Consider the following 141,889-nt stretch of genomic DNA (forward strand, 5'->3'; position numbering starts at 1 on the left):
CTGCCCCTGTCGTGAAGTGTCAGAATTCCAAACGTGCCCGCAGACTCAAAAAGGTTGGGGACCCCTGCCCTAAAGGGTTAAAAGGGGACAGCGGGAATTCTCACCAGCTTCAGACACCCCCCCTCCCCTTCATCTCTCTAGCAACTCCATGTCCGATCACAACCAGGCTTTTAAAATAGTATAATCACATAAATAAAGGCAGCAGACTCCAAGTGGCAGCCTTGGGAAATCAATATAGATCAGAGGGAAGCAGCCCCTGATTTGGCCCAAGAAAAGAGACATGTGGGTGGGTGGGAAAAAGGCCACCAGAATGGCTGGGTGATGGGCTGGAAAGAAGACCAGGGACTTTTCTCGGACGAAGTCTGGGCTGTGCCAACTGAACCATACACAATGGATAGGGCAGAAGTCGCCCCTTTGGGCTGGCTGTGGGGCCTACTGGCTATTAGCTCAGTCTGACTTTACGACTCCCTGTTTCCCAAGCAAGGTCCCCTTCACCTCCCTCGACATCTTTTGCTTTGGACACCTACTACGGGGCTTCTGATCTGTGACTTGTGGCATACTTCATTATGGAATTGGAAGCTGTCCCCATGGAGGGATTTGCAAGGCATTAAGATAGCGGAAGTTCGCTCCAAAGCTGCTTCCACACGTGATGCTAAGAAGACTCTTTCCTTTATCCCTTAGAAGCTCCTTGATCCACTGATCTTGAGCAGCGCGATTTTAAATCTAATGTTTGAGGGATATAAGGACTGCGATAAATCTTGCCACTGACAATGTAGCCTTGGGATCCCTGTCACTTAATAAAAAAGGCATTATGTCAGACACAGAGGCATTAGATTTATATGTTAAAAGGGGAGAGATATAATGTGATCTAAGTTCCTCATAAAAGCGGCATTCCAAAAGGGCATGAGCTAATGAATCAATAGAGCCAGAAGAGCAAGGACAGGTCCTGTCTGGGTATAGTATATTCAAAATTCTGCCTTGCATGAACTCAGAGGGGTTAGCATTCAGTCTAGCTAAACAGAAGGCTCGAGAAAGACGAGGAGTTGTCAAATGATAAGTATAAGCGGGCAAACGGCAACGTGGTGGTATTCTGAAAAACTGAGATGAACAAATGCGGCGAGCACGAAAGAGCACTCTTTCTGCATCTGTCTCTCTTGTCAAACTTTCACATGTGGGGCTATCGCAGCACGTGATGAAGGAAAAGAGCCCTTCTAAAAGCGCACTCTAGAAATGTGGGTAAGAAACAGCTGAACAACATAGCGGGCACATCTTATTGCGCCACGGTGCTCAGAAATGTTCTTAAATTTGAGTAAATCCTGGTTTCCAAAATCCCCTCTCTTACACAGCAGGTGTGGGGGACTTTTCTCCAGGGGAGTGTGGTGTCTCCCACATTATTTAACAGTATTCCAAAGAGTGCAAAAAAGATTGAAACATCTGGGCATGCATATCAAGAACTGTCAGATGCCAACCTGCAGATGCTTCTTTAAGAAAAACACACACACATAGGTAATTATGTCAAACCAGCTTTGCATTCCAGAGGATTTCTCAGCTTTTGCGCTTGAGGGCTCCGGTTAAAGCTGCGGCCTTATCCCCAATCCAACCCAACAAAACCATTTTCTTTCTTCCATCGTTTCTCACAATGTGCACCATTTGGACATCACACATGCTTTGTACGACCCTTGCTGGATTGTGTTCCGCACATGGAAGATCCTACTGCAAATTTCTTTGTAACTTTTAAACCACCGTGCGCCTAAGATCCGGTTTTCCCCTCCCCCTACGTGACCATTAGGACATGTTTCCTCGATAGCACGCCAGCATGTTCTTGCACATGTTCAATCTCAGTGCCTCTACCTATTTTTCGTAAGAAACAGTTAACTCGCCAATAACTCAACCACTCTCTAATGATGCCTGTGCCTCGTTCATGTAAAAGATTACCAAGCATCACAGTTACCTACCCTGGCGTACGATAACCGTGTCACCTATCGATTTTTAGAAACATAGTACAAAAGAAATCCAGAGATTTCAAGGCTTCAGAATATTCACTACGGCATCCTCTTTGTAGAGAACAGGCGTAGCGTCAGCTTCTCCACCCCCACCCCCCCAAGAGTCATCTGGGACGAAACAGCCGCGACTTCTGCATCGCCGAACGTTAAGTTCTCAATCTCTTGAAGGTGTTCAGTGTGTGGACAGCACAGCCGTCCCTCCCTCTTGACATTGGATTCAGATGGCTTTCCAATGGCTTCACTGCCTAGGAGTGGACCATCCCATGTCACTGAATGGTCCCTCACCCGTTGCTGACCTTGGCGGAGGCCCGCAGGGGGTGCAGAGGTCAGAATCCGTATCTGACTCCCCTTCTGCAATGTAGGGTCTGATTTTGGCCACCGCCGTGTAGCAACCATTGTTGAGGACGTCCAAATTTTCTTTGGACTGGGAAATGCTGAATCCGCTGAAGGAACGCTCGAGTTCCTCATGATCGACGGATGGGATAGAAATGGAGGTGTCGCTGTCCCTCAGGGCACTCTCGGGGTGTTTTGCAGTAATGTCTTCGTTCCTTCCATACTCTGCACTAGCCCGGTTCCCACCACTGTAGGCTGACAAGGAACGCTCGTGCGAAGGGGGTGGTGGGATTCTCACCAAAGAACCAGGATCACCGACTGGTGAGGAGCCATGGCTTTGCCGTTGGTAAGACTGCCATGAAGTGGAAGGGGGGCACGAATTGTTTGGCACCGTCGTGGCTGGGGGCGCGGAGAAATTCTTCTGTCCCATGGAACTGGTGGAGCGAATTATCTTGATTATGCATCCATTTTTGTCAATGTGCTCTCGGCTGTCGTCTGGACTGTGGTAAGGGGGTGCCGGATCAGGTTCTTTGGACCCAAAGTAGGCTTCCGTTTCTGTTGGTGGAATCCCCATCCGTTGCATATAAATGTTGACCAAGAAGTCCAACTTCTTCTCCATGGACTGTACCTGGAAAAGGCCATACAGGTACCAGTGCATCATTACTCACAAAATTTCTACTTCAGATAGCTCTGGGTTCCCCTCCCACAACTTCATTTATAGATAGATAGATAGATAGATAGATAGATAGATAGATAGATAGAGAGAGAGAGAGAGAGAGAGAGAGAGAGAGAGAGAGATTGTAGAGAACAGGCGAGAATATATATTTAGTCCTTACCCCCAAAGAAAATGAAAAGTAACCGCATGCAACTGTTTTGACTTACACCCTTGTTACCCAGGCCTCTCCTAATTTGTTGATAAGCACCTCAGGGCAGATACCTGCCTTTGGTTTACTGTGCTCCTGCTGAAGATACTATTCAAATACTAACGACAAAATATGGTACTTGCAAGGTTTTGAAATAATTCTTTTCTTTGGTAAGGGCTGGGTGGAAATGGAAGGAAATTGGTTATGGGAAAAGCTAGATGAGAGAGTGGCTTATGGGAGGTATTACAGCCCCAGGAAATCTTACATATCCCATTTGGCTTCTGAAATTTCATTACATGTCACTAACAAATTTTCATTTTCCCCTCATATGATAAAGATTTCTGGAAACCAAGGAAGGAAGGAAGGAAGGAAGGAAGGAAGGAAGGAAGGAAGGAAGGAAGGAAGGAAGGAAGGAAGGAAGGAAGGAAGGAAGGAAGGAAGGAAGGAAGGAAGGAAGGAAGGAAGGAAGGAAGGGAGAGAGAGAGAGAGAGAGAGAGAGAGAGAGAGAGAGAGAGAGAGAGAAAGAGAGAAAGAGAGAAAGAAAGAAGGCATTTGGATTTCTGATCAATTTTCTGCCATATAATAGTGCAGACAGTAGTCCGATATATACTGACAGAACAAAGCAGGGGTAGGAATTCAAATATTTCTGACCCAAAATAGTGACTGAAATTCCCTGTTTTGTTTCAGATCAGACATACTTGAAATGAAGCAAGCACTCCTAAAATTTAAGGATTTCCAAGGTTTATCATCTCCCAAAATCTCAGGATTTCATTCGGGTTATTTCAGCCGTTTTGAGTACCTAGTACATCCGGCCAGATCTACCAAGACTCAACATTCCAGAACCCAAAAGAAATTTCGGAAATGGTACCACTGCTCCCAAAATTTTCACAAAACAATAACCATGCCCTTTCTGCAATAACAAAACAAAACTCGAATGAAAATGTTTTAATTGCACAAGTCTAGCCAAAATTATAACACAGACTTGAGTCTGTGAGTAAAACGCACTGGGAAGCGCCTCTTATGAAAACAAAATGGAGAACTTCCCAATGGATTTCTCTCATTATATTTACATCTCAGTGATTTCAATGAATTGCAATATTTCTTTTCAAGCTCTATTAAGCTGATATTTAATAGATGGGAAATCTGCAAACAATCTGCATTATCAACATTCCATACTCAAAGACATACAGAAATATGTCAAAAATCTTTATATAATGTTGATTGCTTAGACAGCTGAAGAAGGCTGTATGGCCGAAAGGCGTATGGTCAGAGTCTAACAGTGCAGTTACTCCAGTCTAAGCCCATTGAAATGAATGGGCTTAGACAAGAGTAACTCTCCTTAGGAATTAACTGTAATTGTGTGATTTTATGTCTTACTGTGTTATATGAGCATGTCAATTTGGTAGGGATTTACAGGGCCCAGTGTGTTATATGTGGTATTAGATTTTATCCTGAAATAAATATATACATATTTTGTACTTACATAATTTTTAGCGTGTATACCGTATTTTTCACTCCATAGGACGCACCTTTCCATAAGACGCACCTAGTTTTTAGAGGAGGAAAACAAGAGCCTCCCAGCTGGCGGGGCGCACAGAGCCAGCTGGGCGGGTGCGCGTCCGGACAGCGCGAGCCGGCGTTCCCCGCCCCGACGGCCAGCTGGGAGGCGTGCGGGGCGCACAGAGCCGGCTGGGCACGTGGGCGTCGGGACGGTGCGAGCCAGCGTTCCCCGCCCCGATGGCCAGCTGGGAGGCGGGCAGGGCCGCACAGAGCCAGGTGGACACATGAGCCGGCTCGCTCTGTGCGGCCCCGCCCACCTCCCAGCTGGCCGTCGGGGCAGGGAACGCTGGCTCGCGCCGTCCCGACGTACATGCGCCCAGCCAGCATTCGCTCCATAAGACGCATGGACATTTCCCCTCACTTTTGAGGAGGAAAAAAGTGCGTCTTATGGAGCGAAAAATACGGTAACCTTTGGCCTTGGATGTTTGTTTATTTTTTCTTGGACCTTTTGGGTACTTAATTATGTTGTTTAGGGTTAATTTTGTTCCCTTTGTTGTTGGGTCGTCCTTTTTCCTGCTGCCTTCAACATTTCCTGGCATGATTGTCTTTACCAATTAGTCTTGTCTTCTCATATTTTGTGACCAAAGTACCGATAGCCTCAGTTATATAATTTTCACTTCCAGCAAGAGTACAGGCTTGATTTGATCAAGAACCCACTGATTTGTCTTTCTGGTTGTCCATGGTATCCGTAAAACTCTCCTCCAACACCACATTTCAAATGAAATGGGTGACCTACCTAACAGGATCGCTGTGAAGACAAACTGGGGAGGGGGGACCACATGGTCACTCTGAGTTCCTTGGAGAAAGGGCAGGATAAAAAGGCACAGAAATAACCTGGGCATGCACCTTGAATGCACTAGAAAAAATAGCATGTTATTGAATAAACAGAGGAAATAATAATCCCAGAAGCTCTTCTATGGATGCTAAGAATGACATCAGACATGGTACATTGACAGAAGCTGAACATTATGGCTTAGAAATTCTGCACATACCTGCTTTTCCACCTTCCCAAGTCGGCCCATCATACTTGGATCCTCAGGAAGCTCCCCTTCAGCTGGCCCTTTGGTCCGGTCCTTATCTGTCATCGATGGCCCTCGACCGACAATCTGGTCAACTCTACCGGAAGTGCAAACCCCGCCCCAGAAAAAGCCATGAAGTTAGTGAGCGGTGTCAAGGGGGCAGAACACTGGTCTAGACTTACTCCTCGGCAGACAAAGCAACTCTCTGCCCCACAGCCGAGAACTATCAGAGTTATTCCTACCAATCGAAGTGAGACAGCTAAATATAAACTCGGATGCAAACACATCTCTCTGCATCTGTAAGCGATCTTGGTTCAAGAGACACCACTTGGGTTTCTATCGATATCATCTGGCACATTATGAAGGGTAAACTTGCCCCTTGGGAAGAATCTGACGTCAAGTTTGTTCTAATTCCCAAATTAGACAATGGCTTCCGAATCAGTTTCTCCATATATTTCATGCGGATGGTATTTCCGATCTTCTAAGCCTATCAAATGTCCTGACCTAGATGGCTCAGGCTAGCCCGATCTCACTGGATCTTGGAAGCTAAGCAGGGTCAGCCCTGATTAGTCCTTGGATGGGAGACCACCAAGAAGTCCACACTACACAGAGGCAGGTAATAGCAAAGCCCTTCTGTTCGTCTCTTGCCTTGAAAACCCTACAGGGTTGCCAGAAGTCAGCCGCTACTTGACAGCACTCTCCACCACCAAGTGGAAAAATCAGAGGTTTCCATTTTACCAGGTCTGAACTTACCATCTCACTAAAATTTGGTTATGGGTTCCAGGGGATGAGAGCTGAGTTTCAAAAAACCCTTCATCCAGGGACTTACAAAAAACTATTTTTTTTTATTTCTACAATCCAGATGTCTTTAACTGATTAACTGTGTGTGTGTGTGTGTGTTAAGTGCCGTCAAGCAGCTTCTGACTCATGACTATATATGTACATATGATGCTACGTTACACTGAATCAGATTGTTGGTCCATCAATGTCAGTATTGTCTACTCAAGACTGCAGTGATTCTCCAGGGTCTCAGGTAGAGGTCCATCAGTGTGGCATAGTGGTGGAGGGCGGTGGAGTCTAATCTGGAGAACCAGGTTTGATTCCCCCACTCCTCCACGAGTGACAGACTCTAATCTGGTGAACTGGGTTGGTTTCCCCACTCCTGCACACAAAGCCTGCTGGGTGAACTTGGGCTAGCCACAGTTTTCTCCAACCTCTCTCAGTCCCACCTACTCCACCAGGTGTCTGTTGTAGGGAGAGTAAGGGAAGGCAATTATTAGCTGGTTTCTTCTTAAAGGTAGAGAAAATCAGGGTAAAAAACCCAACTCTTCTTCTACCACATTGCCCACCACCTCATTCTTTTAACTGGAGATGCCAGGGATTGAACCTGGGACCTTCTGCATGCAAAGCAGATGCTCTACCACTGAGCCATGGCCTCCTCCCTGAAATCTACATCAAGAGCGACTCATCTATCTCGGACCCCTGGCCAATTTTACTCTTGCATAGTGTGCCAGAAGCACCTAAAGTGATGCCAAGAACAACAGCCACAATGGTCACACCCAAAAAGACATTGAGTCTGTCAATCTGTCGGAAATCAAGTCAGTTGTCTGGAGCGGAACAAACACAATGTTTCTTATGCAGTTCTGCAGTGTCGGCAAGAGGTCCATGCACAAGGAGATGGATGAGAGAAGTTATGAGTCTGGATGCAGACAAAGGGAGGAGGGGAAAGGAAGGATTCACAAGACGCAAGGCTGTCCAAGCACTTTGCAAAATTAAAAGTGCTGCTATCAGACGAACCATCGGAACAAAAACCGTAAGCCACGGAAAGGGTCGAGACACAAGGGTATTTCCAATGATACAGCTACCTGAGTGTCCTTTGTTTGGCAACGGGAAGGGTTTAGAGTCCCTCTCGGAATCTGTGTTATAGTGAGTGTTGAAACGCGGAGGCTGCCAACAATCAGAAGGAGATAATCCCTCGGTTCACATAACTTTGGGCTGGCTGCTCCGCACACGGACATCAGACGGCTCCATCCATAAATTGCTCTCTCCCGTTCACATGCACAAACCTCGATTTTGTACGAGAGACACATCTTCTGAGCAGAGCCTCCACGTACTCAGACATCGGACATGGAGAACTCAGAAAGGGTGTTATTCCGGCCCTTTGCATGAGTTACAATGAACACATGCATAAGGAAGAAGCTATTGAGCGATCCGGCCTTGAGTTTCATGCCCTAGGGAACCACAGCTGGGATAGTTTTGGGAACAGGTGAAACTAATGAGGAGGCAGGAAGTCGAGGTGGGCGGTTAAGTGGAAAAGAGGAGGTTGTTTTAGGGGGGACGGGTTTTTTTTTTCCGGGTTCTTGGGCTTTTGCTACAGGGACTGGCAGTAAGAACAAATAGGACCAGTTCTGCTTTGTAAGTAGCGCAGCTCTTTAGTCGCTTTGAGTTTGTTAATTTTCCTTTTTTAATTCCCGGTGATGGTGTGACAGTTCACTTTTCTTTCGCTCTCTCTGAAACCAATAAACTTCGTTGTATTATTTAAGCAAAGGTGTGAGGCTAGTGTGTGCGTGGCTCTTCCCTGCCCAGAAACAAACCACAAGGCTGGAGCAGTAAAGCCTGAGTATTAGGAGATTACTGGCCCAAAACAAAATAGGTCCAGGTCTCTCTCTCTTGCTTGTCACGTTGAGGGGAGACTAGAACCTTACAACATGTACAATCCATGTACACTTGATTTTTCTTTTTACATTTCCTGAATAACTCTCCTATTACGTTCAACATACATAGAGGCGAATGGGTGATTTCAACCCCACCCAGATTCCGGTAACAGGCACCAGGTTTCATTTGTCAAGTGAATGAACACTGGCTCATGCTTTTGCGCACATGTACACATGTACTTGCAGAACGCATGTGCGTTCACTGTAATATGTGAACAGGGTGGTGGAGGGATGGAGACACCAGTCCTCCACAACAAAAAGACCTGGTAAGAGGTATGAGCCAGGACGTTCCCCATTTCATACCTGTTTAGTGGATGACCAGAATTATACTAGTGCAGAGGTGTCAAACTCAATTGTTATGAGGGCCGGTTATGCCACTTGGTCGGGCTGGGCCATGCCTCACCAGCCCAGATCGAGAATGCGGGGGGTGGCTGGCCAAATAAGAGCTCTCAAGGGGCCAGATCTGGCTCACGGGCCTTATGTTGACATCCCTGCACTAGTGAATTGCGACAATCACCGATGATCGATCTTGCAGCTGATCGATCTTGCATTCTCCACGTTTTGGACATTCACTACAACGTATGGGTTTTGTTTTAAATATTCATGGGGGGTGTCACAGGTTATGTTCTTTTGTGGGAAAACCACTGTCTAGCGCTCTTTCCTAGGCAAAGCAGTTAGCCACAGGGCATGCATCTAAACCAGTCAGAAGATCGATCAGTTCCTTTGGTGTGGAGAAAACAGAGGAAGGACCTTTTGGGCGGGGGGGGGGGGGCTGAAATGTAACACACGTCTTATGTCGGTGTATAGATAAACGTTTGCTTTAAAGCGCCACCACTAATCAATGGAATCCATGGGACCTGCCTCTATGATAGTTTAGTCTGGGGTGGGGAAAGCGAGAACCATTTGTAACGATGACTTTCCTTCTTTGAAAGGGAAGGGAAAGAAAAAGTAGAAATTCTCGGTTCAGCCAGAGCATGGCTTTCTTTCATGCTTCATGATGCTCCATGCGTCCAGAAGCATGCAAAGAGGTGTGTAGGTCAGTTCAACCTCTGGCCAGAAGCAAATAGCAAAGATCGACAGCCCAAATGCAGGGGAGGGAGGGAGGGAGGGAGGGAGGGAGGGAGGGAGGGAGAGAGAGAGAGAGAGAGAGAGAGAGAGAGAGAGAGAGAGAGAGAGAGAGAGAGAGAGAGAGAGAGAGAGAGAGAGAGAAGGCTTTTTTTTTTTTTTGAAAAAAATGAACCATTTGGGAAATAATATTCAGTTGCCTTTTAAGCACAATTCAGACACGGGTGCCAACCCCCTTCTTCCACGTCACATGACTGGCTGCAGTCCCTTGGACGAGCAATGATTTTGCTAAGTTGCGTCTGGTTAGAATTGCAAATGGCAAGTGTGACAGTCTGAACACACCTGAACAACCAAACGGCCTGTCTGGATGTTATCTTGTGGTACGCTCGTCCTGGGACCACACTTCTTCCAAATGTTTACTTGAAAGACCCCATACCGGAGGGGAAATATCCCTGTGTGTGGAAATCTAAGCCATTAAGATGAGGACTGGGGTACAATTCTTCTCTCTGATAAACTAACTTCCCAAGGGCAGAGAGGTTTTGACATGGAGGAACGGTCAGAGACTCAACCCTTTAAAGCCTTACACGGTCTGGGACCTTCGTATCTGCGGGACCACCTCTCCTGGAATCTTCCTCGGAGGACTCTTCGTTCAACTAATACCAACCTTTTGGCGGTCCCCAGCCCGAGGAAGGTCCGGCAGGCCTCGACCACGCCTGATGGAATAGCCTCTCTAGTGAGACCAGGGCCCTGCGGGACCTCAAGGAGTGCCACAGGGCCTGTAAAACAGAGCTATTCTGCCAGGCTTATGGTTGAGGCCAGCTACGGGTTCCTATATATGATTGCTGGCCTCCCTAACCCTCACCGCTGCACTATTAAGTTCCATCTGCTCGCCTAGCTGTAATTTACACTTAGAGGCGCTTAAGTAATTTTAGGTTATTTGGTTTATATAATTTTATAAAGGTAAAAGGTAAAGGTCCCCTGTGCAAGCACCGGGTCATTCTTGACCCATGGGGTGATGTCACATCTCGACATTTTCTAGGCAGACTTTGTTTACGGGGTGGTTTGCCAGTGCCCTCCCCAGTCATCTTCCCTTTACCCCCAGCAAGCTGGGTACTCCTTTTACCGACCTCGGAAGGATGGAAGGCTGAGTCAACCTTGAGCCGGCTACCTGAAACCAACTTCCGTCGGGATCGAACTCAGGTCATGAGCAGAACTTTGGATTGCAACACTGGTTTTATTGACTCAATGGGATATTATTCCCCTGTGAGCAGCTCTGAGCTTGGTCTTGGCTTCAAACAGCGGGGTATTAAATTGAAATAATAAATAAATCTCCTTACCTAGATATAACAGCCACTGGCTATCCATCAACCACTTCACACTTTAAAAAGGGGAAATGAAGTTTAATTTTTCCTTCACGCTATTTAGAGAAAAGTTGCCACATCTCTCACGCGACTGAACTATCTATTTGACAGCAGATAACACAATATCCGCTTCTCAGAAAATGTCTTTAGCTGTTTTATCTAGGGAGTGATGTATTTATTTCATGCAATATTATTTTGTGGACGTGCTAAAACAATGTGGGCTAGGGAATCTATTTGATGGTGCTTGCACAGGGGACCTTTGGTGATTTGGTGCTTGCACAGGGGACCTTTACCTTTTACCTTTATAAGTGGACATTTTCGTTCTTCTGCGGTAATTTTATTGTATCACCCTTGTGTCTCAGCTGAGTCTGGGGCATTACATCTCTAGGGCATTACATCTCGCCAATAAGAAAGCTCGTCTGAACTTATGAATTTCTAACCAGCAGAAATAGCCTGGCTAGGGGAAAGTTCTGTTGAAGGGTATCTGGAGTTTGGATTCAAATCGATGCTTTTTTCCAATTCCAGAATTTTGGGACCACTATTTTAACAGGAGAAACAATGTGACATTTTGGTGCGACTGTTTTTAAAGATAATGGCACCAAATAGTCCTCCCTTTAATCTAAGGACCCCCTGTATTTCAAGCAGAATGGACACAGGGGTTCTGTTTACAGACCCTCGAAGTAGGTGACCTCAGCACTCTCCTCCCCACTGTTTCCTTAGGGGGCAAATTGGCAGTGGCCTAGCAGGAGATTGCTGGCCACCCGTGTTTAAAGAAAAATTCCTGGCTGCATCTGGTTTCTTTACCTATTCTTACAGTGACTGACTGACAATTTTTAAAAATTACCTTTCCATTGAAAACTGCAACTCTTACAGAAAACCACCCTCCTCCCATGCGCTGCAATCTCTGAAAACAGTTTGAACTTTTCATTAAAAATAAGAGCCCAAGTGTATATGACTGCATGTGATGAATCAATCATCCAATTGCTATGAGACATGTCTTCACACTGGGTGTCCTCTGCAGGGATCACCATAAATGCTAACATTATTTAAGGAATTCCTGTTGCGCGGGGTCTCTCATTCCTTTGAAAATGTCATCCAGCTCAAAGCGGGCAGCTCTGGCGAGCCTTAAGAATTCCTTCTCTGGGGCTTGTTCTCAAAGGCGACTGGCTGGAAGAACTCCTGATCCCTTGCAAGGAAGCTATTGGAAGGGAGAAATGATGTTGCCCAGGAAAGCAGGAGTATCAAAGAAAAACAAGACACCAGCTGCTGCTGCTGATGACGGTAAGCACCTGAACACAAGAAACACAGATTTTTTTCAGGGAGCAGGGTGTTTTTTCCTAATGCCTAAGAACTCCAGATTTGTGTTTACCAATCTGGAAATCATAGTAATGACCTGAGACAGTGGTTTTCATGTATATTTTCAGTTTGGGAATTTCAGGATGCGCACCCCTACATTTGAGCACTGGGAAAGAGGAGGAAATCATGTAGTTCTTTGGATCCTGGCAGGAATGAATGTAATCTTGCATGGCTACAGAATTTATATTCATAAGGACTACTGCAATAATTTCAGATTCCCCTGAAGAAGCCCCTTGGGCGAACTGCATAGGGAATTTTTATTCAGAGTAATAAAAAATATTTTTACCTATTTGGAACCATTGGCCATGGCCTTATTTTTATTTCCTGTAGTCTTGCATGGATGTCCAGAGCAATTGCCTCTTTGGCACTAATCTGCACTGGATTTCACCAAATTTAAAAAGTACTACATTTATCATTAAGCCACCCCGGCCAAGCCGTACCTGTAACACTTTCTTTATAGGGCTACAGTTCCCTACATAACAATTCAAGGTGGTGAGCTCTCCTTCCCTGGAGGTTTTTAAGCAGAGGCTAGATGGCCATCTGTCAGCAATGCTGATTCTATGACCTTAGGCAGATCATGAGAGGGAAGGCATCTTGGCCATCTTCTGGGCATGGAGGAGGGGTCACTGGGGGTATGGGGGAAGGTAGTTGTGAATGTCCTGCATTGTGCAGGGGGTTGGACTAGATGACCTTGGTGGTCCCTTCCAACTCTATGATTCTAGTGTATTTTGAGTGGCAAACCTGAGTTTGCTACTGTATAATATGTGAAAAGACCCTTTAGTGATCTTCCTCAGGTTAACAAAACTGTGAAGTATTCTGCATTTTAAGCTTTATATGTAAAATCTTAATAATTGGCCGCATTCCAGACCACATTCCACTCCCTAAATAGCATTTTTAAGTCTTATTGATTTTCATGTGCTTAACTCTGACCTGCTGAAATCAATAGCACTTAAAGTCACTTTACTCTGGCTGGATCACACCACTTCTTTGTATTTCATGCTGGCAAATATTTAACATGCAGTTACCCTGTTCTAGGGAACAGGTTGAAGTCTAAGTGAATGAACAACAGATCAATAAAAGAAATCTTTTTTATGCCTATGAAATTTGTTACCCACCCAAAAATTCCATCTCCCTGAACTCAGAAGGTAAGTTAACATCTCCCACAGTATGGGTGGTACCTGCCTAGTAGCACATTTTACAGTGTGTGAATTCAGTAAACATGAGACAAAGCAGGATGGGCAAACGGATAATACAGTGCAATCCTAAAGAGAGTTACTCCAGTCTAAGGAGGAGGAGGAGGAGGAAGAAGAAGAAGAAGAAGAAGAATTGGTTTTTATATGCCAACTTTCTCTACCACTTAAGGAAGAATCAAATCGGCTTACAATCACTTTCCCTTCCCCTCCCCACAAGAGACACCCTGTGAGGTAGGTGGAGGTGAGAGAGCTCTAAGGGAGCTGTGACTAGCCCAAGGTCACCCAGCTGGCTTCATGTGGAGGAGTGGGAAAACCAACCCGGTTCACCAGATTAGCCTCTGCCGCTCATGTGGTGGAGTGGGGGATCAAACCCGGTTCTGCAGATTAGAGTCCACCACTCCAAACCACCATTCTGAACCATTACGCCATGCTGGCTCCAATGGGCTTAGCCTGGAGTAACTCCACATAGGAATGCTCTGTCAGTCTCCCATTGCCCTTTTCACAATCTAAGAGTGCTTGTCTTTTTATTTAAACAAGTTTACTGCTGCTGAAATCAACCATCGACCTCCATCAATTTGATTTCGCAAAGGAAGCACCCTTTTCCAAGCCTCCAACGCTCAGCCTGGTCTGGACGGCCGAGGCTAGCCCAATCTCATTAGCTCTTGGAAGCCCAGCAGTGTCAACCCTGGTTAGAACTTGGATGGGAGAACGCTAAGGAGGTCCAGGGTTGCTACGCAGAGGCAAGCCACAGCAAACCACCTCTGTTCATTTCTTGCCTTGAAAACTATATGGGGTCACCATAAGTCTGCTGCGACTTGATGGTACTTTCCACCACCACCAATGCTTAGCCAACCCATTCTTGGAAGATCCAACACTTCTTTAACTTTAGCAACCTCAACTACCTTTTTATTGCTTTGTGCTTGTGCCAGATGTCACTGCTGAATGTAATAGCTATGGAAGGCTGCTTCTAAGGTGTGGTTTTGATATTAGAAAAGAGAGTAAGTCAGTACATTGCAGGGGCTAACACTTTCTCTCCGAACATGTCTTGTTCAGCCGTCCATTTTATCATGAGGCCCATATTAAATTCATTGCTCCCCTGATCAGTGGATTCCCCGATAAGCCAGTAGAATTCCTGACTAAGAGGCTCCTGATGGGTGAAACTCCACACTTTTTGCTCCCAACTGCCAAATTTTGTGCCATCACAATTAAAACTCGCAAAAATAGAATGGGGAAAAATTACTAAACGTTGCTATACTTTTAGAAATATTAAGATGCTAATTCTTGTGATATGTTTTAATATTTTACATTTTAATATCATTAGTCTTTTATCTAATTTTGTAATTTATATTAGTTTTGCAGTTTTATTAAGTGATAATTTTATGTATTAACTTTTGGCTGGTCAAACTGACCATATCAATAAATGCATACAGCTCCCCTTTCTCTAGTAAGATGGCTTTTGTACTTTCTACCTACAGAGAATTTTTCCCACATTAACTTGTCTGCTAAGGAACCCTTATGGATCTGCCAAGCTATAACTTTGAAATGCATTCTCGGTTCCTGGAGTCTTAAAGGTAAAGGTATAGTCCCCTGTGCAAGCACCGGGTCATTACTGACCCAAGGCGTGACATCATGTCCCGACTTTTACTAGGCAGACTATGTTTACAGGGTGGTTTGCCACTGCCTTCCCCAGTCATCTACACTTTCCCCCCAGCAAGCTGGGTACTCATTTTACCAACCCCAGCTCCTTCCTGGACTCTAACTTTGCATGAAAAAAGAGTGTAACATACAGGTCCATTTGACACACCCCTGCAATTCTATTTTACGTGGGAAAGCTGGTAATGGAAATCTTGTCCACTACTGGTGATCTTCGCATTGAAGAATCTCTAATAAGCTTTTGAGGACCCTGGTGGAGTACCCCAGGATCACCATGCTGGGCCCATGAGCAGTAGGATCTCTTTTTCTCTTCTACAAAAAAAATAATAATATTTGGGGGCCCAGGAATTGTTTATAGCATGTTGAATTTGTCATTGTAGCAAGAAGTCCCATAGCCCTGCCATGGAATTCTATGAATATCTTGGAACTGCTGGATCTCAGCCATTCCATGTTTGTTTGTTTATTAAATTTATACCCCGCATTCCCCGGAACTGCCCGAGTGCCCAAGCTTCATGCCCTTTGCCTTCTGCAAGGACTTTAGTACAACTGCAAATGTATTTTAATTGGGATGGGCAAAGGGTTTGTTCTTTTCATTGGCGAGAAGACGGGCAACATTCTTAGAAAGGCTCTTCCATGGAGTGCGATGAATCAACGACAGAACATCGTGATTAAAAAAAAATATATTCCAAGCATTAAAGCTAAGGGAGGGCAGGACTCGTGAATGGTTGAACACATAAAGCTGCTTTATACTGAATCAGACCCTTGGTCCATCAGAGTCAGTATTGTCTACTCTGACCGGCAGCGGCTCTCCGGGGTCTCAGGCAGAGGTCTTTCCCATCACCTACCTGCCTGGTCCCTTTAAGTGGAGATGCTGGGGATTGAACCTGGGACCTTCTGCGTGCCAAGCAGATGCTCTACCATTGAGCCACAGCCCCATACTAGAAAGTCTTCACATGAACACATGAAGCTGCCTTATACTGAATCAGACCCTTGGTCCATCAAAGTCAGTATTGTCGGCTCAGACCGGCGGCAGCTCTCCAGGGTCTCAGGCAGAGGTCTTTCACATCACCTCCTTGCCTAGTCCCTTTAACTGGAGATGCCAGGGATTGAACCTGGGACCTTCTGCATGCCAAGCAGAGGCTCTGCTGCTGAGCCACAGCCTCTCCCCATGAAAGGGAATCGAATGTTCAGACCCTGTTTGCCATTTCCACGTTTGCGCGGCTGCGAAGAACCACCTTTGGTGTCTCTCAAAGTAAAAAAAAAAAAAAAGTTGAAGCGCATCCAGGAGAACAAGCCATTCAGTGCGAGATGCGAGTCAGCAGCCCGTGACAGATGCCACCATTTCATGTGGCAGGAAAGGGGGTTGACGGAGGAAGCAAATGAAAGATTCCGAACAATGAGGCATTTTGGCAAATCCTAACCTAGGCGAGTACTGGGGCGATTCTTTAGGAGGAATCCCTTTGGTTGGATACTTCTTATGCCGGGGAGTTGAAGGGGGCGGGGGGCCCACAATCATATCTATCCTGGCGAAAATAAATGAGAAGAAAAAAGACACCAGCAAAATGCATAATGAAGCCACACGTGAAGGAGAGAAAGTTGGTCGGAGGCTGCAAAGAAGGACTCACACACACACATACACGAACACACAAAGAAAAGGGCCGGGAGGAAAAAGTTGAATATTATATTCCGCTCAGAACAGAAGGCAGTAAAATCATAGCATTTGATCAGCCGAGGTTGATCGAAAGTGTTCAAAATTTGAGCCGCAACAGAACAGCTCTTCTGCTAAACAAGGCAATTTTTCTCCAATGAACAGCCAATGCATGCTACAGAAACCTGGTACATTTCTGATAAGATTCCATTGGAAAAGCAGACTCCTTCTTCAGTACATGGAGCACATTTTCTCGTCGTTTGTGGGGAGGGAAACACAAGCTTTGAAGGAGGCAAACACACCCACAAATGGAATGGGACAAGAGAGAGTAACAAAAACATATTTATAACACTCATGTTATGGTACACTTCACAAAACGTGGCACAGGAGATGACCGGTGGAAATGGGTCAATGCATGGAAGCGTCCCCCGGTGTTGAAGACATTGCATCCTGGCAGTCGAAATGTTAATTTAAAGTCGATTGGAAGCAGTTGCAGGTCCCCTTCCTCTGCACCATTTTACAACCTGACTGGGCGGTCAGCGGAGCGAGAGGGCGAGTAGACAGATGTCGCTGAATCGCTTCCCCTCCGGAAATTCTTCCGGCTCAAAATCGCCCTTCAAAAGTTGCCCTTTGGCCTGGAAACATAGGGCAAAAATGCATGGTCTCTTTATCCTCCTGTAATCCCTGTTTTAGCCAGGATCGAACGCACATTAGGTGAAACGCATGCGTTCGATCCTGGCTGAATCCTGGCTGAAACAGGGATTAAAGGAGGACAAAGCGACCATGCGTTTTCGCCCATACATTCAGCCTGGACTTGCCCCACGGATGTAAAAGCAGCGTTCAAAGAGCAATTCTGATAGGGTTTCCACCAGCGGGAGGTTTTTGGGGTGAAGCCTGAGGAGGGCGGGGTTTGGGGAGGAGAGGGACTTCCATGCCATAGAGTCCAACTGCCAAAGCAGCCATTTTCTCCCGGAGAACTGATTTCTATTGGCTGGAGATCAGTTGTAATAGCAGGAGATCTCCAGCTAGTACCTGGCAGATGGCAATCCTAAAGTCTGAGTTGGAAGACAACCGGCAAGAAGCTTAGGTTGCCCCCTCCCTCTGCCTTGCTGCTCGTTTGCTCTGGTTTGGGTTTTTGGTTATTCGTGACAGCCCTGACTAGCCCAATCTCATCTGAGCTTGGAAGCTAAGTAGTGGCGATGGTCAATATTTGGATGGGAGACCGCCAAGGAAGGCCAGGGCTGCTATGCAGAGGAAGGCAGCGGCAAACCCACCTCTGCTCCTCTCTCGCCTCGGAAATCCCACGAAGGGTCGCCATGAGACGGCTGTGACTTGACAACACACAACTACTATTAAATGCAGAGTCCTCTAATTCAATGTTGGACTCGCAGCTAAAGTTCATCTGTAGCTTTATCGGGCGAAGAAAATCGATGGCCCGTGTCCCCAGTGGAAATCCTTGCACAGTCGTGTGGGTGGTCTGAAACGTCCTGACGTGCGGGGAAGAGGATTTTGCTAGTGTTTTTGCATCCGCAACCATCAGTCACAGAAACAACAAAAAATCCTCTTCTCTGCTTAGTGAGTAGGAAACAAATAATCGACCAGCTCAGTTCTTTACATGGAGTAGCTCACTAAAGGCTTGTCGCTACTCAGTGCGTGAAGTGTGTCTGCGGGGCCTTTTGGGTTTTGCTTTGGGTTGGTGAAGACAGCCGCAGGAAGCACAAGAGCTTATAAGCCCTTGCTGGAGAGTAGCTGGCCCACCAAGACAGCACACAAGAGGACGCTTAGGCAAAGATGGTAGCGTTTTCTCCATATGCTAGCATTGCCAACCTCCAGGTACGGGCTGGGGATCTCCTGGAATTACAACTGATCTCCAGGCTATACAGATCAGTTACCCTGGAGAAATTGGCTGCTTTGGAAGGTGGACTCTATGGTGTTATACCCTGCTGAGCTCCTTCCCCAAACTCCGCCCTCCCCAGGCTCCACCCCCAAAACTCCAGGAATATTCCAACCTGGAGCTGGTAACCCTACCATACACTGAGAATACAACTGGAAGGAATAATCCTGTCTTTCAGAAGAGCAGGATCTTATTCTCTCTCCCTTCACCTACCCACAAAGCAATCAGGATCGTGATGGATTTTTTCCCCTCTTTGCCTTAAATAACCTCAGAACAAGACAAACGGAGGCCCTGCCAAACCCGTTCTGAAGGAAGACATCACAAAAAATACCGCCCCTCATCTTCTGTCCTCCTTTGGCTTTGCCAAAGCTAATGAGCTTGGTACCCCAAAGCAAAAGGAGATCCATTCACTAGGTGGAGTGCGTTATCGATCATTGCTATCCTTACAAATCGCTCTGACGTTTAGCGAAAAGACTCATTAAGATCCTCATCTGTTTCCCCAAATCTTTTTGTTAAAGCAAATGGCTGTAGTTAAACTGTACCCATGAGTAGTTTATCGGACTCGGGGGAGAGATCTTTCCCCCCTCCCCTGCAAACCAAGGAAGGCATGCAGGCAGTGCAAAATGAAGGCCTGTAAAAGTCACTGCTCTTGCTGCTAAGCAAGACTGTCTATCAGAGGAAACTCTCCTGCGGAATCCCATCAAAGACAGCATGGGCTGGGATCCTACGAACGAGCTCCGTGAAAGCTAGAGGCTCGCTGCCCTGAAGCACGCTTCCTCTTCCTCTCGGATTTCTCTTCACGCAAGGGCCCGATGATAAATCACTGACCCCGCACAAGCGGAAGTTTTGGCGGACGAGGAAGTGTGCTCCATGGCAGAGACGATCGAGCACTCGTGGAACTCCTTCATAGGACTGAGGTGGGCAGCAAAAAGGGGGGGAAAGTACCGAATGTTGACATGTCCACTTCACTAAACCGGGTGCAATTTTGTTTCTGAGAAAAATCGAACGGTGCCATTAGACACACGAAGCTGCCTTGTCCTGTACCAGCTCACTGGTCTACCAAAGGTCACTGATGTCTACCCTGGCACCAACTCTCCCTTCACCAGACACAGAATTCAAGGGCCTTTTCAGATGCCAATTTTCTCAAGTGTCCTTCCAACTGCCTTGTCCGGCTGTCTGTTTAGGTTTATGGCCATAATAATTATTATCATGGCTGCTGTGTTGTCTCATAGAGGAGGAAAAGTGACATCCCTTTGGTTGATCCTATGATTATTAACATTATTATTAACATTAATGATATTAATATTGATAATAATAATAAGAAGAAGGGTTGGTTTTTATATGTTGACTTCCTCTAACTTTTAAGAAGAATCAAACCAGCTTACAATCGCCTTCCCTTCCTCTCCCCACAACAGATACCTTGTGAGGTAGGTGGAGCTGAGAGAGTTCAGAGAGAGCTGTGACTAGCCCAAGGTCACCCAGCTGGCTTCATGTGGAGGAGTGGGGAAACCAACCCGGTTCACCAGATTAGAGTCTGCCGCTCTTGACCACTATGCCACGCTGGCTCTCAAAGATAATGATATTGATGATGATGATACTAAAAATACTACTACTACTATTACTATTACTACTACTAATAATAATAATAATAATAATAGGATCACCCAAAGGGAGGTCACTTTTCCTCCTGCATGGAAAAGCAGTCATCTTGGAACCAACAGTGCCTGCATTTTCACAGGGTAATGACTGGTTGTCACACTTGCTGAGGACAGACTCCGAAGATCTCCCGCTCCAGAGGTCAAGCTCTGTACTCGCAACACGTATGGAAACAACCTTTACCCATCAAACCTGGAGGCTTTTTGCCTGGAGACACAAGAGGTGTTGGTGGGGGAAACAAGGCAGTGATGGCCAATACGACCCCCTGTGAGTCACGGTAACGCTTGCCCAAAGGCCAAATGCAGAAAGAGGGGAAGTTCTTGCCTGGACTGGAGGTTTTTGATCCGGGAGAGCATGTCCAGATGTCCCGCGGAGTATTGCTCGATGACGTCCATCACATCATAGGGCCGCAGACTCTCCTTAAACTTCCGCTTGGAAACCAGAAACCTCATGATGCTGAATCAGAAAGGGAGAAAGGGGACTGGTAAAATCATAGAATCATAGAGCTGGAAAGGACCACCATGGTCAGCTAGTCCAACTCCCTGCACAATGCAGGAAATTAACAACTGCTTCCCCCCCACACACACACCCAGTGACCCCTACTCCATGCCCAGAAGACGGCCAAGGTGCCCTCCCTCTCATGATCTGCCTAAGGTCATAGAATCAGCATTGCTCACAGAGGGCCATCTCTCTGTGTGTAAAGTGCCGTCAAGTCACAGCCGACTTATGGCAACCCCTTTTGGGGGTTTCATGGCAAGAGACTAACAGAGGTGGTTTGCCAGTGCCTTCCTCTGCAAGGCAACCCTGGTATTCCTTGGTGGTCGCCCATCCAAATACTAACCAGGGCTGACCCTGCTTAGCTTCTGAGATCAGACAAGATCAGGCTAGCCTGGGCCAACCAGGTCAGGGCGAGGGCCATCTAGCCTCTTCTTAAAAATCTCCAGGGAAGGAGAGCTCACCACCTCCCGAGGAAGCCTGTTCCACTGAGGAACCGCTCTACCTGTTAGAAAATTCTTCCTAATGTCTAGACAGAAACTCTTTTGATTTAAAATATTGTCAAAGGCTTTCATGGTCAGAGTTCATCGGTTCTTGTAGGTTATCCGGGCTGTGTGACCGTGGTCTTGGTATTTTCTTTCCTGACGTTTTGCCAGCACCTGCGGCAGGCATCTTCAGAGGAGTAACACTGAAGTCGAGAGACACTGTCCTTCAGTGTTACTCCTCTGAAGATGCCTGCCACAGGTGCTGGCGAAACGTCGTTTGATTTAATTTCAACCCGTTGGTTCTGGTCCGACCTTCTGGGGCAACAGAATACAACTCGGCACCCTCCTCTCTATGACAGCCCTTCATGTACTTGAAGATGGTTCTCATATCACCTGAGCCTGTGTTACTGTGTGTTTCCCCCATGAGCCACCTCCTCGCCGCCACCTTTCCCACTACCTTCCCGGCTTTCCCTGTGCACACACATGTCAGGGAAGCAGGATTACACCCCAAATCTCCAGCCATTACAACCAACAGACCTTTGGGGAGGGCAGCTGTGATAAGACAGAAACTCTAGAAAATGCCCCTGGTTTCAGTCATGTATATTGTGACTTATATGGAAAACAAAACCGACTGGTCCATTGGTCCATCAAGGTCAGTCATGTCAACTCTGACTGGCAGCGGCTCTCCAGGGTCTCTGTCAGAGGTCTATCACATCACCTACCACCTTATCCTTTTAACCGGAGATGCCAGGGATTGAATCCGGGACCATCTGCATGTCATGGAGATGCTCTTCTGCTGAGTTGCGGTCCCCTCCCTGAAACCTACGTCAAAAGCAAGTCATCCACCTTGGACTCCTAGCCGATGTTACTCTTGCACAGTGTGCCAGAAGCGCCCAAGTGATGCCAAGAACAACAGCAACAATGACAACACCCAAAAAGATGCCAGGGTCTGTCCATCAAGGTCAACACTGCCTACTCAGAATAAGAGCTGGTTTTTATAGCCTAATTTTCTCCACCTTTTAAGGAGAATCAAACCGGCTTACAATCGCCTTCCCTTCCTCTTCCCACAACAGGCACCTTGTGAGGTAGGTGGGGGTGAGAGCGCTCGGACAGAACTGTGACTGGCTCTAGGTCACCCAGCAGGTTTCATGTGGAGGAGTGGGGAAACAAATCCAGTTCTCCCGATTAGCATCCGCTGCTCTTAAACAATACACCATGCTGGCTCTCAGACAGGAAGCAGCTCTCCAGGGTCTCTGGCAGAGGTCCTTCACATCATCTACTACCTGATCCTTTTAACTGGAGGTGCTGGGGAATTGAACCTGGGACCTTCTGCATGCCAAGCAGATGCTCTGTCACTGAGCCACAGCCTACAGCCTGACAGAACCCGGTCAGTAAGTTTCCAGCATGTTTCTCTTCGCAATGATAAGGGTCACTGTTTGGTCCCTCCCTTACCAGACAGCCCTGATGCTGACTTTGAGGCCCGGCGTCAGGTCTTCTGTCACAAATTCACAGTTGCAGCTCTTGTTGTCATCTGGAATATCTTCTCCAGGGAGGCAGACTTCTAGAAGGAAAGAAAGAAGGAAAGATCACAAAGCAAGAAGAGTGAGATTCCTAGTATACCTTGCAAGCAGCTCTCCAGGGTCCCAGGTTGAGTCTTTCACATCACCTACTACCTGGTTTTTTTAACTAGAGATGCCAGGGACTGAACCTGGGAACTTCTGCATACCAAGCAGAGGCTCTGCCAGTGAGCAATGGCTCCTTTCCAGACCGCTCCCTGCTTCTTGGCTTCTAAAGATGTACAAGAGGTCTTTCAAAATAAAATTAACTTAACAATACAGTAAAATCAATAAGAAAGAGAGAAGAAAGAGAGAGAGAAAGAGGGAGGGAAGGAAGGAAGGGAGGGAGGGAGGGAGGGAGGGAGGGAGGGAGGGAGGGAGGGAGGAAGGAAGGAAGGAAGGAAGGAAGGAAGGAAGGAAGGAAGGAAGGAAGGAAGGAAGGAAGGAAGGAAGGAAGGAAGGAAGGAAGGAAGGAAGGAAGGAAGGAAGGAAGGAAGGAAGGAAGGAAGGAAGGAAGGAAATCTCCTCATAAGAAAAGAATGAGGCAGTTGTAAAACTTCCTAACAAAAACAGTTATTGTCGAAGGCTTTCACGGTCAGAGTTCATTGGTTCTTGTAGGTTATCCGGGCTGTGTAACCGTGGTCTTGGAATTTTCTTTCCAAGACCACGGTTACACAGCCCGGATAACCTACAAGAACCAAAAACAGTTATTATTGGAGTGAAATACATGCAGAAATACAAAAAACCTTAAAAGTTAATTTTGCAATGGACCCCAAGAATATGTTGTTAGGAATAGCACCAGCTGTTGTCATGAAATCAAAGAGTGGTGCTGGCTACAAAGTGGAAGACAGAAGGCTGTCCAGACATAGAAGAATGGAAGGATAAGTTAGCAGAATATGCAGTGATGGCAAGGCTGACAAATCAAGTGAACAAAAGACCCATTGAAGGGTTTATGAGATTGGTGCAACTACCAAGAAAGCCCTGTTCCTTGTGCTAGACGGTGCTGGTTCTCAGAGCACGCTTCCCCTTGATAGTGGCAAGACACAGGGATGCTTCAACGCCAGCTGAGGCAGCCCCCCCCCCCACTCTCGATCTGGGCTGGCGAGGCATGGCCCAGCCTGACCAAGTGGCATTTATGTCACATCCGGCCCTCGTAACAATTGAGTTCGACTCCCCTGGGTTAGGGTGTCAGGTTAAAATCGGGGAGACCCAGATGCGAATCCTCACACTGCCATGGGAGCTTGCTGGATGGCCTCTCAGCCTAACCTACCTCACAGGGCCGTTGCGCGCATAGAACGGAGGAGAGGATAAGAACATTTGCCGCTTTGGGTCTCCGCCGGGCAGAAAGGCGGCGTAGAAATGAAGAAAGCAAATCAGTGATGTACCTTCGGAGTTCTGACGAGACGCGGCTCCCTTGATGCGGAAAGCTTGCCGGGTTCGGCTTCGGTCCCCGAAGCTCCAGCTCTTGGGCACTTTGCTCGGGCTGTCCTCGATGCTTTGGTCGGCGCTGGGGGACCTCCGGACAACCGGAGCCTGAGGGGAACCTTTAGATTTCGTGCTGGCACCCCGGGGGCTAGAGAAGACACGATCTTTCAAGCTGACCTTTTGACTGCACGCCGAGAGACAAATCGGAACGAGAGACAAAAATAGGGAAGGGGGGGGGAAGACAAGCAGGGGGAAGTCACTCCAAAAAAAAAACACACCACGGGCGAGCCTTCGGCCATTCAAAAACCAATTGTCTTTTCGACGCGGCGGCAGGGAGAGGCGGCTATTGGGGCGAGACGGGTTCGGAGAGGCGTCTCGGGAAAGGTCTCCATGGTGATGGAGGAAGATGAGGTTTGGGAGGGTCTGTTAATTCAGGAGGGGGGGGCAGAAATAACGAAGGATGAAGATGAAAAACCAAACTGACTGTGGGGTGAGAGCCATGACGGAGCGCGACAGAAAGGCCAAAGGAGTCAGGGGCCCAAAACAAAGGGACAGAAAGCTTCAGGTACGCGGGGAGCATAAACAGGAATCAAAATTAAGGCCTTGGTCGCTGGCGTTAAATAGGAACAGGCAGGAAATAATCTCCCATATAACCCTGCCATAAACAACGCCTGCCGATAAACTAGGACAGAGAGCCTAGAAGTGTCGTGTGAAAACTGCGTTAATTCTCGCTTCTTCGTACATAATCTGAGAAGAAAAGGCTACAGATCCATTATGCATAAGGCGAAGCTCGGCGCGATAGTCAAGATGACGGCACCTGCTTCGCGGAGATTATTTCAGCAGCACGCCCTTCTCTGTCAGAGATTCAAAACTATTTACCCAATGAGAGCCCTAAATCCTAAATCCCGGAAGAGAAATGCGGCGTTAGTCAGCTTCCTGCACCCCTCCAGCCTGGGAACACCCTTCTCCAGCAACAGCGTTTTCCTGGTGCAGCCTCGCTGTTTTCAATGGGAGGAAATGCCCCATTTTCTGATTTTAATTTTTAAAAAGGGTTTTTAAAGACTTTTGGTGGCCGGGAAACTGCTTTGGAGGCGCTGCAGCAGCGCCATGGCTACACTGTCCCCAGCTGCCGAAAAGCTCAGGAACACATGAACACATGAAACTGCCTTATACTGAATCAGACCCACAGTCTATCAAAGTCAGTATTGTCTACTCAGACTGGCAGCGGCTCTCCAGGGTCTCAGGCAGGGGTCTTTCACATCACCTAGTTGCCTGGTCCCTTTAACTGGAGATGCCGGGGATTGAACCTGGGACCTTCTGCGTAACCCTACTCTGTCTCTTAATTCACTTTTCTTAATACAGGGCTTGGCTAGGCACATGCTTCAGTCAGAGTTAGGTGACCAAATTGTCAACATTTTGTGTTATGTGCCTCTGAACATGCACGGATCCAGCGTGGTGTAGTGGTTAAGAGTGGTGGTTTGCAGCAGTGGACTCTGATCTGGAGAACCGGGTTCGATTCCCCACTCCTCCACATGAGCGGCGAAGGCAAATCTGGGGAACTAGGTTTGTTTCCCCACTCCTACACACAAAGCCAGCTGGGTGATCTTGGGCTAGTCACAGCTCTGTTGGAGCTCCCTCAGCCCCACCTACCTCACAGGGTGCCTGTTGTGGGGAGGGGAAGGGAAGGTGATTGTAAGCCAGTTTGTGTCTCCTTTAAGTGGTAGAGAAAATCGGCATATAAAAACCAACTCTTCTTCTTCCACTTAACCCCCAAGAAGGGCAAAGTTTCAATTTTGTTCAGAAAGAACCAAAGATCAAACAGTCCCAGAAGGCAATGACACCGTAATGAACTGGGCACCTCCGAGCCACTGGAATTTTGTGCCATTCTATTTCAGGGGCCCAGCTTCGCACAGGTGCACACTATACACGCATTCACAACACACTTTTGTATGCGCTGTGCCATAAATGGATCTGCCACTTCCCTTGTGGCACCTCGGCGCACACAGATGTGTGCTTGCGTCCTCACTGAACAGCAAAAACAAAAGCTCTGATATAATTTCTTCTGGCCTTGCATCCTTCGGCGCCAGCAACATGCCGTGAATGTAAAATTCTGGTTGTTCAGCCACCTGGCTTTAATGCGGTCCATAGAGTGCCAGCTGTTGGTGTGCTTCTTCTGCAGACGTGACACCAATGGCTGGCGGTGCGAAGAGGGGTGATAAGCCATGCCAACATCCCCTACCCCAGTGAAATAATGCAAGAGACGCTGCAGTTTTCTTCCTCTTTCTTTCCCACTTCTTCCTCCTTAAGCTCAGGGGCCAGTTCAAAACAGAGAATCATAGGATCATAGAGTTGGAAGGGGCCATTCAGGCCATCTAGTCTAACCCCATGCTTAATGCAAGGTAAGCCTAGAGCAGTGGTTCCCAAAGACTGCCAGTGAGGAGAAGCTCACCACCACCCTAGGTAACTGATTCCACTGTCGAACAACTCTTACTGTAAAAAAATTTTTTTCCTAATATCCAGCCGGTACCTTTCCACCCACAATTTAAACCCATTATTGCGAGTTCTATCCTCTGCTGCCAACAGGAACAGCTCCCTGCCCTCCTCTAAGTGACAGCCCTTCAAATACTTCAAGAGAGTCATCATGTCCCCCCTCAACCTCCTCTTCTGCAGACTAAACATTCCCAAATCCCTCAGCCTTTCCTTGTCAGGTTTTGGTCTCCTGGCCCCTGATCATCCTTGTTACTCTCCTCCGCACCAGCTCCATTCTGTCCACATCTTTTTTGAAGGGAGGCCTGCAGAACTGTGCACAATACTCCAGAATACACAGCCCGTACATTCTTTTAGAGTACGCTTTAAGGAAGCTGGTTTTACAAATCCAGTGTTTTTGCTACCACAAACCATACAAAGCTGATGCACACAGGATACCTGAATATGGCACAGAGAAATTTTACCCTTAGCCCTCGCATTCTTACTTAAATGTCAAACAACGATGCTCTTGGCTTCTTTTTCTTACAGAGTGCCCCCTAGAACTGCTACCCTCCATACAACCACTTATCACTCCAACAAGGTTTCCCTGAATTGTATTTTCCGTTGTAAGACAGTAAGAACAGTTTGCTGCATTTCCTTCTGTCTGTTACAGCGTTGAATTCTATGGACTGTGACTTTAAGGAATTGGCAGAACAGATCTCTCTTCCCCTTTCCGCCTCCTGTGGCCATCCCTACAAAGCTGTTCCAGAAGGTCTGGGGATCTTTATGAACACAGCAGAATGTTAGTGCGGGGGTGTGTGTGGGGTGCAACAAGAAAGGGAAATTGACAGAAATCCCCTCTGCTCTGGAGCAAGCATTTGGTTTGTCCCACTTGCTTGGAAGAGCTCACACCAGAGGGGACGTGGTGATTTCTTTCTATTTCCCCTTAAACGGCAGGCCACCACCATTCTGCCTCCCACTCCATTCCAAAGCCCCCCCCCCCAACTATCAGGGTAGGGTTGCCAACCTCCAGGTACTGTCAAAGCACAAAATTACAAAATTATTATTAGTGATTAGGACAAATTACAAGTGTAATTTTGGGCTGAAGAAAACATCTTGAAACGGCCGTCCCCCAGCTCATTCTTTTTGGATTATTCCATTCATTGGATATCCTACTTGAATTGGACTTTTCAACCTCACCATAAAGAAAAATTGCATATTTGCAACTATAGCATTGAGAATATGTGTACACCTGTGTGGTTGACATTGAGAGAATTTTGTATATATGTATCATAGTAGGATAGCATTTGTTGTTGATGTATAACACTTGTTGTAATTTGTCCTAATCACTAATAATAATTTTGTACTTTGACTGTGCTGATTTCCAAACCTACTAGGTACAGTGATGCTCTTATTTGTTTATTCTATTAACCTCCAGGTACTAGCTGGAGATCTCCTGCTATTACAACTGATCTCCAGCCGAAAGAGATCAGTTCATGTGGAGAAAATGGCCGCTATGGCATTGAAGTCCCTCCCCTCCCCAAACTCCGCCCTCCTCAGGCTCCACCCCAAAAACCTCCCACGAGTGGTGAAGAGGGATCTGGAAACCCTATATCAGGGGCACAGGCGACAACAAGGGAAAGGGGCAGAGAACTGCTCCTTCAACGCTTTCCATTCACAATTGGTAAGATTGTGCCCACTTATTTGGCATTCCCCGCACTTTGCCTTATGCATGGGGATTTCGCCCGGGCTTTGCTCAGGGAAGATGGAAGAGTCGGGTTAACACAGGAAGGGGAAGACCCGGACATTGCGAGGACTGGCCGTGAGGTCATCTCTAACAGACGGAGAACTCATGCATAACTCCAAGGAACAACCGAGACAAACGGGGGTGCAAATGTGAGTGAAAGTACCCGCACATAAATGATATATCTCTCTTTCTCTCTCTCTCTCTCTCTCTCTCTCTCACACACACACACACACACACACTACCTTGAATTACAGATTTCTCTTTCTACCCAGAGAATGAATTGACAACCAATTATGAACCTAGCTTTGTCTTCCTAATGTTGGTCTCTTGCCTCTTGCTTTTTTAATATTTAAAAGGAAAGACATAGGTTGGACCATTCAATTTTGACAGCCAAGAGCTTCGGAAGCTTCAAAACAAAAGCAAGACCAGTGACCTTAGGGACGCGACTGGATTCCAGAAACTGAGATGCATCAACTGCATTTCACAAGCACCCTGTATCCTTCTAACCTGACCTTACGCACACAACACTGCGAAAGGGGGGAGGGATCCACCATTCAAAGCATGCACAGAAAATAATTAGTCACACAAAGGTGCGCACAAGCCACCCAGACGTTCAAGAGAACTTCCATCACAGGCAAACCAACAGATATTTTTAGACAGTTTGACATTCAAAGAGGCTGACGTTTCCTTAAGAACATCAGACGATGACATCAGGAAACACATATTGCGTGACGCTCGATACGTGTCACAGAATCCGCCAGATTAAAAAAACAAAGCCGCACAAACATGAAACAGGAACTCGCAAATCGGGCACCGTCTTCCCCATGAATGCCCTTTCGAATGCCAGTTATGCACGCACCTACTGAAGGGGAGAGCGGTTGCTTGAATGGGTTGACAGTCAGCTGGTTAGTAGAAGTGCTGGAGGAGTGTGGCCCGATCCAGAAGCCCGTTTTGCAGTGACCTCTAATGGACTTGCAATACGCTTGCTTTCAAATCGATCTTAAACCGGGAGATTCCAAATCAGATCGATAATTTCATATTATCGGGTATTCTCTCCCTCTTCACTACTCAATCTCTTTCAGCACTATTGGTCTTTTTTTCTTTTTTCTTTTTAATTATTTTCAAAAGAATAAAGGAATGGACATTAAAAAAAGGTAGGGCGGGATGGGGGATTACAATAATGCTGCACAAATCTTATCTACTGTTCAATCATATCAGCAAAAGTATGTATATCTACCTTATACCGTGTATCCCAATGCATAGATAGATAGATAGATAGATAGATAGATAGATAGATAGATAGATATCCTGTGAATATACCTTATATCCTGATACATTCTAAAGTATACTGTATTTATTGTCTATTTCTATATTTATATTAAACTTAAACAAAATACATTTTAATAACACAATTTTGATATTCTCCATATCAAACTCCTTATAACTGATGTTGTTCTCACGTAAGCATAATAGAGCCTTCAGTTTAAAATAAATTCTTCTCTGGGTCTTTTATTTACTAAATTAGTTAATTTCACCATCACAGCATATTCTGCCAGCGTTATCGATCTTTCATGCACTAGGGAAAGATCCTGGCTGAATGAGATCACTGCTTTTCCGAAATCCCCTCTGTCAACAATTGCTACTTTTGCAGGTCTAATTCGGGTAGAGGAGAAGAACTGGCAGTACCCGTTGGCACAATTTTGGCCGTGCAGATGGCACTCGCCCATTGAGCACCTCTACTAAGCAGGTGAGTGGTCGAGACAGAAGGGAGTGGGAGAAAGAGAGATGGGAAGAGAGAACGAGCCGTGCAGCGATTCCCGCGGTACCTAGAGTTTCCTGAGCAGCATCCACAAAGTGACGGGTCGTTTTTACTGGAAATGAGGGGAGAGTAAAAGAAATTAGACCAGACGGCTCAAGCCAAACAGGAAACTTCGATCAACTAGGGAACGTCATTTGGGAAGGCCACGTTCCTTACGGAGCAGCCAGGTCGACTTTTGCTTTTTCAGCTTCTGCGAAGCACAGTAATCGTACAGACAGTGAACGGATTTGCAGTCAAAACTAATATTCCGAACAGCTCCTTCTGCATTAGAAATGAGAAGGCTACTTCCTCGCCTGCATCGCGAGCGTCTCCAAACATTTCATATTTACACCCTCTAGCTAATTTAAAAGTTTTGTTTGCGGTTCTTTTCCCCCATTATTAAAATATTGGCATTTCCCGTATTAGCCAAATGCTCTATATTCTATCATCCAACGCAACGGTTCTTGGGGGCGACGGGAACAATTCCAATTTAATCTAATCATAATATATTCAGAACTGACTCTCAAGTTTATTATGAACGTTGCCGTTCCTTTCTCTCCCAAATATTAATTATCAGAATTGCAAAAACCTACGCATTAAATATTTTAGGAACAATTCAGAAGGGTTGCAGATACTTCTTGACTGAATTTAACGTAATCGTACATTCCCTTTTTTATTCTGGAGTAGAGTTATTTTGACATTTTTGTTATTATTTTCCCCATTCCATTGATTTTCTGTGGAGAAGGGGACAGCCCCTTAGGAAGCCCATAAAACTGGAACCCCTGTACCAAACTTTACCACACTTTGGGGTTCATGCAAGGAGAGTCCCTTGCAGCTACCCCGAACATTTGGAAACTCTACCTCTAAAAACTCTACCCAGGAGCTTTGAAAAAAAATTCCTATAGGCTAAAATGGACCTGAATTTTTTTTGGGAAAACCTAAAAAAAAAAAGCCGGAATAACCATTTACCAGTATGAGTATTCAGCTTATTTCAATTTTCCCGGGGGAAAAAATTGGCTCCAATAAACCCGAAGCCGAAATTTACAGATTTTTTTCTTTTTGCACAGCCCTAGAAGTGAAGAAAATGCTTTTTCCAACCATGGAAAATCCTGAGGGAAATGTATTTCCTCTTCCCATAACCATGACCCCAGCAATGGCTCATGACATACATCTTGCAAGTTCTTGTTCCAGATTGTTCCATCACTTGCAGATGTCCTCCAGCTGTGAGATAAGCTTAAATAGGCATGATTTGGAATGCCCGCCCTGCCGACTGACTTCACGTGCCTGCACCATAAGAAATGCACCACGTGATGACATCAACACTGCCACACTCCTGACAAACCGCAATCAATGAAATTAAGTGGGAGGCGGGAACTAGGAATTCCCCCCCCCCGGGAAGTACACAACACTACACAACTACACAGTACACAACTACACAACAATTGTTACACCCAGAAGCAGTAAACACAGATCAATCACTATCCGGCATTCATCTGTCATGCAGGGTTTCCGGCGGTCAAAAAACCACAACATCTCTTCTAAATTCAAGAGAAGCTTTGATTCAGAATTAGTAGCTAACTCTTTGGGATTATGGTTTGCAGCATCTGATAATCCTGAGACGCACAGTTCTTGCAAGATTGACCTTCTGATATTTATTTATCCACAAATTTGTCTAACCCCCTCTTAAAACCAAGTAAACTAGCAACCATCAACACATCCCTGTGACAGTGAGTTCCAGAAGCTAATCCCTCTATGAAGAGCTACTGGAAACACCCTTTAGAAGGCGAAGAAATAGAGTACAGGGATCATGAAATGCCATGTGGGCACCATGTTAAATCTCTACAAAATCAGTTGTTCAAAAATTAGGAAGCATCTAGCTCAACAACATACAGCATTCCAGGTATTCCCTCAACACCACACTTGCTGATGAGAACCAAATGCTGCCCTAATAGCCAACAGACTTCTCAAGACAGCATGATACCAGCTCTTCTGCAGTAGATCTAGCGGGGTGTAGTGGTTAAGACTCTGATCTGAAGAACTGGGTTTGATTCCCCACCCCTCCACATGAAGCCTGCTGGGTGACCTTGGGCTAGTCACAGTTCTGTCAGACCTCTCTCAGCCCCACCTACCTCACAAGGTGTCTATTGTGGGGAGGGGAAGGGGAAGAGATTGTAAGCTGGTTTGAGACTCCATAAAGGTAGAGAAAAGCAGGGTATGAAAACTCAACTCTTTTTCTTCTTCTAGTATCAGATCTGAAATGTCACATGAACACATGAAGCTGTCTTATACTGAATCATACCTTCGGTCCATCAAAGTCAGTACAGTCCACTCAGAACAGCAGCGGCTCTCCAGGGTCTCAGGAAGGGGTCTTTCACATCACCTACTTGCCTACTCCCTTTAACTGGAGATGCCGGGGATTGAACCTGGGACCTTCAGCATGCTGAGCAGATGCTCTACCACTGAGCCACAGCCCCTCCCCAGCCGAGATCCCCAGTTCGGGAAGCACAAGAGGGCCACAACAGTCAGATATGTCAGCCGGCCCTCCCCAGGGACTTTACATTCTGGGTATTTTTTCAATCCATTTCCGAGCATACCTACGCTGCACCTCAACCTTTGGTTTCAATGCGGCCGCAAGCGCCGTTCCTCCCTAGCCACCCAAGACCCCGCTGGTCCACACAGCTAAACAGCCCGTTTGCCACCGGGGGGGGGGGAAGGGGAAACAGGACTGAAGGGCCGCCGTTAACGGGTAAGGTACGAGACATGTGGACAGAGGTCTCACAGTGCTGGAAGAGCGTGTCCAAGTTGTGCAATGCTTATTTGAATGGCTCTCCGCCCCTCGTCGTCACAGGAAACACGCACACACATGACACAAGGGAACACAGTGGTAGAAAGAGAGAGAAAGAGAAAGGAAGTATGAGAATGGATATTCCGGAAACATACAGACCTTGGGGACGGCTCAGGCTGCTGTTCTTTCCTTTAAACAGAAGCAAAAAGAACATTAAGCAAGGAGAAAGAGAAAATGGCTGCTTTGGAAGGTACTCTATGGCATTATATCCCATTAAAGTCCCTCCCTTCCCCAAACCCCGACCTCCTCTGGCTCCACCCCCAAGATCTCCAGGTATTTCCCAACCCAGAGCTGGCAACCCTCCTGCATGAGCATCACTAGGCAAATCTATCTGCATTGATCTGCATTGTGTGCTGAATCAAGTCAACCCCTTCCAAGTGGGGTGAATTCTCCTGGGGGTGGGCTATCCCATTAAGGGGAATGGCATTTAAAAGTCCCGCAAGTTCTCCATTCAGGACCCTCGGGAGGTCCTTTATAACTTCTGAGACCCGCCCTTGTTTTCTGCCCCTTCCCCCCCACCACAGTCTCCAGACAATTCTACTGACCTGAAAGTCAATCCTGATTTGCTCTTCAGGTTCCTCAGGAGCTCCAGCTGGTTCAAAGGAGGAATGAGTCTAAATTGGAGGAAGAGGGAAAAATGAGAGGGGGGGAAAGTCATATTCAGAGACTGACACACTGCGAGGGAGGGGCAGCATTTTGCCTGCCCCTGAAATTCTCCTCTTTGCAAACACAGAAGGAGAGGAGCGGTTTTTAATAGCTTGAGCCAGGGGTGTCGAACTCATCTCTTACGGGGACCGGATAGGACTTAAAGGTTACTTGGTCAGGCCAGGCCAGGCCTCACCAACCCAGATCGGGAGTGGGAGGGTGGCTACCTCGGCTGGCTCGCGGGCCGAATAAGAACGCTCAAGGGGCCGAATCCGACCCCCGGGCAGTATGTCTGACACCCCTGGCTTATGCTGTTTCTAGAAGTACTCCAAAAGCAGAGAAGCAAAATAAAGATTGGGAGGAGAGGGGGAGAGATAGTGTTTCTGGATTTTAAGTTTTAAACCCTTGGAGAGGTGGGGTACCTGTTTTTTAGGCTCAAAGAATTTGCTTGTGGCCTTTCTTTTTGGCAGTTCAGCAAAACTTCCCTGGCCTATCCATTTGACGGCATTCTCTTTACATTACACTGTGCTTGAAGGTCATTGTTGGCTCCCGAGGCTCCTTCTAAGGTTAAGCTTTGAATCAGTGCCAAGGAGTGCTTCGAGCAGGGGTCGCCAACCTTATCGGGCCTGCGGGCACTTTTGGAATTTCATAAATACTTGCCAAGCCAAAAGGGTGCTGCCATTTACTGACTCGAATCCCCCCCCCCAACTCTCCAGTTAGAAAAGGATAATTTAGATACAAGCAACGAGATAAACTATTAGCAGTTTTATGAAAAGTGGAAATTATTTTACAAATATATTGAGGTTTAATACCAACAAAAAGTAGAATGAGAAAGTAGAGATTATTTGATGGTAATACGTTGGGATGTGACATCACCCCATGGGTCAGGAATGACCCGGTGCTTGCACAGGGGACTACCTTTACCTTTACTGATATCAAACCTAATTTCTGTGCCTAGATAACAAATTTGAACATAGAGATATAAACGTAGAGAAATAACTTTGATGATAGAGATATAATAGAGATATAACAGAGATATTTGATAAGTCTAATAATGTTATAAGGTGATCATTATTAGATTACATACTAGCTCAAATATTCTTTCATTACTTTATAATTAGAATATTTGATTATAATGTAGCAAAGCCGGGCAATGTAGTCTGACTGACCTATATTTGTATGTCTGACATTCCTATTTTCCCCTTATCCCTCTTTCCTTCTGTACCCTGTCTTATAAAACAATAAAATATTTTATTAAAGGAAAGGATAATTTAGGGGGAGATAGAGAGATGAAGCCAAGTTTCTGTTGGGTGATAAACGTATTATTCAAAATTATTTTCTGGCATACACACAGCTTACCTTTAGTCACACAGTGATCTTACCTGCACTGTGGTGACAACAGCTGCTTAAGCAACTTTTTAAAAATCTGCATATCCAATCAGATCTCCAATGGGGCCAGCCAGAAGCCCTGCTGGGCAAAAGCCCCACGCTCCTTCTAAAAACACTTCCTGGTCACCAGGATTGGTGTCAGTGGGTGCTATGATGGTTCCCATGGGCGCAACATTGGGGAACCCAACGGGGTAGAGTATCAGCCCGTTCAAATCCTACCCAGGAGGAATTGGGCCAATTATTGTCTCTCCGTGTTATTGGTACCTTACAGGGTGGCCATAAGAATAAAATAGGGCAAGCCATCCCTTGTGCCCTGAACTTGTTGGAGGAAGGCAAAACCTTATTTTATTTAGGCAGCATATTAATATCCTCCATTTCAGGTATCATTAGGGTTGCTACCCTCCAACTACTCAAAACTGCAGACAGCGTAAAAATGCTCAGTAAAGTCTGGCTGTGCGTGAATGGCCCCGATCAGACACGCGGATACAGTTCAACGGAGCACAAGCTCAGTCCTACTCAGCGGACCTGATCCAAAAGAGGACACGGATTCTAGTTCATTCCAGTGTTTCGATGGTCTTCTTCAGCTGCAGTTTTGTGCCATATGCATTATTGATTGCATTTGTGCTCTTAGTTGTGTGTATGGCAACCCTACATATCATCCTCACCAGTCATTGGCGCAAGATTACTATTTGGGGGGGGGGGGGAGAACCCACCAGCTAGTGATAAACATTGAAAATAATGTGTTGATAAAATGAATTTAAAAAACAATAAAACTAATCTCCCTGATGTAAAACAATGTGGGTTAAAACCCTGCTTTAACACTAAGTGTTTTAGCTGTAATTATTAAATTAATTAAAAATAAATTATTTAATAAATTAATAAATACAACCACTCCGGGCTGGCGGCAAGTCTTATCTCAAAGGCAATTCCCTTGAATGTACAGGGATGTAAAGAGAATGCTGCAAGAATTCAAAACAGGGCAGGATTGCTTGGGAAAGAGAGCACAGGAAAGAGAGCAAAGGAAAGTAAGCTAGAGCAGCTACATTGAACTATTGCACAGGGAGCCTGGAAAATCTACTCCACATTCCCTGAAACCGAAAGGCCTCCCCCCCTCCCCCAGAGGCCCAATTTAAAAAGAATGCTGGCCGGCAAGAAGAACCTACCTGTGCGGGATGGCTCAGCATCTCATTCAAACTGGGCCTTCAGTCGCTACCTATGCAGTGTTAGCCTGCCAGAGATCCATAGCCTGGCTGGCTGTGTGCCAACACTGCATGCTGGGTGTACGCAATGTCACATGATATGTTTTTGCCCACCAGCACTGTGTTTAAAACTAGCCTCTCTCTTGGATGGCGCGGCCACACAACAGCTCAGTACGCAATGCAACTGTGCACAGGTGACATGCACTGAAAGGGGAGAATGGGATTGTGCCTGCTAGCCCTGCCCTGAGACCCCCCCTATTTGCCCACCCTGGTAAATCTCTGCCCTTGGCCCTCATTCCCTGCTCTCGAGAAATGGAGGAGCTGGAGGGGGGGGAATGGCCAGATAATGCCCTCCTTCATGACGCTCTAGGAATTTCCCCATGTCTTTATGGTCTTTACCATTAGAGGAAATTCTTTCCATGTTGCCCAGAAGTGACATCACCTCCTTCCCAAACTCCATCCTCCCCAAGCACTACCCTCAAAAGCTCCTGGCATCTGCCAAGGCAGTTCTGCCAACCCTATCCACCTTCCATTTATGCCAGTTCAGCTTAAAATCACATCCATTGCTGGTCATCCCATGTGGGCACAGCTATGGGGCTTTCCTTTCGCTTTGGGTTTCTTGCATTGTGCAGGGGGGTGGACTAGATAACTTGGAAGGCCCCTTCCAACTCTTGGCCACTTATATCAGCACACAACTTATGAACATACAACCTGATTGCAACATACTTTCTAATTCACATGACCAGGAATGCTTTTCAAGGGTTCCCGAGCACGGGGAGAGATCTACCTACAAACGTATTGTACATGCCTAGGTCTTGAGCCAAAATTTGGCTGAACATTAAACAGGGCACAAGCTAGCAGACACTGCCACCATTAGGCACATTTCCTGCGCACAATTACATCATGAGTACAGGGATAGCATTTGTGTGGACTCCCTGGCCATTGAAAGACTGGAGAGTTACCGTCTTCTGGCCACTGCTAATGCTTGGGGCAAAATAGGTGGTAAAAATCACGCCCACAGCAGTGTGATTCGATTATGCTTTGCTAGACATAAGAGTTCATGTGATTGCCAAAAGTCCAGTGCCAAACAGAGTTGGGTACGTTTAGTTTTAAGGAGGATGGGGTTATCTGAGGTTTTTTTTTTATAAACGGCTTAGGAGTTTGAAAAAGGCAGTTGAACCGTTTACTCTCTGAGTAGACCACCTGGCTGGATTTGTAGAACAGGAGTTTTGATGTCACGTCCAGAGGCAGCCAACACCGAAATTGTGTTGCATCAAGGAACAAACCATCCAATAACTGGAATTTGTTGACTGCCTCTACCAATGGCTTGCAAAAGTTCTACACAACCACAAGGCTTGTTTTACAAGAATATACATACTGTCAAACTGAAATTAATTGGATTAATTAGAATAACACCCTGGAGGGAGATGAAAGAAGAGAGAACTTTGTTTTGTTTTTAAAATCCTAACTGCAAAAATTCACACTGATATTCTCCTTATGTGAACATCTTCTACATTCTTTAACATAAATACTGATGGGTAATTTTCCACATCCAACCCTGCTTTTGGATATATATTCCAGACAAAGGTGAATCTGGAACCTGGCATTGTTGATAGGAAACATGGCCACCTTAAAAGTAATCAACCAGATTTAAAATTACTTTGCAATGCCTCTCTCGAATAGAAATATGGAAAGCAGGATGTAGACAAGTTATCCACAAATTCTGTATGGTCAGTTTGGACCAGATTATCTTGCTTTTATCACAGCAAAAAAGAGGGATAATGCATTTTGTAAAAGGGATGTCAGAGAAAGTGGCAAAAAAATAGTAACTTCTGTTAGCGATGAAACTAACAAAAATATACTTCATATAACGGCAAACACTTTTGGAAACACATATGTTTGGACTAGGGTTGCCAGCTCTTGGTTGAGAAGTTCCTGGAGATTTGGAGGTGGAGCCTGAGGAGGGCAAGGTTTGGGGAAGGGAAGGACACCAGTGGGGTATAAGGCATGGAAAATATTCTCCAAAGCAGCCATTTTCTCCAGGGGAGTTAATCTCTGTATTCTAGAGATCAGTTGCAATTCTTGGAGATCTCCAGGGCCCACCTGGAGACTGGCAACCCTAGTTTGGACACAGAGGTATTGTAAGATTCTTTCTTCCCAGAAAATATGGTATCTCATTTGCAAGATTCATGCTACACTCAAAGACCTAGGTAGGCACAAGGAGTCGACGATCACTAGGAAAAACCACATTGCATGCGACTTCAGGGGACCTAGGATTTGTCAGTGGCTTATGCCTTTTACTCAGGAGCGCCATTCAGACACGATGAGAAACCACGGTTTGTTTTAACTACAGCTGGATTACGAGACCAGGATTCAGCTTGCAGATCATTAAAACCCTGGTTTGCCTCACCGAATGCTGGTTTCGCTCGGTCTTTCTCCTGCCTCCGATACAGAGATCCAGCTGTTATCCCAATCTGCATTGAGCGAGGGCATTGATAGGAAACAGCTGGCATTAAAGCCCAGATGTCCCGGTCACATGAACACATAAAACTGCCTTATACTGAATTAGGCCCTTGGTGTATCAAGGTCAGTATCATCTATTCAGACTGGCAGCAGCTTTACCAGGGTCTCAGGCAGAGGTCTTTCACATCACCTATTACATGATCTTTTAAACTGGGCATGCCGAGGATTGAACTGGGACTAGGGGTGTGCACAAATTGTTTTTCAGTAAATTTTCAAAAAATCTGAAAAACTTGGGATTTTTTGAAAATTTTCGGGTTAATAAACCCAAACCTGAAAAATACCGAAACCCCCCCCCCCAAATCTTTCATATCTGCCCCACTGGCCTTCTATGGGAAAGGCTGAGGGTGGATCTGAAAGCAATCCACCCTGTGCAACCGTATGGCATGGATTTCTTTCAGTTCTACCTCGCCAGTCTTCTCCAGGGTCCAGAGAAGGCTAGAGGATGGATCTCAAAGCAATCCAGGCTGCATCCAGCCCTTTCTTCAGTTTGCTTCCAAGCTGAAGCAGACTGGAGGCAGGGTTCCCCCTCCTCCCTGTGGGTCTCCCCCCTCTTACTTACCTGCTCTTAGCTTCAGTATGAGCTCCCAGCCAGTCCTGCTACCAGCCTTTCAAGCGAGGCATCAGAGGTTTGCTGCTGCACCAAAGCTAAGTGCAGGCAAGTAAGGGAGGGAAGGGGAGGCTAAAAAATGGTAACGGGCCATAGCGGCCCCGAATAATGCAAAATAAATTCAGTATTATTCGAGGTCTGCTTTTTCATCCACCATTTATTGTTGCCATTTTTTGCCAGTAAAAAAACCTCCGGAAAATACCAAAAAGGTATTTTTCGGCACGTTGATATGCACACTCCTACCTGGGACCTTCTGCATGTCGAACAGATGCTCTGCCCCTCAGCCCCAGCCCCTCCCTCACATCCACGCAGCACACAAAACCATAGCTAAGACCGTAGTAAGAAACCAACTTCAAAACATGGTTTCAGATCCTGGAATGATAAAGCTGAAGTAACCATAGTAAGTGGACTCACCTGTGTTTGGACAACCACACTACCCATGGTTAGGGTTTTGGTGTTGTTGTTTTTGTAAAAGAAACCGTGGTTTCGCATGATATCTGGGCCAAGCCACTAGGGGCTAAAGTTTCCCACTGCACAGAATGTTCTGCTGTTGTTGGTAAAGCGTTGAAAATAAAACGGCCACATCTAACTGTCCATAGCAAAGGGAAGAGAGGTGATTCACCATCGGAAAGCACAAACATTATTAAGGCAGGGTGGAATAAGGCTGGTTTCATGCCTCCAAGCGACTGGCTGCGACGCCACACACAGAAAACACAACATGGGCTGAACGACACAATACACACTCCCACAAAGGCATGCGAGCGCACACACCACAAAAGGGGTTAATTGTCATGGTTAAGTAAAGCAGTTGTAAGACAGTAAGTGAAGGGGGGTGAGGTGGGATAAGCACAGCAACCTGGGGCGGGAACCAGGGAAGTAACACAGAGAGAGAAGTGGATGCAAGGATTCATAAGGGCATTTGGTCCAAAGTCAAAGGAAACTGCCTCACTTGCACTTTGCTGCATGTTTTTTTGGGGGGAGGGCTAGCACACAGATACTTACCCTGCTTTACTGTAGAGAAAGCAACACAAGGAGAAGATCAGGGACCCACTTCGTGCCGACACAAAGTAACTAAATATGGTGCATTGGTCTTCGACTGGCGGGTCACAATCCTTAAAGAAGTTGGTACCTTACCTACCCATTGTGTCACTAGCATCTTTTATTGAAAGATGGAGAAGGGGTGAAGACAGACGTAACCTTCTGAAATGGGGGGAAGCTGGCTTTAGAAGGAATATATTGGTTAGCGCCCAAAGCATCACCAATACGCTTCCCTGTCCTGATTCCAAAGCAGTTTGGCAATTTTAAATATATGTGGTTGGGGAAAAGGGTGACAGGTTGAAAGATGGACATATAAGTGGATGGGCTATGCTGTTTGGGCCCTGACCGGGACAGCACAGGCTAGCCCAATCTCGTCAGATTTCAGAAGCTAAGCAAGGTCGGCCCTGGTCATTCCTTGGGTGGGAGACCACCAAGGAAGTCCAGGGTTGCTACACAAAGGCGGCCAAAGGCAAAACACCTCTGACTTCCCTTGCCTTGAAAACCCTACATGGTTGGCATAAGTAGGTTGTGACTTGATGGCCACCCACCCAAATGCTGCTTTTAAAGGGGGGAGTGCATGCAGCTTGGTGCATAAGTAAAGCTAACGATTCCCCTTGTGGGAACACAGTATATTGTGCTCCACTGACGGATCTGGAAGTCTTACGCCTGTCTTCACCCCAAGATAAGGTGGGGGTGTCATGGCTGTGTCTTGCTGCTGGAGTGTGCTTTTGTCCCAAGTGGAAGAAGTAGTGGATTGGCTAATTCTTCCACCTTCAAAGGGTCAGGAGAGAGAGAGGGAGAGAGAGAGGGAGAGAGAGAGGGAGAGAGAGAGGGAGAGAGAGAGAGAGAGAGAGAGAGAGAGAGAGAGAGAGAGAGAGAGAGAGAGAGAGAGAGAGAAACAGCCAAGATCACACTAGAAGCACAGGAGGTGGAAGAAAGGAGGGATGAGCACACAGTAGGACTCAGCAAGGGAGATAAGGTTGCAGAAGGTATGGGCTACCTGCTCAGATTTTTTCTAATCGTGCTTTCTTCTGTGATGTGTAAAAGTTCGCTTGCAACTCGGAAGAGCTGTTACCGAACATGTGAGGATTCTTACCCCCGTACTGCATACAACACAAGTAGCTCAGGGTCAGGACTTCCATTATGCTGTTCCTTTTGTTTGCTCACCTCCTGGCCAATGGCTCAGAAGGATTAGAGCAGGGGTGTCAAACAGGTTTGTTACAAGGGCCGGATAGGGCATACGTGTCACAAGGTCGGGCCAGTCCATGCCTCGCCAGCCCAGACTGGGATTGGGGGGAGGGGAGTGACCACCTCAGCTGGTTCATGGGCCAGATGAGAGCTCTCAAGAGGCTGGATCCGCCCATTCAGGCCATGTTTGACTTCCTTGGATTAGAGCTTACAGTGACCAGTAGCATCACCCTTCCTTCAAACAGCTTGGAACGAATTGTCTTAAATAATAATTATGGGGGGAGTCAGGTAGTAAATGTGTAGTACTAACAATATATTAACTAGTACCCAACCTCTGATATAAAATTATATCCATCACTCACAGTAGCGTGAGTGATGAATGTAAATTTATGAATGTAAATTTATGTTTATGAATGTAAATTTATGTTTATACCAATACATGTATAAATACACTACTGTGAGTGTTTGATATAATTTTATACCAGAGGTTGGGTACTAGTCGATATATTGTTGGAATGAATGTCTGCCAGACATGATTCAAGGATGGCAGCCAGCAATACATCTCTTCTCGCCTTGCCTTGATGCAACTAAAGCTCCAATCACGTTGGGCCATGCGGATTACCTCATCCTTTTCCTTGCCATCCTACGTGGCCAGATGGGTAGGATGAGGCTTGTTTGGCAAGGAGCCAAGTAATAGTTGTGGCCCAGATGTGGTCAGGGCTTCATACATGGCCCAGTTGTGAACAGGGGACACAACTACATGGAATCAGCTTTCTGACGGCTACCAGACATCCTCAGGAAACTCTGACTAGGCCATAGAAATATAACCATTGCAGTTTTAACATAACTTCAGTAGAGACTAATGGTGCAACGAGGAGAAGATGAAGCAGAATCAAGAACAGGGTTTCTTATCTCTTGCCATTTCTATTAATAGCAGGGGAGCATACAGAAGATACTGGCCAGTACCCGGAGAATCACTAACACATTCGAGAGCAAATTTGTTGTTTAAAATGTGTTGCTACTGTCCTCCAGAGCTGTTTTACAGGGGGAAATGGAGCAGAAGGGGAGGAGGTTAAACCCCCTCGCCCATCCACACAACCACAGCCCTGACCCAATTCCCCCACCCCCCAGATAAAGATGCTATTAATAGAAATTCAAAGAAACAAAAGATCTGACTCCAGATCTCGTATGCCTTGTCTAGTTTGGGCCTAAGGGTCTCCGTGGTATAGAAAAGCGGAAGATAAGCAAAGGTTATGACAGAGGGGAGAAAAGTTAGTAGCGGAAAATGTAAGAAGAAGGGACGTAAACAGTAGGGGTGGGTGCGGAATGAAATTCAGCAAACGACAAACATGTAAAGGACTAATACAAAGCACTGTGTCCACTTGTAAAGTGACCGAGTTGCCCTTAGATCCGTAGCTGTACCTGTTTACTCGTCTGTGGTTAAAGGACAGAAGGCACAGGGCCATGCTAATGATGAAGACCCAAAACCACCACCCCCACTTCCAGATTTTAACGAAATTACACCACTGATAACAGTATGAATGCAGGCTCCTTGGAATGGTTGCTAGAGAAACCGGAGTCCTTCAGCTATCTATAGTCTACAGCAGGGGTGTCAAACTCAATTGTTACGAGGGCCGGATACGACATAAATGTCACCTGGTCGGGCCGGGCCATGCCTCGCCAGCCCAGATCGAGGGTGGGGGGGTGGCTGCCTCGGCTGGCGGGGTGGATAAGAGCTCTCAAGGGGCCAGATCAGGCCTGTGGGCCGTATGTTTGACACCCCTGGTCTACCGTGTTAATTGAAACGTGTCCCTTTAGAACCATTTCTCCACGCTCTCGCCACCCTGCTTCTACGCAGTTAGCAAGGGGAGCCCAAAACTGCATTCCATTGTCATCAGCCTTGGAGTTCAAGAGTATAGCTATTGGATTTCAGAGAGGGCTTCTTTTCTGTGTCTGTCTGTCTGTCTGTTTGTTTGTTTGTGGAAAAAGTAAAATAAAGCTTAGCAGGTTCCCTTCACCAAATAATGAACATGGGGCAACACAACACACCGACTGGAATTGGCATGCACTTCATACCTGGAAGGACCGTACGTTTGCGCTTGCGAACTTTTTGATTCGAGCATTTTTCACAAAGAAAACGTGGAGGGTAAGAAAAAAAGGGGGTGGAGAAATATAACAGGGAGGAAAGACAAACATTTTTTTTTTAAGGAAGGGGGAGAAAAGAAACAGAACAAAGAAAAATTAGCATACGAGTTAAGTGGACTCCACAGGGCAGACAACTGTCCACTTACCAGTTAATGACTAGCACAGGGCCTCCCAAAATTGATTCCCTGGACTATGAATAGTTAGAATTCTGGATCAATAAAGAGCATCAAACTCATGGCACGGTTTCAAGACCATAGCCATGTTGGAGTGCAGTGGAACAGCTAAATTCAAGTCCAGTAGCCACTTCAAGACCAACAAGAATTCCAGGGTATAAGATTTCACGATGAACTCTCTGACAAAGATAGTGTTGACTCTCGAAAGCTTAGATCCCAAAAATCTTGTTGTTTTTGAAGGGGCTACTGGACTCAAATCAAATTCACGATATGCATCAAAAGGGGTGGGCGGAAGGTACCATCCACTAGCCAATTTCTAGTGGGGAAGAGCAAATTCCTTCTGTTCTGTTCCATTTTCCTTCCAGGGGTCCAGTCTGGTCCTCGCTTCTGGTCCATATTCTACGTTCCAGGTTAATTTAGATAATTTCTAATACTGATTCATTCATTAGTCCATGTACAGGTTGCTGCAGATCTCTGTTTGCAGTCCCTTCTTTCTTACAGATTTCTGATGTTGACCAGCACCGAGTCACATTGATTGCCAGTGCAAAAAGCAAGAGCCAGATCTCAAGGAAGCATTCCCATGATGGGCTCAGACAGAACCGAGGCACACATGGACACAGTCAGTCACAGCCCCAAAAGCAATCCAGATGCGATCCTGCGACCACATCAGTACTTCCCTCGGCCATGTAATCTAATCAATGCTCCTGGCGCAAATGCAAAACTGCAACAAGCTGCACTTGAGCGAACCATATCTGGACATAAGAATAACCCAGAAGAATGACAAGCAGCTAATGCATCAGTGCCTTTCTGGAAACCAGGTCCAGGATTTAGGATCTCAAGATCTATGGAGAATTTGGATGGGGGAAATTACTTAAGCATTCCTGGTAGATTACACATCTGAGCTGTAACTGAAGAAGTGAGCTGTGACTCACGAAAGCTCAAACCCTGCCAGAACTCTTGTGTCTTTAAGGTGTTGCTGGACTCCTACTTTTTTCTACTGCTACTGACAAACTAACTCGGCAACCCATCATGGTAGATGACCGGCAGCCTGCGGAGCTTCCTGCAAAATGTCTGGGTTGACTCTGGTCTCCAGAAAGGTTTGTCTCATGTTATTAAGCCTTGGTCTGATCCAGCATGGCTTTTCTTATGTTCTTAGATAAGGGATACTCAACCTGTATCACACAAATTATACAATGAATATGTCACATACAACAACAGTTGTGATTTTTTTTTAAAAAGGAAGACCTTTATGGATATGCATTTCACCGGATGTGTCAACTTCACAAGTCCTCCGCATGGGTTTGAATCCATCAAGTGAAGATTTATAATGCTCACATCCTGATGGGTCCAAGACATAAACACCAGCAGTGGCTCTCCAGGGTCTCAGGCAGAGGTCTTTCACCTCACCTACTTGCCTAGTCCCTTTAAGTGGAGATGCCGGGGATTGAACCTGGGACCTTCTTCATACCAAGCAGATGCTCCACCACTGAGCCACGGCACCTCCCCATCCATCCCTCAACAGAATGGACTGGCCTGTTTTTACCTGGCCTACTGTAACAATGTATGTAAAAGTTCTAACCATTTTATGCCTGTTTTCATTACTGATGCAATTATTCCACGGCTCAAATGAAACCATTCAGGCCTCCACCCCCAACTAGGTTGAGACTGCTGTACTCCATGCCTAACACTGGGAGCTCTCCGGGGTGCTGAAAAGACAAGCACAAAGATAGCAGCAGAGTGCTTTGAAGGAAGTGCAAAGGTGTGTGTGTGTTAAGTGCCATCAAGCCGCTTCCGACTAATGGCGACCCTATGAATCAATGTCCTCCAAAATGTCCTATCTTTAACTGCCTTGCCCAGGTCTTGCAGACTGAAGACCATGGTTTTCTTTATAGAGCCAATCCATCTTCTTTTGGGTCTTCCTCTTTTCCTGCTGCCTTCGACTTTTCCTAGCATGATTGTCTTTTCCAGTGGGTCTTGTCTCACTGGTGTAGTGGTTAAAAGCGGTGGACTCTCATCTGGTGAACTGGGTTTGTTTCGCCGCTCCTCCACATGAAGCCTTCTGAGTGACCTTGGGCCAGTCACAGTTCTCTCTGAACTCCCTCAGCCCCACCTACCTCACAGGGGAGGGAGGGGGGGGAGGTGATTGTAAGCCGATTTGATTCTTCTTTAAGTGGTAGAGAAAGTCAGCATATAAAAACCAATTCTTCTTCTACCTCACGAGGTGTCTATTGTGGGGAGGGGAAGGGCAGGCTAATGTAAACAGCTTTGAGACTCCTTAAGGTAGAGAAATGCAGGGTATAAAAACCAAACCTCCTTCTTCTTCATAATGTAACCAAAGTACAATAGCCTTAGTTTAGTCATTTTAGCTTCAAGGGAGAGTTCAGGCTTAATTTGACCTACAGTGCAAAGGAGGGGGAAGGATTAAAACCCCTCGCCCATTCCACTTGGGTTGAAAAATGATACTTCCTCAAACCCATTCCATTTTAGATGTGAACTGGTAGACACATACTACCTATCATGTCCCATATGACCTTTACTCATAGCCCAATAACGTAGGTTAAAATGTGACCAGCAACAATCCTACTAATGATAAAACAGTGCCTGTAATACAAGGTTCTCCAGTGGCTTACAAGCATGTATTTATCTTCTCCATTCTGAGGATGTTGTTAATTCTAATTGTAAAGAGGGAAGTTAACTCTCGACAGTCAACGACCTTCTCAGGAAAAGTTGTTGCAGAAAAGGACGCTGTGCTTTCTAAACCCCTGTATCTTTACACAGAAACTTTACACACAAACTCACCATCTCCTACCGAACACAGCATTTTGAAAAATCATCCATTTAATATTTCTTGCTTGGCTTAAAAAAACCCCTCTCAATATTTATTCACTTCATTTACACCTGCCTCTTTTCCCAATGGGACCCAGAATGACTTGTGTTGTTCTCCTCTCCTCCATTTTAAGCTCACAACATCCTTGTGAGGTAGGGCAGGCCAGGAGCATGTGACTGGCCCATGATTACCCAGCAAGCGTCCATGGCAGAGGGGGGATTTGAACTTGAGTTGCTTAGAGCCTGGTCCGATGCTCTAACCACTACACCACATTGGCTCTCAAGTTTTTGTCCACTTTGGAAACACCAGGGTAGGATCTAAGGAAGGGCTGCAGGTCAACCACACCATACTTATTGGGTCTCGGGTAGAAGTCTTTCATATCACCTGATCCTGGGCATGGTGTAGGGGTCACTGGGGGTGTGGGGGGTAGATGTGAATTTTCTGCATTGTGCAGGGGATGGACTAGATGACCCTGGGGTCATCTAACTCTATGATCCTATGAGTCTATGATCCCTTTAACTGGAGAAACCAGGGATTGAAGGACTTTCCATATACCAAGCACATGTGTACATCCCCCCCTTTCAAAAAGCAGAGTTTCCCTAATCCTTTTTTAGTTGTGCAGCTGTTTGTACATCCAGCTATCGATTCTGGAAAAATTCAGCACAAACTGTTCATGGAGTCCTTATACAAAAGGGTAGAGAATGCTGGTGTAGCTTCCTCCTGACCTCTGCCAAGATTATAGAGACCTAGGTGAAATTGACACAGGTTTTGGAACCCTTGTGAGTTTCACCTCTACAGAGAAGGGTCTTTTCATGACTCAGGCAGGATCTAAAATTAGAAGTGAGTTTAACCCTCACTCTTTGCTGTCTTTGCTCTGGACTGCAGTGACGAGAACCATTTTACTTTCTCCTGCAATGTTGTTAACGGCAACATATTTAAAACTTCCTGTCTACAAGGACTGACTGCAAAGATTCAGGGAAAGTTCATCAGTTTCAATGATGCCATTTGCAAACTTTGATAAAGGGCTATAAAATTACGCATGGTATGGAGAGAGTGGACAGGGAGAAAACCTCTCTCATAATACCAGAACGCAGGATCATACTTATATTGGGGGACTCCCTGCCCCAGGATGTGGTGATGATTGCCAACTTGGAAGGCTTTAAGAGAGGAGTGGACCTGTTGACGGAGGAGAGGGCTGTCCATGGCTACTAGTGAAAATGGCTACTAGTCATGATGCATACCTATTCTCTCCAGGATCAGAGGAGCATGCCTATTATATTAGGTGCTGTGGGACACAGGCAGGATAATGCTGCTGCAGTCATCTTCCTTGTGGGCTTCCTAGAGGCACCTGGTTGGTCACTGTCTGAACAGACTCCTCGACTTGATGAGCCTTGGTCTGATCCTGCATGGCCTTTGTTATGTTCTTATGCAGAGTCAGCAAGACTATGTTTCATTAGGCCTATGGTTGAGGGCAGCAATGGGTATATCGCGGCTGGCCCCCTACCCCTACTCCTATTTCCATTTTATTTCTTCAGTTGTTCTCTATATCTTCGGCTCTGCTTTCCCTTTCCTTTCTCTCCTCCCTCTCTCTGACTGGTTGTCCCCATCCCTGAAATTAATATTAAGGGTGTCATTTGGACTTATAAATTAACATGATTTTAATTATAGTTTATATTTATAGTATGTTTTTAATCAATTGTATGACTTTATTGCTTGCCGCCCTGAGCCAACTTGGAAGGCTTTAAGAGGGGAGTGGACATATTCATGAAGGAGAGGGCTATCCATGGTTATTAGTGAAAATGGATACTAGTCATGATGCATACCTGTTCTATCCAGGATCAGAGGAGCGTGCCTATTATATTAGGTGCTGTGGAACACAGGCAGGATAATGCTGCTGCAGTCGTTTTGTTTGTGGGTATACTAGAGGCACCTGGTTGGCCACTGTGTGAACAGACTGCTGGACTTGATGGGCCTGGATCTGATCCATCGTGGCCTTTCTGATGTTCTTTGAACTCAAGCAAGATAGTACACATAAGCAAATTCCCAGAGCAAAGTCTAAAAATAGCAGCAGTGAAAGCCGGAACAAGCTTGCATTTCTCAATGTAGGTGAAAAAGATCCAAGGGCTCAGAGTGGCTTATCCCTGTGACCCTTTCTGTCCCCCAAACTGCTTTGTCATGTAGACCAGGATGAGAGGCAGCGACTGGCCCGAGGCCACCTGCCAGGCTTTGCAGCCGAGTAGGGATTGGAGCCAAGGTTTCTCGTGTCCAAACATCTATTGAGTACAGCTCACAGGCTCTGCCTACCGTCACGTCGCCTGCTCTCTGCAATTGTACCTTCCCCCAGAAGAACAGAACTATCTCTGGCCTTTTCTGCACCAAGAATATTTTGTCTTTCTTTTTTTTTAAAAAAAAAAAGCAAGATCCCAAGAACTACTCTCAGGCTGCAATCCCAAGCCCCACTGAATGAAATGGTACTTGCTTCTGAGTAGACAAACAGAGAAAGAGGAGAAGGAGAATGTTCAGTCTTGAGAAGAGGAGGTTCGCAGATGCCTGGAGGATGGGGGTGACCCCTTTGTGGGCCCATAAAATTGGACCCCCTGTCCCAAACTTCACTAAATGTTGGTGTCCGTCTAAGGAGAGTTCCTTGCAGCTACGCTGAAAATTTGGTGACTCTACCTCCAAAAATGCCCCCACAGGAGCCTTGGAAAAAATCCTCATAGACTAAAATGTGCCCGGATTTTTTTGGTAAACCCAGAAATAAAGACAAATACCCCTTTACCGGTATGGGTATTCGGCTTTCCCCGGGTTTACCCAAAAAAATTGGGCCTAATAAACCCGAACCCGAAATTTACCAGGTTTTTTTTTTCACAACCTTATAAAAGAAGAGTTGGTTTTTATATGCTGACTTTCTCTACCACTTAACAAAGAATCAAACTGGCTTACAATTACCCTTCTTTCCCCTCCCCAGAGCAGACACCCTGTGAGGTAGGTGGGGCTGAGAGAGCTGTGACTAACCCAAGGTAGTCTGCTGTTTAGCTTGGAAAGAAGGCGGCTAAGGGGAGACATGATAGAGGTCTATAAAATTATGCATGGTTTGGAGAGAGTGGACAGGGAGATGTTTTTCTCCCTCTCCCATAATACTAGAACACGGGGTCATCTGCTAAAGCTGGAGGGTGAGAGATTCAAAACAGATAAAAGGAAGTATTTTTTCACACAACGCATAGTTAAATTGTGGAACTCCCTGCCCCAGGATGTGGTGATGGCTGCCAGCTTGGAGGGCTTTAAGAGGGGAGTGGACATATTCATGGAGGAAAGGGGTATTCATGGCTGTTAGTTAGAATGGATACTAGTCATGCTGCATACCTATTCTCTCTAGTATCAGAGGAGCATGCCTATTGTTTTGAGTGCGGTGGAACACAGGCGGGATGGTGCTGCTGCACTCGTCTTGTTGGTGGCTTCCTAGAGGCACCTGGTTGGGCCCTGTGTGAACAGACTGCTGGACTTGATTGGCCTTGGTCTGATCCAGGAGGGCCTTTCTTATGTTCTTAAGGTCACCCAGCTGGCTTCATGTGTAGGAGTGGGGAAACCAACCCAGTTCACCAGATAAGTGGGGAATCAAACCCATTCTCCAGATCAGAGTCCACTGCTCCAAACCATCACTCTTATCCCCTACACCATGCCAGCTCTCTTATTGAGCAGGGAGTTTGACTAGATGGCCTGAATGGCCCCTTCCAGCTCTATGATTCTATTATTCTATGACAGACATGTCTTCCCATAAAACAAAGAGCAGCACATCATATGCCAATGGTTTTTGAAACTCCCTCCATTCAGTTTCAAAGTGGCATGGAAAGGTGGGGAATTATCTGAGAAACACAATCCAAAGCCTTCTTTGGCATTTGGAGTGATACTTTGGACTCCGGCCAGCATCTCTTGAGCACAATGAAAACGGAGAACATTTAAAGGCTCCACCAACGGACTGGTGGGTGGGTTGGAATGCGACGCGTACGCGGCACCTCCTAGAATACCAACCCTGACATTAAGCTCTTAACGTAACCTTTCAGGAAACATCCTTTGTGTACCCTGCAAAGGAATGCAGCCATGACTCAGTTCATTCATAACGCTCTCACGGAGCCGTTCCATGTAAGCACATTAACTATGACGGGAAGCTCACGTGTTGCTAGCCCGGGGACACATCGCACAATGTGAAAAATCATGGACGTGGTAAACAACACGGCCTGATGCATTTACATGTAAAGCCCCTATTCATCCTCTCCTTTCAACTCAGGACAGCCGTATCGCATCACCTCCCTACAGGGGAACAAGACTGCCTTTTTCTCAGCTGCTAGGAAGGCGCTGTCCTTTTAGGCGCTTTTGCTCCACGGGCTTCAAAGCTGGGAATTCCCCCCAATTTCCCTCTCTCTGCACAAGCCTATTCTATGGGCCAAGTAACCAGCACTTGGACTGACCATTCATGCGACAGCGCTGCATTGCTATTAATGGAAACCAGCCCATGTAAATAGAATCACCAAAAACCGAGGGCTTGTTTAAAGGTAAAGCTAGTCCCCTGTACAAGCACTGAGCCATTAGAAGAAGAAGAATCATAGAGTTGGAAGGGTCCACCAGGGTCATCTAGTCCAACCCCTGCACAATGCAGGAAGTTCACAACTATCTCCTCCCCACACCCCCAGTGACCCCTACTCCATACCCAAATGTCGGCCAAAAATAACCCTTCCAGGATCCCTGGCCAATCTGGCCTGGAGGAAAATTGCTTCCTGACCCCAAAGTGGCCATCAGCATTACTCTGGGCATATAAGAAAGAGCCACGAGAGCCAAGCACTGGCGCAACCCTTCCTGCCCTCCTTCTCATGATCTGCCTAAGTTCACAGAATCAGCCTTGCTGTCAGATGGCACAGAAAGGAGGGCTTGAGAAACAGATCTGTCTTAACAATCCAGGTTCCCTGACATATTTCACAGGTATCCCTGGGATAAATCTAAGAGATATATGGACATATGAAGCAAGTTTTGGTAGATGCTGAGGAAGACAGCCAGCGTGGTTTAATGGTTAAGAGCAGTGGTTTGGAGCAGTGGAGTCTGATCTGGAGAACCGGGTTTGATTCCCCACTCCTCCACATGAGCGGTGGAGGCTAATCTGGTAAACTGGGTTTGTTTCCCCTCTCCTCCACATGAAGCCAGCTGGGTGACCTTGGGCTAGTCACAGCTCTCTCAGCCTCACCCCACAGGGTGTCTGTTGTGGGGAGGGGAAGGGAAGGTGATTGTAAGCCAGGTTGAGACTCCTTAAAGGTAGAGAATAGCAAGGTATAAAAACCAACTCCTCCTCTTCCTCTTCCTCTGGCATTCAGCAGATGGGTAGCGTGCACGTTGAACCCTAGGGATGTGTGCCAAATAACAACTACAAAGACATTGTGTGTGCATGGGTGAAACAGCTGAGGATCATTCCATGGTATTTGTTCTGCTGCCCTAGATACAAAACTGTTAGAACAAAGTACTTAGCCCAGTTTTTGAATACTGGCCTCTACAGCTGAAAACAGAATATGTACTGCCTGGTGTCAATACAGGTGCGATATTTAATGTCGTTTTTTTTTTTTGTTTTTTTTTTTTTTGCTCTTGCAGCAAATAAAATTGGCTTTTATATCAGTTATAGGGTGTTAACTGTGTTTATAAAAAACACATTTCTGTCATGTTGCTAAATGGTCTTTCATTTACTGCTGCCTCGGTGGTGATTTTAAATTTTTTATAGTTATTTTTGCTTTACGGGTGGTTTTATTGTTATTTATGGGGCTCATTGCGAGACGCCTTGGGAATAAATAAATAAATTGCACTAGATGTTAGAGTTTAATATGACAGGTGGTTATCAGAATCAGATCAGGAACAGGGCTGTTTTATTAAATTAACCGCCGCTGTTAGCTACTGTTCGGAATTCCTTAGTAGTTGTACTGACCAAATGCACTTTTCCCACCCCCCTTTCTCTTTTGTTTGGGGAATACAGTTGAATTGGACTACTCACTGCAGAGGCAAAAAAACACAGCAAAAGAAAAAACAGTGTGCCTCTGAAGGCCAGATGCTGAGGACGGAGGAGGAGGAGGAGGAGAAGGAGGAGGAGAAGGAGGAGAAGAGGAGGAGGAGTTGGTTTTTCTACCTCAATTTTCTCTACTTTTAAGGTGACTCAAACCAGCTTACAATTGCCTTGCCTTCCTCTCCCCACAAAAGATACCTTATGAGGAAGGTGTGGCTGAGAGAGGTCAGAGAGAACTGTAACTAGCCCAAGGTCACCCAGCAGGCTTCATGTGTAGGGGTGTGGAAACCAACCCGGTTCATCAAATTAGAGTCTGCTGCTGACATGGAGGAGTGGGGAATCAAACCTGGTTCTCCAGATTAGAGTCCACCATTTTAACCTCTATACCTTGCTGTAGGACAAAGCCAATTTCTTTACACCCAGAAACGATCTGACTTACCACCACTTGAAACATGAGACTGGAATAAACGGATCTTTGCTACAATCCAGCAGACAGGATCCATTCCTACTGGCCCTTCCTCTATTTGCACATATAAATAATGCGCAAAAATTGCTTACAGCCACATTTTAAAATGGTCCACAGCAGGGACAACTTCACAATAAAGGGAACCCGCAAGAAAAGGAGGGGGAAAAGGAATCACTGAGCGATTTTCCTTAGTCAAAATGTTTTCTTGCAACTTCACATTCAGGTCTGAACTAGACATTACCCATCCAGCTCAGGTTTTACTTCTGTTTCCCCTGCAGCACCAGAAAGTTTCCAGTTTCAGAGATGAAGGAGCAGGCAGGTGGGAAGAGGGGGCTTAATCTTCCTGCCACTGATACCCTCTTTTTCCCACTGCCACAATTCCACATTTGCATAGCCCCGGGCTAGCCTGATCAGATCTCATAAGAACATAAGAAAGGCCCTGATGGATCAGACCAAGGCCCATCAAGTCCAGGAGTCTGTTCACACAGTGGCCAACCAGGTGCCTTTAGGAAACCACCAACAAGATGAGTGCAGCAGCACCGTCCTGCCTGTGTTCCACAGCACCTAATATAATAGGCCTGCTCCCCTGATCCTGGAGAGAACAGCTATGCATCATGACCAGTATCCATTTTGACTAGTAGCCATGAATAGCCCTCTCCTCCATAAGAACATAAGAAAAGCTATGTTGGATCATCAAGCCCAGCAGTCTGTTCACACAGTGGCCTCTAGGAAGCCCACAAGCAAGACAACTGCAGCAACATTGTCCTGCCTGTGTTCCAAAGCATCTAATATAATAGGCATGCCCACCCGATCCTGGTGAGAATAGGCATGCATCATAACTAGAATCAATTTTTACTAGTAGCCATGAATAGCCTCTCCTCCATGAACATGTCCACTCCCCTCTTAAAGCCTTCAAGTTGACAGCCATCACCACATCCTGGGGCAGGCAGTTCCACAATTAACTATGTGTTGTGTGAAGAAAGATTTCCTTTTATCTGTTTTGAATCTCTCACCCTCCAGCTTCAGCAGATGACCCCACGTTTTAGTATTATGAGAGAGGGAAAAAAGCATCTCCCTGTCCACTCTCTCCATATAATGCAATTTTATCAACCTCTATCATGTCTCATCAGATCTCAGAAGCTAAGCAGGGTCAACCCTGCTTAGTATTTGGATGGGCAACCTCCAAGAAATAGCAAGGTTACGACGCAGCGGCAGGCAATGGCAAACCACCTCTTGAAAAACCTACGGGGTTGCCTGAAGTCAGCTGTGACTTGGTGGCACACAAAAAAATCATCCCACAGCTCACTCAGTGGCCTTAGGCAAGCCTCAACTCTCAGCCCCTCACTGGCAATACAAAGATAACATAAATAATGGCCAACCTAACAGGACCATTGTGAAGATTGCCAAAATCATGGGTGATGCACTTTGAAAATGCAAAGCCATGCTGCATACAATGAGTATTATTCCTTATCACCATCACAGATGAACTCACAGGAATCTTTGGTTCTTGTAGGTTATCCGGGCTGTGTAACCGTGGTCTCCAAATACCAAGACCACGGTTACACAGCCCAGATAACCTACAAGAACCAATGAACTCTGACCATGAAAGCCTTCAACAATCACAGGAATCTTGTCTTATTCTGAATCAAACCAGCTGTATTGCCCACTCAGACTGGCAGCAGCTCTCCAGGGTCCCATGAACACATGAAGCTGCCTTATACTGAACCAGACCCTTGGTCCATCAAGGTCAGTATTGCCTACTCAGACCAGCAGACTCTCTAGGGTCTCAGGCAGGGGTCTTTTACATCACCTCCTTGCCTAGTCCCTTTAACTGGAGATGTCGGGGATTGAACCTGGGACCTTCTGCATGCCAAGCAGATGCTCTACCACTGAGCCACAGGCCCCTCTCCTCAGGTGGAGGTCTTTCACATCGCTCCATATCTGATATTTTCGACTGGAGATGTCTGGGATTGAACCTGGGACCTTCTGCATGCCAACCAGAAGCTCTATCACTGAGCCACAGTTCTTCCCCGGAAGGAAGAAGAGTCTCTCTTGTGGCAGTATGAGGTCTTCCGTATGCACATGTGCTGCACAGCTCTCCCTGATGGTCTCCAAGAGAACACATGCAGCTGCCTTATACTGAATAAGACCCTCGGTCCATCAAGGTCAGTATTGTCCACTCTGGCTGGCAGCGGCTCACCAGGGTCTCTGGCAATGGTCTTTCACATCACATCTACCACCTGAAGATTTTAATTAGAGATGCCAGGGACTGAACCTGGGATCTTCTGCATGCAAAGCAGAGACTCTTCCCCCAGCCCACGGCTGAAACAAGGCTTGTCACCTGACAACCCCTACATGGGTCGTGTGTCCTGCTTGCTCCACAGACAGACAACACCCTCATGTCGATCAGGTATTTCCCCTAGTAGCAACATTCGTAACCAGCACCCAAAATCCCCATCACCCTTACCACCAACCACTAGTAGCATGATCGTCTGCGATCACAAATTTCTCTACACATCTCCTCTTCAGAGCTGTGCTTTCTGGATGGAGTTTGAGCACAGGTGAGCTAAGACTTTGAGGTTTTCTCCTCTTCACATGAACACATGTGAAGCTGCCTTATATTGAATCAGACCCTTGGTCCATCAAGGTCAGAGTTGTCTACTCAGAATGGCAGTGGGTCTCCAGGGTCTCAGGCTGAGGTCTTTCACCTCACCTACTGCCTGTACCTTTTAACTGGAGATGCAGGGGATTGAACCTGGGACCTTCTGCATGCCAAGCAGATGCTTTACCACTGAACCACAGCCACTCTCCATGGTTCTCCAGGGTCTCAGGCGGAGGTCTTTCCCATCACCTCCTGCCTGGTCCTTTTAACTGGAGATGCCAGGGATTGAACCTGGGACCTTCGGCGTGCAAAGCAGAGGCTCTTCCAATGACCCACGGCCCCTTCCATCCCCTGCCACCTAGGAAACTATGTTGAGAGCTGGAGAAACTGCAGTTGTCAAAGACAATGCTAGGAAATGCGGAGTCCACAGGTTTACAGACAGGGAGGCATACCATCAAAATCACACTCCACTGACCAAACAATTCCAAATGCTCAATGTTACTGGGGATATGGAGAGAACGGTCTGTTACTGTTTACCTATTTTCCAAGGATATCCCTTCAGGAGGTCTTCAGACACAGCCGTGCAAAGTGTCACAGCACAATATCACTGACAACGGATGGAGAAAAATAATGATGGAAGACGTACACAGACAAGAAAAAAAAAGAAAAAGAAATTAATATCGTGGAGGTGAAAACGATGGCAAAAACAAACTGACAGTAACAGAAAAGAAAATTACACCTTAAAAAAAAAAAAAAGAATTACCAATAACAGAAGGCTTTGGCAAGTTTTTAGGAACAATAAACATGGGAATGCTTGCTATAAGGTAAAAAAAAAAGAGCAAAATGTTTTGGATGGCATTGGGAACCCACGACACAAAGAGGAAGGAAGTGCCCCAAGAAACAGCTACCTGTACATGGGGACGGTGACAGTACGCTCGTAGTAGTTCCAGGTGGAATGTAAATCTGTTCGGGAGAGGTTGGTGGCGTAGAACCTCCAGGCAGCCTGCAAAGGCAAGACAGAAAAGCAGAGGAAGGAGAAGGAGAAGAGGAAGAGGAAGAGTTGGTTTTTATATGCTGGCTTTCTCTACCACTTAAGGCAGAACCGGCTTCCAACCACCCTCCCTTCCTCTCCCCACAACTGACACCTTGAGAGGTAGGTGGGGCTGAGAGAGCTCTAAGGGAGCTGAGACTAGCCCAAGGTCACCCAGCTGGCTTCATGTAGAGGAGCGGGGAATCAAAGCCAGTTCTCCAGATTAGAGTCCGCAACTCTTAACCTCTACACCATGCTGGCTCTCAGATCAGGCTTGATAAAAAGGCAGATCCAGCTTGATAAAATGGTGCGTGCCAATATAGCTGCGAAGAAACCTTTATCCCTGTGATCTCTTAATTCACATATTCAAGTAGCTAATAAGGGAAAGAAGGAAACAGAAAAATCCTACCCAGGTTACAGGGCACACCATTCTTTACTGTATTAATTATTTTAAATCTCTCTTCGTTTTACCCTACCCATCTTCCAAAGAGTTCAAATTGATGTACATGTTTCTCCACTGCTCCAGATTATCCTCATAATGACCCTGTGAGGTAGGTCAATCAGAGACAAGGTGACTGGTCCATAGTCCCCCAGGGGGCTTAGTGGGGATTTGAACCCAGAATTCTCCAGTCCTAGTTGAACACTCTAACCACTACAACATCCTGGTTCTGGGAGGAATCAAGAGCCCCTAAATATTTAGGGACAGTAAGTTTTGCATGTTGCAAGGAAGAAATGTGATCCCCACACACACCTTCTGATATCCTGATGTGATGTGAGAAAGTGTAATTTTAATTTTTTATTAGATACAGTCTGTTTAACCAGACATAAAATTATCTGCCTTAATAAAACTGCAAAACTAATATAAATTACAAAATTAGATAAAAGACTAATGATATTAAAATATAATATATTAAAACAAATCACAAGAAATAACTTAACATCTTAATATTTCTAAAAGTATAGCAATTTTTTCCATTTTATTTTTGAGAGATTTAATTGCGATGGCACAAAATTTGGCAGTTGGGAGCGAAAAGTGTGGAGTTTCACCCATCAGGAGCCTCTTATTCAGGAATTCTACTGGCTTATCGGGGAATCCACTGATCAGGGGAGCAATGAATTTAATACGGGCCTCGTGATAGAACGGACAGCTGAACAATACATGTTCGGTGGTTTCGATGCCTCCTGACCTGCAAGGGCCTTTTTATGGTTGATAAATTCCAAACAGGAGAAATATGCTGCAGGGGTAACTCGGTATCTAGATTTGTCTGGAGCCAAGAAGAAGGGTGATTTCCCCAGGTCTGCCTGACGTTCGCTATCTTCATCCCTTTGCTTGAAAAAGCTTGATGCTTGTTCTAAACCCATGGCTAATAGGGAAGATGGAGAAAGGCCCAGCCAGGCCAATTTGTTGAGATCCTCCTTTAGCCATGATGATTGAAATTTATCCTGCACTACAGGGGTAGAATGGCGCAGAGTGGTAAGCTGCAGTACTGCAGTCCAAGCTCTGCTCACGACCTGAGTTTGATCCCGACAGAAGTCGATTTTAGGTAGCCGGCTCAAGGTTGACTCAGCCTTCCATCCTTCTGAGGTCGGTAAAAGGAGTACCCAGCTTGCTGAGGGTAAAGGGAAGATGACTGGGGAAGGCAATGGCTAACCACCCTGTAAACAAAGTCTGCCTAGTAAACGTTGGGATGTGACGTCACCCCATGGGTCAGGAATGACCCAGTGCTTGCACAGGGGACCTTTACCTAACAGGGGTAGCAAGCCTTGGGGGTTAAGGTTTAGTTCAAGCTATGCAGTGATAGAAGCCATGCAAACCCTTGCCTCCACCCTCACCAATCCTGCCTCCAATCTGGCTATGGCGTTTGATACACAGCGAAGTAGATGTAAGGGTGCTCTCAAGAATGAGAAAGTGTATCGCCCTCAAACTTAGGGAGGAACCAGATGGCCCAATGGACAAACAATAGCTGTCCGTCTGAGTCTTTTTGCTCTACGTGCGACGGGACACGAAGTGAAACAGAATGCCCAATGCCACATCATCCCACAGAGCCTTTCCCTGGTCCACCAGCTTGTGAAGTCTAGCAGGGCGGAGAGATGTGCCGCCTTGGCGCAATAACATCACACGTTGTGTGGCAGCGTGTCCCACTCTAGCCTTAGATACAAGCATTCCAGATTGGGAAACATCTCCCTACCAGAAAAAGGCCTGAGCGCACCCGTCAGGGAAGCGTGAGTCATTTCGTTCTTTGCAACGTGAGAAACTGCTCCTGAGTAAGCAGAAATGGGTGAAGTTCAGAAAGAAGTGTCTACTTTCTGACGGGGGGGAAACAGGTCTGAAGAGGAGGAGACTGAGAGGGGATATGATAACTGAGAGGGGATATGATAACCATCTTCAAGTACTTGAAGGGCTGACATATAGAGGAGGGTGCTGAGTTGTTTTCTGTTGCCCCAGAAGGTCGGACCAGAATCAACGGGTTGAAATTAAAAGAGTTTACATCTAGACATTAGGAAGAATTTTCTAACAGTTAGAGCAGTTCCTCAGTGGAACAGGCTTCCTCGGGAGGTGGTAAGTGCTCCTTCCCTGGAGGTTTTTAAGCAGAGGCTAGATGGCCATCTGTCAGTAATGCTGATTCTATGATCTTAGGCAGTTCATGGGAGGGAGGGCATCTTGGCCACCTTCTGGGCATGGAGTAGGGGAGTGTGTGGGGGAGGTAGTTGTGAAATTGCTGCATCATGCAGGGGGCTGGACTAGATGACCCTGGTGGTCCTTCCAACTCTATGATTCTATGATTCTAACAACTAGGGAGGTAAAACTCCTCGTTTATGTGCGGGGGTGGGAGAGGCAGGGACAGCAGAAATTTATTCATCAGTCATCTATTCCAACCCCCTGCTCAATGCAGGAAATTCCCCTCCACTCCTCCATTGACCCCTGCTCCATGCCTAGAAGTTGGCAAAAAAAACCTCCAGGATCTGGCCTGGAGGAAAATTGCAATCAGCATTTCCCTGGGCATTTAGAAAGGGCCACGAGAAAGGGCCACAAACCCTTCCTGCCCTCCCTCTTAGGGACAGCAGAAATTCATTCATCAGCCTCATAGAATCTGGCTAAGTTCACAGAATCAGCATTGCTGTCAGATGGCCATCTAGCCCCTGCTTAAAAACGTCCAAGGAAGGAGAGCCCCCCACCTCCCGAGGAAGTGGTTCCACTGAAGAACCACTCTGTCAGGAAGTTCTTCCTGATGTTTAGCCGAAAACTCTTTTGATTCAATTTCAGCCCGTTGGATCTGGTCCGACCTTCTGGGGCAACAGAAAACAACTCCACACCATCCTCTCTACGAGAGCCCTTCCCTTCGTCTTTATCTCTTTCCCTCCCTTGGTTTTAACACTGAGGAAGAAGAAAGGGAAGCGTTGCGTGTGATTCTTCCCCCCAACTTTAAAGATGTAAAAAGTACCCACGCCTGTTCCCTCGAAGCACTGTGCCGCCGCCACCCCCAATTCAGCAGACGCCAACAGGGGTGCGAGAACATCCCAGCTGACCTTAATATCTCCACCCACAGGTTGAGTCTGCCTGTGTCATTAATTAAAGCTGCCGGCCTCTGCGGCTTCCTTCCCTCCCTGCCCACAGTTCACAGCTGGCAGGCATGGCTCCCTAGCACCCTTGTAGAAGGGCTGCCGGGCCTCCCTGATTTTGGCTCAGGCTGTGCGCTTGTTTCCAGACGCTAGATCGCATCTTTCAGCTGCCAAAGTCTCATATGAACACAAGAAGCTGCCTTGTGCTGAATCAGACCCTTGGTCCATCAAAGTCAATACTGTCTACTCAGACCCGCAGCAGCTCTCCAGGGTCTCAGGCAAAGGTCTTTCACATCACCTACTTGCCTGGTCTTTTTAACTGGATGTGCTGGGGATTGAACTGGGGACTTCTGATGCCAAGCAGATGCTCTACCACTGATCCACGCCCCTCCCTTTGGACCATTGTAACCAGTCCCCCGAGCTTGTAAATGGTGGTAGCCATCTCAGACTTTGGCTTCTGTGGGTAGTGAACAACCCCCCTACCAGATTAACCCTGGGTCAGAAAAGAAGATCTAGCATATGACTCTTCTTACATGTTGGGGCAGTCCCATAACTGCCATGAAGTCCTAGCAACCGAAATATGCATAGGTCGACCAAAAAATACTCACTATGTAAGAATGTGTAAGAGTAATTCAAAAGAGTAATTCAAAATATAATCTTCTATTAAAGGTAAAGGTCCCCTGTGCAAGCACCAGGTCATTCCTGACCCATGAGATGACGTCACATCCCGACGTTTACTAGGCAGATTTTGTTTATGGGGTGGTTTGCCAATGCCTTCCCCAGACATCTACACTTTACCCCCAGCAAGCTGGGTACTCATTTTACCGACCTCGGAAGGATGGAAGGCTGAGTCAACCTTGAGCTGGCTACCTGAAACCAACTTCTGTTGGGATCGAACTCAGGTCATGAGCAGAGCTTGGACTGCAGTACTGCAGCTTACCACTCTGCACCACGGGGATCCTCTTCTTCTATTAAAGGTAAGTCAAATATCCAAATGTCATACACATGTCAATTCTTTAATGTATCATCACACTCAAATTAAAAAAAACTAAACAAGGATAACTTCCAATACCTCACTGCACACCTTGGAAAAATAGTCCCAAGGAGACGTGGGGGGTCACTGGGGAAGTGGGGAGGGAGATGGTAGTTGTGAATTTCCTGTGTTGAGCAAGTCAGCTTTCTGGACAGCTCAAAGCAAGAGGGGAACAGCGCACAGAGCCAGAACTTGCCGGCGCCAATCCTTAAGATGCTCACCTGAATCAGGCCCGCCGCCGGGTTCCTCCGCTTTTCAAAGTGCTTCTGACGGTGCTGCTCTTGAACCTTCAGAGCAAAGCCGGAACCAAGAATACCCTGCGAGAAAAAAAAACAATATTGTTTCTGATAAACAGCATCAACTCCTTTCCCTTATAGAAGTGGGGGGAGGAAAGAAAGACTGATTAGGACTGGTGAAGAAGAAGAAGGAGGAGGAGGAGGAAGAGGAGGAGGAAGAGGAGGAAGAAGAGGAAGAGGAAGAGGAAGAGGAAGAAGAGGAAGAGGAAGAAGAGGAAGAGGAAGAAGAGGAAGAAGAGGAAGAAGAGGAAGAGGAAGAGGAAGAAGAGGAAGAAGAGGAAGAAGAGGAAGAAGAGGAAGAGGAAGAGGAAGAGGAAGAAGAGGAAGAGGAAGAAGAGGAAGAGGAAGAGGAAGAGGAAGAAGAAGAGGAAGAAGAAGAAGAAGAAGAAGAAGAAGAAGAAGAAGAAGAAGAAGAAGAAGAAGAAGAAGAAGAAGAAGAAGAAGAAGAAGTCCATTCAGGAGGCCATTTCTAAGATGGCAAACTTTGTCCAACCTCGGTGGAGTGGCAAACAGGGGTGAAAAAAAAGGTACTTGTCACAATTATCAGAAGAAAGAAGAAGAAGAAAAGAAGAAGAGGAGGAGGAGGAGAGTTGGTTTTTACATGCCGACTTTCTTTACCATTAAAGGAAGAATCAAACCGACTTACAATCACCTTCCCTTTTCCTCCCCACAACAGACAACAGGTAGGTGGGGCTGAGAGAGCTCTAAGAGAACTGTGACTAGCCCAAGGTCATCCAGCTGGCTTCATGTGTAGGAGTGGGGAAACAAATCCAGTTCACCAGATTAGCGTCCGCCGCTCATGTGGAGGAGTGGGGAATCGAACCTGGTTCTCCAGATCAGACTCCACCACTCCAAACCACCGCTCCTAACCACTACACCACGCTGGCTCTCACAAAGGCAAAAGTACCAATGCTACTTTCACTTCAGAGGCAGGGCTGGTTTTTTAAAAGATTATCGATGAAAATGTGGCCGGCAAGTGCCTACTTACGGCGGGCAGGGCGAAAAAGGATACGCCGATGAGGGTGAACGTCGCAGCGAGGAGACGGCCATTCCAGGTCTTCGGGTACTTGTCTCCATAGCCGATAGTGGTCAAAGTAATCTGAGGACAGACAGGCAGTCAACTGTCAAGTGCGCCCCTGCAGAGCGGGGCGGGGGTAGAATCCAGCAACAGGCCAATAATACGTTAGCTGTGCTCGTGCAGAGGTCAGCTGTCAGTTCAGTAGCTCTGTGCTCTCCCCTCCTATTTATGGCTTTCTTTGCTTGATATATAGCTTGCCTTTCTCGATGGGACTCGAGGCGGATTACCAAATATGGAAAATAATTCAATCAGACAGCATAAAGAAGCAAGGCGAAGAAGAGTTGGCTTTTATACCCCGCTTTTCTCTACCTTTAAGGAGTCACAAAGCAGCTTACAATCAACATTCCCTTCCTCTCCCCACAACAGGCAACTTGTGAGGTCGGTGGGGCTGAGAGAGTTCCAAGAGAACTGTGAGTAGCCCAAGGTCACCCAGCAGGCTTCATGTGGAAGAGTGGGGAAACCAACCCGGTTCTCCAGATTAGAGTCCGCCGCTCTTAACCACTACACCACGCTGGCTCTCAGTGTAAAGTGCTGTCAAGTCACAGCTGACTTCTGGCAACCCATTAAGGTATACAAGACAAGAGACGAACAAAGGTGGTTTGCCATTGCCTGCCTCTGCATAGCGACCCTGGACATCCTTGGAGGTCTCCCATCTAAGTACTAACCAGGGCCAACACATGAACACATGAAGCTGCCTTATACTGAATCAGATCCTGGGTCCATCAAAATCAGTATTGTTTACTTAGACCGGCAGCAGCTCTCCAGGGTTTCAGGCGGAGGTCTTTCACATCACCTACTTGCCTGGTCCCTTTAACTGGAGATGTCGTGGATTGACCCTGAGACCTTCTGCATGCCAAGCACATGCTCTACCACTGAGCTGTGGCCTATCCCCATGAAGCTGCCTTATACTGAATCAGACCCCTTATCCATCAAAGTCAGTACTGTCTATTCAGACCGGCAGCGGCTCTCCAGGGTCTCAGGCAGAGGTCTTTCACATCACCCACTTGCCTAGTCCCTTTAACTGGAGATGCTGGGGATTGAACCTGGGACCATTTGCATGCCAAGCAGATGCTCTGCCACTGAGCCACAGCCCCTCCCGCTTAGCTTCTAACATCTGGCGAGACCAGGCTAGCCTGGGCCATCCAGATCAGGGCCATCTTTCTAAAAGCATTTTTCTGGGCCACTCCTTTCCATCGCAACTGCGACCCCTTTATAAAAAAAAATGCTCTCCCAAACATTTCTGTTTTGTACATTCTGCAGAATGGTCGACGTGTGGGAGCCTTCCCAGCACCAGTCTGTTTCTGCTGAGCCCTCCGTCCTCTGCTCGTAGAAGAATGATGTACTGCAAGATTTTTTTCCAGCAATTCTATGTAGAGGGATTGTTTGTTTTCCTCCATTAAACTGAAACAGCTACCGCTTTAAAGAGGAAGGTTATGGTGTCAACAAGGTGAAAAAAATGCCTCCAAACTACCTTAGCTCGATGCCAAATTCTGGCAAAAATATAAACAGAGGCTCTTCCGCTCAAGCACATGTTTTTAGCAAATGGAGCTGTCCACAGCGACTTTATTGTTAACTCTTCCTAGGAAACCACTACCTTCTGGCTTCCCTTTCCATACTGAACAGCTCATTAACCAAAAGGAACAAACTAATGACCGTTTCACACACACTGATTTGAAGACTGGCTTTGTTCTGCTTCCTTTTCACTATTACTTTCCTAAAATAGGCATTGAGAGAGGCCAGGGTGGTTAAAAGGCCTGTCATCTCAAAAACACCACCGCTGTCAGCTCTGCGTGCAACACCTAAGAATGGTGGAAGAAGAAAAAGAGTTGGCTTTTACATGCCCACTTTCTCTACCTTTTAAGGAGAATCAAACCAGCTTACAATCACCTTCCCCTTCCTCTCCCCACAACAAACACCTTGTGAGGTAGGTGGGGCTGAGAGCTCTGAGAGAACTGGGACTAGCCCAAGGTCACCCAGCTGGCTTCATGTGGAGGAGTGGGGAAAGCAACCCGGTTCACCAGATTAGCATCCGCCGCTCATGTGGAGGAGTGGGGAAACCAACCCAGTTCACAAGGATGGTGACGAATCCTGAGGGTCACATGAGACCACAACAGGAGAAGAGCTTCAATGCACATTAATTGTGAAAGGGAAACCACAGCAAACAGAGAGAAAATGGACTGCCTTCTGCCCTCTAGAATCTCTGTTGCAAGGGCAATTTGACACACCATCGATTAGCAAACTGACCACTATAGAAATCCACCCTGGTGTGGACGCAGTGTTACAGGAGTAATTTGGGCATCTCAGTGCCACCACCAAAAAGTCCCCATCTCATGTAGCCATCCACCAAACCGTTGACTGTGGTGGCACACAGAACAGTCCTTTGACAGATGTTCAAAGTGTAGGTGGTTTCATATCAGAGAAGACAGCTTCTCGGGGCTTCAAAGGTCCTAAACAGCACCTTGAATTGGGACTGGAAACAAATCAGAATTCTCAAAGGAAATCATAGAATCAGAGTTGGAAGGGACCACCAGGGTCATCAGCCTCTCCCCCCCCCCCACACACACACAGTGACCTCCTACTCCAGGCCCAGAAGAGGGGAAAAACCCTACAGGATCCCTGGCCAATCTGGCCTGGAGGGAAATTGCTTCCTGGCCCCAAAGTGGCAATCAGCATTACCCTAAGCATGTAAGAAAGGGCCACAAGAGCCAAACACTGAGACAACCCTTCCTGCCCTCCCTCTCACGATCCTCCTAAATTGGCTGACAGATGGCCATCTAGCCTCTTCTTAAAAACCTCCAGGGAAGGAGCACTTACCACCTCCCGAGGAAGCCACTGAGGAACCGCTCTAACTGTTAGATGGTTATCATCATCGCAATACAAATTTTCAAACTTCAGGTATCCATGCACAGTGGAAAAAGTGGGCCCAGGAGCCTATCTGAATCTCAACATGGGGGGGGGACACCTCACAAAGTTTTTAACCAGAGTTTAATCTGAGCCAAGGTTAAAGAAAACCACTTCACAAGGGCGGCAAGAAATTGGCCCACCATCGACACTTACCAAGCCCCACCAAAGAGCATCTGCGTATGTGTCGAACTCCTCGTTTTCTTCCTTCTCGGCCAAATACACAAGGAAGGAGGCTAAAATGAGGCAGAGGAAGCCAATGTACCAGGCAGTGATCAGTTCCTGCAACACAGTGGAAGAGGAAAGAGAAGAATGGGATGACCAGTTAACTCCCCGCCTCAAGGGAACGACTCGAATCCCACAGAAAATCCCCGCTGACCGAAGAGACTTCCATCGGTGGAGCTTGACTTCCTCACCTCACCTCTCCCCCTTCAGCCCAAAATGCCCCCCAAAATGTCGCTTTGGGTGGGGAGAAAACACAGGCTTGCAGCCACGAAGAGAAAATGGAAGGAAATCCCTCCCTGCCCTTCTGCTAGCGGACATTTTCTGATAGATCCAGCTCATTGGCTTGACGACCGAGCAGAAAGAAGTTGAAGTGAAACCGGCCTGTAGAAAATCATGCCATAATGATATGAAATACGAGCCACTCCATGAAAAATGGGAATTATTTTATAAATATGTCGAGGCTTAAAATTAATAAAAACAAAATAACAAAGCAGACACTAACAAATGCTAATGATATTCAATCCAATTTTAAATCTAGAGAATAATTCTGATGGTTGAGGTAAAACAGCAAAGTATTGCAAAGAAATAATCCTGATGGTAGAGCGATAACAGAGATATTCAATATGTTTAACAGCCTATAAAATGATTATCTATATAATATATAGACAATTATAATTATATATAAAATGGTTCTTGTAGGTTATCCGGGCTGTGTGACCGTGGTCTTGGTATTTTCTTTCCTGACGTTTCACCAGCAGCTGTGGCAGGCATCTTCAGAGGAGTAACACTGAGACATTGTCCTTCAGTGTTACTCCTCTGAAGATGTCTGCCACAGCTGCTGGCGAAATGTCAGGAAAGAAAATACCAAGACCACGGTCACACAGCCCGGATAACCTACAAGAACCAATGAACTCTGACTGTGAAAGCCTTTGACAATATATAAAATGATTTACTATATGCTCAATTATCTTTTTCATTTTATAATAGGAGTGAATATTTGATCAAAAAATGGTGTAGATTTGCAGGACAACGTAGTCTGCCTGACTTATTTTTGTATTTAATTATTTTGTAATTGTACGTTGGACATTTCCATCTTTTCCCTTGCCCCATTTTTTTCCTTTTGTACCCTTCCTTTATATGATAATATAACTTTTCGTTAAAAAAAGAAAATCGTGCCAAGCGCGGTTCTTGTGTTCCCACACTGGCCTATCGTTTATTTATTTACTTTATTTGTAGCCCACCTTTCTGAGGCTCACAATGGATTATACAGCGTAAAATACTGCAGTCAAATACCACAAGACATTGAATATGCCAGGGGTCCCCAACCTTTGTGAGCCTGTGGGCACCTCTGGAATTCTGGCACAGGGTGCTAAGAGCAAGCACAAAACGGGTGCCACGGGGAGCAGACCCACAAACCCGGTTCTCCAGACTTGAGTCCACCGCTCTCGACCACTACACCATGCTGAGTCCGGGTCTCCCGAATTCTCGCCCAATCTCTCCCTCTGCGACACCCCTCTAGATCGACTCACGCCCGTCCCCGGCGCTCACCTTACTGTGGGCGTACACCACCGATCCCAGGAGCTTCCAGGTACCCCCTCTGCGGTCCATCCGTATCATACGCAGTATCTGCAGAAACCGCAAGCTTCGAAGCGCAGAGGTGGCAAAGACATTCCCCTGGGATCCCGCGGCCAGCACGGCGATAGACGCGATCAACACCATGATGTCTGCACGGGAGGGAAAGAAGCGGAGTTGTTAAGTGGAGTTTGCTCCCCACCCTCCAATTTCTACCCTTCCCATTTTCCTTTCGTGTTCGCTTCGGGAACTTCTCTTCTGTTCCCAAGTTAACCGAGGCGTTTATAAACAGAGGAAGCTAATATTGACTGAAGCGGGTCACAGAGGGGTCTGGAGACCAAGTCCTACGAGGAAAGGTTGAAGTAGCTGGGTATGTTTAGCTTGAAGAGGAGAAGACTGAGAGGGGATATGATAACCATCTTCAAGTACTTGAAGGGCTGTCATGTAGAGGAGGGTGCCGAGTTGTTTTCTGTTGCTCAAAAAGGTCGGACCAGAACCAACGGGTTGAAATTAAATCAGAAGAGTTTCCATCTAGACATTAGGAAGAATTTTCTAACAGTCAAAGCGGTTCTTCAGTGGAACAGGTTTCCTCGGGAGGTGGTGAGCTCTCCTTCCCTGGAGGTTTTTAAGCAGAGGTTAGATGGCCATCTGTCAGCAATGCTGATTCTATGACCTTAAGCAGATGATGAGAGGGAGGGCATCTTGGCCATCTTTGGGGGGAACTGGGGATGTGTGGGGGAGAGTAGTTGTGAGTTTCCTGCATTGTGCAGGGGGTTGGACTAGATGGCCCTAGTGATCTTTTCCAACTCTATGATTCTATGAGGACCATATCACTCCAGTCTTGTTCCATCAGCACTGGCTCCCAGTTCGCTCCCAGGCCCAATTCAAGGTGCTGGTATTGACCATTAAAACCCTATATGGCTTGGGGCCAGCATACCTGAAGGACCTCCTATATGAACCTACTGGACCACTTTGGTCATTGTCAGGGCCCTGCTTTGGGTGCCCCACCATCTGAGGCAGATGGGTGGCAACCCAAGAAATAGTCTCCTCGGTTGTGGTGCCAAAATTTTGAAACCCCTCCCCAGGGAGTTTCATCTGTCTCTCTATCACTGGCCATTTATGCTTGGTAATTAGCAGCGCATTCCAGGCTGAAGTGCCCCACATTTTTTTAAATTTCTTCACATTGACCTGTCATTCCAGATGTCACTGCGAAGCCGGCGCATACCTGCTTCGCATTTCTTAAGAGCCCCTTTAATGTGACCTTTTGTATTTGCTCCGCCCCAGCATTGCAGCATTCACTGAAGGAAGCATGCAGAATCCCAGCCACGGCTTAGCTATGAAAATAACTATTGCTAATAGCTATGCAAACGAAGGTGTAGGCAAGTGGGAGGGGTGGAATTTGTTTGACTTTCTCCTCTTTCATCGGGACCATGAATAGACATTTTAAAGGTCGGATTTAAAAAATCAGCGTTGAGCAAGGAGCAGAATCGACCCTGCATAAATGGCCACTGTCTTTTTTCCTTTGTGTCTTTCATTAACTCTTATTAGCCTTTTTTCATGTTGGTGTGCATACTTGTTTTATTTAATTCTTTTCAATGCCTCATATAGGCAAAAGTATTTTAAACACTGCTTTAAAGTTTGAAATATTTTGATATCTGAAATGTTTAATCGTTGAAATGTTTCAGTGTTCCCCACCTTGGGGACCGTGAGAGGGATGCAGAGACAGCATGTAAATGTTGTAAATAAAAGAAGAAGAAGAAAAAAGAGTAGGTTTTTACACATACCCCCTTTTCTCTAAGGAGTCTCAGAGGCTTACAATCGCCTTCCCTCCCCCTCCCCACAACAGACACCTTGTGAGATAGATGGGGCTGAGAGAGTTCTGAGAGAACTGTGACTAGCCCAAGGTCACCCAGCAGGCTGCATGTGGAGGAGTGGGGAAACCAACCCGGTTCACCAGATTAGAGTCTGCCACTTTTAGCCACTATACCACGCTGACTAGCTTAGACACCTCCAAAGCTCAATCCTTCCGAATATATATATTTATTCATTTACTTCATTTATACCCCACCTTTTCCCCAATGGAAAAGAAGTTGGTTTTTATACCCCAATTTTCTCTACCTTTAAGGAGTCTCAAAGAGGCTTACAATCTCCTTCCCTTCCCCTCCCCACAACAGACACCTTGTAAAGTAGGTGGGGCTGAGAGAGTTCAGAGATAACTTTTACTAGCCCAAGGTCACCCAGCAGGCTACATGTGGAGGAGTGGGGAATCGAACCTGGTTCTCCAGATTAGAGACCACAGCCACTACACCACACTGATGAATGGGGACTAGCAGCAAGAACAGAGAAGAAAAAAAATAAAAGTTGGTTTTTATATACTGTGACTTTCTCTACCACTTAAGGGAGACTCAAACTGGCTTACAATCACCTTCCCTTCCCCTCCCCACACCAGACACCCTGTGAGGTGCGTGGGGCTGAGAGAATGTGACTTGCCCAAGGTCACCCAGAAGGCTTTATGTGTAGGAGTGGGGAAGCAAATCCAGTTCACCAGATTAGCCTCCGCCGCACATGTGGAGGAGTGGGGAATCAAACCCCACCGATCCTATTCCGTTAATGTTCAGGAGGTCTCCTGAAAGGGCGCTGGAGATCCACGCAACCGGCAGAAGCCGACTGGCCAAGAAGACAGAGCTTACCGATGACGCAAAACGGTTTGCGGGCAAATTTTAACCTTCCTCTCCAGCCCCGATATCGGCAGCAGCAGCCGGCAGCCCAGATTCTCACAAAGTACTCCACTCCAAAGACCACAATGGTGACGATTTCCTGGAAGAAAGACCGTAAGTAAGAGATTTCCTGGAAGAGGTACCGTAAATCAGGGGAAACACAAGGAGAATTCAATGCTCATTCGTCATTTTTTCTGGAAACCGATTCTGGTAGGGTTGCCAACTTCCAGGTGATGCCTGGCACTACCCCAGAATGACAACTGAACTCCAGCCGCTCTGAGCCGGACCTAGTCTGGAAAAGCGGCTTAAAAATCCAACACCTCAAACAAGAAAGCAAGCAAGCAAACAAACAAACAAACACCTACAGAGGTAATTTCCCCTGGAGGAAATGGCAGCTCTGGAGGGCGGATTCTATGGGATTATATCCCACAGAGGTCCCTTCCCCAGCCCCACCCCCAAATCGCCAGAAATTTCCCAACTCGAGTTGGCAACCTTACATTCTCGTAATTGCACACATACATTCCTCCCCAAAGCAGCTTGGAGATTTTGACTTGTCCTTTGGCTCATCTTGAAACTTAGGACACGTTCACACACACACTGAATAATGCATTTTCAATCTGTTCTCAATGCACTTTGCAACTGGACTGGACTGTATGAAAGGGCAAAATCTACTTCCAAAGGTCGGACCAGAACCAACGGGTTGAAATTAAATCACTGAAATGAATTAAATTAAATCATTGAAATGAATGCGCTTAGACTGGAGTAACTCTCCTTAGCTTTGCACTGTTAGATTGAGGCCGTGACTCCGGGAGGGGGTTTTAACCTTTCTAGAAGGTCATCAGAGCTTTTTCAGATATCTGGTTTTATTGTTTGAGCCACAGCCTGTTAGAACCCACCTTTAGAATATAGTTTAATAAAGGCCAGGTATAAATGTTTCAAACAAATAAATCTCACAACCCAATTATTTCTGTTTCCTTTATTGGATCTTTCAAACGTTGTTTACTCAGTCACATTTATTATTACTTTTATTAACAGAATATTTCAGAACAAAAGGCAGGCTTGAAATAGACAGAGAGAGTCCACAGCATGCCCTTCACAATGACAGATGGACACACCCAAAGGGAGAATTGGCAACGCTTCCACCTGGCACCTATCCATCATGCTTTTGATGGGCTGTCTGTCATGTCTCGACATATTTTTGGCACAACCATGTGAATATGGATGGATTTGTTTATGCATTCTTTTAAACAAGGAAGCGTCATTGGGAGTGCAGGAGAGATTCCCCGGTGTCACCACTGGGATCTGACCAATCAACAGTGAGAGTCCACCGCTCATGTGGAGGAGTGGGGAATTGAATCTGGTTCTCCAGATTAGAGTCCGTCACTCCCAACCACTATACCACACTGGTAAGCTGTGTGTATGCGATAAAATGTTTTTAACAATATGTTCATTTTAAAAGGCATCCTTCTGCATCCTTCAGAGCTTCTGCCTGAAATGCTGATGAGTTACTATTAAAAGTATGCATAATTTCACTCCCTGACATTTTGCGGTTGGCTCCATCTCCTGAGGCAACCATTATGTGGTTGTGCCCATCATTGTGCATCAGAATTGCAAAGGTGCTCGCGGGCTTTAAAAGGTTGGGGACTCCCAGTCTGCGCAGACTGACAGCAGCTCTCCAGGGTCCAAGATCTCTCATGTCACCTACTGCCTAATCCTTTTAACTGGAGATGCCGGGGATCGAACCTGGGACCTTCTGCATGCAAATTAGAGGCCCTTCTGCTGAGCCACGGTCCCTCTCCATGGCTCTTCAGGGCCTCAGGCAGAGGTCTTTCACATCACCTACTGCCTGGTCCTTTTAACTGGAGGTGCCAGGGATTGAACCTGGGACCTTCTGCATACAAAGCGGAGGCTCTTCCACTAAGCCGCAGCCTCTCATATCCTCCCTCTGCCACGGATTGTCATCAAGATTTCACTAGCTCTTAATCTTACAGGAGGCACAAGGCATCCCAGGAATCTGCTTGTCGGCAAGAATTCTCCATGCTATCACTCAGCCTGGCATCAGAGGCCAAGTTGTCGCTAGGAAGGCACACCAAGCTGTCATGAGCAGCAGCGCCATGTGGTTGCACATCAGATCAAAGCGCGCACCGAGACAGCGGCACGGCGGAGGAGGAGAACCGGCAGCCTCTGCTTCTCTGCTGCTGCACGGCACTCGTTAGTTCAAAGCCAGGCATGATTAAGAGGTTTGTTTCTACCCGACGCCCAAACTAACTGTTGGGCTAGATGGCGGTTTGGCAGATGTCACAGCAAAACACAACAAGGGAGGGGGGAATACATGAAAACAAACACCTGACCACGATCACATGAATGGAAAGGCATTTTTTTTGCATTGGTCTATGCAGGGATGGCATCGGCATTGCCTGAGATGGGGCAGCTGCCAGGGCATGGGGCTTCAGGTGGGGGCTCACTGCCAGTGACCCCCACCCACCTGCTCTTTCCCAGCCTGCTCACTTTGGTGTGCTCTGCCAGCCAGCCACGGTCCAGGGCAGTTAGAGAAAAGAAGCATTGCAAGAAGACGAAGAAGAAGACGAAGAAGACGAAGAAGACGAAGAAGACGAAGAAGACGAAGAAGACGAAGAAGACGAAATATCTTGGCATTTGGTCTGAGTTTTCTGATTTATTTAGGAAGAAGAAGAGTTGGTTTTTATACCCACTTTTCTCTACCTTTAAGGAGTCTCAAACTGGCATACGATTTTCTTCCTCTCCCCACAACAGACACCTTGTGAGGTAGGACGGGCTGAGAGAGTTCAGAGAGAACTGTGACTAGCCCAAGGTCACCCAGCAGGCGTCATGTGGAGGAGTGGGGAATCGAACCCAGTTCTCCAGATTAGAGTCCGTCGCTCTTAACCACTACCCATATCATCATTTTTGTTTCAAGACTGTATAACTTTTAAATTTGTTTTAAATTGTGGGATTCTACTAAATATTTATGGCTTTCTGTTCAATGTCACGTTTTCTTACCATTTTGTAACTTTTCCTTCATCATCTAAACTTAGGCGAAACATTTAATTATTTCAATTATTATTTTTAACAAAACAGCATCTGCCACTTACCAGTATGTAGAGGGCACCTTCTGAACTCTTCTCATACTCTGCGATAGTTGAAAAGACAGACAGCACCAGGCAGGAGAAAACGAGTAGAAAACTGGAGAGCATTTTTTTAAAAAAAGAAAAGAAGAAAAAACAAAACAGTATTAACGCCACAATCGACAGTGTGTGCTTCCAGCCAGCAGACAGGTTTGCCTAACCTGGGCATCAGGTTGAGGGAATGGATTTCAACATACGAAACTGACCTATTTCAGTATGAATCCAACTAAACACCAACAAAACATCTTACATTAGTTCTGGATATGGCACGATCTTTGCCCATTCGCCAACGCTTCCTATTTTCCACTCTGAAAAGCCTTTCTTTACCCTTCTTAAAATTAAAATGTACAAATTTAGATCAGCTTTCTTAGCGCTACACCTTGTGCCAGAGGAAAAAGCTCTTCGCGCAGCGGCATATTGTAACTTTCCCAATCGCTTCTGCCTCTGCCGATGCTTTTTCGCTAGCAGATCACGGGAAAGCACCACCAAGACAGATCAGTGGTCCCTTTACTATCATCACCGACTGACAGCAGCTCTCTGGGATCTCAGGATGGGGTTGCCAACCTCATGGTGGCACCTAGAGGTCTCCCGCTATTACAACTGATCTCTAGGCGACCAAGATCGGTTCCCCTGGAGAAAATGACTGCGACCAAGATCGGTTCCCCTGGAGAAAATCTGACTGCTTCTCAAATGAGAAAATGAAAAGGACTCTAAGGCACTGTACCATACTGAGGTCCTTCCCCTCCCAAAACCCCGTCCTCCCCAGGCTCCGCCCCAAATCTCCAGGTATTTCCCAACCCCCAGCTGGCAATCCTATCTCAGGACCCAAACAAAGTTCTTTCTGGCAGCTGCTACCAGAGATCCCCTTTCAAATGGTCCTGAGGTTGGCCTGATCCCCTCCTGTTGGCGTGGACAGGACAGCAACGGTTATGCTAGGAAAACAACATGGCAGCTTGCTGGAAGTCATCCCTGCAGATCTTCTGCAGGGTTGGCAAGAGCAGTTACAAAACTCCTTCAAGATGGGGGCTAAAGCAACAATTCGAGTAGCACAATCCTGGAAAGAAGAGGAGTTACCAAGTACGGAGGAATGGCTTCATAAAATATTGGTACATTAGGTACATGGAAGGAAATTACAGTATATAGACCCGTGTTGGCGAACCTATGGCACGCGTGCCGACTCTGGCACGCGTAGCCCTCTCTGCTGGCACGCGCCCGGCCGCCTCCACTCAGCCCCCGGGGAAGCAGCCTTCCTTCCCCTTCCCTTCCCGGGCTGGAGGCGAGGGGCCGAGGCGCGGCTTTGCCTGGCCCCGCGCCATGGGCGGTCCGCAGCGACTACGGATTGGGGGCGGGGACAGCGGGCGAGCCGGCAGCAGTCGCCCTCAGGGCCCGCCCGCCCGCCCGCTGCAAAAGGCCCCTGAAGGCCGGGCCGCCACCTGCGGCGCCTCCCCCGCTTGGCCAAGAGGAGCCGCCGCCGCCGCCCCGGTTCTGCCCAGCCGAGCGGCCTGTGAAGCGGAGCCGGGGAGCGGGAGCGGCCCGTGCGGTGGGGGGGGGGGGGCGTGCTGCGGTGGCGGCCGGCGGGATTTGCGCCCAAGCAGCCCCCGGAGCCTCTGGCCCAGCCTGGGCTCCGCTGCAGCTGCCAGAGAAACGCAGCGCATCACGGCCCTCTCTGAAGCCGCAGCGTGCAGGAACGCTGCGGCCCCTTTAAATCCCCTCTCGCCATCGGCAAGAGGAGGCGGGAGGCGGGAGGGAGGAAGACGCTTCCCCCAAGCCGGGAAGGCGAAGCGTCCCTGCACGCTGCGCGGCACAGGGGTTGAAACCTCTCTCGGCCGCCGCAGAGGGAGGGAGGGAGGGAGGGAGGGGGGGAATAAGAGGAAAAAGCCAATCGCTCCCTCCCGGGGCCAGAGCATCCGCGTGGGAGCCGATCAGGTGGAGGACTTTTGTGGACTTGGGGGGGGGGGGGAGAGAGGTGGGAAAGCTGAAGCCCGGTCGCAGGGAGCCGGCTGTGTGTGAAGGCTTTTCTCTCTTTTCTTCCTTTTTCAGTCACTCTCCTATTCTTTCTCTCCTCTTTCCCCTTCTCTTTCCCCGTCTCTTTCCCCTTCTCTTTCTCTTTCCCCTTCTCTTTCTCCTTCCCCTTCTCTTTCTCCTTCCCCTTCTCTTTCTCCTTCCCCTTCTCTTTCTCCTTCCCCTTCTCTTTCTCCTTCTCTTTCTCTTTCCCCTTCTCTTTTTCTTTCCCCTTCTCTTTCTCTTTCTTTCCCCTTCTCTTTCTCTTTCCCCTTCTCTTTCTCTTTCCCTTTCTCTTTCTCCTTCCCTTTCCCCTTCTCTTTCTCTTTCCCCTTCCCCTTCTCTTTCTTTCCCCTTCTCTTTCTTTCCCCTTCTCTTTCCCCTTCTCTTTCTCTTTCCCCTTCCCCTTCTCTTTCCCCTTCCCCTTCTCTTTCTCCTTCCCCTTCCCCTTCCCTTTCTCTTTCCCCTTCTCTTTCTCTTTCCCCTTCTCTCTCTCTCTCTCTTCCCCCCCCTCTCTCTCTCTCTTTCCCCTTTTCTCTCTCTCTCTCTCTCTCTTTCCCCTTCTCTCTCTCTCTTTCCCCTTCTCTCTCTCTCTTTCCCTCTCTTTCCCTCTCTCTCCCTCCCTTTCCCTCCCCCTCCCTCCCCCCTCTCCCTCCCTCCCCCCCTCTCTCTCCTTTCCATGCTTCCTTTCTGCCTTCTTTCTGTCCTTCATTCTTTCCTTCCTTCCTTCTTTCTGTCCTTCATTCCTTCCTTCCTTCTATCTGTCCTCCTTTCTTCCCTTCCTTCTTCCTTTCCGTCCTTCTTTCCTTCCTTCTTTCTGTCCTTCATTCCTTCCTTCCTTCTTTCCTTCCTTCTTTCTGTCCTTCCTTCTTTCCTTCTTTCTGTCCTTCCTTCTTTCCTTCTTTCTTTCCTTCCTTCCTTCTTTCCTTCCTTGCAGATCGACCGCAGGCTGCAAGCTGCGCCCCCCTGGCACCTTGGTTGCCTGGGCCCACCGCTGGCTGCCTTCCCACCTGGGAGGAGGGGGAAGACCTGGGGGAGCTGAGACACCCTCCAAGCCTTCTCTGCATACCCTCCCCTAAGGTTGCCAACCTCCAGGTGGTGGCTGGAGATCTCCTGCTATTACAACTGATCTCCAGCCAATAGAGATCAGTTCCCCTGGAGAAAATGGCCACTTTGGCCATTGGGCTCTATGGCTGTGCAGTCTTCCTCCCCAAACCCCGCCCTCCTCAGGCTTCACCCCCAAAACCTCCCGCCAGTGGTGAAGAGGACCTGTCAACCCTAGCTTCCCCCCCCACACACACACCAGGAGATCTATGCCCGGTATGGCCCCCGAACGATGTTATAAATATGCAAATGGCCCTTGGCAGAAAAAAGGTTCCCCACCCCTGTTCTAAACTAAAACCTCAGTATTCAGGTTAAATTGCCGCATTGGCACTTGGCGATAAATAAGTGGGTTTTGGGTTGCAGTTTGGGCACTCGGTCTCTAAAAGGTTCGCCATCACTGATATAGACCAATTTGGGATGGTAAACAATCTGCCCAAGACAATTTTGCTAAGAAACAGTACCCATTTTTAGTCAATTGTAATAAAATCAAACCTGATGAACATGTAAATAAGAAATAAATTCTGCACTATATTTAGAAAAAGAGTTGATTTTTATACCCCGCTTTTCTCTACCTTAAGGAGTCTTAAAGCGGCTTACAATCAACATTCCCTTCCTCTCCCCATACACACAACAGGTACCTTGTGAGGTAGGTGGGGCTGAGAGAGTTCGGAGAGAATTGTACCCGGCCCAAGGTCACCCAGCCGGCTTCACGTGGAGAAGTGGGGAATCAAACCTAGTTCTCCAGGTTAGCGTCCACTGCTCTTAACTACTACACCATCCTGGCTCTCTAATGTTTTAAAATACATTATGCACAAGACTGTATTTATAGTATGTTATGCAGAAAAAAATAAAGCAATATATCTGATTCTCAATCGGGCCCCATCTGTGGATACTTAAACCTGGAGATTGGAACCAAGAACAGACAGGACAGGTCTTTCCACAAATCCGGGAGAAGTCCCAGGTTTACAGAAAAATTGGAATCCCCCCTCCCCAAATAGAAGCAGCGCCTATAGCTTTGAGAAATAAATGCCCTCAGTGGCTGCTGCTAGGGAACCACAACTGTTGGGCCAGCCTTCAAGCTTACTACTTTTTAATGGCAGCCATGAAGGAGCTAGAAAATATTTTGAAGTGTAAGGATGTGTCACTGGCCACCAAGACTAGATTAATTCATGCCATTGTATTCCCTATTACTATGTATGGGTGTGAGAGCTGGACAGTGAAGAAAGCTGATAGGAAGAAAATAGATTCCTTCGAAAGGTGGTGTTGGAGCAGAGTCGTGGACTGCCAAAAAAACAAATCAGTGGGTTATAGATCAAATCAAGCCTGAACTGACCCTAGAAGCTAAACTGAGGCTATCGTATTTTGGTCACGTCATGAGACAAGAGTCAGTGGAAAAGACAGTCATGCTAGGAAAAGTTGAGGGCAGCAGGAAAAGAGGAAGACCCAACAAGACATGGACTGACTCAATAAAGGAAGCCACAGCCTTCAATTTGCAAGATCTGAGCAAGGCTGTCAAAGACAGGACATTTTGGAGGACTTTCATTCATAGGATCGCCATGAATCGGAAGCGACTTGACAGCACTTAACACACACACACACACTCTACAAAAGCCGGTGGGTGTCGTGGTTAGAATGCTAGAGTAAGATCTGCGAGATTCAAGTTCAAATCCCACTCTGCTATGGAGACTTGCTTGGTAACCTTGGGCAAGTCACGTACAGTCAACCTAACCTACCTCACACAGTGGTTATGAAGATAAAATGGAGGAAGGGAGAATGATGCGAGCCCCTTTGGGTCCCCACTGCAGAGAAAGGTGGGGCATAAATGAATAATAAATATAGCTGGACATGGGAGACAGATAAAAGGCAGGCTGGTTCGTGCTGTGAAAGAGAGAAAGAAAGAAGAAATGGAGAAGATATGGGGTTTGCTAGGAGCAGGAAAAGAGAAAATAACGTGAAGGAAGGGTTACAGGGTAAAATGAGGTACTCCCATAAATCCTGGGTTCCCCACCATGAAACTGGTCCCAGCGGCCACCACTGCAAAACGGGGCCACAGTTGTCATGGTTGGAAGCTGCCAGAGGGAGGAAAGGAAGGAAAGCTGAAGACAGGTAAAGGAAGTGTGCTGGTGGAAAGAAGGAAGCAGGAAAGGGGGAGAGGTTATGGGGACTTTCAGGGAAGGAGCAAAGGAAATAATATCATGATACCAGAACGCGGGGTCATCTGCTGAAGCTGGAGGGTGACAGATTCAAAACAGATAAAAGGAAGTATTTCTTCACACAACGCTTAGCTAAACTGTGGAACTCCCTGCCCCAGGATGTGGTGATGGCTGCCAACTTGGAAGGCTTTAAGAGGGGAGTGGACATGTTCATGCAGGAGAGGGCTATCCAGCAGGGCCTTTCTTGTGTTCTTATGGAGGATGGAGCTATCCATGGCCACTAGTCAAAATGGCTACTAGTCATGATGCATACCTATTCTCTCCAGGATCAGAGGAGCATGCCCGTTATATTAGGTGCTTTGGAAAACAGGCAGGATGGTGCTGCTGCAGCCGTCTTGTTTGGGGGGCTTCCTAAAGGCACCTGGTTGGCCACTGTGTGAACAGACTGCTGGATTTGATGGGCCTGGGTCTGACCCAGCAGGGCTTTTCTTATGTTCTTATGTTATAATAGAGGAGGGGGGAATCAGATGGTCCATGAAAGTCCTTGCGAGTCCCCTGCTTGTATAATGTAATATTTTAAAAATGGGGCTTAGAGAAGATAGAATTACTACTCTTTTGTGATACCACGAGACATCCAGCGATTTGCCTGCTCTCCTGGGAGGCAGTCCGTTTGGTTTGCCAGAAACAACTTGGCAAGGAGGCTGACATCGGGAGTCAGCAAGGACAGTGGGTCAAGCAAGCAAACCGAAATAAATTAATTTACTAATTATGGCAGCACAGCTGCCAACCCAGAAATAAAACTGAAAACTCGCATTTTGTAAGAAGAAACAAAATAACATTAAATAACTCATTCCTCTAGCTTTGATCATACGCTGCCGTAAATTTAGCATGGAATATTTATAAGGCTCTGCATGTCTGGCACCTGCCTTGACATTTTCTACAGGGATACTGCTGTTTTTCAATCGGCAAAAATAAAAAGGAAGAAGGAGGAGGTTTTTATATACCGACTTCCTTTACCTTTTAAGGAGTTTCAAACCAGCGTACAATCACCTTCCCTTCCCCCCCCCCAACAATAGACCCTTTGTGAGGTAGGTGGGGCTGAGAGAGCCAGGAGAGAACTGTGAATAGCCCAAGGTCGTCCAGCTGGCTTCATGTGGAGGAGTGGGGAAACCAACCCGGTTCTTCAGATTAGAGTCTACCGCTCCTAACCACTACACCACGCTGGCTGGCACCTACATTTCGCCACAAAAGGGATCATCTACAATCAACAGGCAACATGGAAGTTGCAACCCTTTTAGAAGTTTGGTGGTATCAGGAACTCTTTGTGTGAGCAAAGGCTAAATGCCTTCAGATTCCTTTAATCTTCCAGTGATTTGGGGGGGGGGTCAAAACTGACCCCAAAAGTAAACCCAGAAGCGCAGCATTGCATGGGACACCCTTGGGGGAGAGTGCAAGAGTATTCCGCGCGATGCCGCACTTCCGGGCTTATCCTGGAAGCGATGCTGTCACAGCTGCATGGCCGTGCGCACACAGGATCCCCACTGGAGGGGAAACAGGAGCGCTTCTGCTTGCAGCCTGGTTAATTGGCAGGCAACGGTTCGCCAGAACCAGGCCTATGACAACCCTAACGGGCTCACGTATTAAATCCCACCACCACCAGATGTCACATGTGTGCGTCACGGTTCACGCTAGCCTCTTCCAAGTCCATTCATTCATGAGCGCATGGAAGAACTGGGCTGTGAGAACCAGCCCAAAGAAAAGTTAGGCACCAGCTCTCAAGGGGACCCCTTGGGGACCATCCCACCCAGGATTCGGACAAAGCTGCTATCAAATTTTGGGTATTATTTTATAGTCTGTTCTTTATAAATCGACGCGTCGTCCCCATTAGAACAGGCCTGTTACTTCAAGACAGGGAGCACAAATTAAATCACAGAATTCCAGTTGTATCGACGGGAGAATAATTTCTCTTTAGATGTAGGGATCGCCAAGAACCAGAACGCCATGCCTGGTATGAGGCATCCTGATGCTCCCTGGCAGGAAAGGGAGGTGGAAAAGGGAAACAGTTAACTAATAGCTCAGGAAAGAGAATTTAACCAGGAAGCAGCAAAGGCTGAAACGAAGAAATTTAATTTGAATGACAACCTATGTTAAAAATGTATTTCATTAGCCTAACGCACTCCGGCCTACGTTAATAGACAGTAATGAGCTTTGATATATGATTTTCATGGAGGGACGCGTCATTAAAGATGCTAATTCCATTTACAGCCCCGTATTATTTTCCAAAACTCAAGCGAAGTTAACACGTGCACAAATCATGTTTTGCAGCTTTTTCCTAGATCAACAGGGTGGGGGGGGGGGGAGACGAGGGATGCTGTAGGCATCTGTCTGTCAGTCTGTTACTTGTTCCATCTTCGGGGTAGTAAATCATTGTTAATGTGGCTTTTTATCACAGTGTATTGTGTTTCTGGTTTGTTATCCTAGACCAAGCTTCTAAATAGCCAGGCGCTGGCAGCGAGGGAGGATCATTTCCAGGGGGCCAGGCCGGAAAATCTTTTGTAAATTAAGATAAAGTCGTTCTTTTTAAGATGCTGTTTGGATAAGAAATGATAACCGGCTAATAAAATCTTTTATGGGCTGGTAAATTCGATAGACTTAAGTGAAAGAGCAGCCTAAAGGTAGGCTGTACCCCTCCCTCGCTTCCGATTCCTCCTCAACTCTATTGTCTAAAGGAAATGCAAAACACAAGTCCGGTCACACCTTAAGGACTAACATGGGATGACTTTTCATGAATAAATACTGTTAAGAACATAAGAACAGCCCTGCTGGATCAGACCAGTGGTCCATCTAGGCCAGTATCCTGTCTCACACAGAGGCCAAGCAGTTGCCCTGGAGGCTCAACAATAGGGCATAGAGGGCAAGCTCCTGGCAACACTCGTATCTTCACCTTTCTCTGCTTCCTTCTCTCCTTTCCACCCACAAACCAGCTACATTTTCGGTTCCTGTAGGCTATCCGGGCTGTGTGACCGTGGTCTTGGTATTTTCTTTCCTGACGTTTCGCCAGCAGCTGTGGCAGGCATCTTCAGAGGAGTAACACCGAAGGACAGTGTCTCTCGACAGTGTTACTCCTCTGAAGATGCCTGCCACAGCTGCTGGCGAAACGTCAGGAAAGAAAATACCAAGACCACGGTCACACAGCCCGGATAGCCTACAAGAACCGATGAACTCTGACCGTGAAAGCCTTCGACAATATTTTCAGCCTCATTTTATCTGCCCCCCCCATCTTCAGCTATATTTATTATTTCATTTATATCCTGCCTTTCTCCATAATGGGGACCAAAAGCAGTTTACATTATACTTTTTTCCTCCCCCTGTGAGGTATTAGGCTGAGAATGTATAATTAGCCCAAGGTCACCCAGTGAGCTTCCACAGCAGAGGTGTGATTCAAACCTAGGTCTGAAACTCTAATCACTATACCACACTGCCTTTCATGGGGTGGCTGCTGTTGACCAGTAGCAAGCAGCCAGTCCTGGGTGAGTCATGCAAGTTGCATGGTTGCAAGTTGCCCAGGTGGGCCTGGCCCCAAACAGCCCTGGAAAGGGCCCTGCCCCATCCCTCTGCCTTTCACTGAAAGAAACCAAGGCTTGAAGGCTGACAATACAGTTGTGGTTGTCTAGCAACAGCCACTGACAGCATTCACTTCTTAAAGCTACAGGCACTGCTTCTATTATCTGGGTTAACTCCCAATGTATTTTTTTAGATTTCAAATTTTTCTGCTAACCTGGGACATTTTTCAAGTTTGTAGAAGAATCTGGCTTGTCTGTTCATGGCTTCAGTCTCCAGATTTAAGTAGCCTCAGACTTGGCCATGTTAAGAATTAGATAGATCAATATGAGAAGTTGATTGTTCCTGAAGCTGCTCTATTCTTTTATCCCAAAGAAACTTGGCCAATACCAACATGATCGCTGTCACATTAAACCACCAGGCTACCAAACAACTCGTGCAATTCAAACGTTCAGCACAAATCTTTGGCTCCAAGACCTCAGTTTAGGGCAATAAAACTGGGGAACCAGACATTTATAGCCAACTCGAAAAGTCCCTGCTTAATTTACCCCAATGCCTCATTAACGGCAGTTTGAGCCTTTTATAGGTAAGCGGGAATAATCAATAACTTGTTAAAAAACTGTTTTCCTTGATGAAAACTCCTGAGATGGGATGCATTTGTTTTCTGCATCGGGGAGCCAAATGGCAACCCTGCCTTGAATTTCGCAGAACCATAAAACAGGAGGGACCGAAAAGGACTGGAGACTCGTCTGCTCCCAACTTCCAAATGGCTCGGATTGAGCATCCCTCAAAGGCAGCGGCCTGATTGCTACACAACTTCAGAGATCGCCTGAACTATCCAAACACTCACCAACTTTCCCAGCTTGGTAAGAACTTTTGAGTCTCTTATGCGTTCTGCTCCAGAACTAGTCTGGTGAGTACAGCTTTCCATCTGGATTTCTACTGAACTTCTGGAAGCGTTTCCAGAAGCCATGTCGGATTCCAGAATGGGCATTCTTGGACCCCTAAATGGCACCCGGGTCAGTCTAGAGCAGGGGTCCCCAACATGGTGGATGCCATGTTGCCTGCCATAATAATAATTATTCAATATTTGGGGTGTTTTTTCTTTGGGTTGCCAGCTCTGGGTTGAGAAATACCTGGGGATTTGGGGAGTGGAAACTGAGGAGGGCGGGGTTTGGAGAGAGGAGGGACCTCAGTGTCATAGGGGAGGGGCTGTGGGTCAGAAATAAAGCATCTCCTTGGCATGTAGAAGGCCCCAGGTTCAATCCCCGGCATCTCCAGTTAAAAGGACCAGTCAGTAGGTGATATGAAAGACCTCTACCTGAGACCCTGGAGAGCCGCTGCCGGTCTGAATAGACAATACTATACTGTGTTGGTCAATATTATATGCCATTAAAGGTTTTGAATTTGATTTTTGAATAGACAATACTGACTTTGATGGACCAAGGGTCTGGTTCAGTATAAGGCAGCTTCATGTGTTCATGTGAGTCCAACTGCCAAAGCGGCCATTTTCTCTAGGCAAACTGATCTCTGTTACCTGGAGATCAGTTGTAATAGTGGGAGATCTCCAGCCACCACCTGGAAGCTAATCCAAGGTAGAAAAGAAAAGGAGAAATACCCAAAATACTGAAATTATCAAATATTATTATAGAATGCTTATACGTTCATCTCCCCCTCATATTTATTTTGGACCACCTGGAGGCTGGAAACTCTAATGATACTTGACATGAAAACGCTAAAACCAGCCATACTAACTAGGCTTGCCAGGCCTCAAGGGACACTCTTTTGAAGTCGTGGAATTTAGTAGTAGTAGTAGTAGTAGTAGTAGTAGTAGTAGTAGAAGTAGAAGAAGAAGTAGAAGAAGTATAAGTAGAAGTAGTAGTAGAAGAAGTAGTAGTAGTAGTAGTAGTAGTAGTAGTAGTAGTAGTAGAAGAAGAAGAAGAAGAAGAAGAAGAAGAAGAAGAAGAAGAGTTAGTTTTTATATACCAACTTTCTCTGCCACTTAAGGGAGAATCAAACTGGCTTACAATCACCTTCCCTTCCCCTCCCCACAACAGACACCCTGTGAGGTAGGTGGGGCTAAGAGAGTGTGACTGGCCCAAGGCCACCCAGCTGGCTTCGTGTGGAGAAGTGGGGAAACAAATCCAGTTCACCAGATTAGCCTCCGCCGCTCACGTGGAGGAGTGGGGAATCAAACCCAGTTCTCCAGATTAGAGCCCACCGCTCCAAACCACCGCTCTTAACCACTATACCACGCTGGCTATTTAATATATTAAGTGCATTAGTTTGTTTATAAATAAGATTCACACTTGATCTTAGCCAAAAGGCCGAGAAGCGATTAAATAAGATTCTTCATTGTGTGTTTCTCAATGTATATATTCTTCGATGTGTATATTTTTGTAATTTATGGTTGTTTCAGCTTTTGATTATATAATTGTGGTTCATGTCAGATTTTTTTCAGGCCTCAAGCTATGGCAGGAAGCCTCCCGCCAGCAAATGACATCACCGACATTACTACATCACTTCCAGGTAGAACCTGGTAGTGGCACAGAGAACCCGGAAGTGGCACAGAGCAGCTCTAGAAAACGTACCATAGAGTTTCTGGCGATACAGAGTAGCTCCAGGAATCGTACCATAGAGTTTCTGGCAATTCCAAGAGCTAGCCTTGGTCACTTCCAGGTTGCAACTATAAGTGATGTAGTGACATCGGCGGTGCCACATGCATCCCCCATGTCCCCCAGCCATGCCCTCCAACCAGTTGCCAGGGTTAACCACGCGTTGACCCATGCAAAATCCAAAACAAAACAAAAGCCCAAAGATCCACGTAATACCTTTCTATTCGAGCCCAGCTAAAAGAAACAAAACATTGTGCAAGATTTCCAGTTCACCAGAAGAAAGAGGAAAGCAACAGCATTTACATTCAAATGAAACTTCCACATGCACACCACGGAGTCACCAATGTTCACGAGGCCATGAAACAGACTCAACTGCCCAAGAACATTTTAAAAAGTTAAAGGTAGTCCCCTGTGCAAGCACCGGGTCATTACTGACCCATGGGGTGACATCACATCCTGAAATTTACTAGACAGACTATGTTTATGGGGTAGTTTGCCAGTGCCTTCCCCAGTCATCTACACTTTACCCCCAGCAAGACGGGATCTCATTTTACCGACCTCGGAAGGATGGAAGGCTGAGTCAACCTTGAGCCAGCTACCTGAAACCGACTTCCGTCGGGATCGAACTCAGGTCGCGAGCAGAGCTTTTGATAGCAGTACTGCAGCTTACCACTCTGCACCAAGGGGCTCCAAGAACATTTCAGCAGAGTATAATATTCGTATGTAATAACGAAACCCAAACTCAGGTAGTATTAAAACTCTAAAACTGCCTTCTTGCTATCATCTTTAATATCCTGTCAGATGAAACCCAAGGGCTCCCAAAGATAATCAAAGATTATTCGGCCTATGAAGAAGATACCAGCACAAAGAGGTTGTGAAGCAGAAGCCTGCAGGGTGACAGCACCAGGTTGCAGCTACACTCCCCGCCCTACCCCCAAGGCCTTAATCCTACACAGAATACGAGAATCTGCAGCACAGTTCTCAGAGCGTTAATGAGGGAAGTTGACAGTCAGATGGCAAATCCCGTCAACATCTCTGAAGAAGCAAGGAAGCTAAAGCTAAGGAGAAACAAAGGATTTGTGCTGTTAACGTCTGGCACTAGGCTGGATCCAGACAATAATTCTATCTTGCATCTTCATGCAATGTACGTTAGAATTTTCTTGATGACAGAATAATAGCGATGGTCTAGCTCCGTACGTACATACCGTTCAGATGCAACTGATGTATGGCGACCCTAGCAAGGGGCTTTCAAGGCAAGTGAGAAGCAGAGATGGTTTGCCATTGCCTTCTTCTGGAGAGCCTTCTTTGGTGGACTTCCAAGTACCTACACTGCTTAGCTTCTGAGAGCCAGAGCCAGAAAGATGCCTTTCGAATTTCAGATTCTTCTATTAGCCCTGCCTTACTTGCTTCAATTGCACAGGCCAAAGATATTCTTCAGCATACACAGCTCACAGTCGCACCACACCATGGGCTTTTAATCTTAGCAATGGTGTACTTCTAGCACAAACCTCTAAAGGAACTATCAGAGCAATTTTGATTCCACAGAGTCTGTCTAATTTCAGATTCTTCGGTTAGCCCTGTCTCACATGTTTAAATTGCACAGGCCAAAGATATTCTTCAGCATACACAGCTCACAGTCGCACCGCATCATGGGTTTTTTAGACTTAGCAAACATGTACTTCCAGCGCAAACCTCTAAGGGAACTACCAGAGCAGTTTTGATTCCACAGAGCCTGTCCTCTGTTCCCAAAGATAATTCTGTCTTTGCAGCAGTTTAAATTTTACTCCCAATTTCAGTTTTGGGTAGCAAACCTTATCACGGCATGGAACAGTCAACAGTTTCCTCCCACAGCTCGGAGGAAAGACTGACAACGTCCTGAATAAAAGCACAGCAGAATCGCGTCGGCTCCATTTTGTTTGGCCCATTATGGAAACAAGCAGACAGACGAAGGGACTTCTAGTAAAATTCACAGCTTACCAGAAATCCATCTGGCTGATGAAAAACCAACAATTAAAGAGACAGCCTCGTCAATAATCCCTTCAAGGCGCTTCAAGGTTGACTAGAACTGTTCCATTTATAGGCTTCGTAATGAGTAGCCCTACTCGTAATGAATAGTCCTGGCAGCTGAATGGCTCAGCCTAGCCTGATCTCCTTGGAGCTTGGAAGCTAAGCAGGGCTGGCCACAGTTAATACTTAGACGACCACCAAGGAAGACCAGGGTTGCTGTGCAGAAGAAGGCAATGGCAAACTGTCTCTGCTCACGTCTTGAAACCCCATGAGGAGTTGCCATAAATCAGATGCAGTTTGAAGGCAAAAGGAAAGGACGAGTAGCCCGCTGATTAGAATAAATATTTCAAGCACACAGGGAGCTTCCCCATTAACAAAAACAGAAAGAAGTCATATGGAGGAGGAGGAGGAGGAGGAGGAGGAGGAAGAGGAAGAAGAATTGGTTTTTATATGCCGACCTTCTCTACCACTTAAGGGAGAATCAAACCGGCTTACAATCCCCTTCCCCTCCCCCTCCCCACAACAGCTGCCCTGTGAGGTAGGTGGGGCTGAGAGAGCTCTAAGAGAGCTGTGACTAGCCCAAGGTCACCCAGCTGGCTTCATGTGGAGGAGTGGGGAAACAAGTCCAGTTCACCAGATTAGCCTCCGCCGCTCATGTGGAGGAGTGGGGAATCAAACCCGGTTCTCCAGATCAGACTCCACTGCTCCAAACCACCGCTCTTAACCCCTGCACCACACTCGAGTTCCCCTCCTTGACTCGTCTTTCTTTCTTTTTGCCCAAACAGTTCCAGAAACTAATAAAAACAGCCTCCCTGATTAAACAAACGCTAATGAACCGCGAGACAACGAGCTTCCTCGGCAAGGCGGGGGGGGGGGAGGGAGTTGAAAGCCACAATTAATCACATTTGCTCATCAGCCAATTTATTTAATTCACTGAGTTCAGGAGAAAATACAGTATTCCCCCCACCCCAGGTCCATAACGCACCACAGATTCAGTAACTCCTGCATTGGTTTAATTGTCTTTGCTCTCATCTCGTTAAGGCTGTCATTAAAGCCACCTTAATGCCAGGAAGCCATGGCACCGATCCATAATACTGTTGCTTTTCCCACAGAAGGGGGCTTTGGGGGGGTATAGGGGAGCAACTACAGGAACGGAGTCCATGGAGCAGATATACAGAACAGAATGGAGCGGAACATGTCCCCTTAACAGGATCTGGAAAAAAATCAAAAGCCTCGCGGATACAAAGCTACCTACCGGATATTGGGGAGGGGGGATTTACATTAAGAGTTGTTCAACAGTGGAATCAGCTACCTAGGGAGGTGGTGAGCGCCCCCTCTCTGCAAGTCTTCAAGCAGCAACTGGTCTAACACTTGTCAGGGATGCTCTAGGCTGAACCTGCATTGAGCAGGGGGTTGGACTACACATGAACGCACGAAGCTGCCTTATACTGTATCAGACCCTTGGTCCATCAAAGTCAGTATTGGCTACTCAGACCGACAGTGGCTCTCCAGGGTCTCAGGCAAGGGTCTTTCACATCACCTACTTGCCTAGTCCCTTTAACTGGAGATGCCGGGGATGGAACCTGGGACCTTCTGCATGTCAAGCAGATGCTCTGCCACTGAGCCACAGTCCCTCCCCAGAACATATGTAAAGTCATGAACACATGAAGCTGCCTTATACTGAATCAGACCCTTGGTCCATCAAAGTCAGTATTGTCCCTTTGACTGGAGATGCCAGAGATTGAAACTGGGACATTCTGCATGCCAAGCTGATGCTTATCTTTATGACCATATATAATTATTGTGTGTAGAGCAGGGATGGGGAACCTCCGGCCCGTGGGCCAGAAACAGCCCGCGAGGACATTTTCTGTGGCCTTCGGGAGCCCCAGCGCCCTTCCATAGAAACATGCAGCACGGCCCTCCCCAAAACTTTTCTTGAAGCCACAGCTTGCAGAAACGCTGCGGCTGCCCTTTAAACCTCTTCTCCCTGACTGTCAGCTGTTAATCGGCGAGAGTAGGGCGGAGAGAGAAAGATGCTTCCCCCAAGGCTGGGGCACACTTTAAAAAACCCTCTCGCCGCCTGTCAGCTGTTGAGCAGGGAGTAGAAGAAACAATATGTGGCCGAGCCACTGAGTCATAGGGTTGCCAGCCTCCAGGTGCTAGCTGGCGATATCCTACTATTACAACTGATCTCCAGCCGATAGAGATCTGTTCACCTGGAGAAAACGGCTGCTTTGGCCACTGGACTCTATGGCATTTAAGTCCCTCCACTCCCCAAACCCCGCCCTCCTCGGGCTTCACCCCAATAAACCTCCCGCCGGTGGCGAAGAGGGATTTGGCAATCCTAATGGTCCCTGACATTTTGTGGTTGGCTCTGCCTCCCATGGCAGCCATTTGGTGGCTGCACCCACCACCCGGTGTAAGATTTCCAAAGGTGCCCACAGTCTGGGGACCCCTGGGGTAGGTTACGCTGAAGGCGCCCCTCTCAGGACTCCTCCTTGAACATTATTGGTCGGTTGGGATTGTAACCCAGGACTCCCAGGCCAAACGCAATCCTTCAGTCTGCTGCATCTCCCTGGCATGATTTAATGTCTGTCTTTACAAGGCAGCTTTTAAAAGCCTGAATCAGAAACATCAGCTTTGTGCTGGCAGAGAGCTTGAGCAACAAGAACGGTGGGAAGAAGAGACAGCCTGGTTGTTCAGACGTGACTCATGGAGAGGGAATCTGCAACCAATGCTGAATTACTAAGGAGGCAGATGGCTGGGGTTCGAATCTACTCAGACTGGCAGCGGCTCTCCAGGGTCTCATGCAGAGGTCTTTCCCATCACCTGTTGTCCTATCATTTAACTGAATATGCTGGGGAGGGTCTGTGGCTCAGTTTGTAGAGCATCTGCTTGGCGTTCAGAAGGTCCCAGGTCCAATCCCTGGCATCTCCAATTAAAGGGACCAGGCAACTAGGTGATGTGAAAGACCCCTGCCTGAGACCCTGGAGAGCCACTGCCATTCTGAGTAGACAATACTGACTTGAATGGACCAAGGGTCTGATTCAGTATAAGGCAATTTCATGTGAAATCATGTGGGATTGAATTTGGGACCTTCTGCATGCCAAGCAGATGTTTTACCACTGGGCCACGGCTAGGGAGACCAGGGTCCTATGGGATTTAGTTTAGTTCCCCAGAGCCTGTAAGACTGAGAGGTTCAGCCCGACCTATGGTTGAGAGCAGCAACGCTTTCCCATCATAACTGGCCTCCCCTCCCCTGCTCCTTATTTCATCTGAGTTGATTAAATGAGGGATCCTGGCTGCCTCCTTTCCAGGCCGGCCTTCGGACATGTGCACTGTTGAACGGGTAATTAGATTTTATTATCAGAGTATGTTGGTTTTATTAGAAATTGACACTGTTTTATATATGATAGGTTTGTTTATTGTAAGACGTTTTCAATGGATGTTAGCCTCTTTGAGCCTGGCCCCTACTGGGATAGAAATCTAATAAATACATAAATTTGCACAGGACTAAAGATCTCAAATAAGGCTGCTTTAGGAATGTCATTTTGAAGAAGAAGAGTTGGTTTTTATATGCCTACTTTCTCTACCACTTAAGGAAGACTCAAACTGGCATACAATCACCTTCCATTCCCCTCCCCACAACAGATACTCTGTGTGGTAGGTGGGACTGAGAGAGTGTGACTAGCCCAAGGTCACCCAGCTGGCTTCATTTGTAGGAGTGGGGAAACCAACCTGGTTCTCCAGATTAGCCTCTGCTGCTCATGTGGAGGAGTGGGGAATCAAACCCCGTTCTCCAGATTAGAGTCCACCGCTCCAAACCTCTGCTCTTAACCACTACACCACACTGGCTCTCTGTGATGACTGATTTGTATCAGGCTACAGTTAAAGGGAAGAGGGGTGTCGCCCTTCGACCTGTGCTTGGTTTTGCTCATCGGAACTATGTTTCCTGCGGTGGTATTAGCGTTTGCAAGGGCAAAAAAAAAAGGCTTTGGAGCTGCTCCCCTTTGGAGCTGCTCACCACAGCAAAGAGAATCTGATTTCATTAGCAAAACTGAGCAGGGATCGAAGGGTAAAATCCCGTTTTCTCTTCCTGCAACACCTAGGTCTAAATCTGCCTCTGCTCACGTGCACGCTTTACATTTTACAGACTGAGGTTCACGGTCTCCTTCATGTCTAATTTGGCCCCTAAATTACCGACTGTGTGTGCATAACCGTAAGGCCGAAACAGAGAAAAAAATTAACCTGCTGTTTTCCTTTTTTTTTTTTGAACTGCCGGCCTGTTGCCTGGATCCGACGGTGTGTTGGCAATAAAAATGCCCTTTGGGGCGGGTTTAATTGCTCTTTCATCTAAACTGGTACTCAGCTCCAGCTCAGCAATAAACCTCACCTGCACAGGTGTTCTGAAGTAGTACTGCTCTGAATAGGAAGGGTTGTAAGGGAGGTTGGAAAGACCCAGAGCGAATTGGGGAGGGGGTGTCACATGAACACACATGAAGCTGCCTTCTACTGAAGGTCCATCCAAGTCAGTATTGCCTACTCTGACTGGCAGCGGCTGTCAGGGCCTCAGACAGAGGTCTTTCACATCACCTACTTGCCTGGTCCCTTTAACTGGAGATGCTGGGGATAGAACTTGGGACCTTCTGCATGATGAGCAGATGCTCTACCACTGAGCCACTGGTCCAGATCTGACTCTGCCATATGACCTTCCTCCCTTCTGATGAATGGAGCTTTGACTCTTGAAAGCTTAAACCCTGGAAACATCTTATTGCTCTTTAAGGTGCTTCTAGACTTGAATCTTTTTCTTCTGCTGCTACAGCTCCCTCTGGATGCAGGGGAAATCAGGCTGGGCTGGTGATAATGAGGCCCATCTGGAAGGATTAGTTGTAGCTAGAACTCAGGAGATCACGCAGGGTGGACGTGTGTGGCCATATTCCTTTAATCATAGAATCATAGAGTTGGAAGGGACCATGAGGGTCATCTAGTCCAACCATCCTGAACAATGCAGGAAATTGACAACTCCCTCTCCCCCCCACACCCCCAGTGAGCCCTACTCCATGCCCAAAAGATGGCAAAAAAGAAAAGAAAACCCTGCAGAATCCCTGGCCAATCTGGCCTGGAGGAAAATTGCTCCCTGACCCCAACTGTGGCAATTGGCACTACCTTGGGCATGTAAGAAAGGACTATGAGAGCCAAGCACTGATGCAACCCTTCCTGCCCTCCCTCTCATTATATACCTAGGTTCACAGAATTAGCATTGCTATCAGATGGCAATATAGCTTCTGCTTAAGAACCTCCAAAAAAGGAGAGCTCACCACCTCCCGAGGAAGCCTGTTCCACTGAGAACCGCTTTAGCTGTCAGAAAGTTTTTCCTAATGTCTAGACCAGTGGTTCCCAACCTTTTTTTGACCAGGGACCACTAGGACTTTTTTGTTCGGTGCAGGGACCCCAAGGTTCAAAATAAAAATTCAGAGAATTTGAAAATAAACTTTAATTATAAGTGTTAGTTAAACATTAAACTTAGAATAATATTTGAATATATATTTTTATAATAGAGAACTTTTAACTGAAAATATTAATTTATTATGGGTTTATAACTTTGTTTTGCGGACCTTAATTTAGTTCTCGCGGACCCCTGGTTGGGAACCAGTGGTCTAGACGGAAACTCTTTCGATTTAATTTCAATCCGTTGGTTCTGGTCCGACCTTCTGGGGCAACAGAAAACAACTCAGCACTCTCCTCTCTATGACAGCCCTTCAAGTACTCGAAGATGGTTATCATATCCCCTCTCAGTTGTCTTCTTTCCAGGCTAAATCGAGCAATCTGTGACCCTGTCGGTGTCATGGAAAGGCAAGATTCAAGTCCAGTAGCATTTTAAAAGCCAACGAGATTTCTGGGGTATCAGTTTTTGAGAGTCAATTTGACATGGAGATTCCTGAGCCCTTTTACCCCAGTTGGAAGGTGGGAGTTGCAAAGCAGGGAGTCAGGATGCAAAGGGCTACTTTGCAAAATGTAATCAGCAACCCCTAAGCATGTCCCTCCTGCTCCAAGCAAGCTGATTACATTTTGCATTGTACCTCTGCATGCGCATTCCTTTCTTTGCAACACCCCTCCCACCTTCAGAGTGGGATATAAAGGCACAGGGATCTCCGTTCCAACTTGTATCTGATGAAGAGAGCTTTGAATTTTGAAAGCTGATGCTCCCCAAAAATCTTATTGGTCTTTTAAGGTGCTACTGGACTCATATCTTGCTCTGCTGCTAGGTTGCCAACTCCGGATTGGGAAATACCTGGAGATTTTGCGGTGGAGCTTCAGGAGGGCAGGGTTTGAGAAGGGAAGGGACATCAGTGGGGTATAATGGCACAGAGCCAACCTTCCAAAGTGGCCATTTTATCCAGGTGGACTGATCTCTATCGGCTGGAGAGCAGTCGTAATAGCAAGAGATTTCCAGCTAGTACCTAGTGGTTGGCAACCCTATTAAATGTAGTCCTAACCAGAAAGGTGACTTTAAAACCAAATTACCCTCGGCTTAAATCCTTACATGGACATGTTTACTTTGCCTCCTTCAGTCAAGGTGCCAACTTTAGCTTACCTGAGCACATCATTTGAATGTGATCTTGCACATAGGGAATAGACGGTTCCCTGGAAATGTCAAAGATAGTTATCCCCGAAGGAGTGTCCTGGAGCAGCATAGTGCCTTCCAATGTGATTCCTAGTGCCCAATGGCCTTCTGGACTCAAAAGGGTAAAATTCAAAAGGAACAGGAAAAAAGAAAGACGCTTTGAGTCGCTCTCTGGCCTTTTATGCAAGGGGAACTGATCTCTTTTGGCTGGGGATCAGATGTAATAGTGGGAGATCTCCAGCCACAACCTGGAGGTTGGCAAACCTACTGAGGAGGGCGGGGTTTGGGGAAGGGAAGGACTTCAGTGGGGTTTAATGCCATAAAGCACACCTTCCAAAGCAGCCATTTTCTCCAGGTGGACTGATCCCTGTCGCCTGGAGATCAGATGTAATCCCCGTAGATCTCCAGCCGCCACCTGGAGGTTTGCAAACTTATCTTCCGCTTCAAGCCAACACGGCTACCCACCTGAAACTCTTCTCCGGTTGGAGTCACGCAGAAAGCCGTCGCTGTATCCGGGAGAAGGTTTGATCATGAACCGGACTGAGTCAGCCTCCTCGGATGCAGGCGGGTTTCCCTCCCCCCCTCTGTTTTCTGCTGTGTTTAAATTATGCCAGGAAAGGAGTTAAGAGATAATATAAGTGATTAATCTCCAGCTGACTCCAGGGATTAATTTACGATGCTCGGCACTTGGGACGGCTGCAGCGGGGTTGTGTGTCTGACTCTGTTCTTTGGGTGGAAAGGTTGGGGTTTTTTTCCTGGCCAGGCGAGCGTGATAAATATGCAGCCTTGTTAAGCAGGGCCTGGTTATTTGGCGATTACCAGTAGAGCACGTTCCATGGTTAGAAGAAGAAGAGTTGGTTTTATATGCCGACTTTCTCCACCACATAAGGGAGAATCAAACCGGCTTACAATCACCTTCCCTTCCCCTTTCCACAACAGGCACCCTGTGAGGTAGGTGGGGCTGAGACAGCTCAGAGAGCTGTGACTAGCCCAAGGTCACCCAGCTGGCTTTGTGTGGAGGAGTGGGGAAACCAATCCAGTTCACCAGATTAGCCTCCGCCGCTCATGTAGAGTGGGGAATCAAACCCGGTTCTCCAGATCAGAGTCCACCACTTCAAACCACCGCTCAACCACTATCCCACGCTGACGGGTAGAGAAAAACAACCTTTGCCTTCACCTGCTATCTGAAAATCTTTTCGTTGGAGATGCTAGAGGGAAATTTGTTCGAGGGAAAGCAGGTGCTTGGCCACTGAACTCCAGCCTCTCTCCCTGAAGAAGAGCTCCTGTCCCTTTTCCAGGGGAGTTTCAAACCGCAGTTATTTTCCTGCATTCAAAATGCAACTGTTCTCTTTACGATCCTATAAGTTACCCCTTTTTACTTACAGTAAGACCAGAAACAATTTTATTCAATTATTTTCCAGGCAAACCAACGGACAATCGAGTTATGTTTCCCCATATGTTAATGGCTGCTAGAACAAATCTTGCGAGATAGTGGGAAAAGCAATACATTCAATGACTTAAATAATTGGCTCGACTAGGTTAAAGAAACCTATGCTTTAATTAAGTTGACGTACTATAATAACGATAAAACTGGACGCTCGCTGGAATTCAACAATTTCAAGGATAGAAAAAGCACTCCAGTGTGTAAATTGTAGAGAGGAAGTGATATAATAATCATGCGGATTTTAGATAGAGTATTCTTGATTAAGCGCTATGAGTATTTTAGTTATATTAGCAGAACTGTTTTAGGTTTTTTAAAAATAATTTGTATCATTAGTATTCGATTTTTTAGTAATGTTATATCTATTTTTTTTTGTTTTTTTATTGTAAGATTAAACGTTTATAATTTTTTTAAAACATCAAAATGCAACCGTTCACTCATACACGCACAGACCACCTGCGGCAGCAGAGTCCAGGAAAAGGTTTAGCTCCTGATTCTCCTGAGTACCCAAAATGGCTAAAATGAGGCAGCAGCCCGACTTTAAGCACTGAATGAGCTCATCAAATCGGCCTCGTGATAATAAAACATAGCAAAAATATTTACCCGAACATTTGTTCTGAAACCCTGCATTTCAAAAACGTCTGCTGCGTCAGCGGCCCGCACTTGTCCCTACTAGGGCTGTTTATTACAATGAAATAAAAGAAAGTCACTTTTAGAATATATATAGAATAATCTATATTCATCTGTTAACTCTGCCCATCTCCTGCCTTTATCATGATCTTTATCTCCTACAGGAGAACTCCTTTTTTTTCATTCTATGGATACCACCTATGAACACATGAAGTTGCTTTATACTGAGTCAGACTATCAAGGTAAGTATTGTTTATTCTGACCAGCAGCAGCTCTCCAGGGGTCTTTTCACATCACCTACTGCTTGGTCCTTTTAACGGGAGGTGCAAGAGATTGAAGAGACTGACCTTCTGCATGCCCGGCTGAGCTCTGCCACTGAGCTGTGGCCTCTTCCCAAATGAAGGCACGAAGCTGCCTTATGCTGAATCCGACCCTGGGTCCATCAAAGTCAGTATTGTCTACTCAAGACTGGCAGCAGCTCTCCAAGGTCTCAGGCAGAGGTCTTTTCTCATCACGTACTGCCCGGTTCTTTTAACTGGAGATGCCTGGGATTGAACTTGGGACCTTCAGCATGCCCAGCAGAGGCTCTTCCACCAAGCCACGGCCCCTCCCCTTGTATCAAGAATCAAAAGGAGGCATACCCTCTTGAGTTCTCCACTATGTAAAGAAAGGAGATGCTCCAGATATTCAGAGAGGGTGACGTTCTGCAACATCATTGCAAAAGCCAAAGAATTTTGTCGTTTTAAAAAAATAACTCTGCTGTTTGAAAAGGACCCAAGGTAGTCGTGTTTTGAAAGAGCCAGACATCCCAACGCGGCAGCTCTGGTGTGTATGCCAGGGGTGTGATGGGCACAGGGAATTCTGTCTAAGCACTCTCATTCCTTTTACGAGTCAGACTGTTCTTCACGCAAATGGCGGAGATTTTGTACCAAATCACGTTGAAGGGAAGACGCCAGGCTCCCATTTTCCACTTAGGGCAAGGAGCAAGCCATCCTTCTTTCCCGTCATATTTTAGACTGTGGCAGTTGCTCCTTGGGAGCCCTAGCATCATTGCCGGCTTACAGGTTATATAAACTAACAGCCTTCTACCTTATCATTCGCGCAATGGGGGCAGGGAACGCCCACCCCAGCTCTCATATGAACATAAGAAAGGCCATGCTGGATCAGACCAAGGCCCATCAAGTCCAGCAGTCTGTTCACGCATTGCCCAACCAAGTGCCTCTAGGAAGCCCACAAACAAGACGACTGCAGCAGCACCATCCTGCCTGTGTTCCACAGGACCTAACATAATAGGCCTGCTCCTCTGATCCAGGAGAGAATAGGGATGCATCATGACCAGTATCCATTTTGACTAGTAGCCATGAATATCCCTCTCCTCCATGAACATGTCCACTCCCCTCTTAAAGCCTTACAAGTTGGCAGCCATCGCCACATCCTGGGGCAGGGAGTTCCACAATTTAACTATGCGTCGTGTGACGGAATACTTCCTTTTATCAGTTTTGAATCTCTCACCCTCCAGCTTCAGCAGATGACCTCCACGTACTAGGATTAGGAGGGAGAAAAGCTTCTCCCTGTCCACTCTCTCTGTACCATGCATAATTTTATAGACCTCTATCATGCCTCCCCTTAACCAAGCTGAACAGCCCTAAGCATTTTAACTGCTCCTCATAGGGCCGTTGCTCTAGCCCCCTGATCATTTTGGTTACGCTCTTCTGCACATTCTCAAGCCAGCATGGTGTAGTGGTTAAGAGCGGTGGTTTGGAGCAGTGGACTCTGATCTGGAGAACCGGGTTTGATCCCCCACTCCTCCACATGAGTGGCGGAGGCTAATCTGGTGAACTGGATTTGTTTCCCTGCTCTTACACATAAAGCCAGCTGGGTGACCTTGGGCTAGTCACAGCTGTCTCAGAGCTCTCTCAGCCCCACCTACCTCACAGGGTGTCTGTCGTGGGGAGGGGAAGGTGATTGTAAGCCAGTTTGAGTCTCCCTTAAGTGGTAGAAAAAGTTGGCATATAACAACAACCTCCTCCTCCTCCTCCTCCTTCTCTGAAATATCCTTTTTTAGGTGTGGTGACCAGAACTGTACACAGTATTCCAGGTGTGGTCTCACCATAGATTTGTACAAGGGCAGTAAGACAGCAGCAGTTTGATTCTCTATTCCTCGTCTCACCATGGCCTGTTTAGGATTGCACGGCCCGCCTCCCACCCTAAAACCAGGACAGTCTGGAAACCACTAGTGGCGCCTCCTGTCCTGCTTGGTGAATGAAAACCATAAATCACTGCCCATCTGCTGACCGAATGACACCCCTGACCGGAGTCCTTCTTGTCGCTCTGGGATGCATTCAATTCTCCCATTAACAAAACTTCAATGTGGCCCCCTCGGCCACTTTCCCGCATACCCGCTGGTGCGGGGCTGAGCTCAGCAAAACCACCATCTGAGCATTTACAACATCAAATACTCCCACGGCCTCATTATGGTAACGAATTCCAGTCCGGAATGCTTCACAAAGCCCCGGTTGCCAAGGAGACTTTCCCTTCCCGAGCTTACAGGTCTGTTTCCTTACAATGACAGCAAAAAAGACGGGGGGGGGGGGGAAATAGAGAGATTTTGGCCGAATCTTCTGCTCTGGAGAAGGAACTTGGGTGTCTTTCTCTTGGTCCAGCTAGAAAACTCTGATGTCAGAGACTGCTGAATTACATCTAATAATGAAGCTCATTCTACGGGACTTAATAGAGATCTGGGATTCCTGTCTCTTTACCAATGCTGGTTTCTCCATGCCTGCTACCCCTCTGCATAATCACACCTAATCCAATCATGCCTGCTAATGTCATTTACTTGCTTTTGACATTTACATTGCTATTGTGTGCCTAGTTCACTCGTCTCTACTTAAGGATAGATGGACTCACATTCTAGCTGTATCTGAAGAAGCGAGCTCACAAAAGCTCATACCATGCCAGAAATTTTGTTAGTCTTTAAGGTGCTACTGGACTCCTGCTCTTTTCTGATGTCACTGGTTACTCTGATATACAGCTAGATTCGATTTTGGGGGTGGAGTCTGGGAAATGCGGGGTTTGGGGAGGGGAGGGACTTCAGTGGAGTATAATGCCATAGAGTCGACCTTCCAAAACGGCCATTTTCTCCAGGGGGACTGATCTCTGTCACCTGGAGATCAGCTGTAATAGCGGGAGATCTCCAACCATCACCTGGAGGTTGGCAACCCTACTAGCAGCCATTGATAGCCCGGTCCTCCATGAATCTGACCACTCCCCTTTTAAAGCCTTCCAACTTGGCAGACATCACCACATCCTGTGGCAGTGAGTTCCGCAATTTAACTATGCGCAGTGTGAAGAAATGCTTCCTTTGTCCTGAATCTCTTTCCATTCCCCTTCCCCAGGTTCTAGTATTATGTGAGAATAGCTCCTCCCTGTCCACTCTCTCTACCCCATGCATGTTTGTAGACTGTAAAGGAGAATATTCTTTACCAGAGCAGCTGTAGAACAGAACAGAAACATTTATTGCGGCATTGCGCCAATAAAAATTAAGAACATAACAGCAATATTACAGCGGATACATTGATATTGTTTAAAAGTTGTGTCATGTTAATTTAAAAGAATATATATAAATTAAAATGTTTCACGATTTGGATAAGAAATAAAACATTTTGACACAAATTCAAAAGAAGATTTTTAACTTTGTTATTTCTTTGACTTTTATTTTACTAAACTTTGACGAAGTTTGTAGATTGCTGCGCAGAATTTGGCGACCTCTCTAATTTGTAAGGGAATTTCATCTGAGAGGAGCTTCCTAACCTGACAGTTTTCAGAATAACCTGAGATTTTCTCAAGCATGGACCGGGACAGCTTAGAGCAGGCATCCTTATAGAATAAGCATCTTAAAAAACATGTGTTCCATTGTTTCTATGGAAACGCTGTAGCGTTTTCCATGACTTCCCAAAACCCAATCCACCGACCCTCCGCCCTTCCCTTTGTGGCGTGCCCAGCCTCCCTTGGCCATCGGCGGCCACTCTGGCTTTCACAACCGGGCTCTCGGGGCTCTCAAGCATTCCCAAGAGCCGCAAATGCCATTTCTCGAGCGCTAATCGCAAGACTTCAGAGCCTCATTTCCTCGAATACCAGCTTAATTTAATCCTCACCCTCCCAAGAACGAACCGAGAGAAAGGAAAAAGCAGCTCCAATTAAACCCTATTTAATTTGCCGCAAGGCTTTTCTGAGAATGAAAAATGACTAAACCGCCCCAAATGTGCTCAGCTGATGCACAGATTCTGGCCAAGTGGCAGACCTGAGCGGCACCTCATGGCTCGATGGTGCCCCGGTTGCGCCAACCCCTTGAAGCCCTATAAGCCAAGTTTGGCAAGACACAGGGGGCCCCACCAACGGCTTCCCTGAAAGTAATTTGTTGTAAGTATCAGCCACAGGCAATGGCAAACCCTCCCTTCCCTTGAAAACCCTACAGCAGGGTTCTCCAACGTAGTGCGCATGGGTGCCGAGGTGCCTGTCAACCCCTTTCCTAGCTAAAACACTAAAATGCCAAAACACTAAAGTGTTTTCAGAAATCGGTGGAGCCAAATGGGGCCCCTGCCCAATTGGGTGTTGGAGATCTGACTGGATATACAGATTACAGATATAGAGAGCCAGTGTGGTGTTGTGGTTAGGAGCGGCAGACTCTAATCTGGAGAACCGGGTTGGTTTCCTCACTCCTCCACATGAAGCCTGCTGGGTGGCCCTGGTCTAGTTTAAAGTGGGGTTCAGATGCGGGCTGTGGGAACGATAACAGGGACGGAAATACTTGTTCTCCAGTTTGACCCTGGAAACCCATCAATCTTTCCCTCCACCCTAGCTAGGTAGGGCCAAAACCCATGCCCAAAGATGGCTCTACTCATCCCTTTGCCATCGTAAGAGGGCTGCGTTGATGGGATGCGCCAGAAAAATCCACATTCATGCTTCCCCTCCCTCCGCTCAACTACTCTTAGAAGCTCAGCGTGACAGTGTGCAAACACAGTTTATCCACATTAGACTTTCAAATTGCAGCCCGCTCTACGGTTTTCTGATAACCTCCCGAGTCAAAATGCGCACAGAATCGCTCCAATTGCTCTCTCATTAACTCCGGCTCCGTCCGCAACCCAAGCAGAATAATCATCCCAAAGAAGCCGGATTAATGCAAAATGCTGCCTAGATGGAAACATCTGTATTCCTGCTCCTGGGCTGGTGGAAGCCCAAACGTACACCGCCATGTTCAGAAAGCACAGTTGTTAGGTCCCACGAAATAAGGTGGTTTCCCGGCAAATGTGGAACAAGTTCCTCATTCCCGGAGGCTCTCGCTCTACCGATCTGACAGTGCCGTAACAATACATCCTCGAGATGTACTGGAATTGCTCTGCTGCGGGCACAGGAGCAAATGCCTAATTGGCTGTGAACCTAGCTTCCCGATGCGTGTCCACTGGTGTTAACTGTCTGTTGGAGTGGGCACAGTTTTCTCATGGAGGGAAAATAGTTCACAGACCCAGGGGGGGGCCCTGCAAACATTATTAGTCTGTTAAATGTGTTCAGTTTTGGGCACCACAATTTAAGAAGGATGTAGACAAGCTGGAACGTGTCCAGGGGAGAGCAACAAAGATGGTGAGGGGTCTGGAGACCAAGTCCTATGAGGAAAGGTTGAAGGAGCTGGGTATGTTTAGCCTGGAGAGGAGAAAACTGAGAGGGGATCGGATAACCATCTTCAAGTACTTGAAGGGCTGTCACATAGAGGAGGCTGCCGAGTTGTTTTCTGTTGCCCCAGAAGGTCGGACCAGAATCAACGGGTTGAAATTAAATCAAAAGAGTTTCCGTCTAGACATTAGGAAGAATTTTCTGATAGAGCGGTTCCTCAGTGGAACAGGCTTCCTCGGGAGGTGGTAAGCTCTCCTTCCCTGGAGGTTTTTAAGCAGAGGTTAGATGGCCATCTGTCAGCAATGCTGATTCTATGACCTTCCGCAGATGATGAGAGGGAGGGCACCTTGGCCATCTTCTGGGCATGGAGTAGGGGTCACTAGGGGTGTGGAGGAGGAGGTAGTTGTGAATTTCCTGCATTGTGCAGGGGATTGGACGAGATGACCCTGGTGGTCCCTTCAACTTTATGGTTCTATATTCAGCCTGATGTCAAAGAACAAGAAATCAGGGGAGAGGCATCCATGTGTGAACCCAGATTGGCCCTGATCTGCTTCTCGTAGAGACACGAGTTCACAATGCCATTCTGAGTTGCGATTTCACAGGGACAAAACCACAAGGGGAGGACATTCACACCTACTGTTACCTCTCCTGGCCGATCATGTGCACGGCATACAGAGGGAAAAACACCGGGCTCTCCAATTCCCTACGTGAAACCGGAGATGCTGGAACACAGAAACAAACCACAGGGTTGTTGTTTTTTCCCCTTCTGGGCTGCCAGGATGCTGAACAAGCAGAGGCTTCAGTGGGCTAGTTTTTTTTTTCTCCTATAGAGCAGGCGCTCTCAACCACAGGGTAAAGAGATTAAGCCTGTACATCATGCGACTCCTGTGGCAGGCAGCCCAGTTTTTTCCCCTCTTACAAAACAATGGCTACACTTGCAGACAATCGGAAGCCTCCAGGAGAGGAACGGCTTGATACGCTGACACAACATTTGCTGTCCTGGGAGGGAAGAAAAAGTAAGAGATTCGTCCTCAGCGCAGCAAAGTATTTATTTTCTTTATTTGCTTCCTTCATTTATACCCTACCAGCATGGTGTAGTGGTTAAGAGCAGTGGTTTGGAGAGGTAGAGTTTGATCTGGAGAACCGGGTTTGATTCCCCACTCCTCCACGTGAGCGGCGGAGGCTAATCTGGTGAACTGGATTTGTTTCCCCGCTCCTACACACGAAGCCAACTGGGTGACCTTGGGCAAGTCACAGCTCTCTCAGCCTCACCCACCTCACAGGGTGTCTGTCGTGGGGAGGGGAAGGGAAGGCGATTGTAAGCCGGTTTGATTCTGCCTTAAGTGGTAGAGAAAGTCGGCATATAAAAACCGACTCTTCTTCTTCTAAATTGGCAGGCAGGATGCCTTGAAAAGCAGGCAGATCTCAGCCAGGTGAAACCAGCAGGTGTTTCCCTAAAATGCTGCCTGTCTTGTTCCTAGATGATGCACCCCTCAGATGTTCTAGAGGGCACAGCCGTTGTCATTTGAGAAGGGAAATCTTATTGTTTGCTATTTTGCTGATGGGCATATCTCTCTAAGCAAAGCGGGCAGGCCGTCTAAACCTGCCCAGAGGTTTGCTGGCCAAGATTCCTTGGAGGGAGGACAGGGTGGAGGGATCAATGAAGGGAAATGCAGTTAGAATCGATTTTTTTCTTCCCCAATTAAGGCAACAAGCCCTCCTCACGCAGGGAGGCGGTCCTGTTTTCAGCACACCCTCTCTCTGGAGCAGAGGGCAGAAAAAGAAAGGCTCTTTTCTGCACCCTAGACAGACTGCAGCAAATCAAGCGATGCTGGGTAGAGAGTGTCAGAACTTGGGCAGCCATAGGAACATAAGAAAGGCCCTGCTGGATCAGACCAAGGCCCATCAAGTCCAGCAGTCTGTTCACACAGTGGCCAACCAGGTGCCTCTAAGAAGCCCACAAACAAGACGACTGCAGCAGTACCGTCCTGCCTGTGTTCCACAGTACCTAATATATTATTATATTAATACATTATTACCCTGACCTGGAAGGCCCAGGCTAGCCTGATCTCGTCAGATCTCAGAAGCTAAGCAGGGTCAGCCCTGGTTAGTATTTGGATGGGAGACCACCAAGGAAGTCCAGGGTTGCTATACAGAGGAAGGCACTGGCAAACCACCTCTGTTAGTCTCTTGCCATGAAAACCCCATAAGGGGTCACCATAAGTCGGCTCCGACTTGATGGCACTTTACACACACAATACATTATTACCAAGCAGGTGCCTCTAGGAAACCCACAAACAAGGCAACTGCACAGCCTGTGTTCCACAGCACCTAATACAATAAGCATGCTCCTCTGGTACTGGAGAAAATAGGCTTGCATCATGACTAGTACTCATTTTGAGTAGTAGCCATGGATAGCCCTCTCCTCAATAAGAACATAAGAAAGGCCATGCTGGATCAGACCAAGGCCCATCAAGCCCAGCTGGCTGTTCACACAGTGGCCAACCAGGTGCTTCTAGAAAGCCCACAAACAAGATGACTGCAGCAGCATTCTCCTGCCTGTTTTCCACAGTACCTAATATATTATTATATTAATACATTATTATAAAGCAGGTGCCTCTAGGAAGCCCACAAACAAGACGACTGCAGCAGCATCCTGCCTGTGTTTCACAGCACCTAATATAATAGGCATGCTCCTCTGATCCTGGAGAGAATAGGTATGCAGCATGACTAGTATCCATCCCTCTCCTCCATGAACATGTCCGCTCCCCTCTTAAACCCATCCAAGTTGGCAGCCATCACCACATCCTGGGGCAGGGAGTTCCACCATTTAACTAAGCGTTGTGTGAAGACATACTTCCTTTTGTCTGCTTTGAATCTCTCACCCTCCAGCTTCAGCAGATGACCCCCGCGTTCTAGTATTATGAGAGAGGGAGAAAAGCAGCAGAAGAGCTACATTTTAGTCCAGTAGCACCTTAGAGACCAACAAGATTCTCAGGGTATAAGCTTTTGAGCCCACTTGGTGTAGCATTTAAGAGTGGCAGACTCTAACCTGGAGAACCGGGTTCGATTCCACACTCCTCCACATGAAGCCTGCTGGGTGATCTTGGGCCAGCCACAGTTCTTGCAGAACTCTCTCAGCCCACGCAGATGCAGGCAACAGCAAAACCAGCTCTGAACGTCTCTTGCCTTGAAAACCCTACGGGGTTGCCATATGTCAGCTGTGACTTGACAGCACACACACACAAAGCTTTTGAGAGTCCGACATCTACCTACCCTTCAAGGACGAGAGGAGGGAGAAGCCAGAATGGGCGTGGGGAGAGAAACCCGAAGTTAGGACTATGCATGGAAATGGCGGGGATTTGCCTCGCTCTTGCCTCGAAGCAGAATTTAAATTCATTATAAAACACCATCCTAGAACTGTGGGGAAAGAACGAGGTGGGAGTGAAGGGACTTCTAAAGGTTGGTAAAATCATGAATAATGCAAAGGAAGCTTCGAAGCAGTCCAGCAGGGTTCATGAGCTAAATACCCCTACATATATGGCCCCAGCGTTCCTCAGAAGGACCAAAGGATGAAAATACAACTGCTATTACCTGCTGATTGTCTGTTACTTAATCTTCTCACTGAGCAACCCCAATAAGCTCCCGAGTAACCTAAGGGTTCCCCAGGGCAAACCCAAAAGCCATTACAAAGGTCTATGAAAAACATGAGCAGATGTTGCGGTTTTCAACTTTCACTGCAAGCCCCCAGAACTGCAAACCACTGAGCCCTCTTCCTTGAAAGTCAAGATGGGAAACTTTTTTTTTGCAAGTCACCTTATAGGCTAGAGTATTTATGACATTGATTTACTGCAAAGAGGGGAAACTGGGGAGGAAATCTTCATAGAGATTGACAGTTTATCAGTAGAATTGTGTTTTCTAGCCTGGTTATTTATTGCAGATGCTGTACACAGCGCCAGACGGAGCTGCCTCAGCTGTATCGGAGTATGATTTTGTCAACTTTTCATTCCCGGGCGAAGTTATAAATACCAAAGGACAACTGAACAACAAACCAAGCATCCATTGCCAACGTTCTCAAGAGTAAGATGCTGGATGACTCTTCAGAACATGAAAGTGCCTTCTATTGAGTTGGTCTATCGAGGTCAGCATTGCCTACTCAGACTGGCAGCAGCCCTCCAGGGTCTCAGGCAGAGGTCTTTCACATCATGTACTACCTGATTCTTTTAACTGGAGATGCCAGGGATTGAACCTGGGACCTTCTGCATGCCAAGCAGATGCTCTACCACTGAGCCATGGCTCAGATCAATCCCTATCCGATCTGGAGAACCGGGCTTGATTCCCCACTCCTCCACATGAGCGGCGGAGGCTAACTGGGTGAACTGGATTTGTTTCCCCACTCCAGCTGGGTGTCCTTGGGCTAGTCACACTCTCTCAATCTCACCTACCTCACTGGGTGTCTATTGTGGGGAGGGGAAGGGAAGGTGATTGTAAGCCAGTTTGATGCCTCCTTAAGTGGTAGAGAAAGTCAGTATATAAAAACCAACTCTTCCTTTTGTAAAGAAAGAAATCTCTGCCAGATAAGGACAGGAATCTCTTGCTGCAGCAGAGTTGTGAAGCCGTAGACCGGGGAAAGTGAGGTGAACGATGACTGAGAAAGTGAAGGGAGGCCAAGGAGGCAGACTGAAGGAGACTTCACACAGGGCCGACTCACTAAATTTGGCAGGCAGCGGTTGCCAAGTGATGGGGAGGGTTGAATTGCCAATAATTATTTTCAAAAAATATCTGGCCTGTAGTTTACCTTATTAGCATTATGCTGTTTACACTCCAAGCAGTTAACAGCACTAACCTAATGAAGTAAATCAAACAACGCTACAATAATTGTCCCGGGACTCAAGACATTTTCCTTCTGTTTTTTTGCCATCTAGTTGCAGCTGACTTTTGCAACGCCGTAGTGTTGTCAAGGCAAGAGACGTAACCCTGAACTTCCCTGGTGGTCTCCCATCCAAGTACTAACAGGGGCCGACCCTGCTTAGCTTCCGAGATCTGATGAGATGGGGCTAGCCTGGGCCATGCAGGTCAGACAATACTGGTTTAACCACCATTCCTTCTCCCTAGCTAACTCCAGAATCTGTGGGTCTGATGGAACGTTCTTCATACTGACAAAACTACAAATCCCAAAATTCCTTGACCATGAACCAGCCAAAAACTAATAGGGTTTTTGTAGTGCAGATCCTCCCTTTGTTGTGGTTTGTTGGTTTTGCAACAAGAAACTAAAACTCATGGGTCACTTTCACACATGCCGAATAATGCACTTTCAATCCACTTTGCAATTGCACTTTGCAACCGGATTTTGCTGTGTGAAATGGCAAAATCCACTTGCAAACGATTATTAAAGTGCATTGACAGTGGACTGAAAGTGCATTATTCAGGATGTGTGAAAGCGCCCATGGATTCAGCAGTTTTTTCTCAGGCTATGTTGTGTTTAAACAAAACCAGCAAGTGCAAAATAAGCAGTGCAAAAATCGATTCAAAAAGCCTACTACAAACGCCGCTGTAACACTGACATACAAGAAATATACTAAATAAACTAAGCACAAATGCTACTATAACATTAAACACAATGAATATACTATTACAGCAGTTGTTTAACAAATTTCTTCATGTATCCAATAAGACAAACAAATATTGTCGAAGGCTTTCACGGTCAGAGTTCATTGGTTCTTGTAGATTATCCTGGCTGTGTGACCATGGTCTTGGTATTTTCTTTCCTGACGTTTCGCCAGCAGCTGAGGCAGGCATCTTCAGAGGAGTATTACTCTCCTACACACTTGACACTGAGAGACACTGTCCTTCAGTGTTACTCCTCTGAAGATGCCTGCCACAGTGCTGGCGAAACATCAGGAAAGAAAATACCAAGACCACAGTCACACAGCCCGGATAACCTACAAGAACCAAGGCAAACAAAGTTCGTAGCAATAGGGAGGGAAAGGCCTTCAAAAGAAACAGTTTCACTAATGAATAGATTTTTACACTGCTTATTTTGCATGCTAGGGAAGAACATTAATAATTTGAGATATGCTGATGACACTACATTATTGGCAGAAAATAGTGAAGATTGGAAACGACCGCTGCTGAAAGTTAAAAGAGAAAGTGCCAAAGCAGGACTACAGCTGAACATCAAGCAAACAAAAGTAATGACTACAGGAGAATTACACAACTTTAAGGTAGACAATGAGGAAATTGAAATTGTTCAAGACTTTCTATTCCTTGGCTCTACCATCAACCAAAAGGGAGACTGCAGCCAAGAAATCAGAAGGAGATTGAGACTGGGAAGGGCAGCCATGAAGGAGCTAGAAAATATTTTGAAGTGTAAGGATGTGCCACTGGCCACCAAGACTAGATTAATTCATGCCATCGTATTCCCTATTACTATGTATGGGTGTGAAAGCTGGACAGTGAAAAAAGCTGATAAGAAGAAAATAGATTCCTTTGAAATGTTGTGTTGGAGGAGAGGGTTACAGACTCCGTGGACTGCCAAAAAAACAAATCAGTGGGTTATAGATCAAATCAAGCCTGAACTGACCCTAGAAGCTAAAATGACTAAACTGAGGCTGTCGTATTTTGGTCACGTCATGAGACGGCAAGAGTCACTGGAAAAGACAGTCATGCTAGGAAAAGTTGAGGGCAGCAGGAAAAGAGGAAGACCCAACAAGAGATGGATTGACTCAATAAAGGAAGCCACAGCCTTCAATTTGCAAGATCTGAGCAAGGCTGTCAAAGATAGGACATTTTGGAGGACTTTCATTCATAGGGTCGCCATGAGTCGGAAGCGACTTGACGGCACTTAACACACACACATTTTGCAGGCTGCTAGTTTTGTTTAGATATCTGTACAGCACAAAGTATTATTGAGTTTGGTTTATGCTAAGTGTCTGCCTGTTTTAATTTTCAAGAAGAATGTAGTGCTTGCTGGGAGCTCAAAATCTTTTCCCATATTGAGCATGTTCACCTTCTTCATACCTGTTTATGGTTCTGCTTCAGCCAGCATGTGTTAGTGGTTAAACTGCCAGCCTAGGATCTGGGAAAGCCAGGTTCGAATCCCCACTCTCCCATGGAAGCTTGCTGGGTGACCTTGGGCCAGTCACACACTCTCAGCCTAACCTACATCACAGGGTTGTCGTGAGGACAAAACAGAGAGGGGAATAATGTAAGCTGCTTTAGGTCCCCGCTGGATATAAATTAAGAAAATAAATCATAATAATTTCTCCTTTACAGAGCAACCTAGATATCCTGGCTTAACCTGAGCTCATCGGAGCTTGGAAGCTAAGCAAGGTTGGCCATAGTTAGCACTTGGATGGGAGAATGCTAAGGAAGTCCTGGGTTGCTACGCAGAGACAGGCAATGGCAAACCTCTTCCCCAGAACACCCTGGGATTAGGGTTACCAAAGTTGGTATTGATTAGGGTTGCCAGCTCCTTCTTCACCACAGGTGGGAGGTTTCGGGGGTGAAGCCTGAGGAGGGCAGGGTTTGGAGAAGGGACGGACTTCAATGCCATACAGTCCAATTGCCAAAGCGGCCATTTTCTCCAGGGGAACTGATCTCTGTCGCCTGGAGATCAGTTGTAATAGCGGAAGACCTCCAGCCACCACCTGGAGGTTCAACCAAATCACAGCAGTTATGGCTCCCAAAGCGTGCAGTAAATCAGAATCTCCAATTTGTAATAACATGTAACTGACTACTATGCTTAACATTTAGAACACAAATATAAATCCAGTCATGTACTCAAGTATGACATAAGAGGTAAGTAGATACAGTTCATTACACAAATATTCAAATGGGATACAAAGAACAATAGTCCGTATAGTTCCTCCCATAAATAGTCCTTGTGTCTCTTGTGGACTTGCCAATGGTGCGTTTTATCCTGATGTCATCATAGCTGGGATTTGTAAATCTGAACCCTGAATCATGGCTCTAAGGGCACCCCAAAGGGGTCCCTCAAAAGACAGGGCTCCGGTAGTCACCACCTGGAGGTTGGCAACCCTAGATATGATTCAAGAGCATGTTCATCTCCTTCATAGAATGAGCCCAACTTTTAGGCGCCTAGCTAAAACAGTCCTTTCCACCCAAGCTTTACTAAGGCATTTTAGCTCTTCAATGTTTTATGGTCTGCTTATTTTCAGCCAGAGGATTATTTTATCTCCAACGTTTTCGGCTCCTTGATGTATATTTTATGCTGCTGTTATGCCCTGACTCGTTGGTAAGGGATTGGCTTGTTTTTGTGGTTTGTTGAATGGTTTTGTTTTTCATGGTTGTGTTTTAATGCTTGTTGTAAGTTGCCACGATCAGATTTCTGGAGAGGCGGCATGTCCATTTTCTAAATAAAGCCATCATAAGCAGGGGTCACATTGCCAATACATTATGTAGCCAAAGAGGTCTGGCTTCATGCTGACATCACTGAGGTCAAATAAACCTGAGCATAGACAATACTTCCTAGACCAGGAGTCCCTCAACGTGGTGCCCGTGGGTGCCATGGCACCCACCGAGTGTTTTTAAGAAATGGGTGGGGCCTGAACTATGGTTACTGAAGTTAAGCTGTGGTAGCCATTTTGTGGCTGCGCCCTAGGGTTGCCAGGTCCCTCTTCGCCATCGGCAGGAGGTTTTTGGGGTGGAACCTGAGGTGGGCAGGGTTTGGGGAGGGGAGGAACTTCAATGCCATAGAGTCCAATTGCCAAAGCGGCCATTTTCTCCAGGGGAACTGATCTCTATCAATCAGCTGGAGATCAGTTGTAATAGCGGGAGATCTCCAGCTGGTACCTGGAGGTTGGAAACCCTAATGACAGCCCTTCAACTACATGAAGATGCTTATCATTTCACCTCTCAATCATCTTTTCTCCAGGCTAAACATACCTAGCTCCTTCAACATAGGACTTGGTCTCCAGACCCCTCACCATCTTCATTGCCCTCCTCTGAACATGCACCAGCTTGTCTACATCCTTCTTAAATTGCTGTGCCTCAAACTGAACACAATACTCTAGGTGAGGCCTAACCAGAGCAGAATAAAGCGATACCATCACTTTGCATAATCTGGACACGATTCTTCTATTGATGCAGCCCAAAATCACATTTGCAATTTTAGGTACCGCATCACACTGCTGACTCATGTTCCGTGCATGATCTACTCAGACCCTCAGCAGAAGGACACTTGTCTTTTCTTATTCATCAAAGGCAAGGATTTTTGGGACCCTAGGACCTGGAGGTTGGCAAACCTACTGTGCCCACAATGCCATGTCAGAATTCCAAAAGTGCCCGCAGGCTCAAAAAAGTTGGGGACCCCTGGACTAGACTGTGGATGTTATCCCTGCTCACAGTCTCCTGGCACCCCTGGCTAAAAATTTAGAGGTTAGGAAACCAGTCAAGTAACTTAGCTAGCATGGTGTGGTGGTTAAGAGTGGTAGTTTGGAGTGGTGGACTCTAATCTGGTGAACCGGGTTGGTTTCCCCACTCCTCCACAGGAAGCCTGCTAGGTGACCTTGAGCTAGTCATGGTTCTCTACAAACTCTCTCAGCCCCACCTACCTCACAGGGAGTCTGTTGTGGGGAGGGGAAGGTGATTGCAAGCCAGCTTGATTCTCCTTAAAATGTAGAGATAGTTGGCATATAAAAACCAACTCTTCTTCTTCATTATTTGCCCAAGTTCTAACACTGCCTAACATTTCAGCAAAAAATCCCACATCTTTCTTAATTTACGCCCACTGTCATCTGTTATCAGGGAACTCAGCCTTTGCCCTAAACTCTTCAAGAGTCGACATTTGTTATCTCCCTCTTAGTTTTGACTTCCGTTTGAATATCTGATCTCTCAAATACTAAACCAGCGCGAAGGCCTTTGCAGAATGACAGATCCAGTTTCAATACTGTGAGAACTGCTTCAAAAAAAAAAAAACACCGAAAAACAAGAAGACCCCAAACAGACTTGAAACGGCACTGTGGGGGGTGGAAGGACTCCTGCCCCCCCAGCAGTATTCTCACGCAAAACCTACACTAGGTGGGAGTTATTTCACCAATTTTCCTACTCTGTGGGCACAGACACTCCACACGGAGCAGAGAAATTGGCATAGCTCTCCCAGGCTAGCCTGAGCTGTCAAGTCGCTTCCGACTCATGGCGACCCTATGAATCAGTGTCCTCCAGAACTTCCTATCCTTAACAGCCTTGCTCAGGTCTTGCATACTGAAGGCTGTGGCTTCCTTTGTAGAGTCGATCCATCTCTTGTTGGGTCTTCCCCTTTTCCTGCTGCCCTCAGCTTTTCCTAGCATGACTGTCTTTTCCAGTGACTCTTGTCTTCTCATAATGTGACCAAAGTACAACAGCCTCAGTTTAGTCATTAAGCCATAAAAACCAAACCAACCCTCCAGAATTGCTGAGTGCCTTAAGACCAAATACCTTTGGAGAAAGGGAAGACACTCACAGCCACTACAAAGGATTCAGCCTCTTAGAAACAAGCAGCCCTTGGCCGAACTCGGCTTGTTCTCGTGCATTCCCGGCACGGTTCGGAATAACAACCTCCCTGGGATTACTTAATAAAATATCTCTCCGAAGTGCCTCTCATTTGCAAAATGGCAGCGCTCCAAAACGCAGCGTCCCGAACTGGTTTCGGATGCCATCACAACGCAAAAAAAAGGGGGGGGCAAACGTGCTTTCCGCAAGAACGGAGTCGCCCAGAGTCAGCAGATCTCAGATGCCGCTGGAAAAACCAAAGGCGCACGCTAAACAAAATACATCTCCGGTGGGCTCTCCCGGGCTTTCATAACATGACGAAAGCAGAGGAATTCCAGGTGGAAGCAGAAGCTTCCAATTTCAGACAACCCGTGCGATTCCCAAGCAAACACCCGGCCATGTTTACACCTTGAAACATGCACATTTCTCCCAGCACAGTACAGCACTGCAATGCAACTATCGCTTTCACAAAGGGACCTCTGGAATGTCAACATCTGCCTTTTCTCCCTGCATCTGCCTCTCTGTGCCCGCAGAGAAAGCTCTCGGGGATATTTCTTTCTCCAGTCGTCTTTTAAGCATCTGCAGTGGAGGTGTGGGGGGGGGGGAGAGAGAGAAGCGAGCAACACAGATATCTCAATCCTCGCCTGCACTCCCAACCGCCACATGAAAGAAGGCGATGCTGAAAGAGTGAAAAGACAGGAAAGAGGAGGTGGAGAGAAAAGCCATCGGTTTGGAGCCGGGAGAGGAGGCCTGAGCACCATGCAGCTTGCGGTATTGCTATGGTGATGCCTGGCGGGGAGACAGCCAAGCACGGCTCTTCCATGTATTTAGTCAGAGCCACAGAGAACAGCACCTCCTGTGCCAACAGGCCTAGGGAAGAGAGAAGATCACGATGGGTAGCTGTGTCCATCTGCCACGAGCAATAGAAAAGAGCAAGAGTCCAGTAGCACGGTCAAGACTCACAAAATTTCTGGCAGGGTGTAAGCTGTCGTGAGCCACAGCGCACTTCTTCAGATAGCTCATCCCCTGCCAGAAATTTTGTCAGTCTTTAAGGTGCTACTGGACTCTTGGTCTTTTCTGCTGCTAGGGATGAGGAAGTTGTGTCAAAGGAAGAGGGACCATGGAGCATCTCCTCCAGGCTACTCAGAAGAACTGTGCTTTAGCAGAGGTGTTCTCGGATAAAAACAAAGAGAAAATCTCAGGTTCCACACCCTGCCAAGGCCTGCACAAGCTCACAGAACCATAGAGTTGAAGGGACCACCAGGGTCATCTAGTCCAACCCCCTGCATAATGCAGGAAATTCACAACTGCCTCCCCCCCACACCCCCAGCGACCCCTACTCCATGCCTAGAAGATGGCCAAGATGCCCTCCGTCTCATCATCTGCCTAAGGTCACAGAATCAGCATTGCTGACAGATGGCCATCTAGCCTCTGCTTAAAAACCTCCAGGGAAGGAGCGCCCACCACCTCCCGAGGAAGCCTGTTCCACTGAGGAACCGCTCTAACGGCTAGAAAATTCTTCCAAATGTCTAGATGGAAACTCTTTTGATTTAATTTCAACCTGTTGGTTCTGGTCTGACCTTCTGGGGCAGAGGTCGGCAAACCGCGGCTCGCGAGCCGCATGCGGCTCTTTGGCCCCTTGAGTGTGGCTCTGCCACTTGGTTTGGAGCCCCTGCTTTCGTGCTCGCTCGCGCCGGCAGCCGGGCTGCGCTTGCTCCCTTTGCGCCAGAGCCGGCGCGCCTGAGAGAGAGAGAGAGAGTCGAATCCTCCCCAGCGTTTTCCCTCTCTCCCCCTCTTATCCTCCCAGGCCATGAGGTCCCACCCCGCCCCAATTCCCTTCCCAGAAGTTCCCCCCAAGTCTTTGGGAGGCGAAAGCCTCCGCCTTGGGCTCGGCCCAGGTTGACAAGCGTGGAGCGCGGCAGTTCCGGCTCCGGGCCCGCCCGCTGATCAGCTGTTGGGCGGGGCGGTTTCCCTACACCCCACGTTCACTGTGGCGCCCGCCGGGCCCTGCTCTGTTCCCGTCGCTGCAGCGGTCCGTCGCGCCTTCGGGGGAACAGCGGGTCCCGGCCATGCCAGCCCCCCCGCCCGGGAGGCCACTGGCCTGGGGCGTCTCTGCCTTGCCCCGGCCCGCCTTGGGCTTGGAGCCGGCCCCCTCCGAACGCTCCCGGCGTGCCTCCGTCACCAGGGAGAGGCCGGTGCCGGGCGCCTTCGTGCCGAGCCCGCCCATCTCCCGGCCAAGTTCCAGCCGCGCCGGATGGGTGCGGCCGCTGCGGCTCCCGCCCGGACTCGTCGCTCCAGCCCCCCCTCGGCGTTCTCTGGGGGATTCCGGTAAGTGGGGTTCTGCTTCAGCAGAGGGGGCGGGATTTAGTCTCGAGGTTCGACACCGCGCATCGGCCTCGGGACACATTCCCAATGAAAATTCACACAAAGCCAGCCATTCCAGGTCAAATTCCTTCAAGACTTGAAACAATATGCCCATATATACATGACCAGAACTCTTCCCTTACTAAAACATTATCTACTTGACTTGGGGTGGGGGAGAAGGGAACCAGAATTCCATCCAAAGAACACAGCCACAAAACAGTTTTGATTCTCCCAAAGCAGATGAGGGGTTAAAGCAGAAAACTAAAATAATGCTCACAGCAGCAATTTGTTAAACTGTGATTTGTTAAAAAATGATTTAATTTTATGGATACCTTACTTACAATTTAATTTTTATCAATAAATAAGATCATTAAGTATGATATCAAGTTTTATTCAGTGTACCTATAGTTTAATTAAGACTTAAAACTTTAATTAAAGTTTATTAAGTTAATAAACAGTGTTCCTACCGATATAGTTTAAGTTTAAGAAATTTGGCTCCCAAAAGAAATCTCAATCGTTGTACTGTTGACATTTGGCTCTTTTGACTAATGAGTTTGCCGACCCCTGTTCTGGGGCAACAGAAAACAACTGGGCACCATCCAGAGGTCATATAGACAGCCCTTCAAGTACTTGAAGATGGTTATCACATAATCTCATTGGCAGCAGCGCAGCCAACGCCAGCTTGGGAAATTCCTGGGGGGGATCTGTAGGGTTGCCAGTCTCCAGGTGGTGGTTGGAGTGCTCCTGGGATGACAACTGATCTCTAAGCGACAGAGATCAGTTCCCCTGGAGAAAATGGCCGTTTTGGAAGGTGGACTCTATGGCATTATATCCCACTGAGGTCCCTCCTCTCCACAAACCCTGCCCTCTCCAGGCTCCACACCCAAAATCTCCAAGAATTTCCCAACCCAGAGCTGGCAACCCCAGGGCAGTGCCTGTGGAGGGGGGGGAATGCACCTAGAATCTATGGCAGGGGGGTTAAATATAAGGCCCGTGGGATGGATCTGACCCCTTGAGAGTTCCTATCCGGCCTGTGAGCCAGCCACCCGCCCCACACCCAACTGTCGATCTGGGCTGGTGAGGCATGGACCAGCCCGGCCCGACCGAGTGACATTTATGTCATATCCAGTCCGCCTAACAATTGAGTTTGACACTCCTGATCTATGGTATACCATAGGGCTTGCCCTCTGAAGCTGCTATTTTCTCCAGGGGAACTGATCTCTGTAGTCTGGAGATCAGTTGTAATTCCAAGGGAACGCCAGGCTCCACCTGGAGGTTGGCAAAGCAGGGCTGAAGTGGGAGGCGGAAGCGGAGGATCTGGAGTTGCCACTGGGCTGAGTCGCAGCTATGAGATGAGAGAAGAATGGTGGCGACCACAACACCACGAGCATCAAAAATGCTCCAGGAAGAGTCACGTTGAGCCAGAGGGAAGACAAAGCTCACCAGGTGTCCTTTCCACCTAATTCCTCAGAGGTTTCATTCATACCACACTGGATATTGCATGACAACCATCAATCGCAAATGGATTTTCACACTGTGTTCTGGAAGGCTGCTATAGCGCAACGGTAACACCCTCTCCAACCACGTGGGGAAGCTGTCGAAGTGTTTTAAAAAAAAAAAGCCCTGTGCTGCCAGAGCCCAGAGGTGGAAGAAGACGGACATTTTGCTGGGGAAGGAGGAAGGGAAGAAGAAGAAGAGTAGGTTTTTATATACGACTTTCTCTACCACTTAAGGAAGAATCAAACCGACTCACAATCACCTTCCCTTCCCCACAACCTGTGAGGTAGGTGGGGCTGAGAGAGTTTGGAGAGAGCTGTGACTAGCCCAAGGTCAGCATGCTGGCTTCATGTGCAGGAGTGGGGAAACAAATCCAGTCCACCAGATTAGCCTCCGCCGCTCATGTGGAGTGGGGAATCAAACCCGGTTCTCCAGATCAGACTCCACCGCTCCATAAGGCCCATCAAGTCCAGCAGTCTGTTCACCCAGTGGCCAACCAGGTGCCTCTAGGAAGCCCACAAACAAGATGACTGCAGCGGCATTATCCTGCCTGCATTATCCTCCAAACCATTGCTCTTAACCACTACACCACGGTGGCTCTCCTGGCACAGAAGAGGGGAAGCAAGGCCAACGTGCTTCTAGATAAAATAAAAAATGTCCACACTGGCCAATGGCCAACCCAGCTCTGATTTCCACCTGGACAGCCTTCCATCACTTTGGCCAGAGACATCCTATGGGTTTTGCCTCCAGAAACGGAGCTTGCGCCTAACATCATCAAGCTTAATAGCCACACCACACTAAACACCACATCCCAAGTCCTGCCCATGCTCTTCGGGAGCACAGCAGGCATCTTAACAGTGGCGCGTACGAGTTGTCATTTCTTTCCCCATCATGGAGTTTTAACTGTAAGCACTGCTGAATTGTTATCCTTATTCCCTTCCCAACTTAGAGGGGGGAAAGAGGGAGACTCCAGTTGCACCGTAAAGACTAACAACATTTCTGGCAGGGTACGAGATTGCGTGAGCCACAGCTCACTTTTTCAGTTAGAGAGGGGGAGCAAGAGTTTTAAAAGCCTTTTAACCAGTTATTACTTCATGGATTAATACTGAATCCACTTGTTTCAGCAGATTGCATTCTCGGGTAACTGGACACAGGCCTACGCCATGTTGTAAAGCCAGTTTTGTCAACTGCCGTGAATAGGTCGGCCAAGAAGGGAGCCCACCCGTCAGGGAAGGTTTTAATAATTTCCGGGCTAATTGCATCCGGGCCTGCAGCCTTTCTTGGTTTTAGTTGGTCAATAAGGCATTTGACCTGCTCTGCTGTAACTGGGGGCCACTCCGCCACCTCACCTAGACTTATTTCAGGACGCTCTGCAGACGTCACCATATCTTCATAAAAGACCTTCAAAAAATATTCGTAGCCAGGCGTGCGCTGTAATGACCACATTAGGGGAAAAAATTCCCCCTGGTGTCTTCTGACACAAGTGCCCAAAATGTCCTGGCATCTCTCGAGATTGTGACAGGCCTACGCACACTTAGCATGAGTAACTTCCATGGACTTCAGCTGGGATTTTACGGCGCCTGTTTATGATGAGGGGCGTAAAATCCTGAGGCAAGGGATTCCACAGGTTAATCACACATTGCGTGAAGCAGCATGTGTCAAGAGCCTTCCAGGATTTCCACTGGTGCAAGACAGACCAGGAGCCATGTTATCAGATCACCGTTCTCACTGCAGCCCCATCCCAAACAGTCTTTTGCCCACGAGGGTACCACAATTCCTGGCACAGCCTTTTTTTTGGGGGGGGGGGTTTCCAAAGGATCCTCTCCTCCATCTTGCATGAGCAGAAAACATGGCAGCATCCAACCCTGCACCCTATTGGTTCAAGCTGCTGCCTATCATTTTCAGGGCATGTTTTCAAGAAGTTTGGTGTTTGCGGAAGGGCGACCCATTTTCTCCGCTCTACATGGGGGAATTCCACTTCCTGCCCTCCCCCAAGTCGCCCGTCACATCCCACCTTTCCTCTTTCCGCACAGCTATGGACCAATGAGGTTGTGTGGAAACACAGCACAATAGCCGACTCCGGGAACCACTGCAAAATACCTGGCCAAATTTGAGAAACCTGCCGAATGGGCAAATATCCCTCCTGCACTAACCGCCATACAGAGGGGAAGGGGTTTGACAAAAGAGAGAAATGATAGAATATTTGAAGGCTTAGAGCTCACAGGCAGGGTATCTGCCATCGCTGCCTCTCCAACCGTATGTGATGGAGAGACGGCTGGAAGAGCGGGGGTACAGATCGGTTGGAGAAAGAAGCCGGAAGCGAGATTTTGGCAAAAGGAAGGATGGAGGGATATGTTTACAGTGGAAGGGAGAGCTGGACAGGCACAGATGCTAAATGCACCCAAAGGGAAGGAAGGAGAAAAGGCCAAAGAAGCAGAGAGCGGGGCTGGAAGGGAATTTGGTGCTGATGCAGAAGGTGGAAGGCAGAGGGGAGAGAAAGAGGAGACAATATGAAGAGAGCCAGCTCTGGGGATGGATACGGACAGAGGCGGTGGGGAGGGGAGGGGGGGTTGCATGGAAGAATCGCTCAGTGGATAGAGGAGAGAGACATTTACGGTATGCCTGGGAGGTTTTGCCTTGGAACCCCTGCTCCCTAGACGCACATTTTCCCCATCCAAATTCTCAAAACTCAAAAATAAGCTCACACAATGGTCCTTTATGCATAGGAGATTTTGCCTTGGATTTGCCCCTCTCTACATACACATTTCCCCCGTCCGAATTCTCAAAACTGTACGGGGGCTTATTTTTGAGTTTTGAGAATTTGGCTGGGGAAAATGTGCGTCTGGAAAGGGCCAATCCAAGGCAAAGCCTCCCATGCATAAATGGCCGCAGAGTTTCGAGAATTCAGATGTGGAAAATGTGCATCTGGAGAGCAGCAAACACAAGGCAAAACCTCCCATGCATAAGTGCACATAGGGAGGAAGGGAAGCGGGGAAAGGAGATGCAGACCGAGAGAAGAAAAAGAGGCATTGGGGTTCAGCAGAGCCAAAAAATGGGATTTTCATAGCATAAAGCAAAGGTTCTAAACAAGGGGGGGATTCCCCCCTGGGGGGGAGATTTTGGGGTTTCGGGGGGGGGGAATTGGGACCACTAATCAGCAAATATGCATATTATTATTTAGGATGCACCTTTGGAGTTAGACTATCTTGGGAAGGGGAGGGAATTATATTCTGAACAATGGTGAAAGGGGGGGTGGAGCAAAAAAAGGTTGAGAACCACTGGCATAAAGGAATGATCTAGGGCCATTTATGCAGGGGAGATTTTGCCTGGGATTTGCCGCTCTCAAAATGTGCATTTAGAGAGCGGTAAATCCCAGGCAAAATCTCCCCTGCATAAATGGCCCTAGATCATTCCTTTATGCCAGTGGTTCTCAACCTTTTTTTGCTCCATGCCCCCCTTTCACCATTGTTCAGAATATAATTCCCTCCCCTTCCCAAGATAGTCTAACTCAAAAGGTGCATCCTAAATAATAATATGCATATTTGCTGATTAGTGGTCCCAATTCCCAACACCATTATCCAGAATATAATTCCCATCCCAAAATAGTCTAACTCAAAAGGTGCATCCTAAACGATAATATGCATATTGGCTGATTAGTGGTCCCAGTTCCCAACACCATTGCCCAGAACATAATCCCCTCCCCGTCCCAAGATAGTCTAACTCAAAGGGCGAAAACATTTAGCCTCCTTTCTTCCCTGTTCCAGCCAGGATTCAGCCAGGATCCTGGCTGAATCCTGGCTGGAACAGGGAAGAAAGGAGGCTAAAGCGACCGTGCGTTTTCGCCCAAAAGGTGCATCCTAAATAATAATATGCATATTGGCTGATTAGCGGTCCCAATTCCCAACCCCATTGCCCAGAATATAATTCCCTCCCTATCCCAAGATAGTCTAACTCAAAAGGTGCATCCTAAATACTAAGATGCATATTGGCTGACTAGTGGTCCCCATTCCCAACCCCATTGTCCAGAATAAAATCCCCTCCCCTTCCCAAGATGGTCCAACTCAAAAGGTGCATCCTAAATAATATGCATATTGGCTGACTAGTGGTCCCCATTCCCAACCCCATTGTCCCGAATATAATCCCCTCCCCTTCCCAAGATGGTCCAACTCAAAAGGTGCATCCTAAATACTAAGATGCATATTGGCTGACTAGTGGTCCCCATTCCCAACCCCACTGTCCAGAATAAAATCCCCTCCCCTTCCCAAGATAGTCCAACTCAAAAGGTGCATCCTAAATACTAAGATGCATATTGGCTGACTAGTGATCCCAATTCCCAACCCCATTGTCCAAATAAAATCCCCTCCCCTTCCCAAGATAGTCCAACTCAAAAGGTGCATCCTAAATACTAAGATGCATATTGGCTGACTAGTGATCCCAATTCCCAACCCCATTGTCCAAATAAAATCCCCTCCCCTTCCCAAGATAGTCCAACTCAAAAGGTGCATCCTAAATAATATGCATATTGGCTGACTAGTGGTCCCCATTCCCAACCCCATTGTCCCGAATATAATCCCCTCCCCTCCCCAAGATAGTCCAACTCAAAAGGTGCATCCTAAATAATATGCATATTGGCTGACTAGTGGTCCCCATTCCCAACCCCATTGTCCCGAATATAATCCCCCTCCCCTTCCCAAGATGGTCCAACTCAAAAGGTGCATCCTAAATACTAAGAGGCAGGTGGCCCAGGAAGGAGGATCGGCGGCCGGGGGAAAAAGATGCGGGGGCGCGTCCAGAAGGGGATGCCGCGAGAGGGGGGTGGCGGGCGGGCGGCCCCCTTACTCACACGTAAGCGTGGTAGATGAAGGCCCATCCGCGGGGCCGCTCGAGGACGTTGTAGAGGAAGTTCTGCAGCTTGCGGTAGAAGGCGTTCCTCTTGGGCGGCTTGCCGGAGGCGGCGGCGCGGGGCTTGCTGAGGATGGAGCCCCGCTTACCGCAGCCCCCCTCCGGGCCGGCGAGGAGCAGCGCCCCGTCGCGGGTGGAGTCCGGCGCGCCGGCGTCCAGCCCCACGAAGCCCACCTTCAGCTTCTTCTCCCCCGCCGCGCCCGGGTACACCCCGCCGTTGCGCGATTTCTGCACCATCCCGGCGCCGCAGCCCGGGGGACCGGGGGCGGGGGGTCCCGATCCCGCGCTCAGAGGGGGGCCGGCGGCCCGGGCCCGCAGGGGGGCGTCGGCATGGCTCCTGCAGCGGCGCAAGAAGCCCCGGACGAGCTCCGGCCGCGCAGCTACCCGGCTTCTTAGCGCAGCTCCGCCCGCCCTGCCGCCTCCCCTTAACCCACCCCTCGCCCGGGGAGGGGGGAGGGGGGAGGAGCCCCCGGAGCCCCGCCCCTTTCCTCCCCTCCCCGGGCTTCAGCACCCCCACCCAAGCCGTTGGCAGCACCCGCGCCGAAAGCGGCAACGCTTTATCAATATATGCCAAGCAGGGTCGGCCCTGGTTAGATGCACATTGCCCTGACCTGGAGGGCCCACGCAAGCCTGATCTCGTCAGATCTCAGACGCTACGCAGGGTCGGCCCTGGTTAGTCTTTGGATGGGAGACCGCCAAGGGATGCCAGGGTTGCTGTGCAGAGGAAGGCGCTGGCAGACCCACCTCTGTGAGTCTCTTGCCTTGAAAACCCCAGAAAGGGTAAGTCGGCTGCGACTTGACGGCGCTTTACACGCGCACACGTATGGTAGTAATAATAGTAATGACAGAAAAACTTCAAGGTTGACAATGAGGAAATTGAAAGGGTTCAAGGCTTTCTGTTCCTTGGCTCCACCATCAACGAAAAGGGAGACTGCAGCCAAGAAATCAGAAGGAGATGGAGGCTGGGGAGGGCAGCCGTGAAGGAGCTAGAAAATATTTTGAAGTGTAAGGATGTGTCACTGGCCACCAAGACTAGATTAATTCATGCCATCGTATTCCCTATTACTACGTACGGGTGTGAAAGCTGGACAGTGAAGAAAGCTGATAGGAAGAAAATAGATTCCTTTGAAAGGTGGTGTTGGAGGAGAGGGTTACCGATTCCGTGGACTGCCAAAAACCAAATCAGTGGGTTGTAGATCAAATCAAGCCTGAACTGACCCTAGAAGCTAAAATGACTAAACTGAGGCTGTCGTATTTTGGTCACGTCATGAGACGACAGGAGTCACTGGAAAAGACAGTCATGCTAGGAAAAGTTGAGGGCAGCAGGAAAAGAAGACCCAACAAGAGATGGATGGACTCAATAAAGGAAGCCACAGCCTTCAATTTGCAAGATCTGAGCAAGGCTGTCAAAGATAGGACATTTTGGAGGACTTTCATTCATGGGGTTGCCATGAGTCGGAGGCGACTTGACGGCACTTAACACACACATATGGTAATTTATGGACCTAATAGGTATCAAAAGCCATTTGCACAGAACAAAATACGTATTTTATCAAAGTAATTGCGGGGCCCATTACTTACATCATTGGAGCCTACACAACACAAAACACCATTGCTGTATGTAGGTTTAATTTTATTTGTTTTTTATCTTATCTTTTTTATCTTCTAATGTGGTTTATGCCATCACATGCCAGCAATGCCCTTCCGCAATCTATATTGGACAAACAGGTCAGTCTTTTAGACAAAGATTACATGGCCATAAGTCTGACATCAGAAACCACAATATTCAAAAACCAGTGGGAGAACATTTCAACCTTCCAGGACATTCTGTTGCAGATTTAAGAGTAGAAGTTCTCTTACAAAGGAATTTCAAAGGGAGATTGGAAAGAGAAACTGCTGAATTACAGTTGATATTCAAACTAAAGACAATGCATTTACCTGGGCTGAATAAAGACCTTGCATTCATGGCTCATTACCAATGCTGATTTCTCCACACCCATCTCTCCCCTGGACATCTCAGACTCTTCTGCATACCACACCTAATCCCATCACTCCTGCTATTCACATTTACATACTGTTAACATTTACATACTAATGCTTGTCTGAATTCACTCTCCTCTACTTAAAGACAGATGGATTCACATTCTAGCTGTATCTAAAGAAGTGAGCTGTGGCTCACGAAAGCTCATACCCTACCAGAAAATATTCTTGTTAGTCTTTAAGGTGCTACTGGACTCTTGCCCTTTTCTACTACTGGAGTTACTGTGTTCATCAGTGCCGGATTTACGTATAAGCTAAACAAGCTATAGCTTAGAGGCCCACTCTCTTGGGCCCCCCCAAAAAAATGTAAAGGAAAAAAACCTGGATGTGCATTTCCAAAATATAAGATAAAAAACAAATAAAATTAAACCTACATACAGCAGCGGTGTTTTGTGTTGTGTAGGTTCCTATGATGTAAGTAATGGGCCCCGCAATTACTTTGATAAAATACATATTTTGTTCTGTGCAAATGGCTTTAGATACCTATTAGGTCCATAAATTACCATATAGCATATATTCAACACAAAAAGCAGCAACAATTTGTGGTTGACAAAGGACAGCTGGACATATAAAGGGCCCCGTTACCTTCAGTAGCTTAGGGCCTCATCAAACCTAAACCCGGCCCTGGTTCAGTTTTGGGGGCCACAATCTAAGAAGGATGTAGACAAGCTGGAACGTGTCCAGAGGAGGGCGACCAAGATGGTGAGGGGTCTGGAGACCAAGTCCTATGAGGAAAGGTTGAAGGAGCTGGGTATGCTTAGCCTGCAGAGGAGAAGACGGAGAGGGGATAGGAGAACCATCTTCAAGTACCTGAAAGGATGTCATATAGAGGATGGTGACTAGTTGTTTTCTGTTGCCCCAGAAGGCCAGACCAGAACCAACGGTTGAAATAAAATCAAAAGAGTTTCCGTCTAGACATTAGGAAGAACTTCCTAACAGTTAGAGCGGTTCCTCAGTGGAACAGGCTTCCTCGGGAGGTGGTGAGCTTTCCTTCCCTGGAGGTGTTTAAGAAGAGGTTAGATGGCCATCTGTCAGCAATGCTGATTCTATGACCTTAAGCAGATCATGAGAGAGAGGGCATCTTGGCCATCTTCTGGTCACTGGGGGTGTGGAGGGGGGGAGGTAGTTGTGAATTTCCTGCATTGTGCAGGGGATTGGACTTGATGACCCTGGTGGACCCTTCCAACTCTATGATTCTATGGAGGGAGCCCCCCCCCCCTTGAAAAAAACACGTGGCGTATGGTCGAGGCCATTTACGAACGGGAGGTTTGGCCTTGGATTTGCTGCTTCTTAGATGCACAGTTACTATGCATGGGTGTGAGAGCTGGACAATGAAGAAAGCTGATAGGGAGAAAGTAGATTCCTTTGAAATGTGGCGTTGGAGGAGAGTGTTATGGATACCGCCAAAAAAACAAATCGGGGTTTTAGATCAAATCAAGCCTGAACTGACCCTAGAAGCTAAAATGACTAAACTGAGGCTGTCGTACTTTGGACATATTATGAGAAGACAAGAGTCACTAGAAAAGACAGTCATGCTAGAAAAAGTCGAGGGCAGCAGGAAAAGAGGAAGGCCCAACAAGAGATGGTCAGACTCTATAAAGGAAGCCACAGCCCTCAATTTGCAAGATCTGAGCAAGGCTGTTAAGGATACGACACTTTGGAGAACGTTGATTCATAGGGTCGCCTTGAGTAAGAAACGACTTGATGGCACTTAACACACACACAGAGATGCACAGTTTCCCCATGTGAATTCACAAAATTCTGCATGAGGGATTATTTTTGAGTTTTGAGAATTTGGATGGTGGGGAATGTGCATCTGTGTAAAGTGCTGTCAAGTCGCAGCCGACCTATGACGACCCCTTTTGGGGGTTTTCATGGCAAGAGACTAACAGAGGTGGTTTCCCAGTGCCTTCCTCTGCACAGCAACCCTAGACTTCTTTGGTGGTCTCCCATCCAAATACTAACCAGGGCCAACCCTGCTTAGCTTTTGAGATCTGACGAGATCAGGCTTGCCTGGGCCATCTAGGTCAGGGCAATGTGCATCTAGAGAGCGCAAATCCAAGGCAAAACCTCCAAGGCATAAATGACCTGAGTCAACCTACTTGAACACATGAAGCTGCCTTATACTGAATCAGACTCTTGGTCCATCAAAGTCAGTATTGTCTACTCAGACAGGCAGCAGCTCTCCAGGGTTCCAGGCAGAGGTCTTTCACATCACCTACTTATCTAGACCATTTAACTGGAGATGCTGGGGATTGAACCTGGGACCTTCTGCATGCCAAGCAGATGCTCTGCCACTGAGCCACAGCCCCTCCCTCGGATGGCTCTCAAAAGAGCCAGTCCAACTAGGGTGGCAAACCCCAGGTGGTGGCTGGAGATCTCCCACTATTACAGCTGATGAAAGCCAGCATGGAGCAGTGGTTTGGAGTAGTGGACTCTAATCTGGAGAACTGGGTTTGATTCCCCACTCCTCCACATGAGCGACGGACTCTAATCTGGTGAACCGGGTTGGTCTCCCCACTCCTTCATATGAAGCCAGCTGGGTGACCCTGGGCTAGTCACAGCTCTCTTAGAACTCTCTCTGCCTCACCTACCTCATAGGGTGTCTGTTGTGGGGAGGGGAAGGGAAGGTGATGGTAAACCAGTTTGATTCTCCCTTAAGTGGTAGAAAAAGTTGGCATATAAAAACCAACACTACTTCTTCTTCTTCTTCTTCTTCTTCCTCCAATGCTTCTTTTCTCAAATTTGACTGTTGTCACTATCAGTGTCTCATGAGCACCAATCCTGTTTTTTTAAACATCAAAGTGTTATAAATCTGCATCTGTCATGAAATTACTGGAATAAGCTTCCAACTTAATTGCCGAACCTTCAAGTAGATTGCATGAGGGGAAAATGCATGGTTACTCTTTCAATTTTATGTTTTTTGGCTGAAGGTGTACAGTTTACTTCAAATGAGCTTGTTTCTAATTCACATTTTTGAAGGGAAAAAAAGAACAGGCCAACGTAAGTCATGCCAACGCGCTGTTTTATGCCATAAATGGCTAGCATGGCATTGACAATCTGACCGTCAAATTGCACTTCAGAGAAAATTGTCCTGAAATCACACGTTGGCTGTAAAGCGTGGGTAGGCCAGCATACAACTGGAAATCAACCTTCTTGCATGTCACTTAGAACTGCCTTTGCATTATTCGTGCGCTAAAACCCGGGAGTCAAACATTTAAAAGGGCCTTCCAATTCGTTTACGGGCTAGAAACGTGCGAGTCTGCTGTTTGGAACCGCCTTTCTGTTTTTCAAACCTGCACAGCAACACTGCTTAGAAGAGCTTGCAAGAACTTTAAGTGGCACCTCTGAATTCCACCTTCGTGGTAGAAAGCGCAGTCAAGTTGCAGCCGACTTATGGGCGACCCTGCAGAAGAAGAAAAAGTGTTGGTTTTTATATTGACGACTTTCTCTCCCTTTTAAGGAAGAATCACACCAGCTTACAATCACCTTCCCTTCCCCTCCCCACCACAGACACCCTGTGAGGTATGGGGGGTTGAGAGAGGGGGTCAGCAGTGGCACCTTCTATAGCGAATATCTTTATGATTTATTTTGAAACATTGTATATTCTCTCGAATGATTTTTTCAAACAGCATGTATCACATTATTTCAGATTTGTGGATGATTTGGTGATGTTTATAGATGATAGGACAAGCTTTGAACAACTTTCCAGAATACTGAATGATGCAGATATTAACATCAAATTTGAAGGTAAAGTGCAAAATGACTGCACTAATTTTTTGGATGTTAATATAAACAAAGATGCCACAGGGGAAATATGGCTATCGCCATATAAGAAAACCAACAGATAGAATGGCATTACTTCACTTTAATTCTAATCATCCTGAACACCTAAGGAAAAATCTCCCATATGGACAGATGTTGAGACTTAAAAGGAACTCCACGAGGAAGGAGGATTTTGATAGAGCAGCTTCACAACTTAGGGGAACACTAATAAGAAGGGGTTATCCCACTACATTAATTGATCAAGCCAAAAGCAAAACTGATACTCGATCACGTGAGGAACTCTTCTCCCGTAATAAAAGGGATGATAAGAGATTAACCTCCTCATTTCAATATACTCCACTAATTGGAAAAATAAGAAGGATCATAAACAAACACTGGCATGTTGTAACCTCTCTTCCGGATTGCTCGGTACCACCTTTGCTAGGATACAGAAGAACAGCATCTCTCAAGGATCGCTTGGTGCACACTGATAGAATTGATCCTCCTATGCAAGTGAATAGACGGGGCCATTATCGTTGTGGCTCATGTGCAATGTGTCCCTATGCCATGCCAGTTAAAAGCTTTACCTGTGTCCAAACAGGTTTTAAATTTGAGATTAAATCATATACAGATTGTAGTTCTGATAATGTAATTTACGCCGTCCTCTGCCCGTGCCAATTAATTTACATAGGTAAAACCAATCAAGCACTGAAATTGAGGATTGGTGAACACAGGTCGCGCATTCGCAATTCCGTATTAGAGCGCCGTCCGTTTCTCACTTTATTCAATATAAACATAGAGACACTGACTTGAGTTTTTTTGCCCTGTGGCAATATCAAAAAAAGCAGTTTGCCAGAGAAAATGTGGATAAAATTTTAAATCAACAAGAGGCCCACTTCATTACAATGATGAATACGGTAATCCCAAATGGCTTGAACGCCACCTGTGACTATTCAGCCTTTCTGTAACGCCGCCCTCGTGTTAACTATTGTAACCAACTTTTCCCATATAGCTTGAGAGTTTCTCATTGTAATTATCCAGCATAATGTTTTTGAAACATTGACTGTAAAACATATGCTAGGATCTATGTAAGACATGATTAAGAAGTCGGTGAGTAATATTCTTTTATTGTTATTAATTTTTATTTAATATGTTGAAGTCGCAGCATAAAATTACCTTACAGTAACGCCTTTAAAAATTTCTTTAATAATAGAAAATTAGATATATTACAATGAAGGATGCACAGAGTGCTGAGAATCTTCTATAAAAGTGCAGCGTGGATAACAGAAATCTGCAAAAGAAAACAAAGATACTCAGATGAGCAGAAGAATTATTTTCTTATGATTTGGAACTGTTTTATATATATATCAACTGAAGAAAATTGACTTTGAAACAGGACACTTTACCGGATCCCTGTCTTGCTTATTTTGCTGCAACCAAGTTGCTTATTTTGCTGCAACTAAGAAAAAGAATGAATTGTATGATTTTGTGAAGTAACAAAGTATTGTTTAATTTTTGTGAAGTAACAAGTGGTTATATTATACATTAACTTATTTTCAAATTGGTGTTATTGTTTTATGTGACTATTTAGCCATAGTGACTGCATAAGGTTAACTAACCTCCAGGTACTAGCTGGAGATCTCCCGCTATTACAACTGATCTCCAGCCGATAGAGATCCGTTCACCTGGAGAAAATGGCCACTTTGGCAATTGTACTCTATGCAGTTGAAGTTCCTCCCCTCCCCAAACCCCTTCCTCCTCAGGCTCCGCACCAAAAACCTCCAGGTATTTCCCAGCCTGGAGATGCCAACCCTACTCATCAGGCTTGCAGGCTGGTTTATCCCCAGTCACACAGACTCACCCACACGAGTTCTCTCAATGCCACATTGACTGGTATCCCTAGATGTATTCTAGCATGCACAGAATGCGCAACTGCACAAACTTGCCTAGTAGGGTTGCCAACCTCCAGGTACTAGTTGGAGATCTCCCGCTGTTCCAACTGATCTCCAGCTGATAGAGATCAGTTCATCTGGAGAAATTGGCTGCTTTGGCAATTGGACTCTATGGCATTGAAGCCCCTCTCCCCACCCTGCCTTCCTCAGACTCTGCCCCCAAACCTCCCACCGGTGGCAAAGAGGGACCTGGCAACCCTACTGCCTAATAGCAAAGGGCTTTAATAGATACTGTTTACAGTGCCAACCATTTAGCCCAGACCCCATTAATCAAGCGCCTTCTACAAGCTATCCTGCTTCTTTTTGCATTACTATATGATAATTCATTCCCCTGGGGAACAGTCTGCTGTGGGCCTTTGCAGCTAGCTAGCATCCGATTTCCGCCCCCCAGTGGCTGGCTTCTCCATCATAGGTGGCTGTTTCTGCTATCTGAGTATTTGCCGATAGGCTGGTGATGTGCCTGGAAAGGCAGGAATGGTTTGGGAGACAGGAAGAAGGAGGTTTGAGCTGACCTGACTATTAATGCCCTTTGCCCGCATATACAGCTAGCGTTGCCAACCTCCAGGTGGTGGCTGGAGACTTCCCGGAATTACAACTGATCTCTAGACTACAACGATCAGTTCCCCTGGAGAACATGGCTGCTTTGGAGAGTGGATTCTATGGCAATATACTCTGCTGGGGTCCCTCCCCTCCCAAACTTCACCCTCCCCAGGCTGCACCGCCCAAAAGTCTTCATGAATTTCCCAACACAGACTTGGCAGCCCTATAAACAACACCAGTATTACAGAACCAAACTGGTTCCTCAGCTCCATGGGGAAACTTCTCTGGGCGTCCTGAAATGCACGTTCTTTCTGTTTGCTATGTCTAGGGTTGCCAGGTCTCTCTTCGCCACCGGCAGGAGGTTTTTTGGGCAGAGCCTGAGGAGGGCGGGGTTTGGGGAGGGGATGGACTTCAATGCCATAGAGTCCAATTGCCAAAGCGGCCATTTTCTCCAGGTGAACCGATTTCTATCGGCTGGAGACCAGTTGTAATAGCAGGAGATCTCCAGCTAGTACCTGGAGGTTGGCAACCCTAGCTTTGTGCCTTGCTGAGGCTTAGACTACACTTGCAGCCAGCTAGTTGGGTTGCTGGCTGTGGGTTGGGAAATACCTGGAGATCTGGGGGGTGAAGCCTGGAAACTGCAGGGTTTAGGGAGGGGAGGGACCTCAGCAGGGTAGAATGCTGTAGAGTCTATTTTCCAAAGCAACTGTTTTCTCCAGGGGAACTATTAAATGTATCTATTATCTATTAAATGTAGTCCAAGCCTGAAAGGTGACTTTAAAACCAAGTTACCCTCGGCTTAAATCCTTACATGGACATGTTTATTTTGCCTCCTTCAGTCAAGGTGCCAAATTTAGCTTACCTGAGCACATAATTTGAATGTGATCTTGCACATAGGGCATAGATGGTTCCCTGGAACTGTCAATGATAAGTTATCCCTAAAGGAGTGTACTGAAGCAGCATAATGCCTTCCCATGTGATTCCTAGGGCCCAGTGGCCTTCTAGACTCAAAAGGGTAAAATTCAAAAGGAACAGGAAAAAAGAAAGACGCTTTGAGTCGCTCTCGGGCCTTTTATGCAAGGCTGTTTCCCTCGCCCTCACCCCTCCGATGAGTTCGGGTCTGTGTTTTGATTATGCATGCTGTTTCCAGTCATCAGAGATCAGTTGTAATACCAGGAGATCTCTAGCTAGTACCTGGAGGTTGGTAACCCTATACATCATATACATAAATAGGGTGGCCAACCTCTAGGTCAGGGGTGTCAAACTCAATTGTTACGAGGGCCGGATATGACATAAATGCCACTTGGTCGGGCCGTGCCATGCTTTGCCCAGATTGAGAGTGGGGTGGTGGTGGCTGCCTCGGCTGGCTTGCAGGCTGGATAAGAGCTAAGGGGCCGGACCCAGCCCTCGGGCTTTACATTTGACACTCCTGCTTTAGGTGGTGGCTGGAGATCTCCCGCTATTACAAGTGACCTCCAGCCGATAGAGATCAGTTCCCCTGGAGTAAATGGCTGCTATGGCATCAAAGTCCCACCCCTCCCCAAACCCCACCCTCCTCAAGCTCCACCCCTAAAATCTCCAGGTATTTCCCAACCCAGAGCTGGCAACCCTAAACATAAACAAGGTCCCATCGTGCATGCCCAGAAAAATGTATTTCCCTCTGAAGCTCAACAGCTTTAGTTTGAAATCTAAAACTGGCTCAAAAATAATGAATCCCGTCTTTTTGGACGCAAATAGGGCCCTGTTCTCCTCTTGCAGACGCAACGTTCGGATTTTCTTTTATTTCTGGCCATTCAATATTGTCCGTATTCATTTCCCGTGGAACCACCCTTCTGAGTAATGCATGAGGGGACCTTCCCGAGGAATTACTGCATTCATTAGCATTTGCTGTGTGAGGGTTCAGGCACAGAGCGTGCAGCTCGCCTTCACCGATAAGGAAGGACGGAGGGTGGATCGAATTCCCCCGACTCAGCATTGGCAACGAACAGATTCCCCCTTTCAGAGACCTTATGAATTTTTTAGCAGCAGCCCTGTGTGCCTTGCCGAGTCAGCCAGTCAGGGGCAGCCGATCCACGAGACGCGTCGTCAATTATTAAGCGAGCACAGCCAGTCGTGAGGCCGAGCCGGTGGCCGTTTACGCAGGGTTGATTCTGCTCCTCGCTCAATGCGGATTTTTAAAAATCCGGCATTTAAAATGACTATTCACGGTCCCCATGCAAGGGGAGAAAGTCAAACAAATCCCACCACCCCACTCCTCTGCTCCTTCGTTCCTTTGTTTGCATAGCCATTAGCAATAGTCGTTTGTATAGGTAAGCCGCAGCTGGGATTCTGCATGCTTCCATCAGTGAATGCTTCGAGGCGGGGGCGGAGCAAATACAAACGGTCGCGTTAAAGGGGCTCTTAAGAAATGCGAAGCAGGTATGCGCCGGCTTCACAGTCACTTCCTGAATGATGGCTCAGCATGAAGAAAACAAAAAAATATGCGGCGCACTTCAGCCTGGCACGTGCTGCTAATTACCCAGCATAAACGGCCACAGAGATGCCGGTTGTCAAGTCAAGTTGCTTTTCCTCGCTCTGAACTGGGAGGGGGGCGGCCGGCCAGGGACACCAGACTTGTCTGGCTTGGGCGGGGCAGGTTGCCAGCCTCAAGGTACTAAGTAAACTTGAGTTAGCCTGCTGTCAGTAAATTAGCAAACATAGACCAGCAGATTTAAATTGCATGCAAATAAATGAGTCACAAAGTAGTCTTCAATTATGAAACATATATTAGAGCATATATATTCTCATGTAGTTCAGGTGCACTTACAATCCGTGTGCACTTCTATCAAACAACGGATAACATTCACCATGTCAAAAAAGTCCCATGCACTTTCAACTATGTGCTCCGTAGGATAAGCAATCAGGAAATGTTTTCCTGTGTCCAAGAGGTAAGAGAAATCGTCTTTGCTACAGAAGACCGGTATCCTTTCTGTTTCGGCTTGACATAGCCTTCCTCAGGGACCACTGTACAATTTAAACATACCATATAATCACATGCAGTATATCGGCATTACATATAGGATACAGCACAATACACAGAGTAACATAATATAAGCAAAACAAACAGTACTTACACGCTGGCTGTTAATAACCTGCTTCAGCGTTGGCAATGTCGCCATGTTTACAGAGCTTTATATAGAAACTGATCATGTGATCTTAACAAGCACTGTTTTGGGCTTAAAGATACAGAGTCTCAATATACAATTATAGAAACATATTACAAGAAGCATGCCAAATCCAGTGATGTGTTTAAGCCTTTAGGCTGTAAAGTCTCAAATAATAGGATGTACTTTGATTCCTGGCGTCTTAAGATTAATTCAATATCAGTTCTGTCATATTTATGTGTATTAATAAACCGCCATATTACAAAAAAGGACAGTTCCTCATCTGAGTGGTTTTTGTCTAAAAAGTGCGGAGTTAATGGTGCCTCCAAAACCCGATTCCGAATTCTGGACCTGTGTTCGCTTATTCGATATTTTATAGGTCTTAAGGTTTTGCCAATGTACCAATATTGGCATGTACATTTAATTCCGTAAATAAGGTACCGCGAGTCACAGTTATTAAAGGTGTTTATAGTAAACGTGCCACCAGTTACAGGGTTAATTATCTCGCGTACCGTTAACATATATTTGCAGCTTTGACATGAGCCGCATTTAAAATTTCCATTCGGGAGAGTGGAGGTGGATTTATTTTGAGGCATCGCATTTACCAACATATCTCTAAAAGATCTGGTTCTTTTATAAGCCATGCGTGGTGGAAGCTGGCAACCCGGTAAATGCTGTACTAAGTGCCAGTGTTTTAATATAATTTGTCTAATAATTGGCGACATAGACGTGAACTGTAACACACAGGTTACTCTCGTGTTTATTTGGGCAGGAGTTTCAGTTAGCAGTTTCTCTCTCGGTTTTAGGTGGGCTTTAGCCTTAGCCTGTCTTAAAATATTTGAGGGATAGCCCCGATGTTGTAATTCTCTCTCAAATTGTCTAGCTGATTTTTTATAATCCCCTGTATCAGTGGAATTCCTTTTCAAGCGTAATAGTTGGCTAAAAGGTAAGTTGTTTTTTAAGTGAAGCGGATGAAAAGAATTATAGTGTAACAATGTGTTACAAGCCATCTTCTTCTTGTAGGGACGTACTGCTAATTTACCGTCAAGTCCCTTATAGACGGATACATCTAAAAATGGGATCGTTTCCTTATGACAACTACCGCTTAGTTTTATGTTAGGATCCTGTAGATTGATCCATGTTGCAAAATCTTCAAAACTCTGGGAATCACTCATGACTAGGAACATGTCATCTATGTATCTGACATAGAGACTGATATTATTCTCAAATGGATTATTATGCAATATATGCGCATGTTCAAATGAAACCATGAAAATATTCGCAATGGAGGGCGCGCATGCGCTACCCATCGCAACTCCGTGGGTTTGCATGTAAAAAGTATCATCATACATGAAGTAGTTCTTTTCCATAACTATATCAAGCAAATTTAATAAAAATTGAGTTGGAGGCTGGAGACTTGAACGAGAGTCTAGAAGGTCCGAAATAATACTTCTAACTCCCTCTGTAGGAACATTTGTATATAGAGCGTTAACATCCAATGTGCATAATACTGCATCAGCAGGAATCGAAGTCTGTTCTATCTTCGAAATAAAATGTCTTGTATCCTTAATGTACGCTTGGGTTCTAGTCGCATAATTATTTAAGAAGGATTCCAGATATTTAGCTAGCGGTTCCAAAATGGAGGCGATCCCTGCTACTATAGGTCTGCCTAGCGGGGGGCGGTTAGGTTTATGGATCTTCGGTAAGACATAGAACTTAGGAATTTTTGGAAAGGCATTATACAGAAAGTCTGCTAAGTCTTTAGAAATAAAGTCAGATGCAAGGGCTTCATTAACCACTGTGCGGATGATCAACTGGATCTCATCAGTGGGGTCATGTGTAAGCTTTTTGTAAAATTGTCTGTCATTTAATTGTCTGTCATTTAATTGGCGTTTAACCTCATTATCATAGTCCTCTCTGGATAAAATGACGATAGCCCCGCCCTTATCCGCTGGCTTGATTATAATATCTTGTTGATTAGCCAGTTTTAAGATGATATCCCAATCCTGTTTAGATAAGTTGTTTTTTCTATGCATTTTGTAGCGTTCTGCCTTAGTGATGTCACGGTTGACAACATCATTAAAAGTGGCAATGTGATGATCAAAGGAGGATGGTATATATTTGGACCTCAAGGTACTAGCTGGAGCGCTGCTGCTATTACAACTGACCTCCGGCCAATAGAGATCAGTTCCCCTGGAGGAAATGGCCGCTTTGGCCATTGGACTCTAGGGCATTGAAGTCCCTCCCCTCCCCAAACCCCGCCCTGCTCAGGCTCAGCCCAAAAATTATCCAGGTATTTCCCAACCTGGAGCTGACAGCACTATAAGTGGGCCAGAGGGGAGGAAGACGTTCCAGAGCAGAAATCGAGCAGAGGATCATCTTCCTGACGGTCCTGTTAGATCCAAGTCCAGTAGCACCTGAGAGGCCAACAAGAGTATCAGAGTATAAGCTTTTGAGAGTATAAGTTTTCAAAAGTTTCAGAGTATAAGCTTTTGAGAGTCCAAATTCCCTTCATAGGGTTGCCAACTCCAGGTTGGGAAATCCCTGGAGAATTTGGGAGTGGAGCCTGAGGAGGGTGGGGTTTGGGGAGGTGAGGGACTTCAATGGTGCGTAACACCACAGAGTCCACCTTCCAGACCGGCCATTTTTTCTAGGGGAACTGATCTCTGATGCCTGGAGATCAGTTGTAATAGCAGATCTCCAGCCACCACCTGGAGATTGGCAACCCTATCCCTTCGTCAGACAGGAGTAGGGTGGATACGGAAATCTCTGAGTCTTTTTATCCTAGTCCGAAGGTAGGGAAGGGTGTTGTCATGCTTGTAAAGGATACAAAGATAACCACGCATGTTGTAATCTGCTCGATTAGAGCAGAGAGGAAATGCTTAAATCTCTCTGGCTTTTCCATTGCCGCTTGAGGAAAACAATTATTACATTTTTTATATATACAAATATTGCAATCTTTAATGAGTAGGTTAGTCAGCTAAAACTTACATCGAACAACGGGACCATTTTTATGCAGAGGCAACTATTAATGGTGGGGGGGAGCTGAAAGATAAGGGCATCTATTAATAGTTAGCAACTGGAGGCCACTGGGTCAATGCCTGCCCCCTTCAAGTGCTGTCTGCCCCCGCCGTTGCTGACTGAGAGGCCAGAAAAGGCACTAAAGGAGCAGGGCTGCATCATTTACCACCAGTGATATGCCTGTATTATTGTATCAATTCCCAATGACAATAACACAGTAGGAGGTTGATAGTTCAAAGCAGTTTGTTTGGCCCAATATACACACCGGGTGAAAATTGCCCCAAATGCACAGGACAATTCACACAAACATCAAAGGAGTGCAAGCACGGATATAATCTTTGGTAATGGGAGGTGCAACGTCGTAATGCATGGCGTCAATGCATAGAACCAATAATAGATATTTAAGGATTTGAATACCCTATTAGAGAATCGGAGGCGTTACACAGAAGTGGTGATCTCATGCTCACTAATGAGCAGTGAAGACCCTCATGGTCAGGTGCTTCTCTATTTGATCCTAAATTACTGCAGTTCGTCTTATCTTGGACCCTGGCAGCTGCCAAGGCTAACTAAGGGAGTTTTCCTAGCTGGCCCTTATGAGTGGGGAGCCAGCTTATGAAAACATACTCGGGCCTTCTATGGATTCTCTAATTAGCTTCTAACGAGCCTCTTATAAAGGCCTTTAACATATATATATATATTCATAAGTGCAGTTTATACTTTATTGATTACAAAGAATATATTTCAAATCAGAGAATACGTTTCCAATACATTTTTAGTGAATGAATACATTTCTTCAGTGAAAGAATACATTTTCAATAACATATAATGATTTCAGGCATTACACCAGGACCAGAAGAAGAGTTGGTTTTTATACGCTGATTTTCTCTACCTTTGTAAGGAGACTCAAGCTGGCTCACAGTCGCCTTCTCTTCCTCTCCCCACAACAGACACCTTGTGAGGTAGGTGGGGCTGAGAGAGTTCAGAGAGAACTGTGACTGGCCCAGGGTCACCCAGCTGGCTTCATGTGGAGGAGTGGGGAAACCAACCTGGTTCACCAGATTAGAGACCGCCGCTCATGTGGAGGAGAGGGGGAATTGAACCCGGTTCTCCAGATTAGAGTCCACCACCCTTAACTGCTACATCACGCTGGCTCTCATGATGTGGCGATGGCTGCCAACTTAGAAGGCTTTAAGAGGGGAGTGGACATGTTCATGGAGGAGAGGGCTATCCATGGCTACTAGTCAAAATGGGTACTAATCATGATGCATCCCTATTCTCTCCAGGATCAGAGGAGCATGCCTATTATATTGGGTGCTGTGGAACACAGGCAGGATGGTGCTGCTGCAGTCGTCTTGCTTGTGGGCTTCCTAGAGGCACCTGGTTGGCCACTGTATGAACAGACTGCTGGATTCGATGGGCCTTAGTCTGATCCAGCAGGGCTTTTCTTACATGGTGATGGCTGCCAGCTTGGAGGATTTTAAGAGGGGAGTGGACATGTTCATGGAGGAGAGGGGTATTCATGGCTACTAGTAACAATGGATACTAGTCATGATGCATCCCTAGTCTCTCCAGGATCAGAGGAGCATGCCTATTATATTGGGTGCTGTGGAACACAGGCAGGATGGTGCTGCTGCAGTCGTCTTGTTTGTGGGCTTCCTAGAGGTACCTGTTGGCCACTGTGTGAATAGACTGCTGGGCTTGATGGGCCTTGGTCTGATCCAGCGGGGCCTTTCTTATGTTATTATGGCGCGGATGGGAAAAAAAACCTCATTGACATTGGACCTATACCAGCCAAAAGCACCATGTAATCAGAGGTCCAGGAGGAAGCGCATGTCTACAAGGTCATGCAGTCGCTGGAAGGGTAATTACTCCATGGCAACCAGGGTGATGTAAAATGAGACAAAGATGGCCTACTGACATCTTGAAGTGCTCCTGTTTGTTTTTTTAAACATCCCTGTGCGCACGACTCCAGAGAAGCAAGGGGTGTGCAGAAATCAGCTGCAACATGTGCCATGCATACACAATGAAGAGAATAGAAATCACCCAGGTTGACTGGTATTTTGGCCAGCTTGCCAGACCTCTTTTGTGCAAAGTACTGCCTCCGGAGCTAGGATGCCAGATTTATGGCTTTTTGTTAAAACAGGAATTAGTGGAATGGAAGCGAGCGGCATAACTTTTGCTCAGTGTGTATATGCTTATAGCCTACCAGTGTAGTATAGTGGTTAAGTTTCCAGTTCTCCAGATCAGAGTTCACCGCTCCCAACCACTACACCACACTCTACTCCAAGAGTAAAGTGATGATTTTCAGAAAAAGGCCTGGCAAGTTGGAGCATAAATGGCTCTCCGGTCGTCCAAAGTAGTACCTTCAAATATCTTGGGATAAGTTTTACCCAATCCTTATCTTGGAAGGAGCATCTGGCAACAATCAAATCAATATCTATGAGATCAATTGGTGCTATTCTGAGATTTTATTTTACAAAAGGAGAGATGGGTCTGATACTACCTCCAGCTGTGAGGTCTGATGCAGGCCCAGCGGGGCTGACTCCTCCTGGTAGAACTCTTCCTCTGAGGATGACTCATTCCCCTGAGACTGACCCATGACAAAATTGGACAATATTTGTATTTGATCTAAATTTAGTTTTGTTCTTGATTTTAACTGTTTTCTTGTTGAATCTGATTTGATTTTGTCTACTTGATTGTAATGGCCTTTGGCTGTATACCATAAATCTGTACCTGTACCCACTGCACCACACTGGCTCAATACTATCTTCTACACCTGATCTTAGCTAAAAGGCAGGGAAGCGATTGTTTTACCAGGTTGATAATTGCACACATTTTATATGGGAGACATATACAGCCCAGTATAACAACTTGAGACAATCTTACCAGATGTTTGCAATAATTGGTAATATATTACACAACCTATATGCATGCCTGGTCTGATATATATTGTCTGTATATGTACATATATTTGTAAATATGTATGTTTTCCATATAATTGTCTGTATATGTTTATATATCTGCAAATATGTGTGTATATATTATACAACCTATATACATACCTGTTCTGATATATATTGTCTGTACATATATCTGTAAATATGTGTGTATGTTTTACATATAATTGTCTGTATATGTTTATATATTTGTAAATATGTGTGTATGCTTTACATGGGTATCAATTGACCACTGATATATATTGTCTGTACATATATCTGTAAGTATGTGTGTATGTTTTACATATAATTGTCTGTATATGTTTATATATTTGTAAATATGTGTGTATGCTTTACATGGGTATCAATTGACCACTGATATATATTGTCTGTATATGTTTATATATTTGTAAATATGTGTGTATGCTTTACATGGGTATCAATAGACCACTGAGGAAGGCCAAACAGGCCAAAACGCGTCTGGCATGTGGTTATAGATATCAACCTTAGGAAATTGTGCTGTTTTAACGTTTTTAAATAATTTTTATCTTGACATAGTGTCTTAAATAAATTACATTATCATTATCTATTTTATTTATCCCACCCAACCTTGGGTACCCAGCTTGTTTTCTAGGTTGGGTTTCATTCCCCTTTTCTCTTTTTTTCTTTGTCACTTAAAAGCCCCTGTTATCTCCCCACCATGACCATTGCAATCCCCCATGAAATCTTGGGAGTTGTAGTCTGATCAGAGTACTGAGCATTTTTAGAGATTTTCATACACGCACGCATACATTCACAATCCCCAAGTTGCGGCTCCCGAGATTTCCTTGGGGAGGGACCGTGGCTATTGAATCCATTTATAAGAGTTAGCAGAAACATATTTTTAAGGGAAATCATTAGAGGGGACCTCCCCCTCCCACAGAAAACCACATTGGGAGTTGTTAATTACTGTACGCTACCGTGGCTCCACCAGTATAGCCCTGTAGACATATAAATGGTGGTTATTCATCCATGCATTCCCTATTAAAAATGGTAAAAAAAAAAAAAACAGGCAGCAAACTGCCGGCTTGAAAAGGATTTACTTACTTTGTTTTGCACATTTGTTAACTGCCTAAATAGACCACAAAAGCCGTAATGGCTTTTAATCCTGCTCTCTGCGGCGCAAGGCCCAAAGTGCATCAGATGAAGCGCATGAGAGTCCTGCGCTAGTCTAGGTGTCGCGTAGAGGCAGGAATTGTGTTCTGAAAGGGATGAGCATGGAAATGAGGAAGGACCACCCGCAGAGTCACCACGGTCAAATCCTCACTGCTCAGCCACTTTGAAAGGACCTGTGGGAATGGTTACAGGAGACGCACGCACATGAACTATGCTGATCCTCGCGCTGCACAATTCAAGCATGCATGCTCTCTGAAAAACATGGGGCTGAAAGCATTCCAGCTCTTCTTTTCTTAAAAGAAATCTGGCAACCAGATAGGGTTGCCAACCTTCAGGTACTAGCTGGATATCTCCTGATATTACTACTGATCTCCAGCCGATAGAGATCAGTTCCCCTGCAGAAAATGGTTGCTTTGGCAATTGGACACTATGGTATTGAAGTCTTTCCCCTCCCCAACCCTGCCCTCCTCAGGCTCCGCCTCCAAAACCTCCCACTGGTGGCGAAGAGGGAGCTGGCAACCCCACAACCAGACCCAAATTCTGGCTTTTGCACAAACACAAATTGGCAAGTCTGTGTGTGTGTTACATGCTGTCAAGTCACTTCTGACTTATGGTGACCCTACGAATTAATGACCTCCAAAACATCCTATCATGATCAGCCTCGCCCAGGCCTTGCAAACCAAAGGCCGTGGCTTTCTTTACTGAAACAATCCATTTTATGTTGCTTCTTCTGCTTTTTGTACTCCCTTACACTTTTCCTAGCATGATTGTCATTTCCAGCCAGTTTTGTCTTCTCATAATATTGGCAACTGACTGGGCTACATTTTTGCTGGTCAGCTGTCAGGTTTAATCACTACTTGCCTCTTCAGGCCCACTGGATTTCCAGCGAGCTTTGGTCAAACTAGAGACTCGTGCAGTGCAATCCTAGGAATTCCTGCTGGGAAAGATGTCAGGTTTGATGCAGCCAGCGTGGTGTAGTGGTTAAGAGCGGTGGTTTGGAGCATCAGATTCTGATCTGGAGAACTAGGTTTGATTCCCCACTCCTCCACATGAGCGGTGGACGCTACTCTGGTGAACTGGGTTGGTTTCCCCACTCCTACACATAAGGCCAGCTGGGTGACCTTGGGCTAGTCACAGTTCTCTTAAAGCTCTCTCAGCCCCATTTACCTCACAGGGTGTCTGTTGTGGGGAGGGAAAGGGAAGGCGATTGTAAGCCGGTTTGATTCGCCCTTAAGTGGTGGAGAAAGTTGGCATATAAAAACCAACTCTTCCTCTTCTTCCGTATTGATTCAGGTGCTTTACATGCACCATAGGGGGATCTCATCAGGTTTACTGGACTTTGGTGCTGTCTCACAGAATTTGTGAATGCATGCGCTAGAACTTGCCCAGAATTACCTTGGCAGTGATGATCATCGTGTGTGTGTGTGTGTGTTAAGTGCCGTCAAGTCGCTTCAGATTCATGGTGACCCTATGAATGAAAGTCCTCCAAAATGTCCTATCTTTGACAGCCTTGCTCAGATCTTGCAAACTGAAGGCTGTGGCTTCCTTTATTGAGTCCAATCATCTCTTGTTGGGTCTTCCTCTTTTCCTGCTGCCCTCAACTTTTCCTAGCATGACTGTCTTTTCCAGTGACTCTTGTCATCTTATGACGTGACCAAAATACGACAGCCTCAGTTTAGTCATTTTAGCTTCTAGGGTCAGTTCAGGCTTGATTTGATCTATAACCCACTGATTTGGTTTTTTGGCAGCCCACGGAATCCGTAACCCTCTCCTCCAATACCACATTTCAAAGGAATCTATTTTCTTCCTATTAGCTTTCTTCACTGTCCAGCTTTCACACCCATACATAGTAATAGGGAATATGATGGCATGAATTAATCTAGTCTTGGTGGCCAGTGACACATCCTTACACTTCAGAATCTTTTCTAGCTCCTTCATGGCTGCCCTTCCCAGTCTCAATCTCCTTCTGATTTCTTGGCTGCAGTCTCCCTTTTGGTTGATGGTGGAGCCAAGGAATACAAAGCCTTGAACAATTTCCTCATTGTCAACCTTAAAGTTGTGTAATTCTCCTGTAGTCATTACTTTTGTTTTCTTGATGTTCAGCTGTAGTCCTGCTTTGGCACTTTCTCTTTTAAGGCACACATAGGCACACATAAACACATGAAGTTGCCTTATACTGAATCAGAAAAGGGCCCCACGTTGGGGATACCAAAAGGGTTGAGCTGAACAATATCTAATATAGCAACCAATAAATCTATTTTTATTACATATTGTGCACAATTGTATTTAAAAACACAGGGCCTGATATACATGCTTCCTAAAAATCAGGGTTACAAATATAACCAGCACATAACAATTGATGTTAGTATATAAAATGACCAAAAACTGACCAGACGCATTTTGGCCTTTTACAGGCCTTCCTCGGGGGACATACACACACAATTTTACAATACACATCCTAACGTATACGAAATAGTTCATGTGCCTTAAAACATGGCTCATGGCTTATACCTTGTATGTGATGTCCATCATTTCAGGATGTGTATAACATCAACAAACGTGAAGAACAGAATGGCCACGTTTTAAGGCACATGGACAAACTGTTTTAACATAAAGCCACACAAAATAAAAGGCTTTTATATATATTTACCTTGTACAACATATATGTAAGGATATGTATTGTAAAATTGTGTATGTGTGACCACTGAGGAAGGCCTGTAAAAGGCTGAAACGCATCTAGTCGGTTTTTGGT

General features: G+C 46.7%; 1 protein-coding gene across 1 annotated transcript; it reads right to left on the bottom strand.

Moving 5' to 3' along the window:
* Nucleotides 1–2,241: 2,241 nt before the first annotated feature.
* On the bottom strand, nt 2,242–120,822 carry KCNQ2 (potassium voltage-gated channel subfamily Q member 2). The gene is made up of 17 exons (XM_056844640.1): nt 120,527–120,822; nt 73,495–73,585; nt 70,358–70,484; nt 67,644–67,819; nt 66,027–66,152; nt 62,880–62,990; nt 61,817–61,912; nt 56,880–56,974; nt 43,801–43,830; nt 33,681–33,749; nt 33,235–33,264; nt 24,240–24,463; nt 22,751–22,859; nt 20,643–20,774; nt 16,542–16,643; nt 5,752–5,875; nt 2,242–2,964 (listed from the first exon to the last, which is right to left on the bottom strand). The coding sequence occupies exons 1-17, from the start codon at nt 120,820–120,822 to the stop codon at nt 2,242–2,244; spliced, it is 2,661 nt and encodes an 886-aa protein (XP_056700618.1).
* Nucleotides 120,823–141,889: the final 21,067 nt, after the last annotated feature.

Source organism: Euleptes europaea, chromosome 2 (assembly GCF_029931775.1).
Source record: "Euleptes europaea isolate rEulEur1 chromosome 2, rEulEur1.hap1, whole genome shotgun sequence".
Taxonomy (NCBI): domain Eukaryota; kingdom Metazoa; phylum Chordata; class Lepidosauria; order Squamata; family Sphaerodactylidae; genus Euleptes; species Euleptes europaea.

Bases quoted from the DNA above. Each gene is read 5' to 3' on its own strand.
- KCNQ2 (XM_056844640.1), bottom strand. From the start codon at position 120,822: ATGGTGCAGAAATCGCGCAACGGCGGGGTGTACCCGGGCGCGGCGGGG. The intron at 61,913-62,879 runs GTAAGTAGGCAC...TTTTTCTCGCAG, and splicing joins CCTTTTTCGCCCTGCCCGCC to GGTATTCTTGGTTCCGGCTT. The intron at 33,265-33,680 runs GTCAGTAGAATT...TTCTGTTTAAAG, and splicing joins AAATCAGGATTGACTTTCAG to GAAAGAACAGCAGCCTGAGC.